This window comes from Lactuca virosa, chromosome 2 (assembly GCF_052849685.1).
Source record: "Lactuca virosa cultivar CGN04683 chromosome 2, Lactuca_virosa_CGN04683_v6, whole genome shotgun sequence".
In the NCBI taxonomy this organism is placed as follows: domain Eukaryota; kingdom Viridiplantae; phylum Streptophyta; class Magnoliopsida; order Asterales; family Asteraceae; genus Lactuca; species Lactuca virosa.
Window position 1 is genome coordinate 35,674,667 of NC_136427.1, and position 144,179 is coordinate 35,818,845.

The 144,179-nt window shown below is 40.9% G+C and overlaps 4 protein-coding genes and 1 pseudogene across 8 annotated transcripts; 1 reads left to right on the forward strand and 4 right to left on the reverse strand.

Annotated features, from left to right (window-relative positions):
* Nucleotides 1-61,099: 61,099 nt before the first annotated feature.
* On the forward strand, nt 61,100-69,348 carry LOC145159021 (TMV resistance protein N-like). 4 transcript variants are annotated; one of them, XR_013737438.1, is made up of 7 exons: nt 61,100-61,788; nt 62,780-63,875; nt 63,949-64,215; nt 64,347-65,324; nt 65,421-66,086; nt 66,687-67,918; nt 68,000-69,348. XR_013737438.1 is itself a non-coding variant. In XM_079077912.1 (6 exons), the coding sequence occupies exons 1-6, from the start codon at nt 61,277-61,279 to the stop codon at nt 66,723-66,725; spliced, it is 3,558 nt and encodes a 1,185-aa protein (XP_078934038.1). In that variant the 5' UTR covers nt 61,100-61,276; the 3' UTR covers nt 66,726-69,348. The 4 variants fall into 4 exon arrangements, 2 of the variants coding, with proteins under 2 accessions (XP_078934038.1, XP_078934039.1); XR_013737439.1 differs by having other exon boundaries at nt 66,687-66,827; nt 67,721-69,348; XM_079077912.1 differs by having other exon boundaries at nt 66,687-69,348.
* A 580-nt stretch (nt 69,349-69,928) lies between these two features.
* LOC145157362 (uncharacterized) lies at nt 69,929-115,947 on the reverse strand. Its single transcript, XM_079076412.1, has 5 exons — nt 115,762-115,947; nt 92,360-93,425; nt 70,436-70,453; nt 70,113-70,235; nt 69,929-70,018 (listed from the first exon to the last, which is right to left on the reverse strand). The coding sequence occupies exons 2-5, from the start codon at nt 93,422-93,424 to the stop codon at nt 69,929-69,931; spliced, it is 1,296 nt and encodes a 431-aa protein (XP_078932538.1). The 5' UTR covers nt 93,425; nt 115,762-115,947.
* A 7,357-nt stretch (nt 115,948-123,304) lies between these two features.
* Nucleotides 123,305-126,245, reverse strand: LOC145159025 (disease resistance protein Roq1-like). 2 transcript variants are annotated; one of them, XM_079077919.1, is made up of 4 exons: nt 125,669-126,245; nt 124,325-125,405; nt 123,942-124,232; nt 123,305-123,798 (listed from the first exon to the last, which is right to left on the reverse strand). In XM_079077919.1, the coding sequence occupies exons 2-4, from the start codon at nt 124,430-124,432 to the stop codon at nt 123,334-123,336; spliced, it is 864 nt and encodes a 287-aa protein (XP_078934045.1). In that variant the 5' UTR covers nt 124,433-125,405; nt 125,669-126,245; the 3' UTR covers nt 123,305-123,333. The 2 variants fall into 2 exon arrangements, with proteins under 2 accessions (XP_078934045.1, XP_078934044.1); XM_079077918.1 differs by having other exon boundaries at nt 124,325-126,245.
* On the reverse strand, nt 124,847-125,342 carry LOC145157363 (disease resistance protein RUN1-like). The gene is made up of 2 exons (XM_079076413.1): nt 125,228-125,342; nt 124,847-125,151 (listed from the first exon to the last, which is right to left on the reverse strand). Exons 1-2 carry the CDS (start codon nt 125,340-125,342, stop codon nt 124,847-124,849), a joined length of 420 nt encoding a protein of 139 aa, XP_078932539.1.
* LOC145157364 (toll/interleukin-1 receptor-like protein pseudogene) lies at nt 125,748-126,185 on the reverse strand (annotated as a pseudogene).
* Nucleotides 126,246-144,179: the final 17,934 nt, after the last annotated feature.

Genomic DNA, 144,179 nt, shown 5'->3' on the forward strand with positions numbered 1-144,179 from the left:
TTTAAAAATTTCACCAAATCTCTTAATTTGATAAGGATATAGATTTACCTTTCCATAAAATTCAATTTTAGACATTAAAAACGAATTTGGTAATTATCCTAATAAAACAAGTATATCAAAATCAAAAAATCAGGGATCTGACAGCCCGGCTCGTCGAGTAGGCTCAACTCGTCGAGTCCCATAAGGAACTCGCCGAGTTCCATGAAAAGATTGACGAATCTGTTCCCTCCTCCTTTGGACAATTCACATATGCATCAAATTCAACCGAAAAACATCCTAGTCTCTGATACCACTGATGGGTTATGAGCATAACAACAACCTATGTGTTCATGCAACCCTAATTGCTTTGGATCTAAGTTTTTCACTTGTTGAATATGCAATTGAATACCAAAGTAATAAACCCTAGATCTAGCATATAATTTCAAAAATTATACAACAAAAGGCTTTTGATGTTTACCTTACTTGTTATGTAGCAATTACAAGAACACCGTGAAGATCCTTGACTCTTGAAAGCTTAGTGCCTCAAATTTTGCACCTCTAATGGTTCACAAACACCACTAGCAAAAGGATGAGAGGAGAGAGGAGTGAACCACTTAGAATTTCGGCTAGGGTTTCTTCTTAGCAAGCATTGGCCGAAAATCACAAGGCATGGGGTCTGTATATAGCTGTGGGCTACTAGGGTTTTCTAGAGGAAACCCTAATTTCCTGCTTAAGGCTTAAGTAGCCCATGGACCCTTATTAGGGAGCCTTGGATGAAAATCTCATAGGGCTCCTATAATTTTCATACATTCCATTGTAAGGAGTCCAGTAGCCCAGTTTTACAACTATCAATGATTTGCAAAACAGCCCCCGTTCTTTTAATCAGTTCCTTTAATCCCAAAATTAATTCCAAGTTAATTTCTGATTAAATACTAATTAAATAACATGATTTCTAATTAATATATTATTTTCATAATACATTAATAGATCAATTTATTATTCCAAATAATAAATTCAACCTCTCTCTCCAAAAGTCATCCTGTCAAGTTGTTAGGGTGAAGGTAACCTAAAAGCACGATGCTACTATCAAATCAAGTACACATCAATTATATTTATGGGCTTAGACACCTAATCCAACACTCTGATGGTCGTGAGGGTGGGGCAGGAGACTAATCTGTGAGGAGTCGAGTATTACAATGTCAGTTAAAGGAGACCATGGTCCCATCAGGTGCTATTGCGGTTATGTTATCTTTTGCTTCCTTCTTGATTACTATTAGAATTTATATTGCTTTGGAATATTTTTAGTTGTTTGGGTAAGCATTATCTCTGGTTTGGTTCTCTGCTATTGTCTGGGTTATATCGTCAAGAATTATTCTATGCCTTTTTGTAAGCCAACAGTCATTAGTTAGTCGTACCTTGCTGAGCGAGTTTTAGTTTGTTCGGTTGTTGTTCCGATTCATTGGTGGGGTCAACTCAGGGGTAACGTTTGGAAGGTTTTTGGTTGGATTAGATGGTTAGTTCTCCAATGAAGTCAGAATTTAGTTGTGTTAGCATTTGTTCTGTTATGATCAGTAGTTGTCTATGGAAGAACCTTTGGGGTCAATCACAACCGCTGCTAGGGAAAGAGCAGTAGCAAGAAGATGGGGGTGGCAGTCACATGAGTTTTTTGGTCATTGGAAGTACCAGCGGAATTTTTATTATCGCAAGGATTGTAGATGGTTAGAATCTGATATTCTTTTAAGGATGGGAAGTTGGGGTAAATATTCGCCAGTTCAAACTAATGGTTATGGCCTTTGGTCACCTGCGGAAAGGACTTAAGTGTTTGGTGTTGTATCGTGTGAATCGTTTGGGGTTATCGAGTTGTTGGGACCTCAAGGAGTATTTATCTAGAGTTCAGGAGTTAGGAGATCATCGGGATCGGCTAGTAATGGAACGTTAGTATTGGTAAGTGCGGGTCATATTCGATTCATGTATATGAAGATAAGATGGGTTGGGAATACATCGAATTTTATGGGATGGGAGAGCTTCGAAAAATCCAAGTGGGGGAGAATCGATCAGAATTTTTGGGAGTTGGATCAGGTGTGGAACTAGGGCAAGTTTCACATCCCAGTCAGGAGGAGAGACGAACCGAGTGGCCGTCTGGATTGAAGTTGTGTAAGTTGGAAGTCAGGAAACTTCCAACAGCTGGTCGGCTTCTTCTTTATAGCATGCATGTGAATGGATACATGTTGAGGATTATGTTAGAGCCTCGCCATCTGTTCTTTTTTTATGAAGGCTTTGGGGTGCAAGGCATGACCCGAACGCCTGATTGGAATTCAGTCGGATGCGGGTTCGACTCAGGATAATTGGGGCTGAGATGGTTCGAATGTGGCAAGACCATGGGTGGTAACCATGGTTGGTTAGAAGTGTTGTAAGAGTGTGATGGGATCGTAGCATGCACCAGTTTGAGGTAAACTATCGTTGAGGAGGGCATGAGTATAAAGGAGGATAAGTTCGTGCCTTGGGCAAGATGGACAGGATTATTGGTGAGCATTTCTCTATTTTATGAGGAGGACAGTTGGGGTCCGATGCGGGGTCGGGCCTGTGTAGCTCTTGATGGGTGGGACTCGTGGGCATGGCCAGCTCCATGGTGTAGATTGGGTGGGACCCGTAGGAGAGGCCCGTGTGTATATGGAAATTCAGGTAGGGCTTGATAGAGACTGTTGGGTCGAGGTATTTGGTCTTGGTTTGTAGGATTGGGTATGTTGTCAGTGAGTGGCGAAGAGGGATGCTTACGCTAGGATAGCCTTTTCATTTGGACTCTTGGGAACCTGGTGGCTGGACCAGGTGCGATTCTGGTAGTCTCATCGATGGTTTGGAGATTTTTATATCCTAGTTTGGAGTGGGATTGTCATGAATAAGAAGATTTCGGGTGAAATGCAAGTGTAGATCCTTGCATCTCGAGTTATGAGTTATGTATCGAGTTGGTTTTTGGTGGGAACTCGAGTTGGTAATGGCGGGTGCTTATGTGCAAGGTCTTCATTTCAGTAGGATATGAATTAAGGAATCTGTTGTTGGATTTAGTGTCTAAGCCCATAACTAGAATTGGTATGTACTTGACCCGAGAGTAGCATGGTCCATTTGGGTTCCATGGCACCAGAACAATTTGTAAGGATGGACTTTTGAGAAAAGGATATTCATGATTTATTAATATATTATAAGTTCTAATATATTAATGTGAAATCATATTATTTAATTAGTATTGATCAATAATTAATTTGGAATTAATTTTGTGATCAAAACAGACTAATTAAATATAAGAGATTGATTTGGTAAATCATTCATTCTTATGGTGTGGGTCAATGATCCATGATTCCTTATGTTGAGCTAAACCCATGTGACAACCCATGGATGATCCATGGAGGTTTAAACTCATAGAGCATGAGGAATATGGAAGGTCATGCACATTAGGGTTTACATGGTGTAACCCTAGTTTTGCCACACTATATAAGAGACCCCAAAGCTCCATTGTTGGTGGTGTTGTGTGAATCATTTGAGGCATTACATTTGGGGTGCTAGGCTCATAAAGGTCTAAGGAATCAATCTACAAGAAAAGGTATGTGTTCTAACTAGATTTTTGTTATGCAAGTACCCAAGTTTGTATGCTAGTTAGGATAATGCTTTGGAAAATCATTTTCCATGTATAATTATAGAAAACATAGATCCAAAGTATTTAGGGTTGTATGTGCACCTTAAGGTTGTTAGGATGCTCAAAACCCTTCAGTGGTATTAGAGCCTAGGCTTGTTTTCTATTATACTTGACGTTATATTGATTTTCAAAGTGTAAAAAATCGAATTTCTGCCTTCTGCCCAGTGAACTTGCCGAGTCCACTGGGTGACTCGCCAAGTCCCTTTGGTAAATGACCAAATCGACGAGTCGAGTTCATGTACTCGCCGAGTTGGTGCTCGAGGGGCAGATTTTCGACTTTTGCCCAGAAATTGTATTAGGATCATTACCTCAAACTGTTTTTGGAACCTTGAAACATGTTTTTCAATAGGGTAATGATCATGCTTGTTCAATTAGAAGATAATTGTCAAAGTTTCAAGATTTATATTAGTTTATATGATTTCTTGAAAATTGTTGATGTGAATTATCTTTGCTTATGAGTTTTTGTAGATCATAGATATTATTTGACATTTCTTGTTAGTTTAATTGTTGATCTAAATGCCTTTAAATGGATTCCATAATTTGTCCTCAAGTTATGGAATTCCAAAAGTCTTTTCCTTAAAAGTCATTAAAACTCATAAGTTATAGAAATGAAAGGTTTTGAATAGTTTCAAAACTTGCCCTCAAGTTTTGGAATTTGTAAAGTCACTTAAGATAATTTAATTCCAAACCCTAGAATTTAAAAAGTTTAAAATTCAACCCTTATACTTTATAGTATTATAAGTCAATAATATATATATATATATATATATATATATATATATATATATATAAAAGATCAATTCAGTCTTACTGTTAGTAGGCCTCATTAACGAAGTCGGTCCATAAGGAGGGTATAAGGTTACTGCCTATAAAATGGCATTTTAATGGGTGTCCACTCTCACCCACCGCTTCCTTGACTGGTGGAGGGTCGTTAGCCGAACGGGTAGGATAGGAATATAATTCTCATTAAAAGTATAATGATAATAATAAAGTAACTAAATGTTTTATTAAATTCCTAATCTTAGTTACTTTAGGAAAATGTGAAATTGATGCTAATCCATGAAAATTGCACTTTGCACCTTGCCAAGCCGTTGATGGAGCGTGTGTGGTTAACCGAAACATTAACTTAGACTAGTAAGGGTGGCAAAGGTTGGCTCGATGTTTATCATAAGATTAATGGAGAGTGTGTGGTTAACCGACACATTGATTGGGTGATAAAATTGAGAGTACCGAGCACATTTTGCATGGTTATTCACACCTTGTCTATGATCCTTGGTATCCCAGTCACAAACCTGAAGGGCATAATCGAGATTTAAACATGTCATTGAATTGCTCAATGAGTCTCAAAGGATATTGGAATTTCAATCCAATTAAAACTTAATAACAATTTCATTTTTCATTGTGGAAATTGGTAAATCGTCATTTACATACCTTCAAATATTTTGCAAGTTGGATTACGGCATCCCTCTTCCAATTTGTAATATATTGTGTTGGGTCCTAGCTTTAATATTTCATTTTGGGTGTTATATTAAGGACTCTTTATCTAATCTAAACTTTGTCTTTCTTTTTTTTCAGATGTCTTCCAACATTGCTTCTTGCTCAAACCCTACTAGCTCCTTTTCTATCATGAACTTGTGTGGGAGACTCATCTTTGATGGTTCCAACTTCGATGATTGGATTAGGAACATCAATATGGTCACTCGCTATGAGGACAAGGAATATGTCCTAGACAAGGAGCTTAAGGAAATTGATGAGTCTTCTGCTACTCCTGAGGAGATCGCTGACTTTAGGACTCATGAAAAGGATGCCACTAAGGTGTCTTGGATCATGTTGGCGACCATGACAGTTGAACTCCAAAAGTCCTATGAGGACTTCTACCCTTTTGAGATGCACCAGGACCTGATGGAGGATGGTGACCCATCACGGGCCACTTGCAGAAAATGCAAAGGTTTGTGGACCGATTGCTAAAGTTGAATGTGAACTTCCCTGAGGAGCTGGATATATATATATATATATATATATATATATATATATATATATATATATCATTCTACAATCCTTACCTTCATGTTATGATCAGTTCCACATGACCTATCATATGAACAAGGAGGATGTCACACTTAGCAAACTTCAAGGGCTTTTGAGGACTGCCGAAAGTGGTCTCAAAGGTAAAAATGTTGTTTCTACTCCTACCACAACTGCCCCTGTTCTGGCAATTGGAGAAGGGAAAGGGAAGAAGAGGAAGGATATCACACCCCCAAACCGAAACGGCGGAAACGTTCGGGGGTGGATGACGTCATGCGTAGTATCTCGGCCGTGAACGGTTTACTGCCCTTGAAGGGTTCACGATCTTTGAAGGTTTGAAGGGTTCACGGCCTGTTCTTTATGAAATATGAAGATTTAAAGGGTTCACGGCCGTGAACTCAAGAACAACAACACTTGATCTCGATGAAAAACTGATGATTTGATGCTCCAAAACGAGTTCCAAGGCGAATAGAGTGATAGATGAAGAGAAATCTTGTGTTTTCGGGTGATGATTTTTAGAGAGAGATAGAGAAAGGGTGTTCGCGGCCATAAAAGTATAAATGAGGGTAGGAGTTGTGTGTGTATATGCTGAGAGTATGGTCGGTGGTGGGGACTAGCTGTGAACGGGTTTAAGGCCGTGATCGGGTTCACGGCCGTGAACACCAGTCAGGCCGGAAACTACTGATTTTTCGAAGGAAACTCGGGTTTTTCACGCGATTTTGGTTCCGACTCATATATAAAATTCAATTATATAACCAAAATGATTCTCCAAACCAAAGGAATTTGACGGAACTCAATAAAATTCAAATTTTATTTGATGGAAATCGGGCTAACATTAACGGAAAAAGGTTCGGGTTGCCACAAAGGCTCCCTCAAAGAGCCGCAAGGGAAAGTCTCTTGATGGATCCTCTTCAAGTGGGACCAAGGCTGGTTCTGTTGCTCCCTCTTCCATTCCTAAGGAAGCAGAGTGTTTCTCCTATCACGAGAAAGGGCATTGGAAGCGAAGCTGCCCCAAATACTTGTAGGATGTCAAGGATGGGAAGGTTAAACCCACCCATGCAGGTATTTATACTATTCTATCTAAAAACTCATCACATTCTAACTCTTGGGTTATTTACACAGGTTGTGGATTTCATATTTGTTCTGATGTGCAGGGCCTAAAAAGAAGTAAGGATGTGGAGCACGGGAAGATAAACTTGATCATGGGGAATAGGAAGGTTTCACCTGTCACCAAGATTGGAGTTTACTCTTTATTGCTTAATAGTGGGTTAGAAATAGATTTGAATAATAGTTGTTACTCGTCTGATATGGCGAGAAATATTATTTCTTTTCATGGTTTGTACAAACAAGGGTTTAGCTTTTCGTTTGATAATGAAATTGGTGCTATAAATGCTTACTATAATGGTGTTTTTTATTTTAAAGCATTACCTTGCAATGGTGTATATGAAACTGTGATGGTTGTAGACAACTTAGGAAATAATGTGTTGCACATTGATTCTTCCAATGAATTGGATAAGGCATGCTCGTGGCATTGTCTTCTTGGACATGTCAGCAAGAAGCGCATATGCCAACTCCAAAAGGCTAGAGTTTTGGAGTCATTCGACTTAAGGTCGGATGATACTTGCGAATCTTACTTACTTGGAAAGATGACTAAATCACCCTTCACTGGTACTTGTGAGAGGGGTGAGGGTTTGTTGGATCTCATACACACCGATGTGTGTGGGCCCTTTAGAACCGCCACAAGGGATGCTAACCGCTTCTATGTGACTTTTACTAATGATTACAGTAGATATGGCTATGTCTACTTAATCAAGCATAAGTCAAAAACCTTTGACAAATTCAAAGAGTTTAAACAAAAAGTGGAGAATCAGCTGGGCAGGAAGATAAAGGTGCTCCGATCCGATCGGGGTGGTGAGTATCTTAGTATTAAGTTCCTTGACTATCTTAAGGAATGTGGAATTGTTTCACAGTTGACGCCACCTAGGATACCACATCTTAATGGTGTTGCTGAGAGGCGCAATCGAACCTTGTTGGACATGGTTCGTTACATGATGAATCGAGTTTCGTTACCAATCTCATTCTGGGGGTATGCCTTAGAGACTGCCGCCCATATCCTTAATCTAGTCCCTACCAAGAAGGTTTCCAAAACACCTCACGAGATGTGGACTGGGAAGGTTACCACATTAGACCACATCAAGGTTTGGGGTTGCGAGGCTTTTGCGAGAGAGAGCTCATACGCCAAGGAGACAGTGGGAGACAAATTGACCTTGAAAAACTTCAAGAGTCAAGCGGTGAAGGAACCTCAAAAACTAACGATCAACTTGTGGAGGAAACTCCTGTTGAGCCGATTGATGAGTCTATACCTCTGAGGCGTTCTAGTAGAGTTAGATTTCCACCTGAGTTTTATGGTTTCCATATTACTGCAGAAGGTGATACATTTATCAGTGATATCACACTGGTAAATTTGGATGAACCTAACAACTACAAGGAAGCCATGGCAGACCCCGGGTCTGCTAAATGGAAAGAGGCTATGGAAAGAGGCTAAATGGTAAATTTGGATGAACCTAACAACTACAAGGAAGCCATGGTTGACAATGTATCGGGTCGTAAGACAGGCAGGTGCAAATGGATCTTCAGTAAGAAGACCAACATGGATGGGAAAGTACACACATACAAGGCATGACTGGTTGTGAAGGGTTTTACTCAGACTCTGGGAGTTGACTATGATGAGAAATTCTCACCAGTAGCGAAGATTAAGTCTATCAGGGTTATGCTAGCCATAACTGCATTTCATGATTATGAAATATGGCAAATGGATGTTAAAACCGCTTTCCTTAATGGAAAGTTGGCTGAGGATGTTTACATTAGTCAGCCAGAGGGTTTTGTCGATGCAAAGTACCCTAATAGAGTGTGTAAGCTTATGAAATCCATTTATGGTTGAAACAAGAATCTCACAGATGGAATCTTTGTTTTGATGAGAAAGTCGAAGAGTTTGGCTTTTCGAGAAGCGAGGCTGAGTCCTGTGTATATGTCAAGGAAAGTGGGAGCATATTTAGCTTTTTGGTATTGTATGTGGATGACATACTACTCATAGGAACTGACATCCCAACCTTGGAGGAGGTTAAGTCCTGGGTTGGGAAGTGTTTCGCTATAAAGGACCTTGGAGAAGCTACCTATATTCTTGGGATAAGGATTTTGAGTGACAGGAGTAAGAGACTAATTGGACTTAGTCAAAGTACCTACTTGGATAAGGTGTTGAAAAGATTCAGCATGCAGGATTCCAAGAAAAATGACTTACCGATGCATAGCAATGCCAAACTAAGTAAAGCTCAGAGTCCGAGTACAGAGGCTGAGATAGCTTAGATGAGTCGAATACCATATGCTTCTGCTATTGGCTCGATCATGTATGCTATGACTTGTACTCGCCCTGATGTGGCCTTTTCCTTGAGCATAGTCATCAGATATCAAGGGAATCTAGGCAAGGCTCACTGGACTGTAGCAAAGAACATTCTCAAGTACCTGCAGAGGACTAAGGACTAGGTCCTCACCCTCGGTGGGAGTGATGACTTGAGAGTGGTGGGTATAGCGACGCCAGTTTTCAGACCGACAGAGATAATTTCTGCTCTCAGTCGGCTGGGTATTTACCTTGAATGGAGGAGAAATAACTTTGAAAAGTTCCAGGCAGGAGACAATAGATGATTTAACTTGTGAATCAGAGTACATAACAGCAAGCGAGACGGCGAAGGAGGCAATATGGCTGAAGAACTTCATCGGAGACCTTGGAGATGTACCAACCATAAAGGAGCCTATGGAGATTTTTTGTGACAGCGAGAGTGCAGTTGCCTTATGTCACACCCCGCTAAAGCGGAAACACGAGGCGTGGCAGTATAAAGGGTTTCATAGAAAAAGTTTAAAGACAACACCAACCATAGTATTAAAAATTATTACAAATTTACAATGAGTTTGAATAACGTTTTATAAGAAATTAAAATGTATTTAAAAGTCAATACATGCAAATGCTCCTACAAGTGGTGTGTCTCTACGTGCCTCTTACTAGATGATTCCTCAAAAAGCATGTAAAACGAACGTCAACTATAAAAATATTTGGTGAGTACTCACATATTAAACTAATATTGGTTTCAAAAATCGAAATAAAAGTTTTGATAAAAGTTTTCCTTAAATAGAAGTATATTGCTAAAATGAGTTTTCACGAATCGAAATAATATTTGTTGTTACAAGGAGCAAACAATTTCATTGCTATGACAAGTATATAAGTTTTCAGTAATATAATTTCGTTGCTACAATGAGAAACAAAGTTTCAAATGTGCATAAAGATTCGTATGTGCATCAAGTTTCCATTTATGAGTTCACAACCCAAGCCTAATGACCGAATCGTGCCCTATTGACTACTATCTGTATCGCAAACATAGTGTATAAAATGGTAAAATGCACTCAAGCGAATCGCGCGAGTGAGGAGTTTTCTACCTCCTGATAGCGCTATCCATAATAACCATAGGCTCAAAAGAGTTAATGAGTTGCGTCTAGAGTTTCCAGGGACTTAACCACGATACAGTCCTCATGAATTAAAGTAACATACACATACATACGAAATATTGCAACCAAGTTTCATACGAGTCAAAATAAAGATATAACGAACATAAAAAGTTTAGGACATGCTTTTGCACCCCAAAACATTTAAAAAACGAAAATAGGGGAGTGGTGAATACTCACAATATGCAAAATATAGCAACCAAGTTTATACGAGTCAAAGAAATACAACGAACATAAATAGTTTAGGACATGCTTTTCCACCCCAAAACGATTAAAAACCAAAAATAGGGGAATGCGTGAATACTCACAATATGCAAAATATAGCAACCAAGTTTATACGAGTCAAATAAATACAACGAACATAAATAGTTTAGGACATGCTTTTCCACCCCAAAACATTTAAAAACCAAAAATAGGGGAATGCGTGAATACTCACAATGCATTGAGATGATGCAAATGATGCCTTGATCTACGTTCCACTTGTACCACTACCGATTCCTACAATAATGGTATTCGCTAGTGAGTCTCTAATCGAAATCTAACACTAGTATACTTACTACTACAATAAAATTATGCCAATATTGTGTCAAAACTTAATATTGATAAGTTACAAACATTTTTCTGTGAAAATTAAGTTTCAATGACTCAATTGTTATAAAACAATTTAAGTGGAAAATTCTCATTATTGAAATGTTAATATTTAACATTTTAAGAGGTGTTCCAATGATTAAATATTAAAAACTAAATCAATTTAGTTGTAAAATTTCCCAAACTTTTCATTTCAGTTTTAATTGAAGTCAAAGACCTTAAGATAAATTTTCTTGAATTTTTGATTTGTCTAACTATTTTTCACCATTTTAGTTTCTTGAATAACCATAAAATCATGAAAAATACTAAACAGTTAATAAAAACTACCAAACTTCAGATTTTGGTTCTAACTACATTAAAAGACTTCCAGATAAATTTTCATGGATTATAGATGTGTATAACCATTTTTCTTATATTTAATTCTCTAAATAGATATAAATTCGTGAAAAATAGCAATCAGTTAAGAAAATTCCCCAAGCTTTTTATAATACTACCATTACATATACTTAAGCTGGGAAAATTATAAAAATGGATTTATAAACTGTTTAACCGAGTTTTTTTGATTTTTGTGCATTTATTCTAATAAAAATTGAAATAAATAGAAAACAGTTTCCAAAATTGTCCAAAATTTTTGTAACACTGTTATTACATATATAGAAGCTGTGAAAAATACAAAACATATTTTTTAATTAGTGATGCTATTTTTCTTTGTTTAATCCTCTTAAATAATCATTAATTGAATAATAATTATTAAACGGTAAAAGTAAATTACCAAAAATTTTGTAGACTTCATTTACAGTGTAAATAATCTGGGAAAAATCCCAAAGGTGGTTTTTATCTACTGGAATCTGATTTTGTGGATTTAAGTGTATTTAATCTTAGAAAATAGAAAAAAAATAGCATACTGAATAGAAAAACCATCCAAATTTTTATTAAGAGTTCTAATATATTATAAGCTTTTTTGGTAAACTGTCGTGAATTTTGGATGAGTAGAACTATTTTTCCTATTTTTAGTTCATTATAAGCACAAAAATCGGGGAAAAATAGGAATGCAATATGAAAAATTCTGGACATATTTTTTTGAGTCTTGCACATAGCGTAGGAGCTGCGAAAATTATTAGATACCTTTTTTACATTCTCTAAAGTGGTTTTGTGATTTATTGGGGCTAAACAAAAATAAAATTCAAAACCTCACTAAACAGTAACAAGAATCAATGAAACTTAGTGAGAAGTCATTATTGAGCATAGGGGTCATCCACGAATTGACCTAGGATTTATAGACCTCAGAAAGTATTTTATATGATTTATTGCCCTATTTTATTGCAATAATTATAATAATTCGATAAAAACTAATTATTTTCTGAAACTTTGTAGAACATCTCATTTTGTTGGTGGAATACAGGGAAAAATCGAATTTGATCAGAAAAGTTGTTTTAGATATTTATTTGGGAATAAATCCTTTATAAACCTATTTGAAAGCTTTTTAACAACAAACTTTGATCATCAAGCATCTAAGTTTGAAGATCATCACATGCATGTTGGTTCGAAGACTATTCATGAGTTTGAAATGTTCAAAAATCATTTTTGATAGAAAACTTTGGATGCATGTGGTGTTTTTCACACAAAACTTGTAGAAAAAGTGCATTACGTTGATTTTGACTTAGGTTTTGGTCCTTGGATTTCACCATTTACAACATAAATGTTGTTTTTGGGTGAAATCCTACCACCATCATCATTAAAACCGAAGTGAATGAACATGCAGGCAAATTTTCTAAGGGAAAGGTGTAGAAGAAAAGGAAATGCAAGAAAATCCATGAAAACTTGAAGGAAAATGAAAGGAAATCGTGTTCTACCTTAAAGAACACCACTAGATGATGAAGATTTTGAGTATCTTGAGTGTTCTTGGACATGTTTTCTATAAAATTCCGTGGTTCATAGAGGGAGGAAGAGAGAAAATGTGTGTGAGAGTGTGAGAGAGAAATGAGAGAGAATGGGGGAAGATGGAGTGTGAGAGAGAAGAAGAATGATTTTTGTGTTGGGAAGAGGAGAGATATGGGGAGAGTGATCCGAATTTTCAATGAGGAGAGAGACTCCCCACCTCTTCCATTTACTTTATATAAACTTCCCTCAATGTTTATAAAATTTCCCATTTTTTTATAAAGTATGCATTAAGCCATGATTTGTTTTATTAAATTATTGATTTAATTTGTTAATAAGGAATAAATGTTGATAGTTTAAATTTTATTTTCCTTGAATTCATTTTCATAATTTTAATTATTATAAGATAATATTAGAAGCTTCATAATTATTTTTATATAATTTTTAAGGTTAAAGTTTATAAATGTGAGTTTTTAGGGCATTTAGGGTTTTTGAGAGTTAATAAATATTTGGATATCAAAATAAATTGAATTGTTTGAGACTTCAAATTATCTTATGGTATTATAACTCTTTTATAGTTATAAATAATGTTTGTAATTCCTTTTTGTCGGTTTATTGGCATTCTATGTAGTGATTCCGAGATTCAAGGGAAATTGAGGAGTCAAGTATACTAGTCTTAGTCTTCAACTTTGACTTATGTTTCTATGAGACTTTGACCTAATTTCTACTTCTAGGTCAAGTGCATGATGTGTGTATATGATTCAGGAAAAGGTGTTCGAGTCAAAGAGTGACCCAAATATGGATAGTCACTACAGCTCAGTAGATGTAGAATTCACATATCAATGTGAAATCTAAGTACACTGTCCATCGTTTCTAATTGTTTCCAAGTTTCTAGTAGATTATAACTTAGATTGTAGTTACTAAGTCTAGTATGTGTCGTGCCTATATGTGCAACTAAGTTTAGTCAAATCTAGAACCGACTCGAATTTTGACGGTTGTCACACCTTAGCCAAGGAACCAAAGGATCACGACAGATCCAGACACATCAACAGAAAATACCACTTCATAAGACATCGAATAGAATAAGGACTCCTTGTGGCAAAGATGGTATCGTTTGACGAGAACCCATCAGATCCCCTCACGAATGGACTGAGTAGGGTTAAGCATATGCAGCATGCGAGGCGCATCGGGCTGAAGGACGATATTAGTTTTAATGATTAGATAGCTTTCGAAACTTGTAATAGTTGAAATGTAATTGACATTTGATGCTTAAATAAAAGGTGCTTTTTATTTACTTGTATGGTACTGTCTTATGTCAATCATTTACTATTGTTTCACTTTGCATGTTTTGACTTCCAAAATAATTACATTATTCAAACTATCCACAACCGATCATTCGTTGGAAGTAGGTATTGAAACAAGACTGTCATGAATTTGTCTTGTAGATTTGTCTGAATTATATAAGACATAGCAAAGGTTGTTGCAACATTCATGAGCGCTCATAAGGTTTGAGTATTGTATTAAACCCACACGCTTCATTGAATTTATCTCGAGTGATCGTGAGACGATAATATCATATAAGTCTTCAAACCAAGAGATATTAGTTGTTGACTATGAGTTGGTTGTGCATTGATAGTATGAAACCGCTTCAGTAACTTGATGCTATAAAACGTGTTGTTGTGTACAATTTGATGAGTAGTTAGTACAAGCATATGAGTCGAGGTTTATCTGTTCCTTTTAGTCCTTGGAGGAGTAAAAGCGATATCTTGAGCTCCTCGATAATTTTGTTTTGATTTATGTGTCGGGCCCAGTCAGAACTAAATTGATGTGTTCAATTAAGTTCTATGTCAAACAAATCGGAGATCGAGAAACAAACTGCTGGACAATAAGTAAGACATTGTTCCATGTATTTGTCTGGCTGATATTTTGAGAACATAGGATTATATGATCACTTATCTAAAATGGAGCGTCTCAGTTCGACAGATGCTTTTAAGAGCTACGATTGCTAGTCGGTGTTTTAAGTCATACTTGCAGTTATAGTTATTAGACTTATCCAAGTGGGTGCCTATTGGATTTAGTGTCTAAGCCCATAACTATAATCGGTATGTACTTAACCCGAGAGTAGCATGGTCCATTTGGGTTGCATGGCACGGGAACAATTTGTAAGGATGGACTTTTGAGAAGAGGATACTCATGATTTATTAATATATTATACGTTCGAATATATTAATATGAAATCATATTATTTAATTAGTATTGATCAAGAATTAATTTGGAATTAATTTTGTGAGCAAAAGAGACTAATTAAATATAAAGGGTTGATTAGGTAAATCATTCATTCTTATGGTGTGGGCCAATGATCCATGATTTCTTATGTTGGGCTAAACCCATGTGACAACCCATGGATGATCCATGGAGGTTTAAACTCATGTAGCTTGAGGAATATGTAAGGTCATGCACATTAGGGTTTACATGGTGTAACCCTAGTTTTGCCAAACTATATAAGAGACCCTAAGGCTACAAAAATCAGCACCTAAGTGAGCTTAGAAGAGTGCTAGCCAAATTTCTGAAGCAATTAATTCTCTCTCAAGTCCTCTATTGTTGGTGGTGTTGTGTGAAGCATTTGAGGCATCACATTTGGGGTGCTAGGCTCTTAAAGGTCTAAGGAATTAAGCTACAAGAAAAGGTACGTGTTCTAACTAGATTTTTTTTATACAAGTACCCAAGTTTGTATGCTAGTTAGGCTAATGCTTTAGAAAATCATTTTGCATGTATAATTAGAGAAAACATAGGTCCAAAGAATTTAGGGTTGTATGTGCACCTTAAGGTTGTTAAGATGCTCAAAACCCTTCATCTATATACCATGTGTATTAGTTGAAGGGTTCAGGGTTTAGGGATGTCCTAAGTTTTGATGGTAGATCAGGCTCTTGTGATTGTGTTTTAGATTGGTTCTACCAGTGTGGAGGTCAGGCAAGAATGGTATTTCAAGATCTTTGCAATGGTGTGTTGGTTCGACAGTTAAAGGAAGCAGTGTCTTGTTCAACACTAGAAGGTTTATCTCCCAGTCTATCTCGCGTTGTTCATTATCTTTGTGGAAATAATATCATTAGGATAAGCCTTCTCTCGAAGGAATATCTAATCCCTTTGGTCAAGTGAAAGGTTTTCGGCAACAACGTATGGTCTATGATTCTGTTTTCTAGTGGGAACCTCAGGAAATCAGAAGTTGAATAGTCAGTTTGGAAGACCAATAGAATGGATTTAGCAATGGTTCAGTACGGGCGGTCTGTCGCGGAGTCAAACCAATTCGAGACTTCAAATTTCAAGTTGAGTAGAAGTGGTTATTCTGTATGGGATTGTTTTAGGCTAAGAAAGGATTTGTTCGTCATCAGGTTTGGAGAGTTCTGCTAAAGTTGGGTTCAGTTGCCTTAGCAGGGTCGTTATATGCTCGGGGTTGTGGATGTGATGCTCAGGTTGCCCGGCGTGCCTGGGATGGTAAGGAATGATTTCGAGGACGAACCCTAATTTAAGTCGGGGAGAGTTGTAACGCTTGGTTCTTTGTGAATTCCGATTTAAACCCTGAGGGGGTGTATTGTTTGCAATTTAGTCCTTGGCGTTAGCACACAGGGCGTACCACATGGTACGCTTACCGTACTATGTGGGGTTGATCGTGGATCTGATGCCTCATATGCTGGCTGTATGAGGGTTTTAATGAAACCCTAGTTTTGGGGTGTTACACCCTATTTAAGCTCCTTAAGTTACTATGGTTGGTCTCGTTATCAGCCTCCATTGTCCTACAACCCTAATCTCGAACCATAATAGCATCTTTAAGTGTTTTTGAGCCTTGGTCTTGATTTTGGTGGTTTTTACTCCTTGAAGTGTTAAAAGAAGAAGTTAGAAGACTCATTCATTGGAAGGATGCCTAGAGATCCAGATTTAGCTCCATCTTTTGGTGACTTTTGAGGTATAAAGTTCATAACTTGATCTTTGTATGCTTAGATATCTTCATGTTATGGTTTTATGTTTCTTTGTCCCTTTTTGGTTGGTCTTGATGAGTCACGACCGTTTTAGAAGCTAAATCTTGTAGATCTGGATGTTTGAAGAGTTCCTCAAGCTTAAAGGTGCAAAATTTATGGTCTTAGTGGTCTCATGCATGCATTAAGTCTTTTATTATGCTCTTTTGAGCTCTAAGAGCCTCATTAAGCCATACATGCACGTAAAATTGGCAACTTTACATGATAAACGATATTAAGGAAGTTAGATATGAGTTTGGATTAAGGTCTTAATCATTTAAGAGCTGGAAAAGTGAAGGTTGGCCAAAGTCGAGAGTATGTTGGGCGTACAAGAAGGTATACTTAGCATACAATCCCTAAAGCGAGTACGTTGTGCGTACGTGCTGAGTACGCCCCACGTACTTGACAAGTTGTCCTTCGGACATAAGGGCTTCTCGGTGTTGGCCTAGGTTGGGTTTGTGATGTCTTGGGCCTTATTGGGCCATCAGGATCCTCTTGTTGGGTTGTTGGAATTTTATTGGACTCCTTGGTTATAGCCCATGAAAGAGATTTGGGCCCAATTTGGAAAATAGGGCCATATTGGGCTTTGAGTGATTATTATGGAAATTGGGCCTTTAGTCAACTGGGTTGGGCTTTGGCGTTGGCCCAAGTTGGGTATAGGGTAAAAAGGTCTTTTAGTCTAGTTTGGTCACTTAGTGTGGGTCGAGATCTGATTATTTATTGGATGATTATTTTGGTGATTGATAGAGCGAGGATCCTAGTGGGACAGTAGCCAGAGATTCTTTCTGTAAGATTCGGCATTGCGAGGTGAGTTTTCTCACTATGTCCATAGGTCAAAGGCACCAATGCCGATCCATTCCTTATTATGTGGAATGTTAGTTGTCTTTTTGATACTTGCCTGGAGGACCCCGGGGGTAGCCCGTGGCATTTGTATAATAGACCATGGGGGTAGCCTATGGCACTTGGATGTCAAACCATGGGGGCAGCCCATGGCATTTCAAGGAAAGACCATAGGGGTAGCCCATGACACCTGGATGTCAGACCATGGGGGTAGCCCATGGCATTTCAGGGAAAATACTATAGGGGTAGCCCATGGAAAATTTATGTTTTGTATGTGGTATTTTGGGGAATCACTAATCTTTGTGCTTACATTTTTCAGTTTATGTTTCACGTACTTCTAGTTTCAAAGGGAAGAGCCCGAGATGATTACAGAGCACACACCACTCGATTCTGCATCCTATGATTTACTCTGATAATGATGATGTATTGATAAAACTTTGATTATCCAGTTTTTATGAAAATGATATGATTTACTGTTTTAATTTAGGTGGAGTTAGGTGTTAATTTAGGAGTATATTATAATATTTGTATTTGCCGGTTAAAAAAAAAATGAAAATTTTCGAGTCTTATTTTTAGGATGTTACCAATTTAATACTAATCTTTATTTTATTTGTAGATGAATTGGTAAATGGTGAAGTGATTCACCTTGATGAAGATTGAAGATTGAACTTAGTTGTACTAACAATTTGGTTGTTTGCTACTCGGTGACTATTTCTAAAAACTTGTTAGATTTGGTTGCTGTAAATTTTTAGCCACATACTTTTGATGTTGGGTTGGTGTTAAAATTGGTTTTTTTTTAGTTTCTTTAATCTAAGTTGCTAAATTAGTAAATTTGTTTCTTTTTTGAAGTTATAAATATTTGCTGAAAAATGCGTTACAACCCAAAACCCTCGGGTTTAATCCCAAACACATCAACCCATGGGTTGAACCCAAAACCGGTGAACTCGACCCAAGAAACCGAAACAGACCAAAAACCAAACCCAACGGGTTCTAAAACCCAGAAACCGAAATTCATGGGTTGGGTACAATTTTACCCCAAAACTGACCCAACCCGGGCCATGCTCAGCCCTAGTTAAAATAGTTACTTGTTGGTAATTTCAATCATATATTATTTTTAATTTTTATTACTAAGTATTTAATGTTTTGTTTATTTATTAAACGGGTTATATGGGTTGGGTTTGACCCATTAACTTGTGAACCCGCGAACCCATATACTTAAACGGGTTATATGGGTTGGGTTGGGTTGAGGTTTCCAACCCACCAACCTGTGACCCGCCAACCCGTCAACCCATATATTATATGGGTTGGGTTGAGTTTATGTTTTCTGACCCGCCAACCCGCCAACCCGTTACCCACCAACCCAAACCCAACCCAATTGCCAGGCCTAACTACAAGTCAACATCTGTCTACACCACTACAACCACAGGCCAACACCATCACCTACTAGAAAACCTCAGATATGAAAACCCTCGTTTTCGGATGACGACTTTGCTGGTGCCACTGATTTCACCACGACGTTTATAGATATGTAGCTTGTATCTCATTATCGTCATCAAACCTAACACCAAAGCACCATCACTTCCTGAGGCCCTTGTTTTTCTGGCGTTGTATCTCGTTGTCGTTTTCCTGGCCACATAGCCCAACACTAAAATACCACATGAAGCCATTACAAACTAAAGAACCTTGAAGCTTACTTGATTTGACCACTTTTAAAACTAAATGAACAGTCAATCGACGGCGCTAGGTCCTCAGAGAAGGAGAGAGACGAAGTGACGGTTGCAGTGTTCGTTGAGGTATATCTTCGGTTATCGTGCTCATTAAGTTACTGACTTACAGGTGACGGTGAACTAGATCTAAAATATGTTATTGTCGAAGCTTGGTCCGCTGATTAGATATGGGCAACGACTCCGATGAATACAACAAAAAACACGAAAGGGCTGCAGTGAAGTAAGTGGCGCTGACGGGTTGGTCGGAGTTCTACTACTTTTTTTTCTCCGACGAAGTCGGCGCCAGATAATGCTAATGTTAGGGTTCCAACGTCAGACGTGGTTTTTGTGACAACTCGATACTTTCTAGGCAACAAAAGTCAAACCCGATAAATAAAATTTCTAGTTTTATTTCTTTCCGATAAGTTCGTAAGGGTTAGAAAATAATTTATTATATATAGATAATATTTATATATGTTTTCGGAACCAAAAACACTCGAAAAAACCCAAGATTTTTCCCTCGAAACAGCAAAACTCGTTCAGCAACCAGTTTTCAGCCGAAAAACTTCGGGCCGAAAACAAATTTCGGCCGAAAACCCTCATCCAGCCGAAAACCCAACCGTATATATATTTTCCTTCGAAAACCTGATCATTTCTCACCATTTACACCCAAAAACACTCTCAATTTACACCCAAGGATCATCCAAGAACATTCAAACCTTCAAAGGAAAACCTTCAAATCTTCATATTTTCACCAAGAACACCAAGAACAACCTTCATATCTTCAAGTGACCGAAAACAGCCCAGGACCGAAAACTGTGTTCGGCCGAGAACCCACTTGAACCGAAAACTCTTCCTTTTCATATACCATTTTCGGTAATCACTCTCGACACAAGAACATGTGTTTTCTAACACTTCAATTAATGGTTTTACTAATGTAGATACAATTATGTGTTTATATATTATTAGGATACCGTTAATTCAGCGTACGTCAGCTCGAGAGTCATCTTTTGAGTCCGCTATCCAGCTGCAAGCAAACACTAACAGTGAGTTCATACCCCTATATTTTGAAGGTTATTAATATTTTAAGGGGGAGAATACAAGTAAAACACAAGGACTTTTGTGTTCTTATGCCAATGATTTCAATAACATTCAAAAACCTTTGCAATCGATACAAACAAAGATTTCACTACATTTCCATAAAATATTTAGATATTTTAACCCTTTTGTACCATGTCGAGCATAAGGGTGTTTTCATATGTACAACTAAATTGCAAAGTTTTCAGTACAATACATAACATACTTTTAAACTATAATAGGTATAGTTTGGGATATATTACACTGTTTTACTAGTTCAAGGACATTATTCAGAAACAAATAAATAAACTATGGTAAATATAGTTTATGGAACACTATACTATCTCCAGGGTATAAGGGATGCATTATTTAATAATTATTTAAGTATAATTATTTTACATTACAAAGTACATTATTACAAGGTTATACATACACTTTCAAGTACAAGAGAACACTACAACACTACACGTAAACTAGTTAATACAGGGTTGTGAGGAACTACTTCAATTGTATCCTCCAGGGTATGGAACTAAATCCTATACAGTATAACCAGAGTGTCCTGGAGGGAGACCGTGAGATTTGTGTATTGATCTATACGGGGCTGACAATCCCACACCTGAACTGCTAGCTACAGTTAGGCAGGCATGCCTGGGGTGACAAATGTCATAACGTCTGACACCTAAAGAACGTCGTAGAGGTCACTAGGTCATATCAAGCATGGTTATATGAAACTCACAACAGTATAAACTAAACATATGATTACGGGATTACAACTCCTTAAATGATTTTATTTTAATTAATAAAACTACTATACATTACAACGAGATGATTCCAGGGTTTTAAACAAACGGTTTTATTTTATGAAATGAAACTGCAGTATACTACTATACGTTACAACTGGTGGTATCCAGGCTTACATAAAAAATCTTTCATACAAGGATTTTCATAACGAACACTACTTCGATATACTATTACTATTTCAGCAATGAATGTACATTTTGATCTTAAGACCTAAGACTACTTTTCACTACTAAAGAAAATATTGGATTTTCTTGAGGAGCATACGAATGATTTCAAAGACAGGATTTCATTACAAAACATACTTATGAACTCACCAACTTAAATGTTGATACACTTTCAAAATCACTTGTATTCTCAGGGAACCAGTAGATAGGTACACCCGCAGGATTTTGAGAAGGCGGAGCGTTATAGAGTCTCGTCTTTTATACTTTTGTTATACACTTTTGATGTCATACAAACTATGTTATGAACAGATGTAAATACAATATTCTATTAATGTAATGGTTCTGTTTGCTTTGATTACTATTATGCAATTGTTGTAATACTGTACATGACGTCCTCCAGCCCCGAGTATACATACACACGAGAAGCAGTATCACAGTAAGGACTACACAAAAGTATTTAGGATGAGTTGGACACTACGGTTAAACTTGGATAGTTATGTAATTGTACCTGGATATATATAACCTGATCAACTATATTTATCCGAGATATGACCAACATGTGTTTGAGAGTGACTGTGGTGTTGCGACAAGTCTAATACTTACCAATACTATATACACGGAGAACACTAGAACCAAACATAAAGTTAAAATACTATAGGAGTATTTTATGGCACTATCACACTACACAACTTCATAATATTCCCTCAATAATTAGTCCAACCACCAATTCTTTTAATACATTTTTATAAAAACCCTAGAGATTTATATATTTTGGGGCCTTAGTTTATAAAATAAAGTTTTGAATGAAAATCCCACGTTAAAATAATGAAAAACGGAGTTAAAACGAAGTCGTAGTCGAAAAACCGGTAAAAATGGGCCGTCTGCGAGACCTCTCGCATGGGCTGTCTGAGAGGCTTCTCATGCGAGGCTTCTGTCCTGAGAGGCTTCGGTCCTGAGAGGCTTCTCATGAGAGGCTTCGGTCCTGATAGGCTTTGGTCCTGAGAGGCTTCGGTCCTGAGAGGCTTCTCATGAGAGTTTTCGCTTCTAATAGGAGGGTTTTGGTTCCTTAAGGTTATTTTACCCGTTTTTACCCCGTTTCAAGTGGTTTTTGACCCGGTTAAGGGTCGGGATGGCCCGAATGATTACAAAAAGTTAAAGTAAATTTTGAGAGAGATTTGGGAGAGATTTCAAATAGAAAGAGATAGAGTGAAAACGATTTAGAGAGGTTTCGTTTGTGATTAATTTGAGTGTCCGGCTTCACAACGCAAGGTTCGTAAACCCCGTTAAACCGTGTTTTAGTGTCGTACACACTCCCGATGAGTGTGCAATAATTTTTTTTTATCGTTTTGGTTCAATGTTTACTGCATTTGAGACTTAGGAAATTCAACACACAAACTTTCCAAATAATGTTTCTCTCATTAAAATATTGCATTGTACAGTAATTACATAGTGTAAACCCTAATATACAAGGGTTAATTGAGTCGATTGGTTTTGACTTATTGACTTTGTTTGACTTTGACTTGACTCAATTTTGACGGTTGTCACAGTTTCCATGAAAATCCTATATTTTCTTTGATAAAAGCATGATATTACCAGTTCTTCTATGAATGTTTGTTACGATACCCTTTGTAGTGTAAAACATATCAGTTTGTATGCTTAGTTACTACGAGTATGTATAGAATGATGAATTCTATATGAAAGACCTATGTGTGTGGAATGTTCTGTTTGAAAACACTGGCTACCACCAGTATGTATAGTAGTTTTATTATCTAAATAAAACCGTGTATTGTATTTTTGAAAAATCCTCCAATGTAGTGTATAATAGTTCTATTAATAAAACTAATGAAGAATGAAACCTCGTAAACAAAGGTTATATCATACTTATTATGAGTCGTATAACCATGCATGATATGACCTAGTGACCTTTACAACGTTCTTCAAGTGTTGGTTAAATGACATTTGTCACCTCATGCATGCCCGCCTAACTGTAGCTAGCAGTTCAGGTGTGGGATTGTCAATCCCGAATAGATCAATTCACAAATCTCACGCTCTCCCTCCAGCAGACTCTGGTTATACTATGATATGATTTAATTCAGTACCCTAAGGGTACAGTTTTGAAGTAGAGTCTCACAATTCTGTATAACTTTGTTTACATGTAATTCTGTATTGTTCTCTTGTATTTGAATACGTTGAGTACTGTATATGGTAATAATTACACTTATATAATTATTAAATGTTGTACTCTTTTTGTAATGTATATCATAAACTAAATCTGCCAAAGTTTATATGTTTAGCAGTGAATAACTTTGAATTCATAAAAGCTGTGTATCGAAAACCCCAAACTATACCTATTATAGTTTGCATGTATATAGTGTAGTTGATGTGAATATTGAATCTGAGAAACTATGCAATTATAGTTGTAAGTTGAAAACGTCCCTTATGCTCAACATAGTAGAAAAGGGATAAAATATCTACATATTTTATAAAAATACGGAAATCGTTTATCTGCATCAATTACATTAGTTTTATACTTGTTAAAAGTCCTTTTGTATTAGTTCACAAAATCATTTGTGTTTGGTTTGTATTCCCCCCTGAAAACGTTTAAAAATCGTAAAAGCGTAGGGGTATGAACTCACCTCGAGTGAGTGGTTTGTATGAAAGATCGATATGAGATGCTGAGTGTCAAGTGAAGTCTCGAAAACAATTGGATCCTATTTAGCATGTAATAACACATATATGAATCAAATTAGGGTATTTCACCAATAGACATGATAGGAAACCACCCTAAGGACTTGGAAAACACTTGAACTAAGTGTTAAAATCATGTGTGGTTGAATGAGGGAGGCGTACGGCCACATTAAGGGTGTGTACGGCCATGGGTGTACGGCCCATGAGTGTACAGTCGTACACTCATGAAGAAGTGTGCATGTTGAGGTGTTTTAAGGCCCTAAGAAGCATCGAGGAAGTGTTCTTGGTCCCATGCTTAGCTTTATTGGAAGCTTAAGGCCATCAATGATCATCAAAGAGGGTTTACGACCCTATGAGGTGTGTACGGCCGTACAAGGGGTGTGCGGCCGTACACCCTTCATGTTCATGCTAGATTGGTCGATTTTAAAGTGAATCAAGGCTAGGATCAAAGGTTTAGCATGTCCAACTAGATGATATGGGCTAAACTCTCACTTTAGAGGGCCTTTAAGGTGTGTATGGCCAAGCTTATGAAGGTGTACGGCCGTACTCCCTTCAAGGGATGAAGAACATGTTGAAACATGATGAATCAAGGCTTGAATCAAGAGGTCTTTCAAGTATAACAAGGTAAAGGATGGAATACTTACGTTTTTGAAGCCTTGGAGGGTTCACGGTTGAAGAAGCTTGAGAGAAAAGGGAGTAGTGTGCAGCCAAGGAAAGAAAGAAATGAAGGAAGTGAGGACTACACATGTATATATAGGGGTGGGTGACCCACCACCTCGAGTGTGCGACCATGAGGGGGTGTACGGCCGTACACCCATGTGTACGGCCGTACACTCCTCCTAAAGGAGTGTATGGCCCGAAATGCCACTTTACAACTTTGTTAACTCATCCCTAATCTAAACCTTGATTGTACTTAAGCTTAAAACACTTAGACGAACCCTAAACAGTACTAAAAGATAACAGAAACGAGTCTGACTTTGATTGAATTGAATGGTTAATACAAAAGAGAAATTTCGAGTTGTCACATCATCCCCCCGTTAGAGGGAATTTCGTCCCGAAATTCAAACATAGAATACAAATCATGGGCTCGGGAAGAGGTGGGGATACTTCTATTTCATTGAATCCTCGCGCTCCCAAGTGAATTCGGGTCCCCGCTTGGCATTCCAGCGAACCTTCACTATCAGGATGCAACTTTGTTTCGTTCGTTTGATTTCCCGGTCCATGATTTAGACTGGTTCCTCTACGAAGTGTAAGATCTTGTCTAGTTCGATCTCATCGAGGGGAATCACGAGTGTCTCATCGGACGGACACTTCTTTAGGTTCGACACGTGGAAGACGGGATGTATGTTGCTAAGATCTCGAGGTAAACGAAGTTTGTATGCTACGGGACCGATCCTAGCGAGGATCTCAGATGGTCCAATGTATCTTGGATTTAGCTTTCCACGCTTTCCGAAGCGTATCATGCCCTTCCTGGGTGAGACCTTCAAAAGAACACATCACCAACCTGGAACTCCAAAGGTTTTCGTCTCTTATCGGCGTAGCTCTTTTGTCTATCTCTTGACGCTTTTAATAATTCCCGGATATGTATGATCTTTTCCATCGTTTCTCGGATGACCCTTGACTAGCTGTGTGTCGCCCACCTTGGCCCAGCACAGAGGGGATTTGCACTTACGGCCATAGAGGGCTTCGAACGGCGCAGCCTTGATGATGGTATGCTAGCTGTTGTTGTAGGAAAATTCGACCAAGGGTAAATGAGTGTCCCATGACACGCCGAAGTCGATGACACAGGCTCTCAACATATCTTCCAATGTTTGAATTGTTCTCTCACTCTGCCCATCTGTCTGTGGATGATAAGCTGTGCTCATATCCAACTTAGTTCCAAGAGCCTTCTGTAGTGACTGCCAAAATCTCGAGGTAAACCTGCTATCTTGGTCGGAGATAATAGATACAGGAACACCGTGAAGGCGAACTATTTCTTGGATGTAGATTCGTGTCAGTCTCTCCATTTTGAAGTTTTCTTTGATTGGTAGGAAGTGGGCGGATTTAGTTAGTCGATCGACAATTACCCATATGGTGTCGTGCCCACTCGGAGACTTGGGCAACTTAGTAATGAAATCCATAGTAATCCTTTCCCACTTCCACTCAGGTATTTCTGGCTGCTAAAGTAAACCTGAGGGCTTTTGATATTCCACCTTCACCTTGGCGCAAGTCAAGCACTTGCCCACGAAGGTAGTGATCTCTGCTTTCATGTTCGGCCATCAATAGAGTTGCTTGAGGTCCAGATACATCTTATCTGAACCTGGGTGGACAGAATATCGAGTGTTGTGCGCTTCGGACATGACCAAGTCTCTGAAACCACCGTGCTTCGGTGTCCAGATCCGGTTCATGAGATATAAGGCTCTGTCACCCTTGACTTCCAACTTTTTATCCATCCCTCTCAGAGATTCACCCGCCATATTTTCCGGTTTCAAGGCTTTCCAGTTGAGCCTCTCTGATTTGTGTGGATAATTGGGAATGGATGGTGATTGTTAGTGCCTTCACCTTATGACATGAATACTCCTTTCGGCTGAGGGCATCTGCTACCACATTGGCCTTGCCGGGATGGTAGCGTATTTCGCACTCGCAATCACTGAGTAGCTCTACCCATCGCCGATCCCTCATATTTAACTCTTTCTGATCAAAGATATGTTGTAGGATTTTATGGTCGGTGAAGACAGTGCACTTGGTTATGTAGAGATAATGTCTCCAGATTTTAATGCGAAGACCACTGCTCCTAACTCTAGATCGTGAGTTGTGTAATTGACTTCGTGTGTTTTCAGCTGTCTTGAGGCATAGGCAATAACCTTTCCTCGATGCATGAGCACAGAGCCTACCCCTTGATTGGATGCATCGCAGTAGACGACGAAGTCTTCCGTCCCTTTGGGCAGGGACAAGATAGGTGTGCTACATAGGGCCTGCTTCAATGTTTGAAACGCAGTGTCTTGCTTTTCTCCCCAACTAAATGTTACACCTTTCTGTGTCAAGGTGGTTAAAGGCTTAGAGATTTTGGAGAAGTTCTGGATAAACCTGCGATAATAGCCAGCGAGACCCAAGAACTGACGGATTTCTGTGGGCGTCTTCGGTGCTGACCAATTCTCACTCGCTTTGATCTTGGAAGGGTCCACATGTATGCCTTCCTCGCTAACCAAGGAAGGTTACCTTCCTGATCCAGAATTCGCACTTTGAAAACTTTGCATAGAGTTTCTTCGCCCTTAGTGTTTCTAGCACTAGTCTCAAATGTTGTTTATGATCATCTTCGCCTCGAGAATAGACAAGTATATCGTCAATGAACACGATCACGAACTTGTCTAAGAAAGGGCGGAACACCCGATTCATCAGGCCCATGAATATCGTCGGTGTGTTGGTTAGACCGAAGGGCATTACTACAAACTCGTAGTGTCCATAGCGAGTTCGAAATGCCGTCTTGGGAACATCGTTCTCATAAACTCGCAGCTGATGGTACCCTGATCTAAGGTCTATCTTCGAGAAATAATTGGCTCCCTGAAGTTGATCGAAGAGATCGTCGATTCTGGGTAAGGGATAACGGTTCTTATTGGTCAACTTGTTTAGTTCTCGGTAATCAATGCACATCCGAAAGGATCCATCTTTCTTTTTCACGAATAAGATCGGGGCTCCCCAGGGTGAGGAAGTCGGTCTTATGAATCCTTTGCTGATTAGCTTATTGAGCTGGCTGGATAACACTTGCATTTCTGTCGGCGCTAGACGATATGGAGATTTAGCTACAGGAGTAGCTCCGGGGATTAAGTCAATACGAAACTCGACTTGGCGCTCGGGAGGGATTCCTGGAAGATCTTCAGGGAAGACATCAAGAAAGTTACAGACTTCGAGGATGCTCTCGAGGTCTTTAACTTTTTGCGTTTTGTCCACAACATGAGCTAGGAATGCATGGCACTCCTTCCACAGATACTTCTGGGCTTTGATGCATGAAATGATATGAATGTTCAAACTGAGTTTATCACCGTAAATAGTAAGGGTTTTTCCAGAGGGAAGATTGAGACGGATAGCTTTCTCGTAGCAAAGGATATCAACATGATTGGGGCTCAACCAATCCATGTCGATAATGACATCAAAGCTCTTTATGGAAACTGGCATAAGATCTATGGGAAAGGAATGATCGTCTAGGGTAAGGGTACAACCTTTGAATATGTCGTTAGTACTTTCTTTCTTTCTGTTATCCATCTCGACGGTAAATGTTTCAGTTAAAGGTTAGGATTTACATTTGAGTAGATGTTTGAATGCATGACTAACAAAACTCCTCTCTGCACCAGAATCGTAAAGAATGCATGAATAAGAGTTGTCAAGGAGAAACGTACCCGTAACAACAGTAGGATCAGCGACTGCTTCCTCCTGGCCCATAGCTAGTAGCCTCCCTGTGTTGCCAGCTGTTGTTGCCTTGGGGCAATTTCTTTTGAAGTGCCCAACGTCTCCACCGCCATAACAGGCTTGACCAGCACCCGCTCCAGGAGTCTGATTGGTTGGTTGGATTGTTGCCTTGCAGTATCGAGCCGTGTGTCCCTTCTTTCCACAGCTGTTGCATTGCAAATCACGGCAGGGTCCGTGATGGTGGAAGTTGCACTTGTTGCACTTTGGAAGAGTACCAGCATATCCACTGGTAGGTGCTTGGGTGATTGGAACAGTAGTTGGAGTAGTAGCAGCATCAACTGTTATTGTTTGCTGTTTCTTGGAGGGCTCCTGCGAAGACTGGCCCTTTCGTTTGTTCCAGAACTTTTCCTTCCTCCCACCACTCTCCTTTTGTGGTTTGGGAGCAGTTGTCACCTCATCAAGATCGACCCCATGATCTATCAGAGTCTGTGCCTGACACTTGGCGCTATCAAATGTAGAAGGCTTAACAGCCAAGACATTCCCTTGAGTTAGGGGCGTCAATCCCCACATGTATCTTTCTATTTTCTTGCTTTCTGGGGTGACCATTCCCGGACAGAGGAGATCCAGATCGCAGAATCTAGTTGTGTAGGAAGCAATGTCGGAACCCTTCATCTTCAGGGTCCAGAGCTCATGCTCCAACTTCTGCATCTCGCCCCTTGGGCAGTATTCTGCAAGCATGAGTTCCTTTAGGTTATCCCAACCCATGGAATTTGCTACTGGCAGGGCTAGGGACTTGACTCGACCATTCCACCAGGTCAATGCCCTGTCGGTGAAGGTGCAGGCGGCGAATTTCATCTTGTTTGCCTCGGCATAGGCGCAAATCTCGAAGATGGATTCGATATTCTCGAACCATCAGGTTAAGGAAATGACTCCACCCTTGCCATCGAAGGGCTTGGTTTTTGCGTTCATGAAGTCCTTATAGGAACACTCCTTCTGTGTCCCTGGCCTCCATCAAGATTTTGGGGATCTGGTCCACCTCCTGATCCACCAGAGCTGCCTTGATTTATTTGCGCCATTGCTGCACTCACGGCGGCTGTAACTGCTGCCTGGAACATGGCAGGATCAAACTGAGGAGGTGGTGGCGGCAAAGGATCGTTGTCCCTTCTTATGGGTCTCCTTCGGGGAGGCATCTTGTTCTAGAACAATCAGGAATAAGAGGATGGTAAGTCCCCTAAAGTTTTTTAAATCAAGATATATGAAACAAGATATACCTCATCCTGATAGTTAAAGTGTTCTACGAAGCGATAAATAGAGAAGGGTTACTAATGCAAGTAACTATCGCTAAGAAGAAATATGTAGCAAAACTTGGAATGAATCTCTATACTGTATTCGGCTCTAGCTAAAATACTCCTATAGTATTTTAAGTTGTATGTTTTGTTCTATCGATATCTGATGTATATATACTTCGTAAGTTTCAGGCTTACTACAACACGACAGTCACTCCCGAGCACATGTTGGTCATGTCTCGAATAAATATAGTTGATCAGGCTATATTGACCCTAGACATGATTACATAACTGCCCAGGTTTAACCACAGTGTCCAACATGCAAATACTTTTGTTTTGTTCTACCTATGACTCTGGTTCTGGTATGTATGGATACTTTTATACTCTTTATAAAATACTTATATTTTAAAAGTATACTTTTAGTTCAGAGCGCTTCGGCCCCTTAATGTTTATAGTTGTATACCATGTAAGGTTCGGTATACTTAGTTCTCTATAAACAAGAGCTTTGATACCAATCTGTCACACCGCCAAACCGGAACGGCGGAAACGTTTGGGGGTGGATGACGTCATGCATAGTACCACAACAATTGTATCATAGCAATCATAGTAAACATAACCATTACAGTGAGTACATATATGAAAAAGGTTTACATCTGTTTAAGTCTTGTTTGTATACATCAAAAGTATAAGCAAAATATAAAGACGTGACTCTAATTGCTCCGTGTTCTCAAAACTCCAGGTGGTACCTGTCTACTGATTTCCTGAGAATACAAGCAGTTTTTAAAGAGTATCAGCATAAAGCTGGTGGGTTCATAAGCAATGTTTTGTAGTGAAAACTTGTTGATGTATCTTGTAAAAATGTTCGTATGTTTCCAAGAAAATCCCATATTTTCTTGGATAAAAGCATGATATTACCAGTTCTTCTATGAATGTTTGTTACGGTACCCTTTGTAGTGTAAAATATATCAGTGTGTATGCTTAGTTACTACGAGTATGTATAGTATGATGAATTCTGTATGAAAGACCTCTGTGTGTGGAATGTTCTGTTTGAAAACCCTGGCTACCACCAGTATGTATAGTAGTTTTATTATCTAAATAAAACCGTGTATTGTATTTCTGAAAAATCCTCCAATGTAGTGTATAATAGTTCTATTAATAAAACTAATGAAGAATGAAACCACGTAAACAAAAGTTAGATCATACTTATTGTGAGTCGTATAACCATGCTTGATATGACCTAGTAACCTTTACAACGTTCTTCAAGTGTTGGTTAAATGACATTTGTCACCTCAGGCATGCCTGCCTAACTGTAGCTAGCAGTTCAGGTGTGGGATTGTCAATCCTGAATAGATCTATTCACAAATCTCACGCTCTCCCTCTAGGAGACTCTGGTTGTACTATGATAGGATTTAATTCAGTACCCTAAGGGTACAGTTTTGAAGTAGAGTCTCACAATTCTGCATAACTTAGTTTACATGTAATTCTGTATTGTTCTCTTGTATTTGAATCCGTTGAGTACTGTATACGGTAATAATTATACTTATATAATTATTAAATGTTGTACTCTTGTAGTAATGCATATCATAAACTAAATCTGCCAAAGTTTATATGTTTAGCAATGAATAACTCTGAATTCGTAAAAGCTGTGTATCGAAAACCCCAAACTATACCTATTATAGTTTGCATGTATATAGTGTAGTTGATGTGAATATTGAATCTGAGAAACTATGCAATTATAGTTGTAAGTTGAAAACGTCCCTTATGCTCAACATAGTAGGAAAGGGATAAAATATCTACATATTTTATAAAAATACGGAAATCGTTTGTCTGCATCACGTGCATTAATTTTATACTTGTTAAAAGTCCTTTTGTATTAGTTCACAAAATCATTTGTGTTTGGTTTGTATTTCCCCCTGAAAACGTTTAAAAATCATAAAAGCGTAGGGGTATGAACTCACCTCGAGTGAGTGGTTTGTATGAAAGATCGATATGAGATGCTGAGTGTCAAGTGAAGTCTCGAAAACAATTGGATCCTATTTATCATGTAATAACACATATATGAATCAAAGTAGGGTATTTCACCACTAGACATGATAGGAAACCACCCTAAGGACTTGGAAAACACTTGAACTAAGTGTTAAAATCATGTGTGCTTGAATGAGGGAGGTGTACGGCCACACTAAGGGTATGTACGGCCATGGGTGTATGGCCTATGAGTGTACGGCCGTACACTCATGAAGAAGTGTGCATGTTGAGGTGTTTTTGTTGGGTTTTGAGCATTCTAACACTCCTAAGTGTACATGCAACCCTAAATACCTTGGATCTATGTTTTCACTATTATACATGCAAATATGAGCTTTCCAAGGTATTATCCTAATCTAGCATACAAAAAATGAATATAACAAGACAGAATACATACCTCTTTGATGTAGAATGTCTTCATGAAGCTTGAGTGCCTAGTGCCCCAAGTGTGACACTTCAAATGGTTCACACAACATCATATGCACTTGGAAGACTTAGAGAGAAACACCACACTTCATGAAAACCGGCTAGCCCTTTCTTCCATTCTCTAGTGGCCGATTTTCCCCAAAGAATATGATCTTATATAGTTGTTACAATTAGGGTAAACCCTAATTGTCATGGCTTTCCATTTCCTTGGATCCATGGGTTCAAATATACCATGGAGCATCTTATGGGTTTTAGCCCAACTTGACAATCCATGGAGCATTAGCCCTATATATATGTATGGATAATTTACACAATCAACCCATATTTTTAATTAGTCTTCTTTTGATCACTTAATTAATTCTAGATTAATTCTTGGTCAATACTAATTAAATAATCTTATTAATATATTATAACTTATAATATATTAACAAACCTTAAGTGTTATTTCTCTCATTATAGTTTATCCAAATGCATGATGCCATGCAACCCAAATGGACCATGCCGGGTCGGGTTAAGTCTTACCAATTATAGTTATGGACTTAGACATTAATCCAACAGTCTCCCACTTGGATAAGTCTAAACCGATTATTGTGTATGACTTCAAGAACCGACTGGCAATCGTAGCTCTCAAAAGCTTCCGTCGACCTCTGACCTTGCCGATGATCTCTGACCTTTGTTAATGACTTGTCCATTAGATAAGTGATCATATATTCCTCCATTCTAGATATCATATGGACTGAGACATGGATAATAAATCATTCTCTCTGTCCATTTTTTGTTTCCTGATTTCCGATTCATGACGACTGACTGATTGAACAAATCAAATCAGTCCTGGCTTGGCCAAGCACTCACATGTATCGTCATTAAATCATCGAGGGGCCCACAGATATTGCTTTTATCCTGAAGGTAAAAGGAATGGATAAACTTCGACTCATATGGCTTGTTCTACTACTTGTTGAATCATACACAAAGGCACGTTTTATAACATCGAGTTACCAATGCGTTTTCGCGCAATCAATGTACGACCAACTCATAGTAACCACTCATATCTCTAGGTTTGAAGAATATAAGATATTATCGTCTCATGATCACTAGTGATAAAATCCATGAAGTGATTCAAATGAGAGCGGGTTGAATCCAATACTCAGAACTTATGAGCACTCATGAGTGTCGTAGAACAACTTTGTGCACCAACTTGGACCTCTACAAGCCAACCCACGACAGTCTTGATTCATATCTACTTCCAACATATGACCGACTGTGGATGGTTTGAATAACTTAGTCATTCCGGAAGAATAACCTAGTTATTATGGAAGTCAAAACATGCAAAGTGAAACACAAGAATAAATGAATCAAATATGGTATCAAACCCTATGAATATAAATAAACACTTTTATTTATCACCATACTGATTACTCATTATTCATTGTTTCGGTTTTATCAACTTTATACTTGAATTAAAAACACTAGTTGTCCCATGCTCCAAGCATGTACACTATGTTTTTCTAAACAATAGCGTTGCCATACACCAAGTATGCACTCTATGTTTGTCTATGATCCTTACTTTGTGAAATAAACCAATTGACCAAACTTTCAATGATTCTAATTTCACACTCCCAAATCGAAATCTTGTTAGACTTTAAACTTAAATGCACTACCCTCTTGCAATGAATGTGTACAAAGTCACAAAGACTTGTCAACAACCATTACAAGGTATTCCAATGAAGACCTACTCCATGAACACAAAGCCTTATGTTCAAAGTATGCATTGCTTTGAACATGCTTCTTGCACTAAGTTTTTTCCAATCTTACACAGATTGCTTCTATCTATGGAGACAACTCTATATTCCCATTTTGACTACCACTGCTGAACAAGAGTTGCCTCTTTTCAGACTATGTCAATATGGCCCTTCCAAAATTCACACTATACTTCCAACTGTCCTTGAGCAACCAATCTTTGGTAAACCTTAGATTGTCCCCGACAATTGCTTAATCACTTTAGTCATATCCAATTCTAGACCTTTTCCCTGCTTAATGCCCCAAGGCATTGAAAATTCAGAAAGGATAAATATTATAGCACATGTAATCGATCTTGTACCCAAAGTAAATGGGACACGATTCATGATGTTTCACATAAAGACATGGTTCTAGACCATTCTTTTGCCATAATAATTTTTGTTTGCCATGTTTTCAAAATTTAACTATGAAGGGGAATGCCGTAATCATAATCGAATTTTGAGAACGCAATATATGGAATTTCCTTAAGTTGAACCAATCCAACATGAAATTCAAATATATATCTATATATATTCTTGAATAAAGATGATTAAGGTCTCAGTCTAAGCCTTTAGAACTGAAATGAAGTATATCCTCTCCCTTAATTATAGCAAAACAACTTTTTAAACCCCTGCAACCTCACGAATTGAAACTTTTGTTTTCTATAATTAACATTGCTAACTTACAAAACTTATCATAATTATCATGCTCCCACTAACATGATTATTATTAGCATAACACTTATGCTCCCACTAGCTTTGACATGTACTCATGAATCAGCTGGACTTCTAGAAATCAATACTTCATTGACTTTCTTACCAAAGTTCAGATTTCTGATACTAGATTGCTTGGATAAGGCTTTATCAAAATCATAAATCTTATCTTAGATAGCACGCATGTGTGTCTAAACAATTTCAGAACTATGAAAAGGTATTCTGTAATCATAGTCTCAATTGTTTAGACCTTTGCTATTTCTCATAAGTCCATGTTAGTGTGCTTTACTAACAACTTTGAGAATGCAAAGATTACTATCTACTTAAAATCTACTTAGTGAAAGTGTTTCCTCACCATCATTTTCATGAATCGGAGAGAAACCTTATGACACTTAGATTTTTATGGTGTATGAGTTCCTACCCATATGAATTTGTCAAAACCATAATCACAAGACAAGGTTAGTGACAAATCCAAACTCATATGGATTGAACTTGTGCAACCTTAAGTTCTTGCCACATGGCAGCACAAGGGCCTGCCATAGCTTCCAAGTAGCTGTGCAACCAATTGAGAAATCTCAGACCTACTATGCAAAGTCAACTTGAATAGGCACAGAAATGTCAACATGATAGGTTATACACCTCAAGTCTTGTGCTAGTGAAGAATTCCAGGTTTTATTCTTGATTAGATCTTGAGACTTTCAAGACCTTTAAGACTCCCACTGTCCTCTTGACATATAAGACTCTCTTGTCAAATATTCAAGGGATAGTGCGGATTCTTTATCAAGACAAACACTTCACACAATTGGTCTAAGTTGGTCTCTGTTTTATCCAAAACATCACAACTTACCAATTTCAAATGTACAAGAGTAGATAACCTTTTACTCTTACATTTGACTAGTGTTAATAAACCTTCTTTAAGATATGTCACTCAACTTACAGTCATGGAGTATGACTCTAAGACTTGTTTTGAAACGAAGTATGACTCATCTTCTTGATTTGACCACTTCAACAATTAATAGCTCCTCTCCTTAGTTATCAGAACGGACTTAGAGGATGAATTGTGACAAGGTCTCTTAATCATTAAGATGATCATATAACATGATACTGAAGTACTCTCCCATCTTTTCAGATTTGAGAAACTTTTATCCTTCTGCCTAATTTGATTCTTCTTATTCGCTCTGCCATACATCGAGACTTTTCCAATGCTTCAGAATTATACTTAAGCTTGTAAGTATAACCATATTTACTCAACTTTAGTAAATCATGACGAATAGTCTTAACGATTATTTGTGGTGGACTTGATCAGTGCACAAGAATGTGTACTCGATCCTTTAGTCCTTTACTTGATTAACACATCCATGTGAACAAGTAATTAGTCTTACTTTTCCAATGCTTGAAAGTTCTCATTCATCATACTATTCAACTTGTATGATTCCAAGTTTCCGTCCAATTGAAACTTGGGTGATGAGAAACTTTCCTTATTTGGTAAATTTAGACACTACCACAAATGAAAGAATCAATTTCATGTTCCGATGTTGCTATCAATGGAATCATATAAACAACCATTTTTCACAAATGCCACTTGTAAGGATACTTAAAATAAATAAAATCAAAAATTTACTTTTATTTTAAAATTTGTGGAAAAACTCATCCTTACAATCCATATGGAAACCTTGTTGTTATCTATTCCTAAGCAATGTGTCATAACTCCTAAGTAACAGCTCAAAAATTCCTATGCGATCGAAGTCTATCTTCGCGATCAGAATCATAATATACTTCCTTTAAGTTTCTTTACTGTTCTTTGATTCTTAAAACACCAACATGTGACCCAGTCACATCATGTAATAAGAATCTCCAAGTAGGAATTTAATAGAGTTAGACAATGGACTTTACCTGAAATAACGTCAAACTTATTGACTTTACCATCCTTAGGTAAGTTTGGCAGCTTCGTAACCAAAGCCCCTTCCTTTGGCAATAGAAACATATGGACCCTTAGGTAATAGTACATGGGACTATCTCAGACTTAGCCTTTCTCTTTACCATTTGGTCAACCAAGTTGACTATGGCCAATCCCTTTCCATTGGGAAGAGAATGCTTTTCTGGATTTCCTGTGTCACTATTGTCCCTGTCCATAAAGTTTTGGGAAGTCGATCTTCTAATCAAATTTGCTTTACTAGCCTTCAAAATCATTGTTGATTCAGCAGTACCAAGCAAATAGATAAGATCATTAAGGGTCTTGTCATAGTCTGTTTCACAAGAGTCCCAAAGGAACTCACTATGTGACTTAGAAAGTGATTGAACCACCAACTTTCTCAAGACTTTGACACCCAACTCTCCCGGCTGGTCAATATGTGACTTCATCTCCAAGATGTGATCACACATAGACCTTGATTGCCATTAGGGCTTGAGTGACCTAGAACTTGTGGGTTAGGGGGAATAATTGGAGGAGGTGGAGGAAGTAAAGTTCCAAGAGATTTGGGAAGATCATAGATGTCTGAGCTAGACATCTTTTGGGAGATATACATGATAGTTGATTTAAAGTCCTTAATTTAACACCCAATATGAGATATTAAGGCTAGGACCCAACACAATACTTTATAACTTAGAAGAGGAATGTCGTAATCCAGTGCTATAAAATATTTGAAGGTAGGTGAATGACGATTCACCAATTTCCACCATGAAAAACGAAATAATTTATTAGGTTTTAATCGGATTTGAAACTCCTAGATCTTTTGAGATTCATTGAACTTTCAATGGCATGTTTCAATCTCGAGTGTGCCCTTCAGGTTTTGTGACTGGGATACCGAGGATCACAAAACAAGGTGTGAAGTAACCATGCAAATTACTTGGTACTCTTAAATGTTTATCACCCAACCGATGTGTCGGTAAACCACACACGCTCCACCGGCCTATGATTAAACTTTAAGAAACCCTTTGCCTACCTTGTTAAATCAAGCTAGTGTGCTGGTAAACCACACACGCTCCACCAACCGACTTAAGCAAAGTGCAAAGTGTAATTTCATGGGTTAGCACCTTATTCACATTTTCCTAAGTAACTAAGATTGGGAATTTATAAAAGGTTTAGTTACTTAGTATTTATCATTAATACTTTTAATGAAGGGAGAATTATAGTCCTTGTCCTACCCGTTCGGCTAACGACCCTCCACCAGTCAAGGAAGCGGTGGGTGAGAGTGGACACCCATTAAGCTGCCATTTTATAGGCAACAACCTTATACCCCCTTATAGACCGGCTTCGTGAATGAGGCCTACTAACGGTAAGACTGACTTGCTCTTATATATATATATATATATATATATATATATATATATATATATATATATATATATATATATATATATATATATATATATATATATATATATAAGGGTTGAATTTTAACTTTTAAAACTCTAAGGGCTTAACTTGGAATTAAAGTATTCATTAGAGAAAACTTTTCAAATTCCAAAACTTGAGGGCAAGTTTTGAAAATATTCAAAACTAATTAATTCCATAACTTATGTGTTTAAAGTAGTTTTAATTAAAAGACTCTTCAAGTTCCATAACTTGAGGACAAGTTATGGAAGACTTTAAACTAATAAAAGAATGTAACTTTTCTTTATTTTGAAACTTATGGAATTAATTAAGGTTACATATTTTATCACTTAATGAAGTGACTCTTGAACCTCCATAACTTGAGGACTAGTTATGGAGTCATAAAACCATTCAATGAAGACAAGACTCTTTATTTTTGTAACCTTTTCCATCTTTTATAAGTTTTAAGAGACTTTAATGTGACTTTTCATGTAACTTGAGGACAAGTCACACAAACACATTTTAGAATCCACTCTTAGATTAAAATGGATCAAAGACACATAATCAATCAACATTTTCTATTAATCTAAGCAACTCATATGAACAACATAATTGGAATCAAACTTTTTCATGTAATTAGCATAATACTTAAACTAATACAAAACATGAACCTATTGACAATTATCTTTGAAATTGGATTAGTATGAACATTACCACATCAAAAATAAGTTTATAAGTCCAAAAACAGCTTAGGGTAATGTTCCTAGTCCAATTCCAGCCAAAATAGTCGAATATATGCTGTCTGGGGGTCCAACTCGTCGAGTGCATGAACAAACTCGGCGAGTTGGATGCATTTTGCCTTGGACTCGGCGAGTCCATCAGTGGACTCGGCGAGTCTGCTGTGCAGACAGCACCAAAATTCGATTTTTCAGCTAATTTTGCAAGTATAACAAGAAAACAAGCCTAGGCTCTGATACCACAGTTGGGTTTTGAGCATTCTAACACTCCTAAGTGTACATGCAACCCTAAATACCTTGGATCTATGTTTTCACTATTATACATGCAAATATGAACTTTCCAAGGTATTATCCTAATCTAGCATACAAAACAATGAATATAACAAGATAGAATACATACCTCTTTGATGTAGAATGTCTTCATGAAGCTTGAGTGCCTAGTGCCCCAAGTGTGAAACCTCAAATGGTTCACACAACATCATATGTACTTGGAAGACTTAGAGAGAAACACCACACTTCATGAAAATCGGCTAGCCCTTTCTTCCATTCTCTAGTGGCCGATTTTTCCCAAAGAATATGATCTTATATAGTTGTTACAATTAGGGTAAACCCTAATTGTCATGGCTTTCCATTTCCTTGGATCCATGGGTTCAAATATACCATGGAGCATCCATGGAGCATCTTATGGGTTTTAGCCCAACTTGACAATCCATGGAGCATTAGCCCACTATATAAGTATGGATGATTTACACAATCAACCCATATATTTAATTAGTCTTCTTTTCATCACTTAATTAATTCTAGATTAATTCTTGATCAATACTAATTAAATAATCTTATTAATATATTATAACTTATAATATATTAACAAACCTTAAGTGTTATTTCTCTCATTATAGTCTATCCAAATGCATGATGCCATGCAACCCAAGTGGACCATGCCGGGTCGGGTCAAGTCTTACCAATTATAGTTATGGACTTAGACATTAATCCAACAGTTTTAAGGCCCTAAGAAGCATCAAGGAAGTGTTCTTGGTCCCATGCTTAGCTTTATTGGAAGCTTAAGGCCATCAATGATCATGCTAGATTGGTCGATTTTAAAGTGAATCAAGGATAGGATCAAAGGTTTAGCATGTCCAAGCCTTTAAGGTGTGTACGGCCAACCTTATGAAGCTGTACGGCCGTACTCCCTTCAAGGGATGAAGAACATGTAGAAACATGATGAATCAAGGCTTAAATCAAGAGGTCTTTCAAGTATAACAGGGTAAAGGATGGAATACTTACGTTTTTGAAGCCTTGGAGGGTTCACGGTTGAAGAAGCTTGAGAGAAAAGGGAGTAGTGTGCAGCCCAGGAAAGAAAGAAATGAAGGAAGTGAGGTATACACATATATATATAGGGGTGGGTGACCCACCACCTCGAGTGTGCGGCCATGAGGGGGTGTACGACCGTACACCCATGCGTACGACCGTACACCCATGCGTACGGCCGTACACTCCTCCTGAAGGAGTTTATGGCCCGAAATGCCACTTTATGACTTTGTTAACTCATCCTTAATCTCAACCTTGATTGTACTTAAGCTTAGAACACTTAGACGAACCCTAAACAGTGCTAAAAGATAACCGAAACGAGTCTGACTTTGATTGAATTGAAAGGTTAATACAAAAGAGAAATTGCGGGTTGTCACACGAAGTGCACCAGTTTCACAGACCACAAAAGCCTCCAACATATCCTGAATCAGAAAGAACTAAACATGAGACAACGACGATGGGTTGAGCTGCTGACCGACTATGAATGTGAGATCTGGTACCATCCGGGCAAGGCCAATGTGGTGGCCGATGCCCTAAGCAGAAAAAAATACTCGGGTCGCCGAGTGAGTATACTAATGATGGCCATCCATTCCCAGTTGTCTTCACAAATCAAGGAGGCTCAACTGGAAGCCCTGAAGCCGGAAAACATCGCAAACGAAGCCTTGCGTGGGATGGACAAGAATCTTGCGATCAAAGAGGACGGAGCCTACTACCTCATGGACCGAATCTGGACCCCAAAATTAGGTGGGTTCAGGGACGTGGTCTCGAATGAAGCACACAAGACAAAGTACTATGTCCATCCGGGTTCCGACAAAATGTATTTGGATCTCAAACAACAATATTGGTGGCCGAATATGAAAGCCGAAATTGCTACCTATGTAGGCAAGTGCCTGACTTGCGCTAAGGTTAAGGTAGAATATCAAAAGCCCTCAGGTCTCCTACAACAACCGGAGATACCTGAGTGGAAATGGGAGCGAATAACAATGGATTTTATAACCAAATTGCCCAAGATGGAAGACGGATTGGATTCCATCTGGGTGATTGTCGATCGGTTGACTAAATCCGCCCATTTCCTGCCAATAAAGGAAACGTATAAACTGGAAAAGCTGACCCGGATCTACATAAAGGAGGTTGTGACATTACATGGTGTGCCAATATCTATTATCTTAGATATATGTGACAACCCGAAACTTTTTCCGTTATCCTTACCCAGTTTCCGTTAATAAAATTTGGGTTTTTATTTACTTCCGTTAAATTTCTTAGTTTGGGAAGGACTTTACGTTTTAAATAAATCAATTTGGATTTATTTCCGTTCACGTTAGTATTATTTTTGGTCTAACGAAATATTCTAAGCTCAGTTCAATCGAGTTTTGGAATTCGAAAACGAGGTTTTCAAAGTCAAAGCATAGCATGCGAGCCAAACACCCCTTCGAGAGGAGTTTACGGCCGCAAACTCGAGTTTACGGCCGTAAACCCCCCACCCCACCCCTTGGCCGTAAACTCACCCCTATATAAGGGATGAGTGGCCTTCATTTCACACTTTACACATCTCAAGAGCTTTCTCTCTCTACTCTTTCTCTCTCTCTCTACAATTTTCGAAATTGCTCAAGGACCCTCAAGAATGTAAGTGATTCTTCACTTTGATTGTGTTTCTATCTCACTTCTAGTGGTAAATCCATGTTCCTATCTCATGAATCTCATCTTTTTCTTGATTTTCTCTCTCACCAAGAACACTAAGAACACACACTAGTTCTTGGTGGCTAAAAACCTCATTCCAAGCTCCTTAACAGTAAGTAACTACCATCTATACTTGATATCTACTATAAACCATCGATTTTCGCCTAAAAATCGATCCAAATCACGAACACAAAATGGGTTTACAGCCGTACTCCCTTCAATGGCCGTAAACTCCATTTTTGGTCGATTATTGGCCTTTAAACTCTTCCATCAACTGGGCACGAGGCTTAGGACACTTCCAAAAGGCTAGAAAGGACCTTGAAACACCGAAAATCACACCTTTCACCAAGTGTTTACGGCTGTAAACCTATGGGCCGTAAACCCATGGACCGCAAACACTTGGGCCGTAAACATATGGGCCGTAAACCCTGTTGGGCCGCAAACCCTTGACCGTACACTCCTTTTACGACCGCAAACTCCCCATTTTCAAATCACATGCGATTCTAACACTTAGTTTCAAGTGTTTCCTGGTCCGTAGGATGATTTCCTTCCATAACAAATAGTGTTATGCCCTCACCTAATGCATATATGTACTTTTACATGCTAAATAGGATCCGTTTGTGCCCGAGGCTTTATTTGACACTCAGCAATTCCTAGCAACTTACACTCGAATCCCACGTCAAACAGTGAGTTCATACCCCTACGCTTTTACGAGTTTTTCATGTTTTCAGGGGGGGAATACAAGCAAAAGTATAAGGAAACTTGTGCTCAAAATATATTATTTTGTTTAAGATAATTATATTTCCAGTATACTTTAACACAGAAAACAGTTTTACCAAACGATTAAGAAATCAATTCGTAGAAACGTTTTCTAAAACTAAAGCAACGAATTTATGAATCATATCGTACAATGTGTTATTTTATAAATGATTCATGCAAATTGTAAACAGGATTTATTATTATTACATGCAAATTGTTAGTCTAAAGTTGGAGACACGTCCTTGGTAACACTCCCACCGAATTCGAGAGTCTAGGACTAGCACTTGTAACCAGAATCTCTTGTAGGGAGAGCGTGATTGTTGTGTATAGATCTATACGGGACAGACTATCCCGCACCTTACTGCTAGCTACAGTTGGACCGTTAGGTCTAGGGGTGACAAAGTCATAAAAAGATACTGGCCCCGTTACGTGTCATATTAAGTCTAAGTACGGTTATGACACTCGCAACCTAGATAACAGTAACTTACATTTGTAATAATGAAACAAGTGAACTAACCTCAAAGTAATAACCGATTCGATTACTAGAGGGTATTAATAATACCCTTAGGATTTAGTTGATCACTTATTTATTAGTTTTATTTATGTAATAAGGCTAATATACCTTACCGAGAGCAAACAGGGTTTTTCAAGGAAACTACATCTAACGATACAAGTATGGTAGATGCTTGTACACCTCAGACAAGAACAGATAACCAACTGTCAACTTTTAAGGAAAATATAGGATTTTCCTGGGATAAATCAACCTTACATAAACAGGCTGTTTAACAAATAACTAATGGATAATAAAACATCTTTCATAAGAAAATATAGGATTTTCTTGGGAAACACTTTTCAAAGGATCAAAGAAACATTTCTTTCACCAGAACTAAATACTTATGAACTCACCAGCTTTATGCTGATATTTTAAAACTGCTTGTATTCTCAGGGCAACAATAGACAAGTGCTCTTGCCAACTTTTGGAGAAGACGGAGCATTTTGAACTAAATACGCATGACGTCATCCGCCCCCAGACGTTTCCGCCGTCCGTTCTGACGGTTCGGCGGTGTAACAGATTGGTATCAGAGCTATTGTTTATAGTGAACTAAGTATATCGAACCTTACATGGTATACAACTATAAACACAAAGGGGCTGAACTGCTCTGAACTAAAAGTATACTTTTAACATATAAGTATTTTTACATAAAGTATACAAGTATACCTACGTACCAGAAACAATATCATGAGTAGAACAAAAACAAAAGTATTTGGATGTTGTACATTGCGGTTAAACTTGAGCGAACTAAGTTTTCAAACAGATGTAAATATTCATATTATAATGTAACGGTTGTGTTTACTTTGATTGCTATGATACGATTGTTGTGATACTACGCATGACGTCACCCGCCCTCGGACGTTTCCGCCGTCCGTTCCGACGGTTCGGGGGTGTGACAGATTGGTATCAAAGCTATTATTTATAGTGAACTAAGTATACCGAACCTTACATGGTATACAACTATAAACACAAAGGGGCTGAAATAATACTTTTAACATATAAGTATTTTTACATAAAGTATACAAGTATACCTACGTACCAGAAACAATATCATAAGTAGAACAAAAACAAAAGTATTTGGATGTTGTACATTGCGGTTAAACTTGGGCAGTTATGTAATCATGTCTAGGGTCAATATAGCCTAATCAACTATATTCATTCGAGACATGACCAACATGTGCTTGGGAGTGACTGTGGTGTTGCAACAGGCCTAAAACTTACCTAGTATCCATACAACAAAGTTTCAAAAGAACAAAACATACAACTTAAAATACTGTAGGAGTATTTTAGTCAGAGCCAAATACATTGTAGAAATTCATTCCTAGTGTTGCTACCTATTCGTTTCTTAGCGATAACTTACTTGCATTAGTAACCTTTCTTTGCTTATCGCTTGGTAGAACACTTTATTATCAGGATGGGATATATTTTGTTTCATATATCTTGAGGACTTACCATCCTCTTCTTCCTGGTTGTTTCTAGAACAAGATGCCTCCCCGAAGAAGATCCATCAGGAGAAATGACGACACTCCACCACCACCACCACCCCCTCAATTCGATCCTGCTATGTTTCAGACAGCTGTTACTGCTGCTGTGGCTGCCGCGATGTCACAGATTAATCCTGGCGGATCTGGCAGGTCGGGAGGTGGTACTCATCCCCAAAATCATGAAGGTGGTCAGGGACACCAGAAGGAGTGTTGTTATAAGGACTTCATGAACGCGAAACCCACATCTTTCGACGGCAAAGGAGGGGTTATTGCCCTGACCCAATGGTTCGAGAATATCGAGTCCATTTTCAAAATTTGTTCCTGTTCTGAAGCCAACAAAGTAAAATTCGCCGCTTGGACCTTCGCCAACAGAGCACTGACCTGGTGGAATGGTCGGGTCAAATCCCTAACCCTACCAATAGCCAATGCTATGGGGTGGGAGAGCTTGAAAGAGCTCATGCTTGCTGAATACTGCCCACGGGGCGAGATGCCGAAACTAGAGCACGAGCTATGGAACTTGAAGATGAAAAGTTTCGACATTGCTGCCTACACTTCTAGGTTTGAAGATCTAGCACTTCTTTGCTCGGGAATGGTCACCCCGGAAAGCAAAAAGATCGAGAGATACATTTGGGGACTGACACAACCCACCAAAGGAAATGTCTTGGCTGCTAGGCCAAACACCTTTGACATCGCTAAGTGTCTGGCGCAGACTCTTATAGATCACGGAGTTGATCTTGATAATGTAACGGCCGCTCCGGAACCAACAAAGGTGAGCGGTGAGAAAAGAAAATTTTGGAAGCAGCGAAAGGGCCAGCCTTCGCAGGAGCCCTCAAAGAAACAACAAACGGTGGCAGTCCACGCTGCTACTACTCCTGTCGCTGTTCCTGCCACTCAAGCACCTACCAGTAGATATGCTGGTACCCTTCCTCAGTGTGACAAGTGTAACTATCATCATAATCCCGTCCCATGCCAAGAAATGTCATGTACCAGCTGTGGCAAAAAGGGGCATACAGCTCGAGTTTGCAAAACACCAGTACAACCAACCAATCAGACATCTGGAGCAGGTGTTGGTCAAGCCTGTTACGGCTGTGGGGAAATCGGACACTATAAGAGAAATTGCCCCAAGGCAACAACAACAGGTAGCACAGGAAGAGTACTAGCGATGGGGCAAGAGGAGGCAGTCGCTAATCCCACAGTTGTTTCAGGTACGTTCCTCCTCGACAATTCTTATGCATGCATTCTTTTTGATTCTGGTGCGGAGAGAAGTTTTGTTAGTCATGCATTCAAACATCTTCTCAAACATAAACCTCAATCTTTAACCGAAACATTTACCGTCGAGATGGCTAACGGTGAGAAGGAGAGCACTGACGACGTCTTCTTAGGCTGTACCCTTACCCTAAACGATCATTCATTTCCCATCGACCTTATGCCAGTTTCCATAAAGAGCTTCGATGTCATTATCGGCATGGATTGGTTGAGCCCCAATCGTGCTGATATCCTTTGTTACGAAAAAGCTATCCGTCTCAATCTTTCCTCTGGTGAAGCTCTCATGATTTACGGTGATAAACTCAGTTCAAACCTCCATATCTTTATGTGCATCAAAGCCCAGAAACTTCTGCGAAAGGAGTGTCATGCATTCCTAGCCCATGTCATTAACGAGAAGCAGGAAGTTAAAGACCTCGAGAGCATCTCCGAAGTCTGCAACTTTCCCGATGTTTTTCCCGAAGATCTCCCGGGAATCCCTCCCGAGCGCCAAGTCGAGTTTCGCATCGACTTAGTCGCCGGAGCTAACCCCGTAGCTAAATCCCCATACCGATTAGTGTCGGCTGAAATGTAGGAGTTATCCAGTCAGCTCAATGACTTGCTCAGCAAAGGATTCATCAGATCGAGTTCCTCACCTTGGGGAGCCCCGATCTTATTTGTGAAAAAGAAGGATGGATCCTTTCGGATGTGCATTGATTATCGAGAACTGAACAAGCTCACTGTTAAAAACCGTTACCCTCTTCCTCGAATCGACGACCTCTTCAATCAACTTCAGGGAGCTAGTTACTTCTCCAAAATAGACCTAAGATCAGGGTACCATCAGCTGCGAGTCCATGAGAGTGATGTTCGTAAGACAACATTACGGACTCGGTATGGTCACTATGAATTTGTAGTAATGCCCTTCGGTCTAACCAACGCACCGGCTGTCTTCATGGACCTGATGAATCGGGTGTGCCATTCTTTCCTGGACAAGTTCGTAATCGTGTTCATCGACGATATACTTGTCTATTCCAGAAGTGAGGAAGATCATCGACAACACTTGAGATCGGTGTTGGAAACCCTAAGGACGGAGAAGTTGTACGCAAAATTCTCCAAGTGCGAATTCTGGATTCGAAAAGTAACCTTCCTAGGTCACGTTGTAAGCGAGGAAGGCATACACGTGGACCCCTCCAAAATTAAAGCGATAGAGAACTGTCAGCACCGAAGACGCCCACAGAAATCCGTCAATTCTTGGGTCAAGCTGGCTATTATCACAGATTTATCCAGAATTTTTCCAGAATTGCCAAACCCTTAACCACTCTGACTCAGAAAGGCATACCCTTTTGTTGGAGTGAAAAGCAAGACACTGCGTTCCAAACGTTGAAGCAGGCCCTGTGCAGTGCACCTATCTTGTCCCTGCCCGAAGGGACGGAGGACTTCGTTGTCTACTGTGATGCATCCAATCAGGGCCTAGGCTGTGTGCTCATGCAACGGGGAAAAGTGATTCCTTATGCCTCAAGACAGTTGAAAGCACACGAAGTCAACTACACAACACACGACCTGGAATTGGGAGCAGTGGTCTTCGCATTGAAGATATGGAGACATTATCTCTACAGAACCAAGTGCACTATCTTCACTGACCATAAAAGTCTGCAGCATATTTTCGACCAGAAGGAGTTGAACATGAGACAACGGCGATGGGTTGAGCTACTCAGTGATTACGAGTACGAAATCCGCTACCATCCCGACAAGGCCAATGTGGTAGCAGATGCCCTCAGCCGGAAGGAGTACTCAGGTCGTAGAGTGAAGGCACTGACCATGACTATCCATTCCCATTTATCCGCGCAAATCAAGGAGGCTCAGCTGGAAGCCTTAAAACCAGAGAACATGTCGTGGGAAGCCTTGAGAGGAATGGAAAAGAACCTAGAGATCAAGGGAGACGGAGTCTATTATTTCATGGACCGGATCTGGACCCCAAAGTTCAGTGGTTACAGAGAGGTTGTAATGAACGAAGCTCACAAGACTAGATACTCCGTTCATCCAGGTTCGGACAAGATGTACCTTGATTACAAGAAACTGTATTGGTGGCCGAACATGAAAGCAGAGATCGCTACCTTCATGGGCAAGTGCCTGACTTGCGCCAAGGTGAAGGTCGAATATCATATGCCCTCAGGCCAACTCCACTAGCCGGAGATACCTGAGTGGAAGTGGGAGAGAATTACTATGGATTTTATCACCAAATTACCCAAGTCTCCGAGTGGGCACGACGCCATCTGGGTAATTGTTGACCGACTGACTAAATTCGCCCACTTCCTGCCGATCAAGGAAAACTTCAAAATGGAGAGACTGACATGAATCTACATCCGAGAGATAGTTCGACTGCATGGTGTGCTAGTGTCCATTATCTCCGATCGAGATAGCAGGTTCACTTCGAGGTTCTGGCAGTCACTACAGAAAGCTCTTGGAACTAAGCTGGATATGAGCACAACTTACCATCCCCAGACAGACGGGCAGAGTGAGAGAACCAACCAGACCTTGGAAGACATGTTGAGAGCATGTGTCATTGACTTCGGTAAGTCGTGGGACACCCATTTGCCTTTGGTCGAATTTTCCTACAACAACAGTTACCATACCAGCATCAAGGATGCGCCTTTCGAAGCCCTCTATGGCCGCAAATGCAGATCCCCTCTATGATGGGCTGAGGTGGGCGACACGCAGCTAGCCAAGGGGCAAGTCCCTGACAGCACTCTTACTGGCCCAGAAATCATCCGCGAGACCACAGAAAAGATCGTACAAATCCGAGAACGACTAAAAGCTTCGAGAGATCAACAAAAGAGCTACGCCGATAATCAACAAAAACTCTTGGAGTTCCAGGTCGGAGACCGCGTTCTACTAAAGGTCTCACCCTGGAAAGGCATGATATGCTTTGGTAAGTGTGGAAAGCTAAATCCAAGATACATTGGGCCGTTCGAGATTCTCGCTCGGATCGGTCCCGTAGCCTACAAACTTCGTTTACCTCAAGAACTTAGCAACATTCATCCTGTCTTCCACGTCTCGAACCTAAAGAAGTGTCTGTCCGATGAGACATTTGTGATTCCTCTCGACGAGATTGAAATCAACGAGAATCTGAACTTCGTGGAAGAACCAGTCGAAATCATGGATAGAGAGATCAAACGAACGAAACAAAGTCGCATCCCGATAGTGAAGGTTCGTTGGAATGCCAAGCGGGGACCTGAATTCACTTGGGAGCGCTAAGATCAGATGAAACAGAGTATCCACATCTCTTTTCAAATCCATGATTTGTATTTTATGTTCGAATTTTGGGACGAAATCCCCTCTAACGGGGGGATGATGTGACAACCCGAAACTTTTTCCGTTATCTTTACCCAGTTTCCGTTAATAAAATTTAGATTTTTATTTACTTCCGTCAAATTTCTTAGTTTGGGAAGGACTTTACGTTTTAAATAAATCAATTTGGATTTATTTCCATTTACGTTAGTATTATTTTTGGTCTAACGGAATATTCTAAGCTCAGTTCAATCAAGTTTTGGAATTCGAAAACGAGGTTTTCAAAGTCAAAGCATAGCATGCAAGCCAAACACCCCTTCGAGAGGAGTTTACGGCCGCAAACTCGAGTTTACGGCCGTAAACCCCCCACCCCACCCCTTGGCCGTAAACTCACCCTATATAAGGGATGAGTGCCCTTCATTTCACACTTTACACATCTCAGGAGCTTTCTCTCTCTACTCTCTCTCTCTATCTCTCTACAATTTTCGAAATTGCTCAAGGACCCTCAAGAATGTAAGTGATTCTTCACTTTGATTGTGTTTCTATCTCACTTCTAGTGGTAAATCCATGTTCCTATCTCATGAATCTCATCTTTTTCTTAATTTTCTCTCTCACCAAGAACACCAAGAACACACACTAGTTCTTGGTGGCTAAAAACCTCATTCCAAGTGTTTCCTGGTCCCTAGGATGATTTCCTTCCATAACTCCCCATTTTCAAATCACATGCGATTCTAACACTTAGTTTCAAGTGTTTCCTGGTCCCTAGGACGATTTCCTTCCATAACAAATAGTGTTATGCCCTCACCTAATGCATATATGTACTTTTACATGCTAAATAGGATCCGTTTGTGCCCGAGGCTTTATTTGACACTCAGCAATTCCTAGCAACTTACACTCGAATCCCACGTCAAACAGTGAGTTCATACCCCTACGCTTTTACGAGTTTTTCATGTTTTCAGGGGGGGAATACAAGCAAAAGTATAAGGAAACTTGTGCTCAAAATATATTATTTTGTTTAAGATAATTATATTTCCAGTATACTTTAACATAGAAAATAGTTTTACCAAACGATTAAGAAATCAATTCGTAGAAACATTTTCTAAAACTAAAGCAACGAATTTGTGAATCATATTGTACAATGTGTTATTTTATAAATGATTCATGCAAATTATAAACAGGATTTATTATTATTACATGCAAATTGTTAGTCTAAAGTTGGAGACATGTCCTTGGTAACACTCCCACCGAATTCGAGAGTGTAGGACTAGCACTTGTAACCAGAATCTCTTATAGGGAGAGCGTGACTATTGTGTATAGATCTATACGGGACCGACTATCCCGCACCTTACTGCTAGCTACAGTTGGACAGTTAGGTCCAGGGGTGATAATGTCATAAAAAGATACTGGCCCCGTTACGTGCCATATCAAGTCTAAGTACGTTTATGACACTCACAACCTAGATAACAGTAACTTATATTTGTAATAATGAAACAAGTGAACTAACCTCAAAGTAATAACCGATTCGATTACTAGAGGGTATTAATAATACCCTTAGGATTTAGTTCATCACTTTTTTATTAGTTTTGTTTATGTAATAAGGCTAATATACCTTACAGAGAGCAAACATGGTTTTTCAAGGAAACTACATCTAACGATACAAGTATGGTAGATGATTGTACACCTCAGACAAGAACAGATAACCAACTGTTAACTTTTAAGGAAAATATAGGATTTTCCTGGGATAAATCAACCTTACATAAACAGGCTGTTTAACAAATAACTAATGGATAATCAAACATCTTTCATAAGAAAATATAGGATTTTCTTGGGAAACACTTTTCAAAGGATCAAAGAAACATTTCTTTCACCAGAACTAAATACTTATGAACTCACCAGCTTTATGCTGATATTTTAAAACTGCTTGTATTCTCAGGGCAACAATAGACAGGTACTCTTGCCAACTTTTGGAGAAGACGGAGCATTTTGGAGTCACGACTTTTACTTTTGTTATATACTGATATGAACAAACTATGTTTTCAAACAGATGTAAATATTCATATTATAATGTAACGGTTGTGTTTACTTTGATTGCTATGATACGATTGTTGTGATACTATGCATGACGTCACCCGCCACCGGACGTTTCCGCCGTCCGTTCCGACGGTTCGTGGGTGTGACAATAGAGATAGTAGGTTTACCTCTCGGTTTTGGCAGTCACTACAGAGGTCGTTGGGAACCCAGCTCGATATGAGCACAGCCTACCATCCCTAGACAGATGGGCAAAGTGAGAGGACCATCCAAACATTAGAGGATATGCTAAGGGCCTGTGTAATAGACTTCAGCAAGGCATGGGATGTCTACTTACCACTGATAGAATTCTAGTACAACAATAGCTATCACACAAGCATCAAAGTCGCTCCCTTTGAGGCCCTTTATGGACGAAAATGCCGATCACCTCTCTGTTGGGCAGAGGTAGGAGATACACAATTGGCGAAGGGACTGGTACCCAACAACACTCTCACAGGTCCTGAAATTATCCGAGAAACAACTGAGAAGATTGTGCAGATTAGGGAAAGACAAAAAGCGTCCAGGGACAGACAGAAGAGCTACGCGGATAAAAGGCGAAAGCCTTTGGAATTTCAAGTGGGTAATCGCGTACTGCTAAAAGTCTCTCCTTGGAAAGGGATGATACGCTTTGGGAAGTAGGGAAAGCTAAACCCAAGATACATCGGACCATTCTAAATCCTTTCCAGCATTGGTCCAGTGGCTTACAAGTTACAATTACCACCAAAACTCAACAATGTACACCCTGTCTTTTATGTGTCAAACCTGAAGAAATGCTTATCTGGTGAGACTCTTGTTGTCCCGCTTGACGAAATTGAGGTGAGTGAAACGAACAAAGCAAAGTCACATTCCCCTTGTGAAGGTCCGATGGAGTGCCAAACGAGGACCAGAGTTCACCTAGGAACGTGAAGACCAAATGATGCGGAAGTACCCCCATCTTTTCCGTAGTTATTGAAGGCTAGTTTAGAACAAATTTCAGGACGAAATCCCCTCAAACAGGGGGATGATGTCACAACTAGCAAATTTAGGGTTAAGATGGTGTTTCATGTACAAACATTTCCTCTATGTAACTTTATAACATCAAATTAGTGAAATTCAAACTACGATGTTTTTTGAATACATACGTGCATAACTTGTTAAGCAAGTTGAAATAGCCTCATACAAGCCCAAATCTTGATCCAATGGCTAAGCCCAATCAATTTTGGGCCTTGGCCCAAGAATTCTCGGCCCAACACACTATAGGCCGAAAACCCATTTCTTTGGGCCTTATTGGACCGAAAACCCTTTAGGGGACCCAAGTTAAGCCCAAAATCCATTCATACACACCAAAAACCGCAAACTCTTGAAGGAAATGGGGTGTTTTCGGCCACCCTTATAACCGAAAACCCCTTGAGAAGCCTTAAGGCCGCAAACCCCATAATTTCGGATGAGATTAAACAAAAAAAACAGAAAAAGAAAACCAAAATACCTTGCCACCTCATTTTTACCACTCAAATAACAAGGCACTTAACCACCATACTTCCAAGCAAGTATCACCTCAAGCATCGAAAAAGTCAACCCCCTATCTCTTATGTATCGGCCGAACATCACCACTCACACACATACAAAACATTTCAATTTTCTCACTTTGCTCTCAAGAAACTCTTCTCCTTTGTTCTCTCAAAATTTCGATCATCATCATCAAAAAAAATCGGTCCTATACATTTTGGTAAGTCCTTTATGAAACTCCAAGTGTTCTTATACATGTTAGAGTTGAAATCATTCCATTTACACACCTATTTTCATGTGTAGCCTCTTAGAACACCATCCATTTTCGAGTGGTCTTCAAGCTACACAAAGCTAGGCTCAACAAAATTTTCTTCTTCATCCTACCACACGAAACCAAGGTGAGCTTCATACCCACCATGTTTTCATATTTTTCATGTTTTTCGGGGGGAGAATACAAGATAAGTTTCGTTTAACCATTGGATATTTTCATGTACCTATGTGTTATGTGTTTAACCTTTGGGTAATTGCATGAATCTTAGTTATATGTTGAATATGGATCAAGCACTTGTGCAAAAAGGATTTTATCTTGTGAAGCTTCATAGAAATCATGATGAGTGTGTTTATTAACATATATGTTACATAAAAACTTGTGGACATGGGTTTAACACTCAAAAGTTTAGAAAAATATGCCATGTATATACCCATGCATGTTTATCTTTTTATAAAACCCACACAAAAATGTGGATAAAATGAAAAGTTGATCATTTGTGATAATATAAAATTTGTGAATCCCTAGAGTCAAATCATCACGAAAAATATTTAGACTCAAAACTATCAAACCGGTGACAAGGTGCAAAACGTAAATACATAGTTTAATATTTTACTGAAAACAATTATATTTGTAAAATAGTCGTAAACTTGTATTCACTATTTTCATGGTTTAAAGCCCAATATATTATGCTATTTTTATACCAAATGTTACAACTAGACACACCTAATGATAACTATTTTTGTAAAGTGTTATAAATAGTTTTGCCAAAATAGTGTACAAAACAGCTCATGACAGAAAAATGGTTGTGTCGTAAATTGTGTGTCATAAAAACTCTAAAGGCATGGATAATAATATGCGTGTCATAAAAAATTTAAAACGCACGTCATAAATTGAATAATATGAAATCTGCCAACCGCGTGTCATAAAACATCTGTCACAAGCTTGCAATGGAAAGGTTATTTCCTTAAACGATAAAGGACTCGAAATGCGCGTAAATCCGTTAATGCTCTAGTGAGACACTATCTTCATCGTACCTTCCTAGCGGACACCCTAAGTCCTGTAGTTATAACCAGTGTCTCCTGGAGGGAGAGCGAGGTAATTATCTATAGATCTATACGGGTATTGACACCCCCACACCAAGCATGGTTATAATGACTCACGTAGGGATTAATAACATTATTTTGGATTTACGGAGAATATACACTTCACTAGTTTTATAAAATACAAAACTACGTTTCATTTTTTTGTACACTATTATCACCACTCTAGTCTTAGGGTTTTAAGACTACAATTTTTCGTACAACAGAAAATATGGGGTTTCTGGGAATACATTTTTTTACAAGTACAAACAAAAGAAAACAAAGGACATACATGCAATTACTCACAGTTTTAGAACGAGACTTACAAACCATTTTTCAAAGAAAATATCGGATTTTCTAGAGCCTTACAAATTATTACAAACAAAGATGTTACAAATCTTTTCATAAAAATATGCTTATGAACTCACCAACATTCAATGTTGATGATTTTCAAATGACTTGTATTCTCAGGGAACCAGTCAGCAGGTACCTAAGAACCAGATTCGCTGCATTTTGAAATTTCATACATTATGTCATTTTTGTGTAATTTTATGAATATATACAATATGTAAACAATGTAAGTGTGTTATCTCAATGTATGTTGTTTGGTTGCTATGCTTCATTCATATTCAATTGTTGTGATACTATACAATGACGTCATCCGCCCCCGGACGTTTCCGTCGTCCTGGTTCGGGGGTGTGACATTTGTAGAAACATCAATTTCGTATCGAGTCTCGGATAGATGAATTATATCCATTATTGGATATGGAAACAACATAATAGGTGCGCATGGTAGGGATATTGGGAATGGGAGGAATTGGTAAGACAACTCTTGCTTAAGCTTTATTCCGAAGAATTAAGCATAATTTTGAGGGTTTTAGCGTTGTTAAAGATGTTAGAGAAAATAGTTATAGTAAAAAAGATGTATGTGACTTACAACAAAAGATTTTAAATGATATTTTAAAGAAAATGAATCTTTTGGTAATGTGAGTGTCTCTTATCCGACTGTAGATCTTGAATACGGAGCCAACATGATACGTTTACGATTCTGTCATAAAAAGGTTCTTCTAGTTCTTGATGATGTGTATATTGCTGAGCAATTAGAGTTCCTAGTCAGAACACATGAGTGGTTTGGTCCTGGAAGCAGAATCATTATAACCACTAGAGATGAGCATCAAAATGCATACATGCCTTTATGAACAAAATTTTGTTTCTCAAAAACTCTTAACTTGAGTTTGATGTTTTACTCCTTAAAATCGATTTTTGCACTAAGATCATGAACATGCAACCTTGTTTATCATACATGCATGGTGTTAAAACACATCCATGATGTTATAAAAAGAATTTTAACCATAGGAAAACAATGTTGAAGAATGTGAAGGAGTAGAAGTAGATTTTTAATGTTATTTGCACATTCATGGCTTAAATCAAGATCTTAACATAGGTTTGATCATGGATTTTCACCATCTAAGCAACATGCAAGATGTTCTTGGAAAAAATATACAAACATCATCATAAAATCCGAAAATGGTGATGATCTTATAAAAAAAAGAGATGAAGATTAAGAGTTAACACATAAGATCATAAGAAAATAGTAGAAACTTCCATGCATGATTTAGTTAGGTGTTTTACCTTTATGAGTCCTTATGGATGATGGATATCTTGATGTAAAATGGTGGTTTTTGTTGGAAATTTTCGTGGGTGAAAGGAAGAGAAGGAATGGGGGGTTTTAGAGAGAAGAAAATAAAGAAAAGAAAGATTTCATCTCTCTAGATACCCAATCTCTCTCGTCATCTCTTTGGGGTTTCTCTCCACCAAAATTCAGAGATGCTTGTGAACTTATGAATAATCGAATGTAAAACTCTCTCCTATTTATTCTACCTCTAACATATGATTTCCTTTAGAGAGAAGGAAAAGAGAAAATTTGGAGTGAAGAATGAGGGTGAATGAGTGGTGTGTGACTTTTGAGGGAGAGATGAAGAGAGTGAGAGAGAGAGAGAGAGAGAGGAGAGAGGTCCGACTTTTTTTAATTGAGAGAGAGGCTCCCTCTTTTAAATTTTATAAAATCTAAATTTTTTTATAAAATTATCAAGTTTTTATAAAATATGCACCTTATCCTAGTTTTTTATTCATAAAACCTTGATTTTTGACTTATAAATTAAGGGTAAATGTTATTGACTTAGTTTTATTTTCCTTAATTATATTTTACTGAATTTAATTATTTTAATTTGATATTATAAAGTCCATACCAAATTTTATGGATTTTTAGGTGTTAAAGTTTATAAATTTGAGTTTTTAGGGTCTTGAGATTTAATAAATCTTTGGATATCGAAATAAATTGAATCTTTGGGACTTCGAATTATTTTTGGGTTTCCTAACTCTTATTTAAGTAAGAAATAATATTTGTAATTTATTTTTATTGGGTTATTGACATTTCAATGTAGTGATTCTGAGATGCAAGCGAAATTGAAGAATCAAGTATACTAGTCCTACTTTCAACTTTGACTTAAGTTCCTATGAGACTCGGACCTAATTTCTCCTACTAGGTCAAGTGCATGATGTGTGTATATGATTCATGAAAAGGTGTTTGAGTCAAATAGTGACCTGAATATGGATAGTCACTACAATTAAGTAGTTGTAGAATTCACATATCAATGTGAAATCTAAGTACACTATCCATTATTTATAATTGTTTCGAAGTTTCTAGTAGGTTATAACTTAGCTTCTAGTTATTAAGTCTAGTATGTGTTGTGCCTATCCGTGCAACTAAGTTCATCCAAATCTAAAACTGTCTCAAATTTTGACGATTATCACATTTAAGAATCTTAACATGCGTAAAGGTATTGTGGTTCTTAGTGGATGGACTAACTGTTTGAGACACTTCTTTTCGGATCTCTCAATGAATATGGAATTTTTCCTTGTCCTAATTTATTTCTTAAGGGCATTTTTGGCTTGGATCTTAGGGTTGACAACATCTTTCTTATTTAACGAAGGTTTCTTCTGAGATTTAGATGATGACTTGGAAGTTTGTCCAGATGATGGATTGTGAAACTTAGGCTTAATTAGCACTAGAGTTGTTTTTGAGATCACTTCAGAATTAGAGATACACCAGTCAGATGAATCATCGCATACAATTTCTTTATTAACGTCATTATTTAACGATGTCCAAATGAAGTTTGATTTATCAGATTCATGTTCAATTGTCTCGTGAATTATTTCCTCAACAACACAATTGTTCGGAGGACCGAAGTTTGAAATTTGAACTCCAGTACAGATGATGTCAGGGAATGAATTTGCAGACTGATTCAGGTCCAGGTTTATCAGAGGTGAAAGAGGCGTGGAATCATGACATTTGTCAACTATAGGTTGGAACTCAGGAATCAGAGATTGGAACTACTCCGAAGTCCCAGGAAGGGGTGCGGAAGAAGTATCCAAATGTTTGTGGTTCAAAACGTCTCCCATAAAAGTTAGATTTTGCAACTCCTTCAAGAGACAAACAACAGGTTTCGGAACTCGCTTCTAAGTCCTGGTGCTTTGGACCATAGGTGACGAAAATGATGAGTCATCCGTTCGTTTGCTTCAAGAATATCAGTTAAATGATGTAAAACATCAATTTTGGCATTAATACATTTGTTATTAGAAACTAAAACATTTCTTTCACTAAAAGTGATTTCACATTAGTCTTTTAAAATAAGAAAGATTTACATAGACGTAGCGGGTAAACGAGCAACAAGCTCTGCCGCAACCCCTTTTTGGATGGCAAAACTAATTCTTTTAAAAACAACATCTATAGATCTTGGAGTCATAACATTACTATGCATGACCCGTTGGACTCTATTGAGTAGCTCCACAGCTTCTGGCGCAAGGAAACCAAAAGTATCAAATGCAAAGGGTATAAATATGTGTTGATTTTAAATGCACGCTTTCATATGTTTTGCCACTTTGCTTGATGCAGCTTTTAAAGCAGCTTGCCCCATAGTGAAAACTCCACTCCCCAAGCCCACAAGAAGGGAAACCCATGTTAGATCCACGGATGCGTGTTTTCCTCCAGCCCATCCAAATACTAAAACATCAGCTGGTCTAAGTGTTAATCTTCCTTCCAATGGGTCAGTCAGAAAGTTAACAGGTGCCTCTTTCTTGGCATATCTTATGATACATTCATCTTGAGACATTACAAGCTCTCTTTCTAGTGATTTTATCTTAAGCTTTCGATCTTCAAAGTGTAATCTAAGGCAAGTCAGTTCACTCTCCAGCTTCTTACTTACTTTTATGGAAGACTCGTAGGCTTTATGGATGATGTTCATGTCTGATTGGATATGGGTTAGATATGGTTCACAAAGAGATAAATCAAAATTATTTTCAGTGATCATAGATCTTACCCGCTGAACGATACTTCTGCCTGGTGGATCATTGGTTGCCATATAGCAAAAGTTCGGCTCAACATCTTCATCATCTCCTTCTGAACCTGATGACCAGTAGCCTTCCTCACATTCGATTGACTGTCTTGCCATAAGATACATATTCCTTCTAGTTCTCACTTCATCCTCATCTCCAGAACACCAGTATCCTCCAACATCTCTTAACATAGTAGTAACAAAAGTTTTCTCACTTGCTGTCAGCACTTGAGCTCTGCAAGCATAGTATCCAGAATCTTTAACCTTTGGTTTCTGAGAGGTTTCAGCCAAACAGTCTTTAGAAAAATGGTTACCAAGACCACACTTATGACAAACTGTCTTGGGTTTGTCTGACTTTAGAATTTCATGGGATTCTGAGGAGTGAATTGATGAGGAGATGTTAGGTCTGTAAGAAGGTGGGTTCTCTGATGGTTTAGGAAATGGTTGAGGATTATTTTGATGAGGGGTGTGGAATCAATTTTGATAAGGTTTATGACTGGGACTCCATGGATGCTTGTACTTCATGTAAAATAGTGCAAACTCCTGTTGGAAGCGAAGTTCAGACTCAGCTGGATCACGATCATGATTTTCTGAATGGTTCGGAACAGGTGGAGTAGGAAATGTTGGTTGAACAGGTGAAACAGGTAGGATAGTTCCAAAGGGATCTGACACAGATGAGTTCAGAATAAGTGGGTTAACACAACTAACCAAGGCAAGAGGACCTCCTGACAGTTCTCTTTACGCTTGTGGAACGTTATATTCCTGACCTTGTAGTTCGTCAAAGAAATCATAAAGCTTCAGCTTCTTCATAGATCCATTACTTTGAAGACATGACTTGATGTTTCCCCAGCCTTTTTTGAGGCCATTAATAAACTTTAGATTGTACTCAAGAGGACTTCTGATTATACAGTGTGCAGTTATGTTGTTCACAACAATGCAATACATATTTGAAGTCGAGGCAACGGATTCACCTGGAGTAGTGGTAAAGGTATCAAAATCGTTGAAAACCGAAGTCAGATGTTTATCTTTCATATTTTCGGAGCCTTCGAACAGGTCCTGAAGAGTGTCCCAAATCTCTTTTTCATATTTACACAACTTAATGTGCTCAAAGAGAGACAGATGAACACTAAACACCATCCTGGAAAATGCAATCTGGTTTGCATGCAGTTATTCGATGTTTGTAGCAGTAAGAGGTGTTGGGTGTTGATCTTCTTGGCCCATGAGAGTTGCAGCAACATCTCTCACCGTTTGTCTGACCGGAACATGAGGACCTTCTTTCACAGACCTCCATATTTCGTCACTTTTTTCCTTGCCAAGTAAAAATCTTTCTGTCCTAACTTTCAAGTGACCATACTCTTCAACAACTAACAATTGGCCACGAGAAGGGCAACCCACGCTATTTTCTATTTGCATCGAATACATTTGTTGAATTTGATTAGGAGCAACCATTGGAGTTAAAGTATCATAGCAGAAGTGGTATATAGAAGAACTTTTATCCTGAACACAAAAATGATTAAGATACCAAGGTAGTCTCAGATCAACTATAATATGTTCTTATGGATTTAAAGGACAAGCATTCAAGCTCTGATACCAATTGTGATAACAAGATTCAATGCGCGGACTAGGTTTGAAAACTCAAACCTTGAATTAACTTTTAAGATCAATGTCTGCTTCTAATAAGTTGGTCCGGTCAAGTTTGGTAAACTAATCGAGACTTGAAGATAATATTCAACAAAGTGTTCGACAAAATATCTACTCCTTAAATAGTAAAGGAGAGACATAATACAAACCATGAGAACATTCTAATGACTAGATAATACTAAGTGTTTGACAATTCTAACACTTAAAAGATTTACTGATTTTGTCCTACGAATTGTTCCATCAACAAAAGACAAAAAGCATTAAATGCTTGTACAGACTCAATCACGTCAAAATACTAAACTCAGAAACTACTTTATTTCGGAACAGGATAACCTTCGGAACATCTTCACATCTTGGACAGAAGTTGACTTCGGATTTGCTTTGGTTCGGATTGCTAGAGATTCACTTTCAATGCATTAACAAGCCTGACACTAAAACACCACATAAAGCCACTACATGCTAAAGAACCTTGAAGCTTTCTTGATTTGACCACTTGTAAAACTACATAAACCCTCGATCAACAACGATAGGTTTGAGACGATGATGTTGTCAGAGAAGGAGAGAGACGAAGTGACGGTTGTCGTGTTCGTCGAGGTATATCTCCAATTATCGTGTTCATTAAGTTACATATCTGGTGATGATGAACTAGATCTAAACTTCGTCATTGTCGAAGCTTGGTCGGCTGAACTAGGCAGCGACACAGGCGAATACAACAAAGAAGATGAAGCGCAGAAGGAAAATAGGTGGCCGACGGGTTAATTGGGGTACCACCTTTTTTTTCTTTCTCCGGCGAAGTCAGCGCCATTTAATGTTGGGTTTCGGTGTCGGATGTGGTTTTGGTGGTCCGATAATGGTGGTGTTTCGGCTGGCGGTGGTAGTTCTCTTTGACAAAATGAAAAGAAAGTTATTGTGCTTTTGTGTGTTACAAAAGGCATATAGGTGGGATAGAGTTACATATTTATTTTCTTTTTTGTTTCATTTTAATCAGAAAATACAAAATTAATAAAAAAAATGAAAAACAAAAATACCAAAAGTAAATCCGTTATTTTAGATATTTTAAAATTTTTTTAAACAAAACTAAAAAAAAAAAAAAAGTTAAAGTCTTGAACCGTTATCTCAGTCCAATATTTTTCGGATCAAAGCGTCAATTTCCATCTAAAACCATTTTTGCACTCTAGTCAAACTAACAAAAAAGGAGATGTGTGGAGTCAACACAATAGGGAAGCCACATGTTAAAACGGATAGACTTCAAGGTTTGGGGATTACGCGGCAGCTCCTCACTTGAAGGGAAGATAAGGGGAGTGAACAAGTGCAAAAGAGTTGAGGATGCCCATTAAAAATTAAAATATATATTATTCGAATTTCTTGAATCCTTCGATGGAGCCTTTCAAGTCGTCTCCGTCTTCGTCATCTTCTGTATCAACTGGAAGATGGACACATGAAGTGTTCCTAAGCTTTAGAGGCGAAGACACGCGCAATAATTTTGTAGATCATCTTTATACGGCTCTGAGTCAAAGAGGAATATCTGTGTTTAAAGATGATAAGGCGCTCGATAAAGGGAAATCGATCTCCCGGGAGCTGCTGAAAGCCATTGAAGAATCAAAGTTTGCAGTGGTTGTTTTCTCTAAAAATTATGCGGACTCGTCATGGTGTTTGGATGAGCTTGTCAAAATCATGGAATGCCGAGATCAGATGAAACAGATGGTTTTACCGGTGTTCTATCACGTAGATCCATCCGATGTGCGTGGACAGAAAAATAACTTCGATACCGCCTTTCAGGAACTCGAGGATAAGTTTAAGGGAGAGATAGAGAAAGTGAAAAACTGGAGGAAAGCTTTAGCTGCAGCTGCAGGTTTGTCTGGCTGGCATATCAAGGAGACAGGGAATGGGTTAGTTTTCCTGGATCTGTTGCTTCAAGTACTTACAGGCACTTATGAACGTAATTTCTATCATTCTACCAAGTTATTTTGTTACCAATGATAAAGATTTTGTGCATAACCATATGTTATCTCATTGTATTATGTGCTAAATTTATGGGTGTGTCTTGGGATTGCTTTTTGAGCTCTAAAAGCAGATAACTAAAAATGCTTATTGGCAGTGGTAAAAAAAGGTTTTTAAAAAATATTTGGATTAGTTTTTATGGTTAAGAGGGTGTTTGGGATTGCTTTTAAAACAACTTTTTAACTTTTTCTAAAAGTCAAAAAATAGCCAAAAAATGTTTGGCCGATAACAAAAAAATTTTAAAATAATTTTTTGTGTCGAAGCAAAAGTTGGTTTTTAAAAAGTTACAAATCGTGTATTTTTGTAACTTTTAGGACTTTTTAACTTAAAAGTTGGTTTTTACCCTAAAAGCAAATACAAACACATTTTAAAAAATTTCTTTTGGAAAAAGTCACATTCAAAAAGTCCTTTTACAAAAAAAAAAACATTTTTAACCTTAAAAAGTAATCCCAAACACCCCCTAAAAAGCCAATAAGTAAAAAGTGTTTGACTTAAAAAATGTTTTTTGAAGTTATTTTGGTTAAAAAGCCAAAAAGTTTCAAAAAGCAAAGTTTTACATGCCTTTTGAAAAGTCTTTTTTTTTTAAGTTAATGGAAAAACTATTTTAAAAAGTGTCTTTGAGTTTGTCAAACATTTTTTTTGACTTATTAGTTTTTTAAAAAGCCAATAAGCCAATAAGCTGTTTTGAAAAGCAATCCCAAACACCCCTATATATCATCCAATTGAATTGCGGTTTCATCTATTTATAGTTCTAATCTTTCTATATTATGGATTTTCGGCTATTTACCATGATAACCTTATAAATTATAATTGTATCCATTTACTATTTGACATTCCCAAACTAGTCTGTTAACTTGCTTAAAACGGGAAAATATGTAGGGGCGAATCTGCCATCCTCAAGGACATTGTTGCAAAGATATCAAAGAGCATACAACCTCGTGATTTGGAGAAACATCTATTTGGTATCGAGTCTCGGATAGATGAATTATATCCATTATTGGATATGGAAGCGACAGAAAAGGTCCACATGGTAGGGATATTGGGAATGGGAGGAATTGGTAAGACAACTCTTGCTCAAGCTTTATTCCGAAGAATTAAGCATAATTTTGAGGGTTGTAGCTTTGTTAGAGATGTTAGAGAAAATAGTTCTAGTAAAAAAGATGTATGTGCCTTACAACAAAAGATTCTAAGAGAAATTTTACATCAAATGGATCCTGTTGGTAATGTGAGTATTGGTTATCCGACTGTGGATCCTGAATACGGAGCCAACATGATACGTGAACGATTCTGCCATAAAAAGGTTCTTCTAGTTCTTGATGACGTGGATAATGATAAGCAGTTGGAGTTCCTAGCCAGAAAACATAAGTGGTTTGGTCCTGGAAGTAGAATCATTATAACCACTAGAGACGAGCATCTTCTATCAGATGTGAATGTCATCTACAGGCCTGATTTTTTAAGTAAGAATGAAGCTGCTGAGCTCTTCTGTTGGCATGCTTTTCAGAAAAGTAGCCCTCCTGAAGGGTATGAGGAGTACTCAGATCGTGCAATATGCTATGCTAGCGGCCTTCCTCTAGCCCTAAAAGTTTTAGGTTCATTCTTCCATCGAAGGCAACTAAGTGTGTGGGAAAGTGCTTTAAATAGACTAGGCAAAGGATCAATTGATAAGATTCATGAGACACTGAAGTTGAGTTTTGATGGACTAGATGCTTCTGAGAAACAAATATTCCTAGACATTGCATGTTTCTACAAGGACCAATATGAAGAATATGTAACTAGAGTACTCGATAGCTTTGGTTTTGACCCGGTGATAGGGATTAGTGTTCTTATTGAAAAATCTCTTATAACTGTTTCAAATAAAAGGCTACATATGCATGATCTCATACAGGAAATGGGTTGGCAAATAGTTTGTGAGAGTTTCCCGGATAGCAGGGTATGGAAACCTGAACAGATTCGTAAAATCATTAGGGGAAAGAAGGTAAAACTAATCACTATCTTTATAAAGTTGCTTTCTTTTACTTAGTGTCTTTTTTTTTTTTTTTTTTGTGTAGCAGAAGCTAAAAGCAATAGAAGCCATGATGATGACGGACAATGCACGCCGTGTTGATGCCTATGTTTTAGCAAGCATGCAAAATCTTCGGCTACTTGATATTGATGGGAAATTCAGTTCTACCCAACCTACATTTCTACCTGATGAGTTGCAATGGCTTTGTTGGACCAAGTACCCATTCTTGACTCTGCCTTTAACAGATATGTGTAAGCTTGTTGGGCTTGAAATAGCCGGTGGAGGCATGAAACAATTATGGAAGGGGCGAAAGGTATTTAGCGGATGAAGTCAGTTTCTTTTTGTCGGTAGTTGTCTACATTGATAAGCAAAGCCTCTATTTGTATTGAATGCAAAAAGATCTTGATATTAGTTTTTTTAATCAATTTCTGTTTTACTTGTCAGATTCTACCGAACTTGAAATTTATCCACCTCGAGGGCATGGACAAGCTCACATCATTTCCAGATATCTCCGAGTCTCCGAATATCGAGAGGCTTATTTTGTCAGGTTGTAGGAGTTTAGTGGAGGTTCATGAATCTCTTGGATCTCATAGAGGGCTTGTTTACTTGGACATGAATGGTTGCAGTCAGCTCAAGTGTCTACCATCCAGGCTTGAAATGGAATCCTTGGAGACTCTAATTGTCTCTGGATGTGAGAGGCTTGAAAGATTCCCAGAAGTCTCCCCATGTATGGTTAAGCTATCACAATTAGATCTTTCTTTTTGTTCTACAATAAAGGAACTGCCATCATCAATCAGATATTTGTCTAGCCTAAGCTTCTTGAATCTCACACACTGTTTGAATCTTGAGAACATACCAAACTCTATATGTGAGTTAAAGTATCTTAAATGCCTTCACCTTCACAACTGCAAGGAACTGAGAGATTTTCCAAAGGAGCTTGGAAGCATGAAAATGTTAGAAGAGCTGTGGCTAGGATTTATGTATGAAAACGTTAAATGGCCACAGAAGTCTGTTGCTTTTCATAGTTTGACAAGTTTTTCTTCCTTGAAAAACTTAAATCTCAGTTGGAGAGAAATTGAAGAGGAAAGTTTCCCCCAAAATCTTGATGAATTGTCCTCCTTGGAAGAATTATATTTAAGTGGCAATTCTAAATTAGTCGAGTTACCTGCAAGCATCTGCCATTTTTCTCGTCTTAAACGCCTAGAGGTGATTCGGTGTCGCCGTCTTCGAAGGCTGTGTGGGCTCCCATCAAGCATACAAGTATTGAAGGCAAATCATTGTAGGTCACTGGAAAAGATCGGAGATCTATCAAAAGAGTGCGACTGGTTGTATAAGATGTGGCTGAGTAATAACCAGAAACTCTTAAAGGATGAAGAGAATCAAAGATACCTTGATAACATGCTGCAACTATCTTTCATTAAGGTGGTTCATCTCTATCTATTTAATATCATTTAATTTATATCTTGGAAGCAAATTTTATATTGTTTAAGAAAGCATGGTTGTTTTGGTTAATTACAGAAATGCGCTGCTGTAAATCATCGATTAAGTATTAGCATCCCTGGAAGTATGATTCCAAGCTGGTTCGAAAAAGAAATGGATGGGTGCAGAATAGGACTGAAGTTACCTCAGAAATGGCATTCTGAGATCCTGGGTTTCGTGGTATGTGGGGTGTTTACTCAGTGGTGGTTGACATATAGGTGTCCTCACATCATCTTCAGAATTACAAAAGATGGAGCGGCCATTCCTAAGCCGGAGGTTAATGCAACCGAAACAACCGGGAAGATGAATGTGTGGATTAGCTATATCCCGTTGGGTGTCTTTCAGCAGATGTACCATGATATTCAACCTGAAGACTGGTCTCATATTCAAGGTAATCTTGACATGACTGTAACATCAGTAGATGGCACAGAATCAGTGAGATGTGGGGCACATGTTATCTACAAAAAAGACGTTCAACAGATTACAACTTTTATCTCTGATTATGTGGACGTAGTGCATGTTGATGATATGTATCTTCGATATGATGAAATTATTTCTGGCAACACTCGCGTTTATGAACAAAAGTTTGATATGAAGAGCTTGATGCCTTTAAGAAGTAGAACCTCAGCAAGGCGCAACACGGAGCACATATTTTGTTTCAAACCGTCTTACTTAGATGGTGTTATCTGGTCCTTTTATTCCAAGGTTACCTCTTTTTTCACTATCAGATGTTTTGCCCGTGTCTTTCAATATACTCTTTTTTTTACTAGTTGGATTGGAAATGGTAACTTCCTAGTTATGTTAAATGATATTCTGAATCGTGAGAATCCTATTACTGATTTTGGAATTAGGAATGCTAATGTGAGAAAAAAAAAAAGGAAAAAAGAGGGTTGATTAGTGGTTTTAAATTTACAATATCTCTAGTATTATACAATACATATATAACAGTGGGTCCCAAAGATTTTAAGACCAAAGTCATAAACCAAGGAGATGAAATTTGGGCTATTGGATTAAATTTGAATGGTGAAGATTAAAAGCTGATAATCCTTGTATTCACAAGTTAAACAATGAAATGAAAAAATTAAACTTACAACATCTAGAACAACTCTTTAAGCATTAGGAAACACAACTTTAGAGAAAACCAAAAGTCACACGATTCCTCTTTTATGGAGGGTTCTTTTATGAAGTGGCCCTCGGATGTTGTATTGATTTTTCTTGATCAAATATTTAATGTGTTTCATGTAAAATTGTTGTTGCAAAAATGTTTATTCCTCGTCAACTTACATGCCATCTGTTGATTTCCAGGCCAAGGATTTTTTGCTGTCCACTATTCAAAGAAAATGATAACAATTACGGTCTCCAAAAGTAACAACTGTGATTCCTTGAGGCTGAAAGGAAACTTGAAGATAACTACCTGTATATTTAAGTTGTTCAGTCCACAATCCAGTGAGTACACTAAACCACTGTCTTACATAGGTTGAGGAGGCTGCAGGAGAGCCCCAAAAGTATACTGTACAATTTATACTATATATACTAGGGAAGTCTAAGCATCGTGCTAAACACTGATCACGAAAGTTCCTTTTGGAAAATTCTAAAAACGCATGACACACATAGATTACCATAATGTATACGAATAAGAAATTTTTTTAAAGTTCAACGTTGTAAAAATAAGAAATAATAGTTGGATGTTATATAAAAAAAATACATGAAAGTACATTGCTATGCCTTGCATCTAGTCGTATGTATAAAATGGAGCTAATACAAACATGAAGATAAAACTTCTATAACTGGTGCGACATTGTTTGAGACTTGCTTGCTCTCGGAGATATGGACAACACCAATAATAGCAACAATAATTTCAACAAAATAAATCCCATGTTTATGATGGAATTAATCAGGTTTATTTTAGACTATTTTAGTTTTGGATTTAAATTGAATAAGCTTGGGTTCAAGGGTTTAATCCATTTTGCATGGCAGGAACTTGAAGAGCAAAAGCATTTGTTGTTAGGTTCATTTAGTAATTTATTTAAATAGTTGGTATGTGCTTTGTCAGTATAGTACCACCTGATCTTTAGGTAGAAATAGTCAAATATGATGTAGTCAAGTAGGACCTATTATTTTGGCTAGTCTTTTGGTTCACACGTTGTCACTGAAGAGGCTATTTATAGCCAGTAGTTGTTTAATAAAGAGTAGTTGCTTTTGTGCTACTCACTTCTTTTACCCTCTGTATACATTTATCACCAATGTGAGAGTGATACTTATTTATTTTATAGTAAGTTCATTACGTGAATTTACATAATCAAAATTTGTGAGGCTTTATCTCCAACATTTGGTATCAGAGCGGATATCGATTGAAGAGGGGCTGATTTCAGATCAGTAGGTTGTGTTCTTTTCTGTTCTAGGGATCAAAAGGGTAGCAGAGACAAGTCGTGATTCCGGCCAAAACCAGCGGCCTTGTTAACCCAGTTTGATCGAAGAACAACATAGGAGGATCAAGAGCAACCAGAAGGTGTTAATCAAAGGGTGAAAAACAGCAGGTGAAAGGCAGCAAAAGGTGTTTACAGGTAGCTCTTTCAAGCAGTGAGTTTTTAGTTGATTATATAACCTTGGTAGTGCAGTAAATCGCAAGAATGGCTCCACCGAAGGATCAAACAGCGGCTGTTGTCGAGGAGAGCAACACCATGACTCTTCAATGTCCGGTATTGTCATCAACAAATTACACAGTATGGGCTATGAGGATGCGGGCTATCTTCAATGTTCATGGGGTGTGGGAGGCAATCGATCCGGGAGTTAATGGGGATGCCAAGAAGAACAACATAGCAATTGCACTTTTGTTTCAAGCCATACCGGAGGAGCAAACATTGTTAATAGGGAATCTCGGAACCGCAAAGGAGACGTGGGATGTTCTCAAAACCCGTCATTTGGGTGCGGATCGAATTCGGGAGGCGAGACTTCAAACTCTAATGGGAGAGTTTGAAAATCTGAAGATGAAGGACCAAGAGGTGATAGACAACTTTGCTAATAAGTTGTCCGAGTATGCTTCTTGAGCCGCCTCATTTGGATCGGTTATGGAAGAAACAAAATTGGTTAAAAAATTTCTTAACGGGTTACCGAAACGTTTCATTCATATGGTGGCTTCTATAGAACAGGTTGTAGACTTGAAGACCATCAGTTATGATGATGTTGTGGGCCGACTTAAAGCTTATGAAGAAAGGATCAAAGTTGAGGAGATCCAACCTGAGCAAAATCAGCTTTTATTTGTAAATTCTGATGAAAAACCAAAAGAAAAAGAGCATAGGTGTGAGCATTGTGGTTGTGGAAACTCGAATCGTGAAGACTATGGGCGTGGCCGAGGTGGAGGTCGGGGGTCCGGGAAAAGTCGAGGAGATGGTCGAGTACAACGGGACAAGAGTCACGTGAAATGCTACAAATGTAATGAGTTCGGGCATTACATTTCGGAGTGTCCATTGTGGGAGAAAAAGAATGAGCTCAACTTGAACCGGTGCGAGGATGAGGCACCGGCACTGCTGTGAATGAACAACCTCATTAAGGGGGTGATTGATGGAATTAATCAGGTTTATTTTAGACTATTTTAGTTTTGGATTTAAATTGAATAAGCGTGGGTTCAAGGGTTTAATCCATTTTGCATGGCAGGAACTTGAAGAGCAAAAGCATTTGTTGTTAGGTTCATTTAGTAATTTATTTAAATAGTTGGTATGTGCTTTGTCAGTATAGTACCACCTGATCTTTAGGTAGAAATAGTCAAATATGATGTAGTCAAGTAGGACCTATTATTTTGGCTAGTCTTTTGGTTCACACGTTGTCACTGAAGAGGCTATTTATAGCCGGTAGTTGTTTAATAAAGAGTAGTTGCTTTTGTGCTACTCACTTCTTTTACCCTCTGTATACATTTATCACCAATGTGAGAGTGATACTTATTTATTTTATAGTAAGTTCATTACGTGAATTTACATAATCAAAATTCGTGAGGCTTTATCTCCAACAGTTTAATTGTTGAACGCATTAACTTCATCGGCATTGCATTTCAGTTGCTGCTTTTCAAATCAATCTCTATTTTACAAAATCACACATCAATAAAAAATTGATCTTTCATGTAAAATTCAAAAATAAAAAATGCTAATTACTCATTTGTTAAAGTTAAAAACATCAGATGCATAAGCATTATATTTCGATTGTGATTTATTGTCCTAACCACTCCTCAACAAATTCGTCTCTTGTAAATTCTCCAAACTAAAAACGATAATACTGATTTATTGATAGTCAATCTCAATCAACAACTTCATCAACATTGTATTTGATTGAAATTTGTTCCATTAATGTCTACTTCCTAAGCATTCATCTGTCTTGTGGAATTCTCAAGCCGAAAATGCTAATTACTCATTTTTTATTACCAAACAAACAACCTAATTGGTTCCTATTTTCCTAATTACTCATCAGCAAATTCATTTGTCCAGTAAATTCACAAAGTAATAACCAGAATGTGTGTTTTCTTGGAAATAATCATGAGAAATAGAAGACATACATGTTTAATTTAATCGAGTAAATGAAGAGAATCCATCCATTGACATAGAAACAGTCTTGAGAGGGCAGTCATTCTCTCTAAAAGAAGAAAATATCTGCAGAAAAATACAGAGATGAAAACAAACTCATGCAATTAATTTTTAAAATATACATGCTACTTAGGGCACTTGTAGAACCAAGAAAACTAACATAGTGGTGATTGATTTTTGTCTTTAAATCCCAAGAGACACACAGATGTATTTTCTCGGGAGAAGATATCTGTATAGGAATTTTGTCAAACACGTAAGGAACATCATCAAAGTCTATATGATTCTTCACCCAGAATAAAAAAAATAGAACTAAACATGAAAGACACCTACCCAGGAGTGGCAGCAAACAGAGGAGGCGTTGATATAAACTCAAAGTTCCAAAGCAATAGGACCTCAAAAGGGAAAAGAAGTCTAGAAAAGACAACATACCCACAAACATATATAATCAAGAACTCAAAACAATCTCGCATTGAAAACAATTACACCACGGTTTCTGTTGACCTAATTACAAAAAAAAAAAAAAAAAAAAAAAAAAAAAAAAAAAAAACAAATTCAGCAAATGACAAAACTTAGAGTAAATTACACGAATGGTCCCTATGGTTTGAAATAATTTATGTGTTTGGTCCCTAACTTATTTTTTTAATTCGGAAGGTCCTTATTGTTTGTTTTTGTTACGCGTTATGTCCCTACTGTTTGTTTTTATTACACGCATGTCCCTGTCTTACCTAAAAAGACTATTTTTAAATACGAAAAAATGATGGGGTAGCTAAGGTAAGGTGAGAGGATGGGATTGGAGGTGTGTTTATTTAAATAAATTAAAAATCAAAGAAAAAATAGTTTTTTTAGGTAAGACAGGGACCAAACGCGTAACAAAAACAAACAGTATGGACCTTCCGAGTTAAAAAAAATAAGTTAGGGACCAAACACGCAAATTATCGTAAATCATAGGGACCATTCGTGTAATTTACTCCAAAACTTAAATGAAGCAGTTAAAAGAGGAACAAAAGAAAGAAGCCCTAAAATAATTTAAATGACGATGACCGATCGGAAGTGGTGTTAATGGATGACAACAGGTGATGATAACGGTGTATGTGATACTAACGCCTTGTTCCCGAGTTTTTTTGTAAATTCCATAAAGGAAATGAAGGAAAATTTTGACATAATTATTCCGTGTTCCCGAGTTTGAAAGGAAATGAAAGGAAAATTTTAAGTTTTTGTGTTCCCGAGTTAGGAGGAAAAAGAAAATAAAACTTAAAATTTTTATTTCTTTCACTTTCTTTCCCTCGTTTCTTGACATGCCCTTAAACCCTCCGATTTACCATCGATTTAATAAAAATCAAAACTACTTCTAAACATGGAAATTAAATTCCCTAAAAGTTGTAAGAGATATTCATGAAAATGTTAGGCACGATGCAAAGAGGATTCCAGGGTTGGGATAGATAAGCATGAAGGGCTTCTCGCGGATATTCTTCCTCCATAGTTTCTCTTGACCTAATAAAAAACCAAACAAAATGAAATGAAATCAAGAAATGAAAAAAATTAAATGTTGTTAAAGAGGGAGAAAAGAGAAAAAAAACCTAAAATAAATTAAAACGTTGAATGAAAAGGTTTGAGAAATCCCAATATCAGGAATCCCATATGTTCATCCATAGTTTCTCCTCTTCGATCTCAGTTTCCCCAACTTTGAATGGAATCAGTTACCTACTATAATTTGTAATCCTTAAACCCTTGAAGCACAATCCAATAAGTATTGAATCGATGTTCAAGAGAGAGAGAGAGAGAGAGAGAGAGAGAGAGAGAGAGAGAGAGAGAGAGAGAGAGAGAGGTATGGTTTGTGGTGTTATCTTGGAGTAAGGGTGTCTACCGTCTGATTTTTTCGGTTTTTAAACCGTTAGTAACGGTTTTTGTCAATCTTAAACCGAAACCGAACCATTGAAAATTAAGACCGAAACAACTCAATGTCTAAAATAATGTTCACACTTCACTATTAGAAACGATGGAGAATAATAATAGTATAATACTATGTTTATTAATATAATGGTTCTTTTGGAGCCTAATAATAATAGTATAATACTATGTTTATTAATATAATGGTTCTTTTTACAAACGTTGGACGTTTATCATATTAAGTATTATGTTTAATGCTCCATTATTTCAAACATTGGAGTTTGATTTCAAGTACTCGATGGATGTTTATGAACTTTTTATTTAAAACTATATCGTTTTATATAGTTGTATATTTAAAGTTACATACATAACAACAACGATATACTCATTTTTGCCATATAAAATTATATATAATTACATATAAAAAAATTAGTTTTTATATATAAATTCTACAGTTTGGTCCGGTATTTTACGAAATGAAAACTTTGAAACCGTAAGCGAAACCCTTCATAACAGTTTCGAAAGTTTAAAACTGCAAGCAAAACCATAAAGAAAAACACAAAACCGTGAAACCAAACCAATGCCCGGTTTGGCCGGTTTCAGGGCTTCAAACCGAACCGTGAACACCCCTATCTTGGAGAAGCATATTTTTGAATGTGAAGGGTTTATTGGGAGATGAGAGAATCAGTGGAGGACAACTTTTCTCCCGCTTCGGACCAAGAAAGCCACATGTGTATCTCCGTGGAAGACATGCATCAAACTTTCAAATGAAGCAAGCGACTAAACTTAATGCACGAGGCATCTTTGAAAAGGAAAAATAAAATAAATAATCCAAATGTATTAACAAGGGAGATTGGGATTCTACGTAACGTCGTTTTGAGTTTGCAAGATTGGGATCGATCTCATAAAATAAAATATAATTTTAATTTATAATTTTAAAACATGAAAAATATTTCAAAGATTTAATTTTTCATTCAAAAGTTATAAAAACTTCAAAATATTAGTCATAAGTCACAACAGAAAATAATAAATGGTAAATTGATAGAGGGTAAAAGACAAAGTTGTAAAAAAATTTCATTTGCAATAAATAAATAAATAATAAAGGGAATGTAGGATCGGATCCCGATCCTACGATCTTACAATCCTACCTACCATTCTATCCCAAATACTATCCCTTTACGATCCGGCTCGTTTTTCATACCTAGCATCGTACGATACTACGATTAGGATCCTGATTTTGACAACCATGATTCGCACCATCTAATTATGTGTTTGAGCTACATACGTTTTTGACTTTTTGCTGTCAATATTTTCGGTAATTTGTTAAACGAATAAACACGAACAAGAAACTCTCGTTCATATATCCGTTCGTGTTCGTCTCGTTCGTTCGTTCAAGTTAGCCGAACGATAAATTATGTTCATGTTTGTCCATTTATTAAATAAACAAATATAAATGAACTTCCTACCGAACAGTTTACGAACGGTTCGTCGAACGTTCAGTTTGTAACACCTGTTTCGAGTATTGGTTGGAATTTGCTATTTTGGGGGTGTTTGTGCATGGACTCGGCGAGTTGGGAGTCCAACTCGTTGAGTAGAGTCGTGATATCATAGACGCGGGTCGGGATTGACTCGGCGAGTCGGATGGTCGACTCGGCGAGTCTGGCCTGTTTAAAGAAAACCCTAATTTTTGGGGTTTGCCCCCTATATAAACGTCATTATCCGCCCTAGTAGCCTCCTTTGACACCATATTATCCCAGAGAAGGATGTTTGCGGGCGTGAACTCCCTTGAGTGAGAGTGAGTGCTTGGTTTAACAAGATTGGAGGGTTGGAGAAGAGATCTAGAAGAAGGAACAAGAGGGGAAGCAGTAGATCCGACATCTACACTGCATTGGGCATCATTTTAAGGTAAAAAGTCGTTACCTTGATCTATAGTGTAACATCCCAAAATTCAGCCCAAAAATTTCGTTTTTGATTAATTAATTCACAAAACATTCATTAGAAATTATTGTATAAACACGTCATCTCAGAAACCAAGTATCATGTTTGAAACCCACAACATAAGCAAATGTCATATCAGAGTACAATCCCAGAAAACACCATGCGGAAAATCATATGTGTGTGTGATGCCATGCTACGCCGTCGGCTCCTTCCCCTTAGACGAAGAGGTACCTGAAACCAAAAACTGAAACCGTAAGCACAAAGCTTAGTGAGTTCCCCCATCATACCACATACCATACAATATCATCGGTATCTTTCAACCGGTAACCATTCATCGGTATCTTTCAACCGGTAACCATTCATCGGTATCTTTCAACCGGTAACCATTCTTCGGTATCTTTCAACCGGTAACCATTCATCGGTATCTTTCAACCGGTAACTGGGGACTATTCCACCCCCTACCACTAGCATACAATACAAGGCATAAGCATACAGTCAGGCATATCCGGGTACTGACCTACCCCTCGGTCCTAAGGACCACTTTCAGGGAAACTATCCCTATCATGCACGTAACATATCATACAGATATAACTCATAACCAAACGTATAACCAGACCAAGATAATTATCACAAAGACAATCATCTTCTAATACTCCTCATTGGTGGGCCGGCATTGTGGCCATAGACCCACCCCTACTGGAAGGTAACTCACCTCGTACAAGTAGTCGCTGATAATCTGTGCGGGAAACCTCCGTCCGCTGCTGCTCCGGAAATCCTCCGGCCACAACCCCACAATACTCAGTTAGAAACTGATCTCTATACTTAGGGTAAAATGACCATGTTACCCCCAACCAAGTCAAGTCAAAGTCAAAGTCAAAGTCAAGGTCAAAGTCAAAGTCAACTTCCAGTTGACCCGACTCGCCGAGTTGGGCTGTCAACTCGCCGAGTCCCCCACTCTCTACTCGTCCTTATCCGTGCACCTACTCGTCGAGTTGGGCCGTCAACTCGACGAGTTCCTCTCCCATTCGAACTCAATATGAAAACTCATCCGACTCGCCGAGTTGATGAACAACTCGTCGAGTTCGCCTTCATCTGATGAACAACTTCTGTCCTCAACTCGCCGAGTTGATGAACAACTCGCCGAGTTCTAAGGAGATTGCCTTGGACTCGCCGAGTCCAAGAATGCACTCGCCGAGTCCCATGAATTTCCATCACAAAGGCTTAATCCAGAACGTTGGGTCACCCCCTGTGACCTTCCTGAAACCTTTCTACACTCAACTGGGTCCTTATGACCCTCAACTGATATGGACAGGACCATGCACTCGCCGAGTCCTATGAATGGACTCGCCGAGTTGGTCACCACCTTTCACTAAATCTTCGATTTCTGATGTACAACCCTTGATCAAAAGATAGATCTATGCTTCTACAATCGATCTAGCACGTAAAGTTACAACCTTTACGTGCTTGCATGGGACTTTGAGTTCAAAAGGACCTAAAACAAGCTCCTAGGGTGCATGGGACCCTTTTATGGGAGCAAAAGCCACTCACATCTACTTAAGGACTCTTTAAATGATGTGATTCAGAAGCTCAAACCCCCAACCACGTTTGCAAACATGGTTGGCTACCAAAATGGCTCATAAAAGCCCTAAATCTTCCCAAAGAGGGATTTAACAAATGAAAGAGCAAGGTATAGACTTTATACCTTCTGAAGACTGCAAATGATGCTCACAACTGAATCCCTCAAGCCTCCTCTTGATCCTTCAAGCTTTTCCTTCTTCCTTGAACCACAAAATCACCAAGATCACTCCAAATGCCTTAAAATTCTTCAATAACGGCTAGGGTTTGCCATGGGGGTCTTCTGGGAGTAAATGGGATGAAGGAGGCCGAGTTAAGGTGTTTAAATAGGGCACACACCCCTGGATTAGGGTTTTTGTCCAAACAGGGTCTACTCGCCGAGTTCGGGAACCGACTCGGCGAGTCCATCACTTAATACCCGCGATCCTTCTCGCTTCTACTCGGCGAGTTAGTCCTTCGACTCGCCGAGTCCAAGGCCAAAAATGCAAATTATTAAGAGATTAAATTAAAAGAATACGTACCAAGAACCAGGTGCTACAAATCTCCCCCACTTATTTTAGACTTCGTCCTCGAAGTCTGCTGCTCGATCTTGGAACAGCTCCGGGTAATGCTCCATCATCTCATCCATCGGCTCCCATGTCCATTCTGAGCCCTTCCGGTGCTGCCATTGCACCTTTACCAGCTCAACCCTCTTGTTCCTCAGATCCTTCGACTTCGAGTCGAGGATCGCTACAGGCCGCTCGATATAATTCAGGCTGTCATCAACCTGAATGTCCTCCAAGGGTACTACCGCTGAGTCGTCCACCAGGCACTTCCACAGCTGGGAAACATGGAAAGTGTTGTGTATCTGACTGAGCTCGGCTGGCAAATCCAACTTATATGCCACCTTGCCCACCCAGGCTAGTACCCTGAACGGTCCACTGTATATGAGGCCTAACTTGCCCCGCTTCCTGAATCGGATGACACCTTTCCAAGGCGACACCTTCAGGAGAACCATATCCCCGACCTAGAACTCCAGGTCTGATCGACGCTTGTCGGCATAACTTTTCTGCCGACTCTGAGTAGTCTGAAGCCTGCTTTGGACCTGCTGAATCCTCTTGGTCGTCTTGAGCACCACTTCGGTGCTCCCCATCACTCTCTGTCCAACCTCGACCCAACATATCGGGGTCCTGCACTTCCTCCCATACAACATCTCGAAGGGAGGACGGTCGATACTCGCATGATAGCTATTATTATACGAGAATTCCGCCAACGGAAGGTAGGTATCCCAGCTACCTTCGAAGTCTAGAACACACGCCCGCAGCATGTCCTCCAGAGTCTGGATGGTCCGCTCACTCTGGCCATCCGTCTGCGGGTGAAAGGCGGTACTAAAATGCAGACGAGTACCCAGCTCGTCATGAAACTTCTTCCAGAATCTGGAAGTGAACCGCACATCCCTATCCGAAATCACCAAAACTGGCACTCCGTGTCGCGCCACCACCTCTCTGATGTAGATATCGGCCAATTTATCGGCCGAGATGCTCTCCTGAATCGGGATAAAGTGGGCGCTGTTGGTCAATCGATCGACGATGACCCAAATCGAATCCACTCCCCGCGCGGTCCTGGGAAGCTTGGTGATGAAATCCATCGTGATGTCTTCCCATTTCCACAGCGGGATATCCAACGACTGCATCTTGCCGTGCGGTCTCTGGTGCTCGGCCTTGACCTTCCTGCAGGTCAAGCACCGCTCCACATACCATGTTACGTCCCGCTTCATGCAGGGCCACCAGTAATCGGGACGAAGATCCCTATACATCTTCGTCGCTCCGGGATGGATGGAAAATCGGGATTTGTACGCCTCCTCCATCAGGACCTGGCGCACGCCTCCATGATAAGGGACCCACACCCTACGGTGAAGGGTCAATAACCCTCGGCTATCATAATCGAAGGAGGAAACCTGTCCCACAATCCGCTCACTCTTCCGATGTTCCTCCTTCATAGCCTCCTGCTGAGCCTCCCGGATCCGCTCCAGAAGCGGAGTCACCACTGTCATCCTCAGACAGATATCCCTGATCGGCGCTGCCTTGCGGCTAAGCGCATCGGCCACGACATTGGCCTTCCCCGGATGGTAGAGGATCTCACAATCGTAATCCTTTACCATATCAAGCCACCGACGCTGCCTCATATTCAGATTTGGCTGATCCATGAGATACCTCAAACTCTTGTGATCCGTGTAAATCGTACAACGAACCCCATAGAGGTAATGACGCCAAATCTTGAGGGCGAATACTACAGCCCCAACTCCAAATCATGCGTCGGGTAATTCGCCTCGTGAGGTTTCAGCTGCCTCGACGCATAGGCGATGACATGCCCTCTCTGCATCAATACCGGGCCCAAACCTGTGATGGATGCATCGCAGTACACAACAAAATCCTTCATGCCCTCTGGCAGGGCCAAGATTGGCGCCTCGCACAATCTCTGTCTCAGTGCCTCGAACGCGGCCTGCTGCTCAGGCCCCCAGCGATACACTACCGACTTCTTAGTCAGTCGGGTGAGCGGAACTGCTATCTTGGAGAAGTACTGAATGAATCTCCGATTGTAGCCTGCCAATCCTAGAAAGCTCCGAATCTCAGATGGAGACCTCGGAACCTCCCAACTAATCACGGCCTCCACTTTGGCCGGATCTACTGAAATCCCGTTCTGGTTGACAAGGTGCCCAAGAAACTGCACCTCGCGCAACCAGAACTCACACTTGGAGAACTTAGCATACAAGTTATCCCTCCTCAAAGTCTCCAGAACCTCCCGCAAATGCTCCTCATGCTGCTCTCGTGTCTTGGAGTAAACCAAGATATCATCAATAAATACTATCACCGACCGGTCTAACATAGATCTACACACGCGGTTCATGAGGTCCATGAACGCGGCAGGAGCATTGGTGAGCCCGAATGGCATCACCACAAACTCATAATGGCCATAACGCGTCCGAAACGCAGTCTTCTGCACATCCTCATCTCTGACCCTCATCTGATGATACCCCGAACGCAAATCAATCTTGGAGAACCAAGATGCTCCCTGTAGCTGGTCAAAGAGGTCATCAATCCTCGGGAGTGGGTAGCGGTTCTTCACCGTTACCTTATTCAGCTCCCGATAATCTATATGTTCGATAAGGTGTCTAAGTCCATAACTTATTTGGTATATACTTGACCCGACCCGGCATGGTCCATTTGGGTTGCACTTCACCCGAACTATTTATATGGATAACATTATGAGAAGAGTATATTTGCGGCCTACTAATATATTATAAGTTATAATATATTAATATGAAATTGTATTATTTAATTAGTATTGATCTTAAATTAAATATGAATTAATTTAGTGATCATAAGGTGACTAATTAAAATAATGGGCTATTGCACTTATATAGTGTGGGCTAACACTCATAAGGAAATGGGCTAAGCTTGGATGGGAGTCCATGGATGATCCATGGAGCTTTTAACCCATGGATCCTTGGAATAGGAAAAGACATGGGTTATTAGGGTTTGCATGGTTCATAACCCTAATCATCTACACTCTATAAAGAGGCTTATGGTGCTTGAGAAGATACTATGTGTGTGTGCATAAGGCGTGGCCGATTTCTAGAGTATTAGAGTGCTCTCTCATAAGTTTTCCAAGTTTGTGGTGATTTGTGATTTCCATTTGAGGCATTCACATTATTGGTGCTTGGCTCTCAAACTCTCAAGGAATCAACTCACTAACAAAGGTATGTAATTCTTCTAGTATCTTTTATGTTTAAAAGTACCCCATGTATGCTAGATAGGTTATGAACCTTGGAAAATTATTTTGCATGTATTTTAGACAAAAATAGATCCAAGGTTTCTAGGGTTGCATGAACACCTTAGGAGGTGTTAGTTTGCTCAAAACCCAACAGTGGTATCAGAGACTAGGCTTGTTTGTTTGATACTTGATGCAAACTTGTTGAAAAACTCAAGTTTTCTGCATTCTGCAGCATGAACTCGCCGAGTCCATGGGGGGACTCGCCGAGTCCATGAGTAAATTCATCCTACTCATCGAGTAGGTTCGTGCACTCGACGAGTAGAAGCCTCAGAATGCAGATTTTCGAGTTTTGCTGCTAGAAATGGACTAGAAACATTACCCTAAACTGTTTTGGTGTTATAAAACCTATTTTAGATGGTGTAATGTTTATGCTAAGCCATTTACAATGGCTTATATCAAAATTGCATGATGATATGTGTTCATATGTTCTTGGAATTTTTGATATGATGTTCATGTTCTTATGAATTATTGTTAGATCATAGGAATTATTTGCTAAATTGTTTATTGATAATTCTTGATCATTTATGTGTTTTAATGGAGTCCATAATTTGTCCTCAAGTTATGGATTTCCAAAGGTCACTTTCATTTATGCACACTTAAAACACATAAGTTACATGAAAATGAAGAGTCTTCATTTTATGAACCTTTAATTCATAAGTTATGAAATGAAAAGTTTTGAATAGTTTCAAAACTTGTCCTCAAGTTTTGGAATTTGTAAAGTTACACACACTTTAATATACTTTAATTCCAAACCCTTAGAGTTTTAAAAGTTAAAATTCAACCCTTATACTATTTATAACATTAATGGTTAATTATTATATATATGTATAAGATTAATTCGTTTTACCGTTAGTAGGCCTCATTCACGAAGCCGGTCTATAAGGGGGGTATAAGGTTGTTGCCTATAAAATGGCAACTTAATGGGTGTCCATTCTCACCCACCGCTTCCTTGATCGGTGGAGGGTCGTTAGCCGAACGGGTAGGACAATGACTTTATATTCTCATTAAAAGTATAATGAATATTATAAAGTAACTAAACCTTTAATAAATTCCCAATCTTAGTTACTTTAGGAAAATGTGAATATGGTGCTAACCCATGAAATTCACACTTTGTACCTTACCAAGTTGTTGGTGGAGCGTGTGTGGTTAACCGGCACACTAACTTGGACTAGTAAGGATCACGAAGGGTGACTTAATGTTTGTCATAGATCGGTGGAGCGTGTGTGGTTAACCGGCACATTGATTAGGTGATAATATTAAGGGTACCAAGTGAATTTGCATGGTTATTCACACCTTGTTTTGTGATCCTCGGCATCCCAGTCACAAAACTTGAAGGGCACAATCGAGATTGAAACATGCCATTGAAAAGTTCAATGAATCTCAAAAGAATCTAGGAATTTCAAAACCAATTAAACCTAATAATTCATTTCGTTTTCATGGTGGAAATTGGTGAATCGTCATTCACCTACCTTCAAATATGTTATAGCTTAGATTACGGCATCCCTCTTCTAAGTTATAATATATTATGTTGGATCCTAGCCTTAATATTACATTTGGGTGTATTATTAAGGATTCGATATATCAAATCTAAACTTGTTTTCTTCTTTTCAGATGTCTTCCAACAACAAAGCTTCGGGCTCTAACCCTACTGGCTCCTTTTCCCTCATGAACCTTTGTGGGAGGGTCATCTTTGATGGTTCCAACTTCATGGATTGGATCCGGAACATCAGGATGGTCACTCGTTACGAGGACAAGGAATATGTCCTCGATAAGGAGCTAAAGGAGCTTGATGAGTCCACTGCTACTCCTGAGGAGGTCGCTGAGTATCAGACACATGAAAGAGATGCCACCAAGGTGGCATGCATCATGATGGCCACCATAACAGCTGAACTCCAAAAGTCCTATGAGGACTATTACCCTTTTGAGATGCATCAGGATCTGATGGAAAGGTACCATCAGAGTGCTCGTCAAGAGCGGTATGAAATAATCTCCTCCATGATCACTACCCGTATGAAGGATAGAAAACCAATCACGAGCCACATGCAGAAAATGCAAAGGTATGTGGACCGTCTAATGAAACTGAATGTGAACTTCCCTGAGGAGTTGTCAACTGATATCATTTTGCACTCCTTGCCATCGTGTTATGATCAATTTCGTATGACATACCACATGAACAAGGAGGAAGTCACACTCAGTAAGCTTCAAGGACTTCTGAAGACTGCCGAAAGTGGTCTTAAGAGTAAGTCGGTTACTACTCCTACTCCTACTACTACCCCTGTTTTGGCTATCGGGCAAGGCAAAGGGAAGAAGAGGAAGCACCCTTCGAAGGGTACCAAGGGAAAGTCCCTTGAAGGCTCCTCATCTGGAACCAAAGGTGGTTCTATCACTCCTTCTGCCATCCCTAAGGATGCTGAATGCTTCTACTGTCAAAATAAGGGGCACTGGAAGCGAAACTGCCCAAAGTACTTGCAGGATGTCAAGGATGGGAAAGTGAAACCATCCCATGCAGGTATTTACACTATATTGTCTAATAACTCACCATATTCTAATTCTTGGGTTCTTGATACTGGTTGTGGTATTCACATCTGTTGTGACCTGCAGGGCCTAAGAAGAAGTGAGGATGTGGAGCACGGAAAGATAAACTTAATCATGGGGAACAAGAAGGTTGCACCTGTTGCCAAGATTGGAGTTTATACTTTGTTGCTAGATAGTGGGTTAAAGTTAGATTTGAATAAATGTGTGTACTCGTCTGAAATGGCGAGGAATATTATTTCCTTTCATGCTTTGTACAAACAAGGTTTTACCTTTTCTTTTGATAATGAAGTTGGTAGTATTAATGCTTTCTTTAACAATATTCTTTATTTTAAAGCATTACCTTGTGATGGTGTGTATGAAGCTGTATCGGTTGTAGATAATTTAGGAAATAATGTATTATGTATTGATTCTTCTACTAGCTTGGATAAAGCATCTTTGTGGCATTTTCGTCTTGGACATGTAAGCAAGAAACGCATAGGCCAGCTCCAAAAGGATGGAGTCTTGGAGTCGTTCGACCTCAAGTCGGATGATAGTTGTGAGTCTTGTCTACTTGGAAAAATGACAAAATCACCCTTCACTGGTACTTGTGCAAGGGGTGAGGGTTTGTTGGACCTTATACATACTGATGTATGTGGACCATTCAAAACCGCCACAAGGGATGCTAATCGCTATTATATGACTTTTATTGATGACTTTAGTAGATATGGTTATGTCTACTTAATCAAACATAAGTCAGAAACTTTTGAAAGGTTTAAAGAGTTTAAACAGGAAGTAGAAAATCAATTGGGCAGGAACATTAAGATGCTTCGATCCGATCGAGGTGGTGAGTATCTTAGTACTGAGTTCCTCGACTATCTTAAGGAGTGTGGGATTGTCTCACAATTGACACCTCCCAGGACACCACAGCTGAATGGTGTAGCTGAGAGGCGTAATCGAACTTTGTTGGACATGGTTCGCTCTATGATGAGTCGAGCTTCGCTACAAAGAAGGTTGCCAAAACACCTCTCTTTTTGTTCCTGCCAATCTCTATGATGAGTCGCTACCAATCTCTTTTTGGGGGTATGCCTTAGAAACTGCCGCCCACATCCTTAATCTAGTCCCTACAAAGAAGGTTGCCAAAACACCTCATGAAATGTGGACTGGGAAAGTTCCCAATTTGGACCATATCAATATTTGGGGTTGCGAGGCTTTCGTGAGGCGCGAGACTCATGAAAAGCTCAAACCTCGAAGTGAAAGGTGTATTTTCATCGGCTACCCACAAAAATCCTTTGGTTACCTCTTCTACAGACCCAGTGAGAATGTGGTCTTTGTGGCTAGGAGAGGGGTCTTTCGAGAGAGCGAATTTATAAACCAAGGAGACAGTGGGAGGCAAATTGACCTTGAAGAAATATAGGACTCAATTGGTGAAGGAACCTCAGACACTAGCAATCAACTTGAGGAGGAAATTCCTGTTGATCCAGCTGACGAGTCTATACTTCCGAGGCGTTCCACAAGGGTTAGGAACACACCTGAGTTTTATTATGGATTTCATATTACTACGGAAGGTGATACATTTATCAGTGACAGTACACTGGTAAATCTGGATGAACCTAACAGTGTTAAGGAAGCCATGGTAGGCCCAGAGTCTGCTAAATGGAAGGAGGCTATGGACAGCGAGATACAGTCCATGTATGACAATCAAGTTTGGAACTTGGTTGACAATGTACCAGGCCGTAAGACAGTCGGGTGCAAATGGATCTTCAAGAAGAAGACCGACATGGATGGGAAGGTGCACACTTATAAGGCTCGACTGGTTGGGAAGGGTTTTACTCAGACTCAGGGTATTGATTATGATGAAACCTTTTCACCAGTAGCAAAGATTAAGTCTATTAGGGTTATGCTAGCCATTGCTGCATTTCATGATTATGAAATATGGCAAATGGATGTCAAAACCGCTTTCCTTAACGGAAAGTTGGCTGAGGATGTTTACATGAATCAGCCAGAAGGTTTTGTCAGTGCAGAGTACCCCAATAGAGTGTGCAAGCTTGAGAAATCCATTTATGGATTGAAACAAGCATCTCGAAGTTGGAATCTTTGTTTCAATGAGAAGGTCAAAGAGTTTGGTTTCTCAAGAAGTGAAGATGAGTCCTGCGTGTATGTCAGAGCTAGTGGGAGTATAGTTAGCTTTTTGGTACTGTATGTGGATGACATACTACTCATAGGAAATGACATCCCAACCTTGCAGGAGGTTAAGTCCTGGCTTGGGAAGTGCTTTGCTATGAAGGACCTTGGAGAAGCTGCCTATATCCTAGGGATAAGGATATTAAGAGAAAGGAGTAAAAGACTAATTGGACTTAGTCAGAGTATCTACTTGGATAAGGTGTTGAAAAGGTTCAACATACAGAATTCCAAGAAAGGAGAATTACCGATCCAAAGCAATGCCAAACTGAGCAAGGCTCAGAGCCCGAGTAGAGAAGATGAGATAGCCGAGATGAGTCGATTACCTTATGATTCCGCTGTTGGCTCGATTATATATGCTATGACTTGTACCCGTCCTGATGTGGCCTTCGCTTTGAGCATGGTCAGCAGATATCAGGGGAACCCTGGCAAGGCTCATTGGACTTCGGTAAAGAATATTCTCAAGTACCTGCGGAGGACTAAGGATTGGATCCTTACCCTTGGTGGGAGTGATGACTTGAGAGTAGTAGGGTATAGTGATGCTAGCTTTCAGACTGATAGGGATAACTTCCGCTCTCAGTCGGGCTGGGTCTTTACCTTAAATGGAGGGGCAATCACTTGGAAGAGTTCCAAACAGGAGACTGTAGCTGATTCGACTTGTGAATCAGAGTACATAGCAGCGAGTGAAGCGGCAAAGGAGGCGATATGGCTGAGGAACTTCATCGGAGACCTTGGAGTTGTACCAGCTATTAAGGAGCCTATGGAGATTTTCTATGACAGCAATAGTGCGGTTGCCTTAGCCAAGGAACCAAGAGATCATGGCAGATCCCGACACATTGACAGAAAATATCACTTCATAAGACACAAGATAGAAGAGGGACTCCTCATGGCAAAGAGGGTATCGTCAGATGAGAACCCTGCGGATCCCCTTACGAAGGGACTGATGAGGGTGAAGCATTTGCAGCATGCGAGACGCATTGGGCTAAGGGACGATATTAGTTTTACAGATTAGATAGTTATTACTGAAACTTGTAAAATGTAATCGACGTTTGATGATAAATAAAAGTTGTGATTTATTTATGAGTAAGGTGTTGCTATCATTGTCAATTATTTACTATTGTTTCAGCTTTGCATGTTTTGACTTCCAGAATAATAAGTTTATTCAAACTCTCCACAGTCGGTCATATGTCGGAAGTAGGTATGAATCAAGACTGTCATGAATTGGGATTGTAGATGACTAAAGGTGTTTAGTCATAGCAATGGTTTCTACAACATTCATGAGTACTCATAAGTTATGAGTATTGGAATAAACCCACGCTCACTTGTATCACTTCATGGAATTTATCTCGAGTGATCGTGAGACGGTAATATCATATAAGTCTTCAAACCTAGAGATATGAGTTGTTACCTATGAGTTGGTTGTGCATTGATTGCACGTAAACGCATCAGTAACTTGATGTTATAAAACGTGCCTTTGTGTGCAATTCAATAAGTAGTAGAACAAGCATATGAGTCAAAGTTTATCTGTTTCTTCTAGAAATAGAAGCGATATCTGGGCCCCTCGATGATTTTGTTTTGACGTATGTACCGGGCCCGGTCAGAACTAAATTGATATGTTCGATTAAGTTCTTTGTCAAACAAATCGGAAATCGGGAAACAAACTGCTGGACAATATGTAAGACATTGTTCCATGTATTTGTCCGGCTGATATCATGAGAGCAGAGGATTATGTGATCACTTATCTAAAATGGCGCTTCATAGTTCAACAGAGTTTTCGAGAGCTACGATTGCCGGTTGGTTCCTGAAGCTATATAGGCAAATATAGTTATCCGACTTACCCAAGTGGGAGACTGTTGGATAAGGTGTCTAAGTCCATAACTTATTTGGTATATACTTGACCCGACCCGGCATGGTCCATTTGGGTTGCACTTCACCCGAACTATTTATATGTATAACATTATGAGAAGAGTATATTTGTGGCCTACTAATATATTATAAGTTATAATATATTAATATGAAATTGTATTATTTAATTGGTATTGATCTTAAATTAAATATGAATTAATTTAGTGATCATAAGGTGACTAATTAAAATAATGGGCTATTGTACTTATATAGTGTGGGCTAACACTCATAAGGAAATGGGCTAAGCTTGGATGGGAGTCCATGGATGATCCATGGAGCTTTTAACCCATGGATCCTTGGAATAGGAAAAGACATGGGTTATTAGGGTTTGCATGGTTCATAACCCTAATCATCTACACTATATAAAGAGGCTTATGGTGCTTGAGAAGATACTATGTGTGTGTGCATAAGGTGTGGCCGATTTCTAGAGTATTAGAGTGCTCTCTCATAAGTTTTCCAAGTTTGTGGTGATTTGTGATTTCCATTTGAGGCATTCACATTATTGGTGCTTGGCTCTCAAACTCTCAAGGAATCAACTCACTAACAAAGGTATGTAATTCTTCTAGTATCTTTTATGTTTAAAAGTACCCCATGTATGCTAGATAGGTTATGAACCTTGGAAAATTATTTTGCATGTATTTTAGACAAACATAGATCCAAGGTTTCTAGGGTTGCATGAACACCTTAGGAATGTTAGTTTGCTCAAAACCCAACACTATACACATCCGATGCGACCCGTCCTTCTTCTTCACAAACAGAATCAGGGCTCCCTAGGGTGAACTGCTCGGTCGAATGAAACCCTTGTCTAACAGCTCCTGAAGCTGTGTAGACAACTCCTGCATCTCAGGAGGAGCCAACCGATACGGTGTCTTGGCTATCGGAGCCGCACCAGGGACTAGGTCGATCCTGAACTCCACCTGTCGCTTCGGAGGTATCCCAGGCAACTCCTCGGGGAATACGTCCGCAAACCCTCGTACCACGGGCACATCGTCCACCGTAGTCCTACCCGCCTCGCGGGTATCCATAACATAGGCGACATAACCTGCGCAACCCTGCTGAAGGTAACGCCTAGCTCTCGCTGCTGAACATAAAGCTGGTCCTCGCTGTGGCCTCTCGCCCTGAATCACCAGCTCTCCCCCACTTGGGGTCCTGATCCGTACCAACTGCAGCGCGCATGTAACATCCCAAAAATACCAGCTAAAAATTTCATTTTTAAATTAGGTTAATTCATAAAAACATCGTTACAAAACATTCATAATATTAATTGATGTCTGAGAACCGGTAACATCATAGTAAAATATTCAGAGTACATCCCAGAAAATCCATAGTGCGGAAAACATGAGAGTGTGTGATATGCCGCTACCGCGCCGGCTCCTGTCCCCTAGCTGAAGAGGTACCTGAAAACAAAACTATAAAACGTAAGCACGAAGCTTAGTGAGTCCCCCCCCCCATAATGCCACATACCATGCAATCATATAATGTACAGCTAAGAGATACGGGCCTCGCCCACACCCATAAGGATACGGGCCTCGCCCACACTCTACTAGCTAGGAGATACGGGCCTCGCCCACACTCTGCTATCCATGGAGATACGGGCCTCGCCCACACTCCGCTACTAAACCATAACATACAAGTATCACACAGACAACAAGTATAAGCAAATCTATCATACTGGCATATATCACAATCAAACTCAGCTATGAGATACGGGCTCCGCCCACACTCCGATACTAACATATCGTCTATACGGGCCGGCCTTGGTGCCTTAGACCCGTCCCTACTGGAAGGAAACTCACCTCGAGAGTAGCTGCCGAAAACCTGCTCAGACTACGCCTGGCTGCCGCACCGGTAATCCCTCCGGCTATAAATTCGTAAACATGGATTAGGTACTCATAAATACCCCTAAGGTCAAACGACTGGTCAAAGTCAACTCCTTGGTCCAAGTCAACCTTCTAATTGACTGGACTCGCCGAGTCCATCTGGCGACTCGCCGAGTCCTTCTATGTCTAGCCCGACTCTGACTCATCGGGCCCCTGTTCCCACTCACTGAGTCAGCCTGACTCGCTAGACGGGGACAACTAACAAACCCGCGACTGGACTCGCCGAGTCCAAGGGGGAGCTCGCCGAGTCCGACGAACAGATCTCCCAAATCGCTCCAATCTTTCATCCGAACATCAATCCTGGAGGTTTGGAGATTCTGGGACTATAGCTACACGTTAAATTGCTAATTCCACGTGCGACTACGGAGGGTTGGACCTCCTACACTTAAACCCTTCTTATCCTAATGACTGATCATATGACTCGCCGAGTTGGAAGAACAACTCGTCGAGTTCAAGGCTTTATTCAAGGGACTCGCCGAGTTTGAAGAACGACTCGCCGAGTACCAGACAATCTTCATAGGACTCGCCGAGTTGTTTATCCAACTCGCCGAGTCTAAGGCCATCTTCATGGAACTCGCCGAGTGCAATTTGGCACTCGCCGAGTAGCCTTCGACTCTTCACCCATTCTGGCCAATTCTGAGACATGCAATGGTTCCAAACCATAAATCTAAGCTCCTAGGGCATAAACACACGGAGTTTGGGAGGTTTAAGGTCTTGCAATCCACATAAGGGACAAAAAGGGAATCTATTATACTAAAGATCAAGAAGGAGCTTTCTTACCTGGTTAGGAGCTTCTCCCAGGGTAGATTTCGGATCTACCACACTTCCTTGCACCCTCCAACTTCCTCCTTCTTCTCTTAAGCTTCAAACTTCCTTCACCAAACCAAAATCACTCACAAGGATCAAAATAGGCTAGGGTTTCGCTCTACAGTTCTTCTGGAAGAGAATGGGACGAAATGGGTGTTTTAGAATGGGTAAAATAGGGTGCAATGTCTGAAAATAGAGTATCATTAGACAGGTGGACTCGCAGAGTCCATGCATCGACTCGCCGAGTTCACCGCTCAAATCTCGTGTCCACCCTGCGGCTACTCGGCGAGTCGGGACGCAGACTCGCCGAGTTCGTGGCAAAAATAAGATAAAAACTTAAATAAAATCATACCATGAACCTGGTGTTACAAATCTCCCCCACTTATTTTAGACTTCGTCCTTGAAGTCTGCCGCTCCCTTTAAGAACAGCTCCGGATAATGCTCCACCATCTCATCCGTGGGCTCCCAAGTCCATTCCGAGCCCTTCCGGTGCTGCCATTGCACCTTCACCAGCTCCACCCTCTTGTTCCTCAGTTCCTTCGACTTCCGATCTAGGATAGCCACAGGCCGCTCGATATAATTCAGGCTGTCATCAACCTGGATGTCCTCCAAAGGTACCACTGCTGAATCGTCCACCAGGCACTTCCGCAGCTGGGAGACGTGGAAAGTGTTGTGGATCTGACTGAGTTCAGCTGGCAGGTCCAGCTGATATGCCACCTTGCCCACCCGGGCTGCAACCCTAAACGGTCCAATATACCTGGGACCCAACTTGCCCCGTTTCCTGAATTGGATGACGCCCTTCCACGGCGACACTTTCAGGAGAACCATATCCCCGACCTGGAACTCCAGGTCTGATCGGCGCCTATCGGCATAACTCTTCTGCCGACTCTGAGCAGTCTGAAGCCTGCTCCGGACCTGCTGAATCTTCTCTGTCGTCTTGAGCACTACTTCGGTGCTCCCTATGACTCTCTGTCCATCGGGGTCCTGCACTTCCTCCCGTACAACATCTCGAAGGGAGAGCGGTCAATACTCGTGTGATAGCTGTTGTTATATGAGAACTCGGCTAAAGGAAGATAGGTATCCCAGCTACCACCGAAGTCTAAAACACACGCCCGCAGCATATCCTCCAGAGTCTGGATGGTCCGCTCGCTCTGGCCATCCGTCTGCGGGTGAAAGGCTGTACTAAAATGCAGACGAGTACCCAGCTCGTCATGAAACTTCTTCCAGAACCTGGAAGTGAACCGCACATCCCTATCTGAAATCACTGAAACTGGCACTCCGTGCCGTGCCACCACCTCTCTGATGTAGATATCGGCCAATTTCTCGGCCGAGATGCTCTCCTGAATCGGGATAAAGTGGGCGCTCTTGGTCAATCGATCGACGATGACCCATATCGAATCCACTCCCCGCGCGGTCCTGGGAAGCTTGGTGATGAAATCCATCGCGATGTCTTCCCATTTCCACAGCAGGATATCCAACGGTTGCATCTTGTCGTGCGGTCTCTGGTGTTCGGCCTTGACCTTCCTGCAGGTCAGACACCGCTCGACGTACCATGCTACATCCCGCTTCATGCAGGGCCACCAATAGTCCAGACGAAGATCCCTATACATCTTCGTTGCCCCTGGATGAATGGAGAATCGGGATTTGTGCGCCTCCTCCATCAGAACCTGGCGTACGCCTCCGAGATATGGAACCCACACCCTGCGGTGTAATGTCAATAATCCTCTGCTGTCATAGTCGAAGGAGGAAACCTGTCCCACAATCCGCTCACTCTTCCGATGTTCCTCCTTCATAGCCTCCTGCTGAGCCTCCCGGATTCGCTCCAAAAGCGGAGTCACCACTGTCATCCGCATGCAAATATCCCTGATCGGCGCTGCCTTGCGGCTAAGCGCATCGGCCACCACGTTGGCCTTCCACGGGTGATAAAGGATTTCACAATCATAATCCTTTACCACATCAAGCCACCGACGCTGCCTCATATTCAGATTTGGCTGGTCCATGAGGTACCTCAAACTCTTGTGGTCTGTGTAAATCGTACAGCGAACCCCATAGAGGTAATGACGCCAAATCTTGAGGGCGAACACAACATCCCCCAACTCCAAATCATGCGTCGGGTAGTTCGCCTCGTGAGGCTTCAGCTGCCTCGACGCGTAGGCGATGACATGCCCTTTCTGCATCAATACTGCGCCCAAACCTGAGATGGACGCATCACAGTATACAACAAAATCCTCCATGCCCTCTGGCAAGGCTAAGATTGGCGCCTCGCACAATCTCTGTCTCAGTGTCTCGAATGCTGCCTGCTGCTCAGGCCCCCAACGAAAGACCACAGCCTTCCTCGTTAACCTGGTCAGGGGTAATGCTATCTTGGAGAAATCCTGGATGAATCTCCGATAGTAGCCGGCTAATCCCAGGAAACTCCGAATCTCAGATGGAGATTTCGGAACCTCCCATCTCATCACGGCCTCCACCTTGGCCGGATCCACCGAAATCCCGTTCTGGTTGACAAGGTGCCCAAGAAACTGCACCTCGCGCAACCAGAACTCACACTTGGAGAACTTAGCATACAAGTTCTCCCTTATCAAGGTCTCCAAAACCTCCCGCAAATGCTCCTCATGCTGCTCTCGCGTCTTGGAGTAAACCAATATATCATCAATAAATACTATCACCGACCGGTCTAACATCGGTCTACACACGAGGTTCATGAGGTCCATGAATGCGGCAGGAGCATTGGTGAGCCCGAAAGGCATCACCACGAACTCATAGTGGCCATAACGTGTCCGAAATGCCGTCTTCTGCACATCCTCCTCTCTGACCCTCACCTGGTGATACCCTGAACGCAAATCTATCTTGAAGAACCAAGATGCTCCCTGAAGCTGGTCAAAGAGGTCGTCAATCCTCGGGAGTGGGTAGCGGTTCTTCACCGTTACTTTATTCAGCTCCCTATAATCGATACACATCCGATGCGACCCGTCCTTCTTCTTCACAAACAGAATCGGGGCTCCCCAGGGTGAACTACTCGGTCTAATGAAACCCTTGTCTAACAGCTCCTGAAGCTGTGTAGACAACTCCTGCATCTCAGGAGGAGCCAACCGATACGGTGTCTTGGCTATCGGAGCCGCACCAGGGACTAGGTCGATCCTGAACTCCACCTGTCGCTCTGGAGGTATCCCAGGCAGCTCCTCGGGGAATACATCCGCGAACTCTCGTACTACGGGCACATCGCCCACCGTCGCCTTACCCGCCTCCCGGGTGTCCATGACATATGCGACATATCCTGCGCAACCCTGCTGAAGGTAACGCCTTGCCCTCGCTGCCGAACAGAAGGCTGGCCCTCGCTGTGATCTCTCACCCTGAATTACTAACTCTCCCCCACTTGGGGCTCTGACTCGTACTAACTGTTGCGCACAATCTATCACTGCCCCATTGGGACTCAGCCAATCCATACCAATAATGACCTTGTTTCCCCGCAATGGAATGGGAACTAGGTCAACCAAATACCGCTCTTCGAACAACCTTAACACACAATCTCGGAAGACCTCTGATGCTCGCACCGACCGGTCGTCCGCAATCTCGACCTCTAAAGGGCAATCCAACATGCCCGAGGACTCAGGAAACTTCTTGCTAAGTGCAAGAGAAACAAAGGATCGGGTAGCCCCCGAATCAAACAACACCTGGACTGGAATACCGTTCACATGGAATGATCCTAAACGTATATACACAGAGCACATATCAATATCATAAATCTCATATAAATAGGTCAGAGGGAAAGAATCATACCCGTCACCACATCGGGTGCAGCGCGTGCCTCCTCGGCTGTCAGCTGAAATGCCCGGCTCCTCACCACCGGAGCCTCTTCCTTGCCCTGCCGGCCATCTGTAATCCGCAGGGTCGCTGGAGCTGGCGCCTGTACTGGCGCTGCTGCTGTCAACTGGGGGCAGTTCGCCCTCTTGTGGCCCCTCTGGTTGCAGTGGAAACACAGCAACTCAGATGTCTGAATAACCGGAGCAGGGGCAGTACAATCCCTGCTGAAGTGTCCCGTCCTGCCGCACCTGTAGCAGCCTATCGATCCTGATCTACACGCTCCCTCGTGCGATCTGCCGCACTTCCTGCAGCGGCCCAGTCCTGAATGGCCTTTCGGCCTACCATCTGATCCCTTGGGCTTCTTTCCCGAAGCCCCTATCGTCTGTCCCTCCTCTGCCTTCCTCTTCCGGATGTGCTCCAGATCTATCTCCCTCTCCCTCGCCCTAGCAATCATAGAATCCAGCGTAGGGCAAGCTGAAAAACTGACATGCTCCCGAATGTCGGCTCGCAGCATGTCATGGTAGCGGGTCCTCCTCATATCCTCATCACTTGCATACTGGGGCACCAGTAACGCCCTCTCCCGGAACTTGGCAGTGATCTCCGCCACTGTCTCTGTCGTCTGCCTCATATCCAAGAACTCCCGTGCCAACTGCTGGAGCTCCACCGCAGGCACGAACTCCGCCCTGAATCGTGTCACAAAGTCCGGCCATGTCATAGCCTCAATGGCCGCGGCTCCCAAAGAGTCACAAACCGACTCCCACCAATCTTTAGCTCTGTCACGTAGACACCCTGCTGCAAATCGTACCTTCGACCCCTCGGGGCAGAAGCTGATCAGCTGTGCAGACTCAAGGTCTGCAATCCATCGTCTGGCAGCAATGGGGTCCTTCGCCCCATGGAAATCTGATGCACCACTGCCCCTGAAGTCCTTAAAAGACAGTGTGTGTGGTCCTGACTGGCTAGCCGCCATATCACTCCTGAACGCCCTGAGACGATCCTCCATCAACTCTACAATACCCTCCTTGATCGACCCGAAGATGATGGGAGTCGACTCAAGGATGCCCCTGGTAATCTCTGACGCAATGAACTCGCGTAGACCCTCATCAACTGGTTCGGACCCTAAACCCGAAACCGATCCTGATCCTGAGCCTCCCGCTCCCTGTCGTGTGGTCACCATACTGCAAAACATAGCATAACCACCATCATACTATATTCCACTAACGAGGCTCACATTCATATCACAAGTCCCCGGTCTCGTCTCGGCCCTTTTTGAATCGAGTACGGATCCTCCGCTTTCAGTAGTACGGGCCCATACTACCTTCTACGTCTATCCGTACTTTCCTCAAGAATTGCCTCAACTCAACCAAGTCCTTTCTACTAATACTGCGGTTCTCGTGCTACTCTCGCCCTAGGCTTGCCCTAAGTAATCGCCATCCCACTCTCTGCCATCAGCTGCACAAGAAGTCCCTGGTTTCTTTCCCTAACTATCTCGCGAATATTATTACATATTACTCAGACTAGATAATTCTTCGAATGAGAGGTCCTACCCTACAACGGTTGGACTCAAACAAGAGCTGCGAAATAGGGCTAGACCCAACCTTCTGAAATTATTTAATCCTTGCAATATGTAACTTAGCATATTCGTTCACTAGTTAGTGAAAGACGACTAGAACTCCTAATAGCACAAAGCAAGCAGCATTCGGGCATTGAGTACACATAATCAAGTATATACTACTCTGGCTATCATACTGACTGATCTGTACTAGCATGCAATTCTCAAAAAGCCGAAACACATAAAGCAGGCACATAAGGCATCATTCCTAGATCCTTAGTCCTATTCTAGCATGCTGTTCTACTGAAACTGAAATTGATAATCATAACGTAAACTTGTATGGGTACTTTGGGGAAAACTTACTTGAGCTCGGCCGGTCGCGCACATCACACACCTTTTTCTTTTTAGAAACCCCTTTTACTTAGTCTTTAGAAAATCATTTCTTATAAAAATCTTTTAATCCCTCGATTTGAGTCCAGACACCCCCGAAGGTGTGTCCGAATCCCTCAAACCAGGGCTCTGATACCAACTTGTAACATCCCAAAAATACCAGCTAAAAATTTCATTTTTAAATTAGGTTAATTCATAAAAACATCGTTACAAAACATTCATAATATTAATTGATGTCTGAGAACCGGTAACATCATAGTAAAATATTCAGAGTACATCCCAGAAAATCCATAGTGCGGAAAACATGAGAGTGTGTGATATGCCGCTACCGCGCCGGCTCCTGTCCCCTAGCTGAAGAGGTACCTGAAAACAAAACTATAAAACGTAAGCACGAAGCTTAGTGAGTTCCCCCCCATAATGCCACGTACCATGCAATCATATAATGTACAGCTAAGAGATACGGGCCTCGCCCACACCCATAGGGATACGGGCCTCGCCCACACTCTACTAGCTAGGAGATACGGGCCTCGCCCACACTCTGCTATCCATGGAGATACGGGCCTCGCCCACACTCCGCTACTAAACCATAACATACAAGTATCACACAGACAACAAGTATAAGCAAATCTATCATACTGGCATATATCACAATCAAACTCAGCTATGAGATACGGGCTCCGCCCACACTCCGATACTAACATATCGTCTATACGGGCCGGCCTTGGTGCCTTAGACCCGTCCCTACTGGAAGGAAACTCACCTCGAGAGTAGCTGCCGAAAACCTGCTCAGACTACGCCTGGCTGCCGCACCGGTAATCCCTCCGGCTATAAATTCGTAAACATGGATTAGGTACTCATAAATACCCCTAAGGTCAAATGACTGGTCAAAGTCAACTCCTTGGTCCAAGTCAACCTTCTAATTAACTGGACTCGCCGAGTCCATCTGGCGACTCGCCGAGTCCTTCTATGTCTAGCCTGACTCTGACTCATCGGGCCCCTGTTCCCACTCACTGAGTCAGCCTGACTCGCTAGACGGGGACAACTAACAAACCCGCGACTGGACTCGCCGAGTCCACGGGGGAGCTCGCCGAGTCCGACGAACAGATCTCCCAAATCGCTCCAATCTTTCATCCGAACATCAATCCTGGAGGTTTGGAGATTCTGGGACTATAGCTACACGTTAAATTGCTAATTCCACGTGCGACTACGGAGGGTTGGACCTCCTACACTTAAACCCTTCTTATCCTAATGACTGATCATATGACTCGCCGAGTTGGATGAATAACTCGTCGAGTTCAAGGCTTTATTCAAGGGACTCGCCGAGTTTGAAGAACGACTCGCCGAGTACCAGACAATCTTCATAGGACTCGCCGAGTTGTTTATCCAACTCGCCGAGTCTAAGGCCATCTTCATGGAACTCGCCGAGTGCACTTTGGCACTCGCCGAGTACCCTTCGACTCTTCACCCATTCTGGCCAATTCTGAGACATGTAATAGTTCCAAACCATAAATCTAAGCTCCTAGGGCATAAACACACGGAGTTTGGGAGGTTTAAGGTCTTGCAATCCACATAAGGGACAAAAAGGGAATCTATTATACTAAAGATCAAGAAGGAGCTTTCTTACCTGGTTAGGAGCTTCTCCCAGGGTAGATTTCGGATCTACCACACTTCCTTGCACCCTCCAACTTCCTCCTTCTTCTCTTCAGCTTCAAACTTCCTTCACCAAACCAAAATCACTCACAAGGATCAAAATGGGCTAGGGTTTCGCTCTACAGTTCTTCTGGAAGAGAATGGGATGAAATGGGTGTTTTAGAATGGGTAAAATAGGGTGCAATGTATGAAAATAGAGTATCATTAGACAGGTGGACTCGCCGAGTCCATGCAACGACTCGTCGAGTTCACCGCTCAAATCCCGTGTCCACCCTGCTGCTACTCGTCGAGTCGGGACGCAGACTCGCCGAGTTCGTGGCAAAAATAAGATAAAAACTTAAATAAAATCATACCATGAACCCGGTGTTACAGCGCAGTCGATCACTGCCCCATTAGGGCTGAGCCAATCCATGCCTATAATCACCTTGTTCCCACGCAATGGAATGGGAACCAAGTCTACCAAGTAGCGCTCCTCAAATAACCTCAGCACACAATCTCGGAAGACCTCAGATGCTCGCAATGACCGGTCGTCCGCAATCTCGACCTCTAGAGGGAAATCCAACATGCCCGAAGACTCAGAAAACTTCTTGCTAAGCGCAAGAGAAACAAATGATCGGGTAGCGCCCGAATCAAACAACACCTGAACTGGGATGTCGTTCACATGGAACGATCCTAAACAAAGCACATATCAATATCACAAACATCATAAAAATAAATCCGAGGTAAAGAAAAATCCCCGTGACCACATCAGGTGCAGCGCGTGCCTCCTTGGCTGTCAGCTGAAATGCTCGGCTCCGCACCACTGGAGCCTCTGCCTTGACCTCCCGGCCATCTGCAACTCGCGCCGTCCCTGAGACCGGCGTCGCTGCTGGAATTGCTGTTGATGCTGCTGTCAACCTCGGGCAATTGTCCCTTTTGTGGCCCCTCTGATTGTAATGGAAGCAAATCAGGCCTGTCATTTGTACCGCAGGGGCGGGGGCAGTACAATCTCTGCCAAAATGCCCCACCTTGCCGCACTTATAGCAGCCCGAACCCGGCCCAGTGCGACAAGCTCCCTCGTGTGACCGACCGCATTTCCCACAACGGTCCCGTCCTGTCTGGCCTTTCGGCCTACCATCAGATCCCTTGGGCTTCTTCCCCGAAGCCCCAGTCGTCAGCCCCTCCACTGCCTTCCTCTTCTGGACGTGCTCCAGATCAATCTCCCTCTCCCTAGCCCTGGCAATCATGGAATCCAAGGTAGGTCAAGCTGAAAAACTAACATGCTCCCGAATGTCAGCTCATAGCATGTCATGGTAGCGGGTCCTCCTCATATCCTCAGCTCCCGCATACTGGGGCACCAGCAATGCCCTCTCCCGGAACTTGGCGGTGATCTCCGCCACAGTCTTCGTAGTCTGCCTCATATCCAAGAACTCCCTGGCCAGCCGCTGAAGCTCCACAGCTGGCGCAAACTCCGCCCTGAATCTGGTCACAAAGTCTGACCATGTCATAGCCTCAACAGCCGAGGCTCCCAATGAGTCACCAACAGACTCCCACCAATCTCTAGCCCTGTCTCGCAGGCATCCTGCTGCATATCTCACCTTCGACCCCTCTGGGCAGAAGCTCGTCAGCTGCACAGACTCAATGTCTGCGATCCATCTCCTCGCAGCAATGGAGTCTTTCACCCCACGGAAAATCCGACGCACCACTCCCACAAAAGTCCTTGAAGGACAGTGTGCGCGTACCCACCTGGCTAGACGCCATATCACCCCTGAATGCTCGGAGGCGATCCTCCATCAACTCAACAATCCCTTCCTTATTGACCCGAAAATGATAGGGGTCGACTCAAGGATGCCTCTCGTGATCTCAGACGCGATGAACTCGCACAGCCCGTCATCGACCTGCTCGGATCCTGCGCCCGAGCCTGATCCCGATCCTGATCCGGAACCTCCTGCTCCATGTCGTGTGGTCACCATGCTGAAAATACACGCATAATTGTCAGGATCATACATATACTTGAGAGATCTAACACACTCTCCAAGGTCCCTGGTTCCATCTACGCCCTCCTTGATTCGAGTACAGGTCCTCTGCTTTCAGTAGTACGGGCCCATACTACCTTCCACATCTACCTGTACTTTCCTCAAGGATTTCTTCGACTTCACCAAGTCCCTTTTACCGATACCCTTTCCACTGACCTCATCCTAGGCTTCCCTAGGGCACTCTCCGACCTACCCTCCGCCATCAGCTGCACTAGGAGTCCCTACTACCTTTCCCTAACTAACTTGCAGATACTGCTACATATCCACTCCTTAGTTAGTTGGAAATATTCAGGACCCCCAAAGTACAAAGCAAGCATCATTCGTGCATCGAGTAACCAAATCAGGCATAACCTATATAGGCCATCCTACTGCTAACTAAACAGTCCTAGCATACAGCTCATACAACAGGCATTTAAGGCATCCTTCTAGATCCTTAGCCCTAACTAGCATGCAATTATCAGAATCATATATCAGGCACACAAGGCATCTTCCTAGATCCTTAGTCCTATTCTAGCATGCAATTCTGAATCAAAGCCATATAGCATAACATGTATGGGTATCTTGGGGAAAACTTACTTGAGCCCGGCCGGTCGCATGCATCACACACCTTGTCTTTCTTAAAATCCTTCCGTTTAGATTTTTAGAAAACCATTTTATTGTAAAAATCTTTTAGCCCCTCAGTTTGAGTCCAGACACCCCCGAGGCGTGTCCGAATCCCTCAAACTAGGGCTCTGATACCAACTTGTAACATCCCAAAATTCAGCCCAAAAATTTCGTTTTTGATTAATTAATTCACAAAACATTCATTAGAAAATATTGTATAAACACGTCATCTCAGAAACTAAGTATCATGTTTGAAACCCACAACATAAACAAATGTCATATCAGAGTACAATCCCAGAAAACACCATGCGGAAAATCATATGAGTGTGTGATGCCATGCTACGCCGCCGGCTCCTTCCCCTTAGACGAAGAGGTACCTGAAACCAAAAACTGAAACCGTAAGCACAAGGCTTAGTGAGTTCCCCCATCATACCACATACCATACAATATCATCGGTATCTTTCAACCGGTAACCATTCATCGGTATCTTTCAACCGGTAACCATTCATCGGTATCTTTCAACCGGTAACCATTCATCGGTATCTTTCAACCGGTAACTGGGGACTATTCCACCCCCTTCCACTAGCATACAATACAAGGCATAAGCATACAGTCAGGCATATTCGGGTACTGACCTACCCCTCGGTCCTAAGGACCACTTTCAGGGAAACTATCCCTATCATGCACGTAACATATCATACAGATATAACTCATAACCAAACGTATAACCAGACCAAGATAATTATCACAAAGACAATCATCTTCTAATACTCCTCATTGGTGGGCCGGCATTGTGGCCGTAGACCCACCCCTACTGGAAGGTAATTCACCTCGTACAAGTAGTCGCTGATAATCTGTGCGGGAAACCTCCGTCCGCTGCTGCTCCGGAAATCCTCCGGCTACAACCCCACAATACTCCGTTAGAAACAGATCTCTATACTTAGGGTAAAATGACCATTTTACCCCCAACCAAGTCAAGTCAAAGTCAAAGTCAAAGTCAAAGTCAAAGTCAACTTCCAGTTGACCCGACTCGCCGAGTTGGGCCGTCAACTCGCCGAGTCCCCCACTCTCTACTCGTCCTTATCCGTGCACCTACTCGTCGAGTTGGGCCGTCAACTCGACGAGTTCCTCTCCCATTCGAACTCCATATGAAAACTCATCCGACTCGTCGAGTTCACCTTCATCTGATGAACAACTTCTGTCCTCAACTCGCCGAGTTGATGAACAACTCGCCGAGTTCTAAGGAGATTGCCTTGGACTCGCCGAGTCCAAGAATGCACTCGCCGAGTCCCATGAATTTCCAGCACAAAGGCTTAATCCAGAACGTTGGGTCACCCCCTGTGACCTTCCTGAAACCTTTCTACACTCAACTGGGTCCTTATGACCCTCAACTGATATGGACAGGACCATGCACTCGCCGAGTCCTATGAATGGACTCGCCGAGTTGGTCACCACCTTTCACTAAATCTTTGATTTCTGGTGTACAACCCTTGATCAAAAGATAGATCCATGCTTCTACAATCGATCTAGCACGTAAAGTTACAACCTTTACGTGCTTGCATGGGACTTTGAGTTCAAAAGGACCTAAAACAAGCTCCTAGGGTGCATGGGACCCTTTTATGGGAGCAAAAGCCACTCACATCTGCTTAAGGACTCTTTAAATGATGTGATTCAGAAGCTCAAACCCCCAACCACGTTTGCAAACATGGTTGGCTACCAAAATGGCTCATAAAAACCCTAAATCTTCCCAAAGAGGGATTTAACAAATGAAAGAGCAAGGTATAGACTTTATACCTTCTGAAGACTGCAAATGATGCTCACAACTGAATCCCTCAAGTCTCCTCTTGATCCTTCAAGCTTTTCCTCCTTCCTTGAACCACAAAATCACCAAGATCACTCCAAATGCCTTAAAATTCTTCAATAACGGCTAGGGTTTGCTATGGGGGTCTTCTGGGAGTAAATGGGATGAAGGAGGCCGAGTTAAGGTGTTTAAATAGGGCACACACCCCTGGATTAGGGTTTTTGTCCAAACAGGGTCTACTCGCCGAGTTCGGGAACCGACTCGGCGAGTCCATCACTTAAGACGCCAAATCTTGAGGGCGAATACTATAGTCCCCAACTCCAAATCATGCGTCGGGTAATTCGCCTCGTGAGGTTTCAGCTGCCTCAACGCATAGGCGATGACATGCCCTCTCTGCATCAATACCACGCCCAAACCTGCGATGGATGCATCGCAGTACACAACAAAATCCTCCATGCCCTCTGGCAGGGCCAAGATTGGCGCCTCGCACAATCTCTGTCTCAGTGCCTCGAACGCGGCCTGCTGCTCAGGCCCCCAGTGGTACACCACCGACTTCTTAGTCAGTCGGGTGAGCGGAACTGCTATCTTGGAGAAGTCCTGAATGAATCTCCGATAGTAGACTGCCAATCCTAGAAAGCTCCGAATCTCAGATGGAGACCTCGGAACCTCCCAACTCATCACGGCCTCCACTTTGTCCGGATCTACCGAAATCCCGTTCTGGTTGACAAGGTGCCCAAGAAACTGCACCTCGCGCAACCAGAACTCACACTTGGAGAACTTAGCATACAAGTTCTCCCTCCTCAATGTCTCTAGAACCTCCCGCAAATGCTCCTCATGCTGATCTCGCGTCTTGGAGTAAACCAAGATATCATCAATAAATACTATTACCGACCGGTCTAACATCGGTCTACACACGCGGTTCATGAGGTTCATGAACGCGGCAGGAGCATTGGTGAGCCCGAATGGCATCACCACAAACTCATAATGGCCATAACGCGTCCGAAACGCAGTCTTCTGCACATCCTCCTCTCTGACCCTCATTTGATGATACCCCGAACGCAAATCAATCTTGGAGAACCAAGATGCTCCCTGTAGCTGGTCAAAGAGGTCATCAATCCTCGGGAGTGGGTAGCGGTTCTTCACCGTTACCTTATTTAGCTCCCGATAATCTATACACATCCGATGCGACCCGTCCTTCTTCTTCACAAACAGAATCGGGGCTCCCCAGGGTGAACTGCTCGGTCGAATGAAACCCTTGTCTAACAGCTCCTGAAGCTGTGTAGACAACTCCTGCATCTCAGGAGGAGCCAACCGATACGGTGTCTTGGCTATCGGAGCCGCACCAGGGACTAGGTCGATCCTGAACTCCACCTGTCGCTGCGGAGGTATCCCAGGCAACTCCTCGGGGAATACGTCCGCAAACTCTCGTACCACGGGCACATCGTCCATCGTAGTCCTACCCGCCTCCCGGGTATCCATAACATAGGCGACATAACCTGCGCAACCCTGCTGAAGGTAACGCCTCGCTCTCGCTGCTGAATATAAAGCTGGTCCTCGTTGTGCTCCCTTGATGTAGCTTGACCCTTCCCATGTACACAAACCTTGTTGAGAGCATAATATTGACCTTCTGGCATTATGAGGCCTTGCATGCACGTAATGTTTGGACCTTTACGTGGCATCTGTGATAGAGAAGGTTGGATCTGAAGTTTGGGACTCCAGATTCCACTGTGAAGGACCGAAAACGAAATGGATTAAAGGAACTCGTCGAGTCGCCTTGTGAACTCCGCTAGTCGGGTTTACGGCTAAGGGTTTGCGGCCGAGGGTGTACGGCTAAGGGTTTACGGCCATGGGGTTTTCGACCAGGGTTTTCAGTCGAGTGTTTGGAGGGGACTCGGTGAGTTGCTCTAGTGACTCGGTGAGTCGGCGAGTTAGGCAAGGAACTCGGCGAGTAGCTGGTTATACTCGACGAGTTGAGGTCAACATGGACTGTTGACCTTAACTGTGGACTTTGACGTTGACCAAGGTTGACTAGGGTTGACCCGGAGGGTATTTATGGTATTTTAAGGTTGTGACAGGATAATCACATGATGATTACAGGCAGTTGAGTTGAAGTAGAGCGTCGAGACTTACTGGGTCTTACTCTGTTAGTCCAGCAATTGGAGTTTCGTCTGCGGGATTTCGTCAGTGCGAGGTGAGTCTTCTCACCATGCCAATGGGTCTAAGGCACCAAGGTCGGCCCATTTTATGATAGTTGGTATACTTGCTATGTAGAGGTGTGTGATACGTATATATGTATGATAGCCTTTGTGGCTAATGGTAGAGATAGCCTTATGGCTAATGGTAGAGATAGTCGTATGGCTAATGGTAGAGATAGCATTTATGGCTGATGCAAGAGATAGCCTTGTGGCTAATGATAGCGATAGCCTTTGTGGCTAATGGTAGAGATAGCTTCTAAAGCTAATTGATATGAGTTATGTGGTAGAGAGTTCTTTATATCTAATATGACATGGTTATGTGGATTGTGGGTGGGTATGCTCTGGGGGACTCACTAAACTTCATGCTTACGGTTTACAGTTTTGGTTTCAGGTACTTCGTTTTCAAAAGAAAGGAGTCGGCTCGATCGCAGCGCATCACACTATGGTTTTCTGCACATGAGATCTTTGGGATTACACTCTGATATTGTTTTATGATAACATGTTTTGATTATTTCCACCTTGGTTTTGACATGACATGATATTATGGATGTTTTCTTATAATGTTGGTTTATAATAACTTAATTAAAACGAAATTTTTACCCTTGATTTTTGGGTCGTTACAAGTTGGTATCAGAGCCTTGGTTTGAGGGATTCGGACATACTTTCGGGTATGTCTGGACTCAAACTAAGGACTTGGTATGAAAATTTTCAAAAGTAAAATCATTTTACAAAAAGGAGTTTGAAAAGAGAAATTACCTTGAAAAGAATGAGGTGTGTGATGCGTGCAATCAGCCAAGCTCAAGTAAGTTTCCCCAGAATACTCACATTTATTATCTGTTATGATTTGATTATGAATCTGTGAATCACATGCTAGTTAGGGCTAGGGGAGATGTATGTATATGTTGTATGAGCTAGTAGACTTGCATACTAGTGCTGAGTAGTCAGCAATAGTTTGGCCTGATATGTGATGCTTGTAGCCGCGAGAATATTGGATGCCATGCTGGAATGAGAATGATAATTGGTATTTGTAACTGCTATATGTATGCTTTTAAAATTGAATACGGTTAGGATCTTATAGCCTTAGAATAATTGATTTGGCCTTATTTCCTGTTCCTTGTATGGTTGTGGTCCTAGGGTAGAGTCTATTATTCGACAGTCTATTAGATCCTGTTCTGTGTATAATTTGCATGCATAAGGCAGCCGACAGTGAGAATGGATGGATATGGACAGCGCAAGTCGCTACATGTGAGCGGAATGTTCTATGATAGTTCTTTGGATCGGAGTGCTACTGCACGAATGTTGCTTGCTTTGTGCTTTGTGGAACTCTTGAGTGATGGGAGTCAGCTACTAAGTGGATATGACGATATCCAGGAGGTGGATGGCTGGCATCATGGGAAGTTCCTCAGCAGGTGATGGCAGGGCGAGGTTGGGAACCTAGGAAAGCCTAGGATATGCTCCTGTGAGTTAGTGGGGCGATACAGAGAGGTTGGGAGCAAGGGGGAGCCTAGAAGGTGCTTCAGTGGATATTGTATTGCTGTTTGACGGATATTCGGTACATCAGTGGGGTAGGTGACTTAGAGGATTCAGGAGGATTGCTGAGGAAAGTATGGATATGTGTGGAAGGTAGTATGGGCCCGTACTACTGAAAGCACAGGATTGCTGAGGAAAGTATGGATATCAGTGAGAGTCCTAGAGAATCTAAGAAGCCTGGGAAGGAGAATCCTTGGTTATGAATGGACCGTGGGGATAGCTGTTGTGCATAATGGGGATGAGCACCCATGAGGGAGGACCAGGGTTTGGTCCCGGCTCCGGTAGTGAGCCAGATAGTGGAAGGACTGCCAGGATTTTGAGTTTGCCAAGGATCTCTTGTATCAGGCGGCAAGGATTGATTATGCGATCTATTGCACCTTCGGGGTTGGAGACTGTGTCTTGGGGATAGTTAGTAGCCCGGTGTAGAGCAGGGGTTGCTCCGACTATTGCAGTTCAGTCGTTGGCAATTGAGATGGTAAGTAGGTCAGGGTGCGGGACCCTGAATGTTACGATCTCTAGAGCTCGAGAGCAGGGATTGGTTGGAGCGAATTGGGATGAGGGGGCCAGATCGGGTGCCTATATTGGAGGGTCCTGGAAAGAGACCCAAGAGTTTGAGTCAGCTTGCGGGGGGGCAGAAGGGTTGGATTCAGTGTGGTTCTTGTGGGGAACTACACGAAGGAATTTTTCGTTTCAAGGTTAGCACATAGTGCTTGAGTGATGAAAGTCTGTGGGTGTAGCCGCAGCCTTCACTAGGTTGGTAGAGAGCATGGGAGTGTCATTAGCACGTGGAATGAACATTAGTACCCACCAGTTCGGGTGCAGCAGTGAGGATATGGAAATCCACGGATTGGATTTCAAAATTACCTGGATGGGTTAGATCTGGTTGAGCCAATGATAAGATTGTAAGGAACGCCACTACAGTTATGAGATCGAGGAAGCAATGGATTGCTTAAGGTTGCTTATTTCATAAGTCTACCATTGGTTAGGTAGCAATCACTTTTAGCCTTGGATTTGACGACGTCAGGACTCGACACACGGACCCGATCGGTTGGATCGGGAAATGGTTAGAACCACAGTGGCATGATAACTAGTGGCAACTAGTTCCAAGGAAGGATTTCGTTTGGAAGTCGTGTGAGGCAACTGTGTGAGAGCCCTTTGGCTCCGCAATCGGGCCGGGACCCGATATTCTAGATGATCGGTGAATGAATTGAGACCAGGCAGGTCTCGTTAGATTTGGAAGGCGGTCATGTAGCAATATACTGCTTCAGGCAGTTCAGTGTTTGGGCAGCTTCAGCATCTGAGCAGCATTCGTATTTGTGTTTTGGGTTGCGGAATAAACGTAATGGGTTCAATAATAATGATTCAGTATGAGTGGTCTGTCAGGGAATCAGACTATCTCAAGATAGTAGATTTCAGACGAAGTAGATGTGATCATGATGCAAGGGATTCGTTTCATCTTCGGGTTTTAGAACCTTGCGGGGTTGGTTTAGTTGCCTGGGAAAGGTTGGGGATGCTAGTGGATGTGATCATGCCGTTCAAGTTGTCGGGTTTGGTTCGAGGGTTGGTACGAGGGAATTATATCTAGATTTCAGTAACCCTAGCTATTATGTTTGGAAATGCTTTCGGGGTTGTCAAAGGAGAAAGAGGAGTTGTCGCAGAAGTGTTGTAGGAGCATCCGACTTTCGGACTTCAAAATCTGAGTGTGATATCAGTTTGGGCAGCTAGAGTCATTGGCATTGTTAGGATTCGGGAAGTGTTAGCTGGTTTTCGAGAATCGTGTTGTTTAGGAATAGTTATTCATGGTGGTCAAGCTCGGTTAAGCACCGGTCGTCAGCAGATTGATCAGTGGAGCGAGAGAGGGTTTGGGAATCTTTCAATTCTCATATGCTGAGCGGACTTAGTTGAATCTAAGTGGGGGAGAACCATTCATACATCCATGATGGAAGCGAGTGTAAGACGAGGATGCGTTTCACATCCCCATTATGGAAGGAAAGGTGGCCTTAGGGGTTGATTGAATATGGGATATCGTGGGTTGGGAGTTTGGGAAACTTCCCAACATTTGGATCGTGTCCTGTTGACTTCATGTATCAGGTTCGGGGGAGGGAACCAGGTTGGGTCCCAGTCAGTATTTGTGTTCAGTTGGGAGGATAGACCACGTAAGTGCTCAATGTTGAGATATGTTCGGGTTGATAGATGAGCGATAGGGTCATCGGCAGCGATCATGTAGTGTTAGAAGTGTTGTAAGACTGCGGGTGTAGCCGTAGCATTCACAAGGTTGTCGGATAGTGTTGGAAGTGTTGGAAGACTGCGTGTAACATCCGGATTCCTAGGTATCCTATTTTAATTATTTTATATTGAGTTTTAGAGGGGGGACTCGGCGAGTAGGCGCCCAGACTCGCCGAGTTGGATCGCGATGCGTTGGCCTGATTTAATGAAGGACTCGGCGAGTCCATTCGTGGACTCGGCGAGTCCATGTTGTTTGATGAAACCCTAATTTCTCGGGTTTGAGACCTATTTAAGGACTCTTATAGCCACCATTTGCGGCTACCAGACCCTTGAGAGGAACCCTAATAGTGCTTGAGCGTTTGAGAGAGAGAAGAAGCCATTATTGGACCTTTGTGGGTTGCTTTTGCAAGAAGAAGTTGATTCCAGCTTAGAGGAGGCCAAGGAGGTTGCACATCTGTGGTTTTCAAGCAAAGGGCATCATCTTTGAGGTAACATATCGATCCTCTTTCTGTTTTAATAAAGAATCCATGGATCTAGGGTTTTCTATAACCTTTATTGGGATGATTTGTTGGAGATATGGTCCCTTATCATGTTTAGGCTTCAGATCTGGACCCATAGTGGTCCAGAGAATCTTATCCATCTTGCTTTTTGATGAGATATGAAAGAAATGGACTTAGGATGTTGTATTTGGGGCCAAATCATCAAGTAGAGTCATTTGGACGTTGCATGAGCATCAAGTTCGAACCTTTACGTGTTTATTGAGCTTGGGAAGGTTAGATCTATGGATTAGAGGAACAGATCTGACCTCAGAAGGTCATTTGAGTGTGAGCATGGAATGAACTCGCCGAGTCCATGAGCAGACTCGACTAGTCGAGTCGGGTTGCCCCGCGACTCGCGACCTGTGATGACCCGTGGAGTATAGGGTTGACTCAGCGAGTCAAGAGAGGACCAGGGACGAAAAGGGCAGGCGTGTACTCGCCGAGTCACCCTAGTGCACTCGGCGAGTCGGGTCAAAGTTGACCGTTGACTTTAGGGTTCTGGTCAAGACTGATTCAGGAGAGTTCAGGGAAGGGTAGAATGGCCTTCTACCTAGTCTGTAGAGATGAGATCCTGAGAGATTATTGATCGGGAATGTTATTTGAATAATAGGAGGAGGCTAAGTCGGGACGTTGAGCACGAGAGTTTATCCGACTTCATTGAGGTGATTCTTCTCACTATACTGTACCTGGATGGGTACTTATGTGTGACCGGAAGGTCTTGCATGCTACGAGATGTATGTGTTATATGCTGTTATGTGATATGTATGTGCTATGTATGTTATGTATGGTATGGACCGGAAGGTCAAGAGGTTACGGACCGGAAGGTCGATACGGATAGGACCGGAAGGTCTATCGAGACTTGGGATGGAAGTCCCTGAGACACATGGATCGGAAGATCCTATAGATCGAGACTTGGGATGGAAGTCCCTGAGACACATGGATCGGAAGATCCTATAGAGTCATGGCCTGGAAAGGCGTATGTATGGTATGTGGTATTTTGGGGAGCTCACTAAGCATTTATGCTTACAATTGTTATGATATGTGTTTCAGGTACTAACGAGGACCGTGGGAAGGCGCCGGCATGATCCGTACACACTTATGGAGTTTATGATATCGAGATCTTGGGACATGTTTTGTTATGTTACAGTGGACACATTATGTTTTTTATGATTATCGTGTGAATGAATGTCTGTTTTTAAATGAAAAATTGTTTTGAAAAATTACGTTGTTACAAGTTGGTATCAGAGCCTTGGTTTGAGGGATTCGGGTGCATCTTCGGATGAATCTGAACTCAAACTGAGGAATTAAGGAAGTTTTTCATAAAATAAACAATTTTTCTAAAAGAGTAAAAGATTTTGAGAAAGGCAGAAGGAAGCAGTGTGTACGATCAGCCAGCACCCGAACGGTGATTTCCCAAAATACCCTTACATTATGTGTTATGAGACATGTTATGATATGATATGCATGCTAGAGTTGGCTAGGTATTCATATTAGGACTATAGTGGCCTGATTTTGTGATGCCTCAGCCTAGGAAGGATTTTGCTGCTATGTGATGCTTGAGAGCGAGTAGGTAGCAGTGAGGAGCTGATGAGAGGTCTACCGCAGGGTAGCCTATGCCAGTGAGATATAGAGTACTTGTGATTTGGGACCCAAGGAGGGGGACTTAGGGTTAATACTGATGCGGTGTGGACGGTAGTATAGGGCCCGTACTACTGAAGACACCGGAGCAGTGCGCACTCTAAGTAAGAATCCATTGGGTACCAAGGAACAAGTAGGGTTGAGTTATCGAGTGCGAGTATGCTCGAGCGAGTCTCTGATATTCTTATGTTGTATTTTAGGGACATCATGGTTGGGACACGCCACAGACCTGAGTCGAGCGGCGTGAGTGACGAGGAGCTTCGTCAGATGATCCACGATGAGGTGGCGGCGGCGATCAGGGCCGAGATTCCGGAGATGTTTGGGTCTATCAAGACCACACTGCTTGAGACGTTCGATGAGCGGTACGCCGCGGTGACTAAGGTTGCTGCTGCTGCAGCTACTACAGCTGTGGCTGCTGCCAGACCTCAGGGAGGTGACTCGTTGTTGCTTCGGGAGTTCAGCAACACGAAGCCACCAGAGTTTGATGGGACACAGGATCCGATCGCTGCGATGAGATGGATTGCTGATATTGAGGGATGCTTCTACACGTGTTCATGTCCGGAGCATCTGAGGGTACGGTTCGCATGGAACCAGCTTCGCTTGGGAGCGAAGGATTGGTGGAAGTTCGTGACGGCGAGCTTCACTCTTGCAGAGATTTCAGCGGTGACCTGGGAGAGGTTCACCACCATGTTCAGAGACGAGTATGTTCCCCCTGTGGAGAGGGAATGGTTGGTTCAGGAGTTCTTGACCCTCAAGCAGGGTACTGATTCGGTTAATGTGGTTACGAGGAAGTTTCATGAGAGGGCGGTGTTCTGCCCTGAGCAGGTGTCTACTGAGCAGGCACGTATGAGCCGGTATTTGGGCGTTTTGAGGAGGGATATACGGGAGTTCGTGTCGAACTCGACTTACCGGACATTTACTGAGCTCCAGGCAAATGCCCGGAAGAGGGAGATTGAGTTGGAGACTCAGACCAGGGAGGAGGCCGAGTCTCAGAGGATAGATCGGCGGCCGGCACAGTCTCAGCCGGCAGCCAAGCGGGCCAAGTCCGCTGATACGAGATCTGGAGGCCAGAAGGGCCGCACTTACAGAAAGTGCGGCAAGGGACATGATGGGGTCTGTCGATCGGGTGCTTGCTACAAATGTGGCAAGGAGGGGCATATCGCCAAGGATTGCCCCAAGGGATTTATGGTTTGCTTTCATTGCAACTAGACTGGTCATCGGAAGGCCGAGTGCCCGCAGTTGCATCAGGGATCAGCACAGGGATCTGCCCCTGCTGCTAGGGTTACCGAGGTTCGGCCAGTGAAGGCCGAGGCACCGAAGGCTCGTGGGAGAGCTTTCCAGTTGACAGCGGAGGAGGTCCGCGCAGTGCCCGATGTTGTGGCTGGTATGTATTCCTTATTTATTTATGTTACGTTGAGATATTGTGCTTATATGATGATATTTGTAGGTACTTTTCTTGTGAGTTCTGTACCTGCCTTAGTGTTATTTGACTCGGGTGCGAGTCGATCGTTTGTGTCGATAGCGTTTAGTCGGCACATCAGTAGCAGACGAGAGGCGATGAGTCGACCTCTGCGAGTTTCCATAGCCGACGAGCGAGCGGTGTATGCTACGGAGGTGATACGAGGATGTGTACTAGAGATCTTCGGTGTTGAGTTCCCGATAGATCTGGTCCCGATAGCGATGGGGGACGTGTGTGTCATAGTGGGCATGGATTGGTTGAGCCGATTTGGGGCTGTGATAGACTGCGAGTGACAGTTGGTGACGATACGAGACCCCAGTGGGGGAGTACTTACGGTATACGGCGAGGGTACCCGATGTGGGTCAGTGTTCTGTTCGGCTGCCAGAGCGAGACAGAGTTTACAGCAGGGCTGTAGCGGGTTTGTAGCCTATGTGATGGACACACGAGAGGCCGCTGGGAGGCCAAGTTCGGTGGATGACGTTCCGATAGTGCGCGAATTCCTGGATGTTTTTTCCGAGGAGTTGCCGGGTGTGCCTCCCGAGAGGCAAGTAGAGTTCCGCATTGATTTGGTTCCGGGGGCAGCGCCTATCGCCAAGGCGCCTTATCGCCTTGCGCCGCCAGAGATGCAGGAGTTATCCTCGCAGCTTCAGGAGCTGCTGGGGAAGGGGTTTATTCGACCGAGTAGCTCGCCATGGGGAGCGCCGATCCTTTTTGTCAAGAAAAAGGATGGTTCACACCGGATGTGTATTGATTACCGGAAGTTGAACAAGCTGACGGTCAAGAACCGTTATCCATTACTGAGGATCGACGATTTGTTCGATCAGTTGCAGGGAGCGTCTTGGTTCTCCAAGATTGATCTGAGGTCTGGATATCATCAGATGAGAGTGCGTGATGAGGATATCCAGAAGACGGCGTTCAGGACTCGTTATGGGCATTACGAGTTCGTGGTGATGCCTTTCGGGCTCACCAATGCACCAGCAACGTTCATGGATCTCATGAACAGGGTGTGTACACCGATATTGGATCGTTCGGTGATCGTGTTCATCGACGATATACTGGTATATTCGAGATCTAGAGAGCAGCACGAGGAGCATCTGAGAGAGATTCTCGGGATATTGAGGACGGAGAGGCTTTATGCCAAATTCTCCAAGTGCGAGTTCTGGTTACGGGAGGTCCAGTTCTTGGGGCATCTCGTCAACCAGGATGGGATTTTGGTCGATCCGGCCAAGATTGAGGCGGTTATGAGTTGGGAGGTGCCGAGATCTCCCACCGAGATCATGAGTTTTCTAGGACTGGTCGACGACTATCGGAGATTTATCAGGGATTTCTCCAAGATTGTCGTGCCTCTCACCAGGTTGACCCGGAAGGGTGTTGCTTTTTCATGGGGTCCGGAGCAGCAGACCTCGTTTGAGACACTTCGCCAGAGATTGTGCGATGCCCCTGTGTTAGCCCTCCCGGAAGGGATGGAGGATTTTGTGGTGTATTATGACGCATCGATATCGGGGTTGGGTGCGGTGCTTATGTAGATAGGGCATGTAATAGCATATGCATCGAGGCAGCTGAGGCCTCATGAGACGAGGTATCCCACCCACGATCTGGAGTTGGGGGTAGTGGTAGTGGTGTTCCTCTCAAGATTTGGCGTCACTATTTGTATGGGGTTCGGTGTACCATTTATACGGACCATAAGAGTTTGAAGTATCTGATGGATCAGCCCAATCTGAACATGCGTCAGAGAAGATGGTTGGATGTGGTAAAGGATTATGATTGTGAGATCCTGTACCACCCGGGCAAATCTAATGTGGTAGCCGATGCACTGAGCCGTAGGGCGGAGAGTGCCCCGATTCGAGGCACTTATATGAGGTTGACAGTGATGACCCCGGTGTTGGACACCATTCGGGAGGCCCAGGCAGAGGCCGTGATACCAGAGAACCGCAAGAGGGAGCGGGTGATCGGGCAGGTGTCCGAGTTCGTTACGGATAGTCGAGGGCTGATGACCTTTCAGGGTCGGATTTGGGTGTCGTATGCAGGCGGGGCACGTACCATTCTGATGGAGGAGGCGCATAGATCGAGGTTCTTGATCCATCCCGGGGCCACGAGATGTATTTGGACCCGAAGAAAGATTATTGGTGGCCCTGTATGAAGAGGTATGTCGCGTGGTTTGTTGAGAGGTGCTTGACCTGTCGCGAGGTTAAGGCCGAGCACCAGCGTCCGCATGGCAAGTTGCAGCCGCTTGAGGTTCCCCAGTGGAAGTGGGAACAAATTTCCATGGATTTCATCACCAAATTGCCAAGGACCGCAAGGGGTGTTGATGCAATTTGGGTGATCGTCGACCGGCTGACGAAGAGCGCGCATTTTCTTGCTATCAGTGAGGGCTCTTCTGCTGAGAGGTTGGCTGAGTTGTATGTGAGAGAGGTGGTATCGCGTCATGGAGTTGTATGTGAGAGAGGTAAGAAATCATGAAAGTGTTTTTTTCGGAATTTTTTCTTGTGAATCATCTTACATTTGAATCATCTAATGATTCATTTCGTTTTTATGCTCAAAATATATGTATATAAAAAATTTCTTATCTTTCTACCAAAATTTTCCTTCTTATTTGATCTTGATTATATGTGTGTGTGTGTGTGTATATATATATATATATATATATATATATATATATATATATAGAGAGAGAGAGAGAGAGAGAGAGGTGTGTGCATGTGTGGGTGTGTGTGTGTGTGTTCAAATGAGAACATTTCATAAATCGAGAACATTGAGAACAATTATGAACCACTAATTTAACCTTTGAAAGTTCTCAGGTTGATTAAAAAAATTACTATTTATTCAACATCTTTTTGCGTTCTACTAAACACCTATATAGTATAATATTTCACGATCGGAATGACTGACACAACGTGGAAACTATGTTTCTTCACTCTCAACAGATTATTTTTTCACTTCCTCACTTCACCACCACTAGTTCTGTAACACCCATTTCTCAAATTGGATCAGTGAATGGTATTAAGGAGTCAAAGACAATGTTTTTTAGGAAAACCATATGCCACAACGTGGCATGAAGGGTGTCACGATGTGGCGTGAAAATTAAAGAGCGTGTGTTCGGGATGGTTGTCGCATCGTGACAAATGGAGTGTCACGACGTGACAACAGTAGCCGCTCACGCCCATGACTTTTTAGGGTTTCTCCCTTATTTATAGCCATTAACTCATGACCTAACGTTCCTTTTCAACCTCCAACCTCTCTCAGCAAAACCGTAGCTTCTCCCCTTGCCTTTTGAGCTCTCTAATGGTGTTTTGGCCTCTTGAAGGTTGAAGAAGGAATTTGTTGAGCAAATGACCATCTAGCAATCTTGTCTACATCTATCGGTGCACCTTTTGGACTTAGGTAAGTCTCTAAGTTCCCATCTTTTTGGTTAATCTCTTTGTGGATCTTACTTCTGAACATATTTTCTTCATGATTTGTGGTTATGATTGGTGGGTTTGGATAAAGTTGGCAACTTTATCACTCCTTGAAGTCCCTTGGTTATCATATGATTCAAATCTAGACTCTCATGTTGTTTGGTGCAATGCATGGAGCTTTGACTCCATTTCTCACCCTTTTTAACCTACTTTTCTTGAAGGACATGCATTGGACATGTATGTCCAAAAAATAAGGATTTTATAGTTCTTTAGAAGGGAAGGAAGCCTTCCGGAAAGTTGGAATAAAGGACTTAAGGGATAAGTCCTTAATGTAAAAATGTAGCTTATGGTAGTCGTCACGACGTGACAAAACCCATCATTGCGACTGTTTTGTGTATGCTTCCCCACAACGTAACCATGGAATGGTCATGATGTGGCATTGACTTTGATTGGGTTGAATGTTGACCTTGTAGACCTTTGACCATTCAGTTTTGACCACTTTAACTTTGGGTCAAACTTGGAAGATTTAGATCTTAATTGAGAATTTATCTGTTTGGGGTGTTAGTCGGTATGGGGGATTGATTATTGCAAGGATTTAGAGTGTTGATTTGCTTCTCCGGTTCTAAGAATCAGGTGATTTTCTCATTATGCCACGTATCCTATTGTATGTCCTTACCATGGTAGGATAGAAGTACTATTAGAATACGAGTGTACTAGTTGGCTAGGATAAGTCCTTTGTATGAATGTGCAGTATATGACACTTGGTGTCCCGGTATGCTAGACTGGTAGGGACTTGCTTGTTTATCGTATGGTACTGCTAGGAGTTATGATTTGTTGTATTTAAGTGCAAGAAATAGCAATGTACTTTTGGTATATGTTGTATTTAAGTGCAAGAAATAGGAATGTACTTTGGTAGTTTTTGTTTATGTTTGATAATGTAACTTATAAATTTATATATGTTATTATTTATTATGTAGTTGGAAAATCTTCGGGGAATGCTCAACGACTCGGCATGTAGGGATGAGCTTTATGCGTTTTTTCAATCGGGGAATAATCAAGGAGGAAACGATGGGAATGGAGATGGTGGTTTTTCGGATAATTAATTTGTTTGTTGTATGTTAGACTTGTCGTCACACTTTGCTACTTGTTAGAATTGTAAATATTTTGTTGTTTATTTTGGTGTGAAATTTATTATAACAGTATTTGGTATCTAATAGGATGTTATGTAATTTTTTTCTGTATTTAATGTCGTAATGTATCGGTTTTTTTATAACCAAAATCGTTGATTAAAAAAGATTAAAAAATGAAAAATGTTATTACCGGCGACAAGGCATCAGTGGCAACACAAAGTATTACCGGCGACATAGACATTAGCGGCGACAATTCTCATTACCAGCGACATTTTGATCAATAGCGACGACTTATTACTGGCGACATGTCGCCGTTATTACCATTACCGGCGACTTCGCTAATCTTTACCGATGACTTTTATCGCCGTTAATGACATTTTTTCTTGTAGTGTTTATTCCTATGAACTTATGTACTTAAATGTAGACAAAATTACATAAATGGTCCTTGTGGTTGACAAAATCGACCAATTATGGTACCTATGATGAATTTTTTACATAGATGGTTATTGTGGTTTTAAAATCTTGCAAAGACAGTCCTTTTAACTAATGTTGTTAACTTTTTCAGTTAAATCCTATGAAATGACATATTTGTCCTTCCTGCATAGGGACCATTTATGTACTTTGTTCCTGCCACAAGGACCATTTATGTAATTTCCTCTATTAAACAACATATTCAAACAAAACCTTAAAAACATCAAAATCCTAAAATATATAACTAAATTAAGTAAAAATAAAAATAAATAATAGAGAAAATTACATAAATGGTCCCTATGGTAGGAACAAATTACATAAATGGTCCCTATGCTGGAAGGACAAATATGTCATTTCACATAGAATTTAATCAGAAAAGTTAACACCGTTAGCCCAAAGGACCATCTCTGCAAAATTTTGAAACCACATGGACCATCTATATAAAGAATTCGTCATAAAGATCATAATTGGTCGATTTTGTCTACCACAGGGACCTATGTAATTTTGTCTTAAATGTATCAGCAAGTTGTACCCGAGCTTTGGGTCTCAATAAACTTAAATGTATCTTGCAAGTTGTACCCAGCTTTGGACTTTAAAGCAAAACTGGGACGTGTGAAGCCAAATATTAATCTAACAGAAAACATATAAAAGTACAAAATATAGTATGCTAACAATCATATTTTTGGAAAAGACAGTCGTATATTATAAGATTGATGGGAACGAAAAAATATATATCATACCTAAAGTGGTTCACCACGTACGGGATCAGTTTTAGTTAAAATAACCATTGTCTTTAACTTTTAAAAGTTACAACATTCTCTCAAAAACGACACTTAAATTGAGGATATTGAAAGACATATATTACGCAAAACATCCATTGGTAAAAAAAAAAAAAAAAAAAAAAAAAGCAAAGAATTAACCTTCGAACAAAAGTATCAGATGCCACAATCTACGGAGATCCAGACTACCTCAAGTGGGGTGTATGGCCCCGGCCATCTAAGAATATTGTACCATAATATGATTTTAACCAAATTAAGTTTAATTTGGACCTCAGTTTTTTCTGGGTCTGCCATGGCGTATCATACAAGATACGTGCTTCGTGCCCCGCCGTGTTGAAGTTCTACTTCTTAAGGGCATCAAACTCTTCTGATCAGACTTTTCTTCATACACGTAAGTGTTGGCAGAGATAACTTCATCATATCCTTGATCCTCATTATCTACATGCACCACATTACCGTAATCAGAGATACAAGTTAATTATAATCTGTTGGACGTCTTCTTTATAGATAACATGTGCCCCACATCTTAGGGATCGTACATATCCTAACATTACTGTAATGTCAAGATAACCATGAATATGAGACCAATCTTGAGGTTGAAGATCATGATACATCTGCTGAAAGAAACCCAACGGCATATAGCTAATCCACACATTCTCATTCTCGGCAGATTGAGTTGCATAATAATGGACCTCTGACTTAGGAATTACCTTTCCGTCAGTTACAATGCTGAAGGTGATGCGAGGAGAAGCATAATGTGACAGCCAGCTTCCATGACACACACCACAGACCACGAAACCCATCATCCTGGTATGCCATTTGTGAGGTAACTTCAAAGCTATTCTGCAGCCATCCTTTTCTTGTTTGATCCAGCTTGGAATCTTTCTTCCAGGAATAGTGATGCTTAAACGATGATTTACAGCAACACATTTCTGTAATCAATAAAAACATCAGGTTTATATTGTTTCTTAAAAGATTGCTACGAAGATATATGAAGATGACTGTCGTTAAATGTAAGTATGTACTAAGGATGCTAAGGATGCTAGTTGGGATTTGTCTCTAAATAAATGTAAGTATGTATTTTTCGGGGCAGAACATGTTGTAATGTGTGGAAGACATGATCCTCTTCATAGAAATAATTTGCCCTACAAAGTTTGTCCAGTTCCATGGGATTCTTTAGTCCAGTCCCATGTGACAAACGCAGTCTAAATAAGTCAAATTTGATAAAGAGGGTAAAAGGAATTACCTTAATAAAAGATAGTTGCAACATCTTATCAAGCTATCTTTGATTCTCTTCGTCCTCTAGAAGTTTCTTGCAATTAGTTATCCATATCTTATACAACCATTTACATTCGGTTGATAGATCTCCGATCTTTCTTAATGAGATACATTCATTTGCCTTCAACACTTGTATGCTTGATGGAAGCACACACAAACTTTCAAGTTGGCTGCACTCATTCAACTCTAGGCGTTTAAGACGAGAAAGATGGCGGATGCTTGTAGGTAACTGAATTAACTGAGAGTTGCCACTTAAATATAATTCTTCCAAGGAGGAAAATGCATCAAGATTTTCAGGCAAGCTTTTTTCTTGACAAAATTACAAAAATGGTCCCTATGGTTTGCCAAAAGTCACAAAGTCAGTCCCTGCTAATTTTTTTTGATGAACATGGTCCCTGTGGTTGTTAGGATCGAGACACTTAACACACGACTCTAAACACACACACAGCTCACGAAAAACAAGAACACAAGGATGAACATGAGGGATTTAACGTGGTTCGGTCCTTCTCTGACCTACGTCCACCAGTAACTAGGAATTTACATTTCTTGGTGCTAATCTGCACTCTTTCTGTGTTACACTAGATACAAAGTTTTACAAATACAGAACAATCTCTTATATAGAGATGGAAATCAGAAGTAGTCAAAAAAACACAACCGGGTTCACATTCAACACACGGTTCCTGCCATTTTTGACTAGCTTTTCTGTGGATTCACACTCAACAATCTCCGTGGATTCACACTCAACAATCTCCCACTTGAAGCCACGGAACAATCTTCACCTGTCCTTCAATTGTGCATCTGTATTTATAAAATTTTGATCTTAACTCCTTTCCTAGTTACCCTGGCCTTCTCTTCAATTAACTTGAAGGCCAGTTGAAGCTTTCGTTAGCTCCAACACATCAGTCATGGCTAAGTCTGCCACTGACCTGTTCTCTGTCTCCACCGGCTCCCACTGAAATGAACTGTCCGATCCTGGAACATCCTGAGAACAAACGGCACTCTCCATGTGAAGCAGATAATCTGGAGAGACTTTTACAGATGGAATATTGGTTCTCTTAACCCACTGTGTTCTGGGTATTCTAGCTGAAGCACAGCCCTTGCTCCCACTGCTATGAATGCCCTTGACTGGTTTTTCTGAACCGTTCCAAACACGTTCAACCTGAATCTGACCTGTGACTCTGGGTTTGCCATCTGCAAAGCAAACCTTCTTCTGTCCACGAGACTCTATGAACCGGATTTTGTTTTTCTTCTGAACTGGGACGGTTACTCCCTCAGACGGTAAACTGACCATATATAATGAACCCCTCTTATGTCCACGAGCTATCACAAGATTTCTTTTGACAACCTTCCACTGCCCATTCCTGAACTTAACCTCGTGTCCCCGTTCATCCAACTGCCCAACAGAAATCAACTGTTTCTTCAGACTTGGAATTACCCGGACATCCTTCAAAGTCCATGGACCGACTGGAGTCTTCAGATCTAAGTCACCTATGCTCGTCACATCAAGAACCTCATCGTTCGCCAGTCTTACCTTACCAAAATCCCCTTCTTTCAGATTCCGCAGTGCTTCACGGCTGTGGGTAGCGTGAAATGAAGCACCCGAATCCATAACCCAGGAATCCACATTGGTCTCCACACTACAGATCAAAACATCATCATCTGAATGGTCTACTGCAACGTTAACTTCTTTCTTGTCTTTTGGACATTGATTCCTGAAATGTCCAACCTCTTTCCAGTTCCAACAAGTCACATCATTTCGAGTCCTCGACTGACTCCTTCTCCTGTTCCCGCTTCCACTACCTCTGTTATTTCTTCTACCTCTGACCGCATTCAATTGTTCACTTGATGATTCCCCGGAATTTCTTCGTCTGACGTCTTCGCCTAGAATTAAATCCCGAATTCCCTCAAAAGTGAGCTCTTTCGATCCTGCGGAACTAGTAACGGCTGTAACTGTTCCGGACCAACTGTCAGGTAATGATGATAACAGTAGTAAAGCTTGAACTTCGTCCTCAAATTTTATTCCCACTGACCCAATTCTGGATAAAATCGAGTTCAAATTGTTGATGTGTACTGTAACTGAACTTCCTTCCCTCATCCTCGTGTTGACTAGTTCCCGAATCAGGAAGACTTTATTTGCTGCCGACGGCTTCTCCTGTTCCCGCTTCCACTACCTCTGTTATTTCTTCTACCTCTGACTGCATTCAATTGTTCACTTGATGATTCCCCAGAATTTCTTCGTCTGACGTCTTCGCCTAGAATTAAATCCCGAATTCCCTCAAAAGTGAGCTCTTTCGATCCTGCGGAACTAGTAACGGCTGTAACTGTTCCGGACCAACTGTCAGGTAATGATGATAACAGTAGTAAAGCTTGAACTTCGTCCTCAAATTTTATTCCCACTGACCCAAGTCTGGATAAAATCGAGTTCAAATTGTTGATGTGTACTGTAACTGAACTTCCTTCCCTCATCCTCGTGTTGACTAGTTTCCGAATCAGGAAGACTTTATTTGCTGCCGACGGCTTCTCGTACATATTAGACAATGCCTCCATGATTCCCTTTGCCGAGGTCTCCTTCAAAATATTGAAGGCAACATCCTTTGACAACGTCAGTCTAATAAATGCCTTGGCCTTCTTATCCAAAGTCTCCCAGTTTGCCTGTGTCATCGCCTCCGGTTTTTCACCTAAAACTGCGTCCAAGTCTTTCTGCACGAGCAAATCTTCAATTTCCATCTTCCACCAACCAAAATCTTTCCCATCAAACTTCTCAATCTGAAGCTTACTGCTTTCTGCCATTTTCTGAAAGAACAATGACCTATCTTGCAATTTTCTGGAAATTCAGGGGCCAAATTGCAAATTTTCAAATCTGCTACAGTGTCTGCTACAGTGTCTGCTGACGTCACTGCTGACGTCGTGCTACAGTTCTTGCTACAGTGTCATCTTCTCCGGCGAACTGGTTTTCCCGGTCACTATTCCGGCAAACCTTTGACCGGCGATTTGGACGTCTTCCGGTGGTCAAAAAATTCAGAAAAAAATATTTTCGGAATCTTCGGAACGAGACCTTTCCAACGGTATACACCAAAATCGTTTTTGACGAAAAAAAATTTCGACCAAAAACTTAAAATCACCTTCTGGAGCTACAACCTTGCTCTGATACCACTTGTTAGGATCGAGACACTTAACACACGACTCTAAACACACACACAGCTCACGAAAAACAAGAACACAAGGATGAACATGAGGGATTTAACGTGGTTCGGTCCTTCTCTGACCTACGTCCACCAGTAACTAGGAATTTACATTTCTTGGTGCTAATCTGCACTCTTTTTGTGTTACACTAGATACAAAGTTTTACAAATACAGAACAATCTCTTATATAGAGATGGAAATCAGAAGTAGTCAAAAAAACACAACCGGGTTCACATTCAACACACAGTTCCTGCCGTTTTTGACTAGCTTTTTTGTGGATTCACACTCAACAATCTCCGTGGATTCACACTCAACAGTGGTTTCCAAAACTTGCATCAATGGCCCTTTTTGCTGACGCCGTTACTGTTCATCCGTTAGTGTAAGGGTATTTTGGTCTTTTCAAGTAGCAGGGACTGGGTTTGTGACTATGGGTAAACCATAGGGATCATTTATGTATTTTTTTTCTATATTTTATGTTTATGAGTTTGTGACTTTTCTACCCATTTACTTTTTAAAATATCACTTTGAACCCTTCACTTTGAACTTTGAAAAATGTTACTTTCACCCCTCTATTTTCTAAATTTTCGTGTTTAACCCCGTATTATATATAATTTGTTTTTTATTAATAACTTTCGTTCGCTGACCTAAAAAAACTATTTTTTCATATATTTGTCGGTATAATTCAAGGTGATCAACGTTTCGACTATAATTTAGAACTTTCTTTCGTTATTTTTTTTAAAGTTACATTGTTTTTTTTTATAAAATTGTCGGTTTAAATTCGAGCTTATTTTTCGACGTAGTTTTTTTTTTTTTAAACTTTATGTACGTTTCCTACGTATGAGACGGGTCATATATAATAACTTTCGTTTGTTAATTTTAAAAAATATATTATATTCGAGATTGTCTATGTTTTGATGTATTTTTTATACATTTTGTGCTTAATTTTATATACATTCCTATGTATCATTCGGGTGATATATAATAACTTTCGTTTGTTAGCTTAAAAAAATGTAGTATATTCGAGTTTGTCTATGTTTCGACCTAACTTTTGTTTCATGTTTTTTAGGTATCAATATAGATTCGAGTTAGTCTATATTTCGACGTAATTTTTTTTATGTTTCGTGCTTATTTTTATGTACGTGTTTTTTTTCATTCATGTTTTTTTACGTCGAAATGCAACTTTTATGACTATAATCACCAAAATTCAACTTACAAAATTCAAGCTTATAATTACGCTTTTATCTATTATATGTGAACAAACTTATACGTAGGAACATACATAAAATAAGCACCAAAACGTACAAAAAAATTAAATCAAAACATAAAAAATAAAGAAAAAGAAAAACTCAAATTTATATCAACACGTGCATAAAAATAAGTAAGATTTTTTTAAGTTAACGAACGAAAGTTTAAATAATAAAAAATATATAATATGTGACCCTAGTCATAAGTAGGAAACGTACAGAAAATAAAGCACGAAAACGTTAAAAAAATATGTTTCGCAAAACGTTTTGGTGCTTATTTTATGTATGTTCCTACGTATAAGTTTGTTCACATATAATAGATAAAAGCGTAATTATAAGCTTGAATTTTGTAAGTTGAATTTTGGTGATTATAGTCATAAAAGTTGCATTTCGACGTAAAAAAACATGAATGAAAAAAAAACACGTACATAAAAATAAGCACGAAACATAAAAAAATTACGTCGAAATATAGTCGAACTCGAATCTATATTGATACGTAAAAAACATGAAACAAAAGTTAGGTCGAAACATAGACAAACTCGAATATACTACATTTTTTGAAGCTAACAAATGAAAGTTATTATATATCACCCGAATGAAACGTATGAATGTATACAAAATTAAGCACAAAATGTATAAAAAATACATCAAAACATAGACAATCTCGAATATAATATATTTTTTAAAATTAACAAACGAAAGTTATTATATATGACCCGTCTCATACGTAGGAAACGTACATAAAGTTTAAAAAAAAAAACTACGTCGAAAAATAAGCTCGAATTTAAACCGACAATTTAAAAAAAAAAACCATGTAACTTTAAAAAAAATAATGAAAGAAAGTTCTAAATTATAGTCGAAACGTTGATCACCTTGAATTATACCGACAAATATATGAAAAAATAGTTTTTTTAGGTTAACGAACGAAAGTTATTAATAAAAAACAAATTATATATAATACGAGGTTAAACACGAAAATTTAGAAAATAGATAGGTGAAAGTAACATTTTTCAAAGTTCAAAGTGAAGGGTTCAAAATGATATTTTAAAAAGTAAATGGGTGGAAAAGTCACAAACTCATAAACATAAAATATAGAAAAAAAATACATAAATGGTCCCTATGGTTTACCCATAGTCACAAACCCAGTCTCTGCTACTTGAAAAGAACAAAATACCCTTATACTAACGGATGAACAGTAACGGCGTCAGCAAAAAGGGCCATTGATGCAAGTTTTGGAAACCACAGGGACCATGTTCGTCAAAAAAAATTACCAGGGACTGACTTTGTGACTTTTGACAAACCATAGGGACCATTTTTGTAATTTTGTCTTTTTGCTTCAATTCGTCTCCAATTGAGATTTAATTTTCTCAAGGAAGACAAACTTGTCAAACTATGTAAACCAACAGGTATCTCAGACCTTCGTTTGTCATTAAATCCTAACGACAACTCTTCTAACGTTTTCATGCTTCCAAGCTTCTTTGGAAAACTTTTCAGCTCCATGCAGTTGTGAATAGGGGTGTTCATAACCGGATATCCGAAAATTCGGATATCCGAATTTCGGATAGTTGATTTTTGGTATCCGATTCCGTATCCGAAATTTCGGATATCCGAAATTTCGGATACGGATTCGGATACCAAAACGGATATCCGAAAATTTGTAATTTTGTTCAAATTTGAAAATTTTATATTAGAAAAACATATTTTTAAAATAGAAAGGCATATGAAGTAATATATGTATCTAATTAAGGGTATTATGAATATGTTTTAGTTACTAACATTCATATTATAAGACATATGTGATTAAAATAACATATAATGTATAAACTAAAATCAAAATTTTCGGATATCGGATATCCGAATTATCCTAAAAATCTGAAAAACACTATCCAATTCCGATTCCGAAAAATCGGATATCCGAAATTTCGGATATCCGATTTTTCGGATAATTCGGATTCGGAATTTCGGAATTTCGGATCGGAATTTCGGATACGGATATTTTTGAACACCCCTAGTTGTGAAGATACAGGCACCGAAGAAATTTTAACTCACATATAGAGTTTGGTATGCTCTCAAGATTATAACAGTTCGTGAGATTTAAGATGCTTAGGCTAGACAAATGTCTTATTGACGATGGCAGTTTCTTTATTCTAGAACAAGAATAAAGGTTTATTTGTGATAGTTTAACCATACATGGGGAGAATTCAGGTAATATTTCAAGTCTAGAGCATCCAGAGAGAATTAGTGTCTCCAAGGATTCCATCTCAAGCCTAGATGGGAGACGTTCGACAAGATTGCAACCACTCATGTCCAAGTAAACCAGCCCTCCATGAGAACCAAGAGACTCGTGAACCTCAACCAAATTATCACAATCGGACACAATTAACCTCTCTATATTTGGGGCCCCAGAGACATCTGGAAGAGATTTGAGGCTATACAAGCTTTTGAGGTGAATGAATTTCAAGTGTGGAAGAATCTGACGAGTAAAACAGCAATTAATAAAAATAATAATGTCAAGATTATTCAAATTTCAATTCAATGCTAATGGAAACATTTTGTTATCATTTATCAATGTAAATTATCATGGCCAAAAAGAAACTGATTTCATCTACTAGATACCTTTCGCCCCTTCCATAAATGTTTAATATCTCCATAGGCCATTTCCAAGCCAGCAAGCTTACACATATTTGCTAATGGAAGAAACAAGAATGGGTATTCATTCCAACAAAGCCATCGCAGCTCATCAGGGAGAAATGTAGGTTGGGTAGAAGTGAATTTCCGGTCAATATAGAGTAACCGAAGATTTATCATGCGTGCAAAAACTTCCGCACTTAAACCTAAGTTTGCATGGATGTCATCAACATGGTATTCATTATCCATCAACTTTATGGCTTCAATTGCTTGTGGATTCTGCTACAAAGAACTAAACCGTAACTAAAACGGTATTGTTTCTAAAAACATAGATTGAAAGCAATTAGTTTATGAAGATAGTGAAAGTTTACCTTGTTTCCCTTGATGCATTCATGGATTTGTTGAAGTTGCCATAGCCTGCTATTTGGGAAACTCTCGCGAACTATATGGAAACCCATTTCCTGTATGAGATCATGCATGTCTAGCCTTTTATTTGAAACGGTTATAAGAGATTTTTCAATAAGAACACTAATCCCTATCACCGGGTCAAAACCAAAACTATCGAGTACTGTAGTTACATGTTCTTCATCTTTACCCTTGAAGAAGCATGCAATGTCTAGCTAGGAATATTTGTTTCTCAGAAACATCTAGCCCATCAAAACTTAACTTCAGTGTCTCAAGGATTTTATCATTTGATGCTTTGCCTAGTCTACTTAAAGCACTTTCCCACACGCCTAGTTTTCTTCCATGGAAGAATGAGCCTAAAACTTTCAGCGCTAGAGGAAGACAACTAGAATAGTGTATTGCACGATATGAGAGCTCCTGATACCCTTCCGGAGGGGTACTTTTCCGAAAAGCATACCTACAAAAGAGCTCAACTGCTTCCTTAATAACTAAAAATCAGGTTTGTATATGACATCTGCATCTGATAGAAGATGCTCGTCTCTAGTGGTTATAATGATTCTACTTCCTGGACCAAACCACTCATGTGTTGCAGCTAGATTCTCTAGTTGCTTAACATCATCCACATCATCAAGAACTAGAAGAACCTTTTTATTGAATGATCGTCTTTGTATAATATTAGCTCCGTGATCTGGATCATTAACAGAAAAGCCGTGACGTGTCTCTAGTATTTCACTTACTATTTTTTCTTGTAAGGCAGATATATCTTTTTCACTAAAACTTTTTTCTCTAACATCTTTAACAAATTAAGCTACGACCCTCAAAATTATGGGCAATTCTTCGAAATAAAGCTTTGGCAATAGTTGTCTTACCAATTCCTCCCATTCCCAATATCCCAACCATGCGCACCTCTTCTGTTGCTTCCATACCCAATAGAGAATATAATTCATCTACACGAGATTTGATACCAATTAGATTTTTCTCCATATCACAAGGTTGTGTACCTCTAAGATCTTTTCAACAATCTCGGTGATGATGGCAGATTCACCCCTACAGATTTAAGCTTTGTTAGCAAGTTAACTTACCAGTTTGGGGATGTCAACGCCCAATGGATCTAATTGAAAGGTTAGCATTGTAAGTAATAAAATGGTAATGCAACCGGTTAAGAGAAATTAGCCCCCATGCTGTAATTGGTTACCAAATAGTTTTGCACAAAATTCTTATAATTTGTAACACAATAATCTAACAGAGCATTAGAAACTATGTTCATAAGTCCATTTTAGAAATTGAACAACAGATCTAGGAGACCTAACCCATTGCCTGTTTCCGAGACATGCCAGCCAGATAGACCGGCAGCTGCAGCTAAAGCTTTCCTCCACTTGTTCACTTTATCTATCTCTCCCCTAAACTTGTCATCGTGTTGCTGGAAGGCAGTATGGAAGTCTCTTTTATGTCCACGATACGAACATGGGATGGATCTACATGATAAAACACCGGTAACACCATCTGTCCGGTCTGATCTCGGTCTTCCATGATTTTGACAAGCTCATCCAAACACCATGAAGAGTTGGCATAATGTTTAGAGAAAACAACAACAGCAAACCTCGATTCTTCAATGGCTTCCAGCAGCTCTCGAGATATTAGTTTCCCTTTGTGAAGCGCCTTATCGTCTTTGAACACATGTATTCCTCTTTGATCAAGAGCCGCATATAGATGATCTACAAAGTTGTTGCGAGTGTCTTCCCCCCTAAAGCTTAGAAACACATCATATATCCATCTTCTAGTTGGTGCAGAAGACGAAGAAGATGGATACGATGGAAAAGACGCCATTGAAGGTATCAAGAAGTTGAGGAGACAAAATGCACGTACCAAGTCAAACACACAAAAAGAAGGAATGGCCTTGTATCTACACGAATGCACCACGACTTCTTTTTATATTAGAAGTTGACGCCAAACTCTCTTATTAAATCTACTGGTGGGGTCTTCACATGGGGGATGAGGTCTATTTTAAAATTTCATATAATCGTCTCGAAAGGAATCTTGTAGAACACCACAAAATTAAACTTGTACAACTAATATAAATTGAAATTTTGTTCTAATTTTTGTTTAATTTTCAAGGCAACCCTTGAAACCAGTAGAAATTGGCGGTTATTTATTTCATTAAAAGTGTTACGTACCATATATAGGTCAGACCAATACCAAAAAAATTCTTGTAATCACTAGTTTCATCTTTTATCGTGGCTATTATTAGGTCTATAAACATATCACAAGTTAAACTATCCCTATAGAATAGTTTTTGTCACCAGAATATTCTTATATTAAGATTAAGCCTATTGTGTACATTTAGTCACTCAAACAATTAAACTGTCGGATCATAAATTAACTACTGTAATGTTTTATTTCTTTTATTATGCCTATTGAGAACTTATAGTCACATGTTTAATATTTTATCGTGATTATTTTTATGTTTAAAAACAAATCACATATATATTTATCACCATAAAATAATTATAATGACAAGTTTTTTTTATATGACAAATGTTTACATTTAGATGTTGTTTGTTTTTTTTTATATTGATGTGCCGCGCAGCACACGTGCAACACTTGGTCCTTCGCAACTGTTTGTTTTTCAGGAGATTTCTGACTTAAAAACTGTTGTGCGTGTGTTACGTGGCGCAGAACTTGACCTTCTGCTTTAAACCAACTTCACGCTTTACTTTAACTTATTGCTGCAGTCTGCAGAGGTTAAAAAACAAACAGACATTTTATTACATGATGCAACCGTTTGGTCTCCCTCTTCTGCTATAGAGGATTGCAGAGGTGATCCGCAGACTTCAAACATTTTCGATTTGAAAAAACAAACGGCACCTTAGTCATCCACAAGAGTTTTAACGGTGACCATAAAATACTTGTAGTGACAGTCTTTATGACTTTACTATTATGTTGCTAACTGATTCATCATTCTTCCCCAAATTACGAACGCAAGCATGAATCAAGAGGTCCCCATCAAATCTCAATAAAGAAGATATGTTCGGAAAAAATGTGTTCTTCATGATTATATAAGTAAAAATAATATATTTATAATTATAATATATCCTTTGGGGATGAAAAGCATTGCGATTGCTAGAAACGATGTGATCACCCATCCTGGGGTTAAGGTTGGTTTCCAAACGGGAAGTTCTTTTTATGTAAACCTAGAATCTGGAACGATCAATTATCATTAGTCAAGAAATAAATTGAGGTATATTGTGTAAACAACATGATTGAACTTATATATATATATATATATATATATATATATATATATATATATATATATTCAACACTTCATTCTCTTCTTGATCATATAAATTCATGTTACCCTCGCTATGATTTTGTGATAAACCGTAAAATGGTTTAATTTTACTAGCAATAACATGTAACTAGGAGTATATACCCCCAAAAACTGAAAATTATAAGATCACAATCTCCAATTACAACAAAACCCCACAAACCCTTAAGTAATAATTGGCACAATAACGACTTCAATTCCAGAACACAAACAAACCCCAAATCAGCAGGGGATAAACAACAATTGGTAAAAAAAAAATTATACATAACATTGCGCAGTCCTTTTTACCACATAGTAACAAGACCCTCACCTTTGACCATAGATGAAGAGCTTGATCTTGAACTGAATAACCACCATATGTAATATATCCATTGAAAGTAACATGTATGTAGTCATTGATGTTGTAGTCGTCGATGCAGAGGATACTTCTATCCAACCTTGCATCATCTCAAAGTCAGGTCAAAGTGCTTATGTGGCTAGGAAACATGCTATATTAGCTAGTAGTGACCAAAAGAGCAGATGGACATCGACTTTATGCCCCCATAAAGCAACCAAATAACTATTGGGAGTGAATCGACCAACCCTAGAAACATTGTAGCGCATTTATGTCTTTTCCCCTTATTTACCCTATGATACAAATAAGAAATTAAGTCCTCATCATAAAATACTTATACTCACAATTTATGAATTTTATCACCACCATTGTTTACTTTTGGAGACACAAATATAATTATTTTGTGATAATCATTTATCTTTATTCATGTGTTTAATTGTGCATCATTACTAGGTTATATATAGTTACACATAAAAATTTAAGTCATCATCAAAAATTATTTATATTGTCACTGATATTTTGTTTTGTATTTATATTGTAGAATATTTTTTTGTTACATTTTAATTACACATATTGGCCACATTTTATTACCACGATGCACAAAATAGAATACAATATAGTTTAATAAAAAACTATTCTTTACAAGTTATAAATTTAGACTAATTACATCAAAAGATAAATCCAGTACCAAAACACACACATACACACACACACATATATATTGATGATATATGGTCCATTAGCATGGCTTAGACCACTCTAATGTGTCAGCCTTGCTTGGTGCACTCCCGTCAGCCTTACCTGGCTGTCCCTTGCCAGCCTTGTTGGGGCTCTTCCGCCGGCCCGGCCTGGGACTCCCTGACCTGACTCTCCCTTGCCAGCCTTGCTAGGGACTCTCTTGGCAGCCTTGTTGGGGACTCTCTCGCCAGCCCGGCCTGGCGCTCCCTGGCCTGGCGTTTCCTTGCCAGCCTTTCCTGGTGCGCGCCCTCCAGCCTCACCCGGCGCCTCCGGGCGGCCTCGCCCAGCTCCTTGCTAGCTGGGCCTGAATTGGGCTGGCCCAAAGCCTAGCCTAATTGTCCCCTATAAAGTGAACAATATCTCCTCCATGGAAGGGGATCTTCCCCTTGGCTCACCGTCACACTATACTCCGGCCGGGTGACTCAGCCGTCACACTATATTCCGGCCGGGTGGCTCAGCCGCCACCTTCCACCGTCAGCCGCCATACACCACCACCAACTCCAAGATGGTTCTATCTAGCTGAAGAGAAACATCTCAGATCTACCAGATGATCTAACTTGACTGTCGGAGCCCGCTCCCGGGGCATAGTCCTTGGGGTGGCTCTAACGGCCTTGTCTATTGTGACCTCGCAGATTCGTCTCCGGCGTAGAAGCACATCCTCAACGAAGGTGGTCGGAGCCGACGTGGCATCATTTGGCTCCATCCGTGGGACTCGAACCCACGACCACGTCGCATCATTCGGCGCCATCCGTGGGACTCGAACCCACGTCGCATCATTTGGCGCCATCCCGGACGTGAACGAGTAGCCACCATCTCAGTTGGTCTCAAGCTCGTTTTTGCCCAGATCTGTTCAGATATGATGTGTTTTCATCTAAGGTTTGCTCAAATCTATTCATTTATACATTTCTTAGTTCAGATCCGTTTGGATCTTGGCAAAGATCTATCTAGATCTGATTAGCTATGTTTCAGATCTTTCGATTTGATGCATTTTTTGTTCAGATTTGTAGATCTACTTCATTTTTAGCTCATATCTCTAGATCTGAACGTTTTTTGTTCACTTAATCACCTCTCAAGTTTAAAAACCCCAGTTTAGACCCGTTTTTACTTATATTTTCGGGGGTAAAGGAGGTTTTTACGAGTTTTTCCCTATCTTTGTTCATATTTTCGAATTTTATTCAGCAAGTTGAAGAACAAATAATATTTTACAAGTCTTTACCTCTTTTGCTTGCTCATTATCAAGAAAATTGGTTTTTGGTTCCTGATTTATCATAAACAACTTCATTCAAGTTGTTTATTTGGTGCTTCCTCTAGAAGCTTAAAGATGGAAAACAAATGATTTTCAGATATGTTGAGCAAGCTGAAGAATAAAAAAAGTTTAATGAGAAGAAAACTTTATTGGATCCGTTTTTATTTAATGTGTTGGGGTTTTTTCAGTAAGTTGGGAAGAAAAGAGGTTTCCTATGAGTTTTTTCCCAATCTCTTGTTCATACATGATCAGAAAACTGTTCTCTAGCTGTGCATTTTTGTGTACATTCTTACCTATTGCAATAATTATTTGTACATACAGCTATATGGATTGTACATTCTACAAAACCTTCAACAAAAAAAGGAAAAAAAAGAGAGGTTTTCATGGGTTTTTACCCCGCTTTCAGTTCATATATTTTTAGAAAACTTCATTTAGTTTATGATTATGTTTACAAGATTACAAGTTGTTTAGAAACTTGAAGAAAAAAATAAGTTATATCATTTTTTTTGATGATTTACTCAGAAAATTAAGAAGGAAAGAAGCTTTTATGGATTTTACCTTGTGTTAGTTTATTTTGATAATTTATTTAGCAAAATGAGAAAAAATAAGTTTTTATCATTTCTCACCTTATTTTCAGTACATATAGCTTTCATGGTTGTACATTCCTTAAGACTTTCAAAACTTACCAGTCCATATTTTTACCTTGAAAGCTACATTCATCCTCACTTATTTACAGTCTATTCCATAGTTAAAAAAGTAAAAAAAAACACAACAAAAAAATGGGGGAAAGGGTGCATAGTGCACCACACAAGTAACAAAAAGTGGTACATCTGTCAATAAAGATGTATACAAAAATTTATTATTACAAGAATGGTGTATTTGCGTCACCTAAAAAAAAAGGAGAAGATGGTCACCACCATCAGCATATTTTCTGTAAAGCAACAGCACAAGGGGTCCCACACATTTTGAAAGACTCTACATGAGACAAAAGACGTATTTTCAGTGGACCCACCCGGTCCATGGTCCATCATCTAGACAGGAAAGTCAAAGGAGGGCTCGGGTCCCACTTTGGTCGCCTTCTCTAATTAAAACCAACGGATGTCTCCTTCAAACCCCAACTCCAACTCACCAATGGTCCATTCATCACCAGCTGATGTCGTTCTGTAGCAGCAACCCATCACAAATTATTACCGGCACCGCCGGACAACCTATAGCCGGCGGATACCTTCAAGATCTAGCATCGCAAGTCGGCGCGTCCTTCCAACTGATGTAACCCGTCGACTGCAACCTCCAAGTAGCAGCAAGCACCGGATGACTCATCAGCCTCCTGGAACAACAGCGTCATCACCAAATGAAACCAGACCCTAAGACGACCCCTAACGAAACACCTATGAGAAGCCATTTTCCTCCAGCGAAGCACCACACCCCCAGTTGCCGGTTGTTGTACCTTCACCACAATGAGCTCTGGACCATCAGTCGACAACTGTTACTCTCTCCTCTGCCGGACGGACCACCTGTTACCGCCTCATGTTCCGACAACAACTTCAACATCCACAATCGAAGAGGCGCATCCGTCAGCAGCTACCTGCCTCTGTGTTCTCTACTGTGGCCGCCGGTAAACAAAGTCAAAGCATCACCAATCAGCAGCGATCTCCGGACTACCTGCCAATAGCTGTCATCTCCGTCGGACCACTTACTATTGTCGAGCGCCCTCAATGGCGACCCAAGAGCCCTTGTCGGAGGCGAAACCGTCGATCCTCAAACAACCACCGTACCATCTCTCCAGTCGCCGATCTCCAGCAATAGCAGCTCCAATATCGGCCACCATCATCATAGCCATGCTACCTCCTGATACAGCCAAATTATGGATGGCGAGTTCCTGTAGAAATAGATACGAGAGATAGAAGATACGAGATAAATAAACAACTAAACAACTCATAATTGAGACAATTTTCTGCTATATTATCCAATGCAAATTACAAGGCATTTAAAGGAAAGATTGCAACTAACTAGGAATTGAAAACGTGCAAAGTTACTGGAAGGAAATAGTTAGCATAATATTCCTAAGAAAAGGGAAACGTGACAACATCCATAATGGAAAAGAAATCATGAGAATTACTCTACTGTCCAACAAATCGTGTATCACTTCATGGGTTGGTATCAATACTCCCGCCCTAAAAATTAGCCTTGTCCTCAAGGCTGAGATCACATTGTGTGGTCAGGGTCCATGGAGGTTCGGTTTAGGATTGAAGCAGTAGGAATTTAGGTGGGTTGCATTGGTGACCCGGTTGGTATTTTGCTGGGCAATTATAGCAAAGACCTTCGGACTGCCGTTTCTGCATCTCGGTGGGGCTTAAACGTTTGATTGGAAGTGTTGGAGGAGGCGGTGGAGGGGTGGGCAATAATGGTTGTTTCGTTGGGGAAGGCTCAAAGGAATCATCGGAAGACGAAAGTTGAGCATGAAGTTTATCTTCTATTAGCTTCGCGAGGCCGTAAGTTTGGTGGAGAGTTTGGGGGCCAGGAAGGGCAAGTTCAGCCTGAATATCGGGGCGAAGCCCGGAGAAGAAACAATCACGTAATGCTTGTGGAGATAAACCAACGACACAATTACTAATCTTCTCAAATTCCGATTGGTAGGCGGCAACTGTGGAGACTTGCTGGAGCTTGAAAAGTGTAGCTTGGTGGTTCTTGTAGGTAGAAGGACCGAAGCAGGTTTCAAGTGCACGCGTAAATTCAGCCCATGTGCCAAGGAGGTTGTTGTTGGACATATGTTTGTACCAACTAAGTGCATCACCAGTAAAGTAAAATACGGAAAGGGCAAGTCGTTGGTTTGGTGGGATAGCATAATAGGTAAAGTAATTTTCCGCTTGGAACACCCAATCAAGCGGGTTTGATCCGTCAAAGTTGGGGAGATATATTTTGGTGGGCGTGGGTGAGTATTAGGCGGCGGTGGCGGCGGTGGTGGAGGCGGCAGTGGCGGCGGCCGGTTGTTGTTGGCAGCGAGGAGTTTGACAATGTTGTTCATGGTGTCGGATTGTGCAACAAGATAAGTGGTGATGGTGTCTAGGCGGTGGTTGGTGGCAGTGGCAAGGTGGATCAAAATCTGCAATTGATCATTGACGGCGACATTGGGGTTGTCGGGGGTGGCCTTGGGGTTGTCGGAGGTGGAGCCGGACTTAGTTTTTGGAGGCATTGATACGATGATGAAAGCACCAATTGATACAGCCAAATTATGGATGGCGAGTCCCCTGTAGAAATAGATACGAGAGATAGAAGATACGAGATAAATAAACAACTAAACAACTGATAATTGAGACAATTTTCTGCTATATTATCCAATGCAAATTACAAGGCATTTAAAGGAAAGATTGCAACTAACTAGGAATTGAAAACGTGCAAAGTTACTGGAGGAAATAGTTAGCATAATATTCCTAAGAAAAGGGAAACGTGGCAACATGCATAATGGAAAAGAAAACATGAGAATTACTCTACTGTCCAACAGATCGTGTATCACTTCATGGGTTGGTATCACCTCCCGTCAACGATCTCTGTCGATCGCCGACTCAATGTCAGCGCCACCGGCTAGGTTGAAGAATGCGGCTTGAAACGTTTGCTCTTCAAAACCAAAACAAATAAAGGAAAAAGGATAAGTATGGTAGACAAAAAATACGCATCGTGGGCCTTGTGCAATTCATTTGACAAAAAAAAAGAAGAAAGAGAAAGGATAATAAAAAAGGCTACAACAAGAAACGTGGAGTCAGCAAAAAGTAAAAAGGAAGGTGGACGCATGGGTACTCTAAGTGCCCGTACAACACGAAAAAAAAATGACAACCGGTGGGCCCCATATATGGAAATCTCATACACGCAAACGTTTATACAAAAATCAAGCATGATGGGTGGATAGTTGGTTTACTACCAAAAAAAATTTCACGTATTTAAAAAATAAAAAACAAAAGTGGGGAACAAAATGGATTTAAGTTGTGGGCTCCAATCTCCTTGATTTATATTGTGCCACAATATTTACTTTGGGCTCCTCTCATAACAAGTAGGCTCCAAAAACTTTATCATGGGCTTCTAGAAAATTGGCATTCGAGCATATTGGGCCACCTCAACAACAAATAGCCCACCAACTTTACAAGAAAAAATCAGCAATTTTATACTTGCGCGCCGCAAGTCGCACTCAACAGAACGCACTTTCAGAATGTGCGTAGCGATCTGGACCGCTCGACACTTTCAAAATATATATGATAAAAATGATAATAAGGAAAAAGGAGTTAGGAAAGTCACTTTCAAATGGGCTCTTGAATTTATTTTAGCAATGTAGTTTTCCCTACATCAATTTTTCCTTATTGGGCCCATTCTAGCAAAGATAAAAATCAACAGCTAATGATCACGTATTGAAAGTTGGCCCAACAAAGTCAAAATCCAAAGGATACATTGCTGTCCAACTCGACATTCTAAAAAAAGGAGGGGGAGGAGTAGTACACTACTACTACTCGTGAAGCCTTCTGAAATAACCCTCAACAATTGTGTTGCTCGGCTATCAGCATCTATGTTGACAAACTTCAGGAAGTCTCGCTGCTCAACTCTCAACAACAACATTGCTTGGACCTCAGCAGTCGTGTAGCCCGACCCTCACCGGTCATGCGACCCAGCTCAGCAGCTGCAAAGCCTAGTCATCAACAGTTACGTTGTCTGACTCCTAGCAGTCGTGCCAGTCGTGCTGCCCAGTTTTTGTTAGTAGTTGGGTCGCTTAGCTTTTCTCAGTAGCTGTGTCGCCCAATTTCCTGCGACTATGCATCCATCGTTTCGATTCCTCGCCTCCTCTAAGAAAGAGGGGGGAGTAGGGTTGGTACGACACTATGAAGAAGTGATTTTTATTCCCAAGGGGAAGAGTTAAAGTACATGAAGAACTGCCACTATGCATGATGGTGCATCCCTGATGTGACATTGGTATTCCGGATTGAAAGAGTAGCCTTGTGGTCCAACTCTCGGTAGTCTTGTTGCCTAACTCTCAATAGTCGTGTTACTCACCTATCGCTAGCAGCTCGCTGCCCGGGCCTCAGTAACCCTGCTGACCAGTTCCTGACAGCAGTTTTGCTACGCACCTCCTAACAGCAACTACACTATCAAGCTCTAAGTAGCACCGCCACATAGCTCTCCACAAACAGCCAAGACACCGAAGCATTAATTATTTGTACGACTAGCGATGCAGCAAAGCATCAGGTACCATTCCGCTTTAACCCAAACTGATCACACGAGCTAGACACATAGATTGTAGGGTGATACGCCCAATCGTACGAGGTTCAGTACCTTTGCCTCGAGTCACCTGGCTTCTCAGCCCGAATCAATTATAGCGGCAAGCTCCGCATGCGAGGTTCAGTACCGTTTGCCTCGAGTCGCCTGGCTTCTCAGCCCGACCCCATTATAGCAGCAAGCTCCGCATGCGAGGTTCAGTACCCTTGCCTCGAGTCGCCTGGCTTCTCAGCTCGACTCCATTATAGTGGCAAGCTTCGCATGCAAGGTTTAGTACCCTTGCCTCGAGTCGCCTGGCTTTTCAGCCCGACTCCATTATAGCGGTAAGCTCCGCATGCGAGGTTCAGTACCCTTGCCTCGAGTCGCCTAGCTTCTCAGCCCGAATCCATTATAGCGGCAAGCTTCGCATGCAAGGTTCAGTACCCTTGCCTCGAGTCGCCTGGCTTCTCAGTCCGACTCCATTTTAGCCGCAAGCTTCGCATGCGAGGTTCAATACCCTTGCTTCGAGTCGCCTGGCTTCTCAGCTCGACTCCTTTATAGCGGCAAGCTTCGCATGCGAGGTTCAGTATCCTCGCCTCGGGTCGCCTGGCTTCTCAGCCCGGCTCCATTATAGCAGCAAGCTCCGCATGCGAGGTTCAGTACCCTCGCCTCGAGTCGACTGGCTTCTCAGCCCGACTCCATTATAGCGGCAAGTTCCCCATGCGAGGTTCAATACCCTTGCCACGAGTCACCCGACTCCTCATCCCGGCTCCACTACAGCAGCATACTCCGCCGACGAGGCTCAAAGGCTTGCAACCTTTGGCTATATGATTTCACGCGATGCTCTCCCGCGTGATTTATCTACGATCGTTGGCAGCCAAGCACGATCCATTCCACGCGATGTTGTCCTGCGTGATTTATCTACGATCGCTGGCAGCCAAACCCGATCTGTTCCACGCGATGCTCTCCCACATGACATCTCCATGATCGTTGGCTGCTAAGCACGAGCTATTCTTCTGAGCCGCGCAACATAAGTCGCGTATTGTCACGCATCGTAAGTCGTGGATCATAAATTCAAGTCATGCTTAGCACCACATTTGGTGTCTCTTTTCTTATAATTAACATGGTTTTCCTATGCTCGGACGATCAATAAGGAGTTTCCTACATTACATCTGGTTGTCTGTTATCATAAAAAACAACCTCATTGTGTATTCGTATAACAACCTTGCCTATGAACCATAGTCTGATACGGCTACCTACACTACCCACATCAGACTTGGGGGAATCCAGCTAGGAATAGCTCGAGCAAGAAAAACCTCCAGAATGGTTATCAATGATCAAGCAAAACAGACTGTAAAGATAATTATTGACGACATCTCCCCAAGATGATATAAACGTCGTGAAATCAGTGTAGCGTAACACTCTTTGGCAACCCCGCTCTGCATAACATTGCCAGCAACAGTTATGCCGCATCTCACCGATGGATCACACTCCTCTAAATGAAGGAGTATCAAGTCAGCTCAAGCTGCATAAGCAATGTTCGGCTCATCGCACAACCCCACGACTCTTATGGGCAAGGTTTGGTCGTTCTCTCTATTGGTGCTTTGTCTAGTCCGATCCGATTGTTAGCAATACAATCACACCGGACTAGGGGGACTTGACGACACATGGTTTATATGACTAAGTCCAGTCCAATGTCATTGGCCGCGTACCAATAACATCGGACTGGGGGAACTTGATGATATATGGTCCATTAGCATGGCCTAGATAGCTCTGGCGTGTCAGCCTCGCCTGGCGCTCCCTCGCCAGCCCTGTTGGGGACTCTCCTATTGGTCCGGCTTGGCGCTCCCTTGCCAGCCTGACGACACATGGTTTATATGACTGTGTCCAGTCCAATTTCATTGGCCGCGTACCAATAACATCGAACTGGGGGGACTTGATGATATATGATCCATTAGGATGGCCTAGACCGCTCTAGCATGCCAACCTTGCACGGTGTGCTCCCGCCAGCACTGCCTAGCTCTCCCTTGCCAGCCTTGCTTGGGCTCTCCCGCCGACCCGGCCTGGGACTCCCTGACCTGGCTCTCCCTTGCCAGCCTTGTTGGAGACTCCCTTTCCAGCCTTGCTGGGGAATCCCTTGCCAGCCTTGCTGGGGACTCTCCCGCCGGCATGGCTTGGTGCTCCCTGGCCTGGCGCTCCGTTGCCAACCTTTCCTGGTGGGCGCCCGCCAGCCTCGCCCGGTGCCTCCAGGCGGCCTCGCCCAACTCCTTGCTAGCTGGGCCTGAATTGGGCTGGCCCAAGGCCTGACCTAATTGTCCCCTATAAAGTGAATAGTATCTCTTCCATGGAAGGGGATCTTCCCCTTGGCTCAACCGTCACACTATACTCCGGCCGGGTGGCTCAGCCGCCACCCTCCACTGTCAGCCGCCATACAGCACCACCAGCACCAAGATGGTTCTCTCTAGCTAAAGAGAACCATCTCAGATCTACCAGATGATCTAACTTGACCGTTAGAGCCCGCTCCCGGGGCACAGTCCCTGGGGCGGCTCTAACGGCCTTGTCTATTGTGATCTCGCAGATTCGTCTTCGGCGTAGAAGCACATCCTCAGCGAAGGTGGTCGGAGCCGACGTCACATCATATATATATATATATATATATATATATATATATATATATATATATATATATATATATATATATATATATATATATATATATTATATATATATATATATATATATATATAAACACACACACACACACACACACATATATATATATATATATATATATATATATATATATATATATATATATATATATATATTCACAAATCAAGATAAATAGCTTATGTTTTCTTTACACGAAGTATCGTTCTTTTAGTAGTTACAATCCTTAGCTCATTTATTGTTGTATAAATCACTTTGTGGTCGGTTTTTCTTGGGATTTAAAGGGGTGCAAACAAGCTGAACCGAGCCCGAGCCTACGACTCAGACTCGTTTAAGTTGTAAGTGGCTTGAGCTACTCGAGCTCTTTTTTTTAAAGTGGCTTAAGTTTTAAGTTGTCATATATGTTTTTAATTTAACATATAAAAATAATACTAAGTTATATTATATATTTGCTTGTTTAGGCTTGCGAGCCTAATCAACCTTAGTGATATAGGTTCGAGCTCTAGCTTGTTTACAAACGAGCCTAATATTTAGCTCGAGATTGGCTCAAGATGGTTTAAAATTGGTCTCTAATTTTGCTATTCATTAGCTTCAGTTAAATATATATAGTTGGATCCTATAACAACAACAAGAAAATAGGTGTTAAACATTGCATTGAAGCAAACATGCACAATGCTAATAATAAACATAATTGTGTAAAAGATATATGTTGTTACATCCCAAGATTTGTCATTTATAGTCACTAGGGATGGAAGGGTAAAGCTACGAAAAGCCTAAGGGCTAAATTGCAATTTTGGGATCAGGAGGAGTACGCTGCGCGTACATAAGGGTACGCTGAGCGTACTAGGGGCGCCCTAGTACGCTGGGTGTATACTTGTGTATGCTGGGCGTACTCATGACAGAAGGAAACCCTAATATTTAGGGTTTGGGGGATATATAAGCAACATTCTGAGCACAAAACCTCCCTTACCCCAACCTCCACTGCTTAGAGTCGTTTTCCCCAAACCCTAGCCATTTCCTTGAGTGTTTGAGTTTTTTAAGTGTTTCTTGAGTGTTTTAAGAAGAAGGTGTTGCATCAAGGAGTTGGAGAAGAAGATCAAGCTTGTAGTTCGGAAGTTGGTTTGAGCCCTAGAAGCTCCAGAAGGTAAAAAGCTTGGAACTTTATACTTGTATGATAAAATCTAGTCATTTTAGCTTTATGGAAGCATTCTTGTCCCAAAAGACCCAAAATGGTGCATGTTATGATTTGGACGAAATGAGTTGTCCTTTCAGACCATAGAAGAGGTCCTAAGTGATAAAAATGGTGTCCCAATAGCTAGATTTGTCTCATGCATGAAGTAGGAAGGTCTTAATGGATTAAGACCATGTTTTAAGAACTTTCTGGACGTACAAAGTGATAAAGTTAGAGACTTTATAGTCCTATGGCACATTTAGTCGATGGATCTGGAGTTTGGGCTTAAGTGCTTAAGCTATTAAGCACATATTAGAGTTTTGGTGAAACCCCGCATACGCCCAACGTAAATCCAGTAAGCCCAGCTTACTGGGTCAACCACCCCGATGGTGGTCAACATCAGGACGAGTACGCCCCACATACCAGAGGAGTATGCCCCGCGTACGTCCTCTGTTGGGCCCTTGGCAATTGGCTTCGGGTTGTGGGCTGTTTATGGACTAGTTGGATTTGGGCCTTTGCTGGACTTTATGAATATTATGTTTTGGGCCAAGTTTTGATAATGGATCTTGGAATTAGGCCCAATTAGGGAGTTGGGACCAATTTGGTAAATTGGGCCAATAATGGGCTTTGCATAAGGACTTTCAAGGTTATGGAATTGGCATTGGGACTTGGCCCAATAAAGAGAATAGACATGATGGATTGTGTGGACCCCTTAGTCAAGATTGTTATGTTGTGTAATGACTTGGTATTTATTATGTGATAGTTCGGGATTTTCGGTGAGACAACAATCAGAGGTTTTCGGTACTTCAGCACTACTTGCGAGGTGAGTTATCCTCACTGTACTTAAGGGTCTAAGGCACCAAGGCCGGCCCTTTGATTTGTTATTTGGGATTGTTACTATTCTGATATGTTAGCTCGGTATCCTGGGAGATAGGATGGTTATATGCTAGTATGATCTGTTAGATCAATATCTTGGCAGATCGGATATGGTTATGCTTAGTGATCTATAGTTTGGTCTGATTGTATGTATGTTGGTAGGAGATTACCAGTTATATGTATACATGATTGATTGGTAGTTGAGGGTATTCCACCCCGAGGATGATAGGACCCTAGTATGTTGTCTTTATAGACTGTTATATGATTATCTAATATAGGTGCACATGTTTGATTGGTTATGGAGGCATTCCAACCTGATGGTTGTGGGCCGAGAGTATTCCTTCCCAAGGATGAGTGGACTCGTAGTATATGGGTATTCCAACCTGATGGTTGAGGGCCTGGGGTATTCCAACCCGATGGTTGATTGGACCCATGGTATGTTGGCATTCCAAACCGATGGTTGTGGGGCGTGGGGTATTCCATCCCGATGGATGATTGGACCCATAGTATCTGTTATATATATATATATATATATATATATATATATATATATATATGTGTGTGTGTGTGTGTGTGTATGTATGTATGTATGTATTGTGTGTGAGCATTCCAACCCGATGGTTGTGGGTCGAGAGTATTCCATCCCGGGGATGATTGTACTCTTAGTACGTGGGCATTCCAACCCGATGGTTGAGGGCCTGGGGTATTTCATCCCGATGGATGATTGGACCCATAGTATGTTGTTTGTTATCGTATGTGTATTGTTGTGTGTATGGGTAGTTTGGGGGTAACTCACTAAGCCTTCGAGTTTATATTTATCGATTATTGTTTCAGGTACATCGGATGACCACGGGAAGGTGAAGGCGTGACCGTACACTTCCTCGATTTATGATTTCGATATCTGGGAACTCTGATGCTTAAACTATTTTGCAAACACTTTGTAATAATTAAGGGTATTTTGGATATTAAAAAAGTTTTAAATTGGCTTGATTTTTATGGATGTTACAAGTTGGTATCGGAGCCTTGGTTTGAGTGAATTGGAGGAACACTCGTGTGAATCCAGTCTCGAATCAAGGAAAGATTTTCAAAATGATTTTTAAATGGTTTTCAAAATAAGTAAAAGATAATGCGAAGTGTACGATCAGCCGGAGCTAGTAAGTAGACCCCAAAATACCATGCAATTATTTGATTATGCGATATGTTAGAATAGCATGCTAGTGATAAGATAGGGATCCTTAGGAACCGTATGATAGAATTGCCTGATCTTTGATGCCTTATCTTATGTAGAGTACCTCATTGATTGTTGTATGACTCTTTTGATGGGTTTCGAGCATTCTAACACTCCTATGGTGTACATGCAACCCTATAAACCTTGGATCTATGTTTTCTTTATTATACATGCAAATATTCAATATTCCAAGGTTTCATCCTAACTAGCATAATATGAAGCAACTATACTACAAGAATCTAGTAGAATGATATACCTTTTGATGAAGCATGAAGTCTTGAACCTTTAAGAGCTTAGTGCCTCAAGTGTTGCACCTCAAATGGAATCACACAACACCAACAACCCTTGGAATAACTTGAGAATAAGGATACTTAGGTTCACACTTATGAAATCGGTTTTGCCCTCTTGTGTACACACACTAGTGCCATTTCATTAACCATAAACCTCTTTATATAGTGTGGAGGATTAGGGTTACATTCATGTAAACCCTAATACCCATGACCTTTCATTTCCATAGGATCCATGGGCTTAACACTCCATGGACTATCCATGAAAGCTTAGCCCAACCTAAATGAACTTGGCCCACCACACACATATATATATATATATATATATATATATATATAAGAGTCCATATTTAATTAGTTCCTTTTTATCACTAAATTAATTTTTGATCAATACTAATTAAATAATATGATTTCATATTAATATATTAGAACTTATAATATATTAATATAAATCACTAGTATCCTTTTTCTCATTTAGTCTATCCAATTGTTCTGATGCCATGCAACCCAAATGGACCATGCCAAATCGGGTCAAGTACATACCAATTATAGTTATGGGCTTAGACACTAATCCAACAACTTTCGTGTGTGAATTAACTATTGGGTGAATACTCCAAGTCACATGCTACATGGGTTAAATGGTCTTAGGGTAAGGGATTTGGTCATGCTGTGCAGCTCTCGTCTGAGTCCAACCGTTGTAGGATTAAATATTTTAGTCTAAGATTGTTTAAGCCGTGCGGTATGTGATTGTATTCATGTAATAGTTAACTGGAACCAATGGAGGGTCGTGTGTCAGTTGGTGGATGGGTGGGTAGTGAGAGGCTGGGAGGCCAGTTATGAGATAGTTAGCATTCCTCTAGGAGCGAGGATTGAGCGCTCGCCATGTATATGTATATTGTTAGGGTGTTGTGGTGATACTTGAGACAAATATGGGTAGGTGTGGAAGGTAGTATGGGTCCGTACTACTGAAAGCATAGGACCCATACGCGTATCAAGGAAGTCACAACCCCTAGGGTTTTGGTTGGGAGTTGGTTTCCGGGTTGTTGTGAGGAGTATCTGATATCTTTTTGGTATGTTTTTAGTATGGTGGTTACACGACGATTCGTGACTAGATACGGGTCAGGATCAGGAGAGGGTAGACAGGAGACGCCGGCAGTGCCTGAGACTATCGGCAAGATGAGGCCAGACAAGATGGATGACAGGATCTGGGAGATCCTGCATGATGAGGTTGCTGCTATGTTCCGGGCTCAGCTGTCGGAGATGTTTGGGTCTATCAAGACCGCTATGGTGGAGTATTTCGATGATGGCTATGCGGCCCTTACTGAGGCGGCTGCCACAGCAGCCACCGCAGTTGTATCAGCGGCAGGGTTGGGAACTGGCCGAGCTTTTCAGTACCGAGAATTCGACAACACGAAGCACCCGACATTTGATGGTACTCAGGATCCGATCGTATCCATGAGGTGACTATCTGATGTGGAAGGGTGTTTCTTCACATGTTCTTGTCCTGCTAACCAGAAGGTCAGGTGTGCTCTGAACCTGCTGAGGTCCGGAGCAAAGGATTGGTGGAGGTTGATTATTGGATCATATTCGGGTGAGCAGCGTGCTGCGGTTACTTGGGATTGATTTCGGAATATGTTTCGTACCCGTTACGTCCCACGGGTTGAGCAGAAGAGACTAGCGCAAGAGTTCTTGGATCTGCAACAGGATTCAATGTCGGTGACGGAGATCACCCGCATGTTTACTGAGAGGGCAATGTTTTGCCATGAGTTTGCTTCGGAGCAGGCTCAGATGACCCGATATCTGAGCATGCTAAAGACGGACATCAGGCAGTTTGTGTCTACGCAGAGATATGATACCTTGCTAGAGTTACAGGAGGCCGCCAGTGGCGTGAGCTTGAGATTGAGTTTTAGCTGAGAGAGCAGAGACAGGGCCCGGCGCAGTCACAGCCTGCACCGAAACGATTTAGGGTCGCTGATTACAGACAGGAGAGTCAGAGGGGTCGTACTTGTGGAAAGTGCGGCAAGGTACATGATGGGGTTTTCCGATCTTCTTCAGGATGCCACAAGTGTGGCAAGGAGGGTCACATCGCGAAGGATTGTAGGCAGCAGACTCCAGGGGCTGGTGTTAGACTTTGTTACCATTGCAAGCAGGTGGGCCATATGAAGTCCCAGTGTCCCCTACTGGCTGCCAGGCCAGTGCAGGCCCCAACACCAGCTACCCCGAGGATTACTAGCGGGGTCAGGGTAGAGCAGAGCCTCCGCAGGCTCAAGGGCGTGCCTTTCAGCTTACAGCCGAGGAGGCCAGGACAATACCAGATGTGGCGACCGGTATGTATTTTCTCGTATCTTTTGTTTATGATTGTATTATGAGCTTTCATTTTCTTTCTGCATGAGTTATTAGGACATAGGAGATGCTAGGAAGATTTTGTTGTCAGGGGATCGTAGATGGTTAGGATGCTGAGATGCATTTGAGGATAAGAGATAAGATAGATAATCGCCAGTATAGGGCAAGTAGTTGTAATTCAGAAATTCAGAGATCATCAGCGGGAATTCGGATTCTTTGAAGTTCATTACTTCGTATTGGGACGGTTAAGTCGCATATCAGCTTCGCCACCAGTAGGTAGTGGTTAGTGCTCTACGTGGGGGAGAATTGGGAATTCTCGGATGGGACGTTAGCTTTGGGAGATGCTGTCTGTTGCATTTCGGATA

Excerpts from the sequence above, each read along its gene's own strand:
- LOC145159021 (XM_079077912.1), top strand. The coding sequence starts at position 61,277 with ATGGAGCCTTTCAAGTCGTCTCCGTCTTCGTCATCTTCTGTATCAACT. Across the intron at positions 61,789-62,779 it reads ATCAAGGAGACAGGGAATGG|GGGCGAATCTGCCATCCTCA; the intron begins GTTAGTTTTCCT and ends GAAAATATGTAG. Across the intron at positions 66,087-66,686 it reads TCTGGTCCTTTTATTCCAAG|GCCAAGGATTTTTTGCTGTC; the intron begins GTTACCTCTTTT and ends GTTGATTTCCAG.
- LOC145157362 (XM_079076412.1), bottom strand. The coding sequence starts at position 93,424 with ATGGTGACCACACGACAGGGAGCGGGAGGCTCAGGATCAGGATCGGTT. Across the intron at positions 70,019-70,112 it reads CAAAAATCAATCACCACTAT|ATATTTTCTTCTTTTAGAGA; the intron begins GTTAGTTTTCTT and ends ATTTTTCTGCAG.
- LOC145159025 (XM_079077919.1), bottom strand. The coding sequence starts at position 124,432 with ATGCATGATCTCATACAGGAAATGGGTTTCCATATAGTTCGCGAGAGT. Across the intron at positions 124,233-124,324 it reads AATGCATCAAGGGAAACAAG|AATCCACAAGCAATTGAAGC; the intron begins GTAAACTTTCAC and ends TCTTTGTAGCAG. Across the intron at positions 123,799-123,941 it reads ATTTATGGAAGGGGCGAAAG|ATTCTTCCACACTTGAAATT; the intron begins GTATCTAGTAGA and ends TTTACTCGTCAG.
- LOC145157363 (XM_079076413.1), bottom strand. The coding sequence starts at position 125,342 with ATGGAGAAAAATCTAATTGGTATCAAATCTCGTGTAGATGAATTATAT. Across the intron at positions 125,152-125,227 it reads ATTGGGAATGGGAGGAATTG|ATGTTAGAGAAAAAAGTTTT; the intron begins GTAAGACAACTA and ends AATTTGTTAAAG.